The sequence below is a fragment of the Lampris incognitus genome, chromosome 1 (genome assembly GCF_029633865.1).
Source record: "Lampris incognitus isolate fLamInc1 chromosome 1, fLamInc1.hap2, whole genome shotgun sequence".
Lineage (NCBI taxonomy): Eukaryota > Metazoa > Chordata > Actinopteri > Lampriformes > Lampridae > Lampris > Lampris incognitus.
In genome coordinates, this window is record NC_079211.1 from 117,503,790 (window position 1) to 117,647,968 (window position 144,179).

General features: G+C 43.9%; 1 protein-coding gene across 4 annotated transcripts; it reads left to right on the forward strand.

The window, feature by feature from the left end:
- The first annotated feature begins 3,410 nt into the window (after positions 1–3,410).
- dhfr (dihydrofolate reductase) lies at positions 3,411–115,583 on the forward strand. Of its 4 annotated transcripts, XM_056288137.1 has the most exons (7): positions 3,411–3,600; positions 3,842–3,891; positions 42,191–42,296; positions 58,358–58,484; positions 93,289–93,404; positions 96,064–96,230; positions 104,724–104,828. In XM_056288137.1, exons 1-7 carry the CDS (start codon positions 3,509–3,511, stop codon positions 104,813–104,815), a joined length of 750 nt encoding a protein of 249 aa, XP_056144112.1. In that variant the 5' UTR covers positions 3,411–3,508; the 3' UTR covers positions 104,816–104,828. The 4 variants fall into 4 exon arrangements, with proteins under 4 accessions (XP_056144112.1, XP_056144129.1, XP_056144121.1 ...); XM_056288154.1 differs by lacking the exons at positions 96,064–96,230; positions 104,724–104,828 and adding an exon at positions 115,544–115,583; XM_056288146.1 differs by lacking the exon at positions 96,064–96,230 and having other exon boundaries at positions 104,724–104,832.
- The last annotated feature ends 28,596 nt before the right edge of the window (positions 115,584–144,179 follow it).

Genomic DNA, 144,179 nt, shown 5'->3' on the forward strand with positions numbered 1-144,179 from the left:
AGTTACCTTAAAATCTCCGCAGATGCGTACATCCCCCTTTTTCTTCATGATCAGCACAATGGGGGTGGCCCACTCACTGAACTGCACTGGGGAAATAACACCTAATTGTTGCAGGTGCGCCAGTTCTGCTTCCACTTTGGGCCTGAGTGTATATAGGACCACACAAGCCTGACAGAATTTCGGTTGATGTTCTGGCTTCAGTGTCAGTGCTACTTCACAGCCTTTCAGAGTTCCCCGTTTTCATCTTTGAATACATCTGCATGTCGGTGTAGCACGACTTCCAACGTGTCTCCCCGCATGTGCTGTATGGATCTGACAGTTTCTATTGCTCTCCAGTTCAGTCTCAATCTTCTCAGCCACTCCCACCCGAAAAGGGGTGGTGCATCACCTTTCACCACATATAGGGGGAGTCGTGCTCTTTGTTTGTTTATCTGCACCCTAACTTTCATGAACCCAACATTGGGGATCACTTGACCTGAGTAGGCTTTCAGCAGGATGTGGGTGTGGCACAGGGGAACGTGGCTGAATTTTGCTTTGTATAACTCTTCTGAAATAACAGAGACCGCTGCACCAGTGTCTAGTTCCATCTCTGTCTAGTTCCATCCCCTCTACTTTTGACCTGACCCACATTACTGAATAGGCCGGATTGTCCTGCTGTATGACATTTTCACTCACAGCTATATCTACCTTGTGCAGGGCTAATTCAGCGTCTGAGTCAGTATCAGTGTCACTCGACTTGGCACTGGTGTCCAATTTATTTAACTGTCTCTTGGAACGATCTTTCCCTTTCTGCCCTTTTATTTTCCACACTGTGTTACCGGCCTTATTTCCCTGCTTGCTCTCTCTGCATGTGCGTGAAATGTGGCCTTTCTTACCGCAGCGGTGGCAGAGCTGATCTTTGTAGAAACAGTTACTTTCGGTATGATTTCTCCTGCCACATCGAGTGCATCTCCTCACCGGAGTGACGGGAAGAGACATGGCATTCACTTTCAAGGAGCCGCTGAGCTGCTGGGACTCCCTTGCCACGATTCCCACTGCTCTCTAGTAGGTGAGGGCAGGCCCCGTTAACATCTTCTTCTGAATGGACTCGCTGTTGAGGCCACAAACAAAACTGTCCCTCAGAGCATCATGTAAATAAGCCCCAAACTCACAGTGCTCTGACAGTTTTTTTTTAGATCAGCAATATACTGTGCTATTGTTTCCACCTCCGCTTGGTTCCTTTTGTGAAAGCGATATCTTTCGGCGATCACAATGGGCTTCGGAGAGAAATGGGCCTGCAATACAGCCACAGTCTGATCATATGTTTTCCCTCCTGGCTTGTCTGGGGCAATTGAAGCTGCACAATAGTCCATAAACTGTCGGCCCAATCACACTTAAAAAAACTGACAGCTTCCTCTTCCCCTCAATCCCATTTGCCAGCACAAAATGCTCAAACCTCTCCACATATGTTGACCACTGCTCCGCCGCCTCGTCAAAGGCATCACTATGCCCGATGAGCCCCGCCATCTCTTCTTTGAAGTGATACTGGCAATGCTAACTAGCAACTAGCACTGTTGACCTAGCCACACGTTGCTAACTTGCTAACGCGGATTTTTCGTTACCACAGCGTTGTAGGGAACACCAGGTGTACCGTACTCGTCACCAATTTCTTAGATTCACAGACGGAAGTCACTGACTTCTCTGTACTTAACTTGAAGTACGTAATAAAATAACAGGAGCGAAGCGGATTTTCATTGTGCTGTGATCCGACTTTATTCCAGAGGGAGAGTGCGGAATAAGACGACCCGGAAACACTGATGCCCCATCTATATAAACACTGGCGCCCTCTAACGGCATCCTAGGGAAGTTTGTTTTACAAAACTTTATTAAATCCAATTCAAAACATTACAAAGAGAACATCGTACATATTAATTTTAACCTGGTTACATATACATATACACATACATACACACACACACACACACATATATATACACATAAACATCATACACATATATAAACAAATTATAAACAATACAGAACAATACAGCAGGGGACATGAAAAAAATTAAAAATATGTTCAAAACATCGTATATTTTCAAAGTTTGAAGGTCATAACGAACTTTTTTTGTAGCATTCTTACATAATTCAAATTTCTTCAAGTGAAAATGGAAAAAGGCAGATAATTAAATATGCAAAGTAAACAATTAACAAGTATAAAGTATCTAAACATGATAACAATAACCTAAATAAAGTCAATTAAACTTTACTTTATTTACCTAAATAAAGTCACTGAAAATCAGACGCTACAGAAAATAGTTCCTTATATGACAGTGGGCATCCTAGGGAAGTGTCCAGAGCAGACAAACACAAAATACATCACACCTTCTTCTATGGTGTTACATGTCATTCAACCAGTACGTTACAGCGCCACCACAGGCTAAGCCTATTTACTACACATCACCGCAACCATACATTATCACATACTATTCCCAATACGATCAAATATAAACTCGATTATCCAACTGTTTTCTAAATCAGACAATTAGAAATGGAGGACTAACTTGAACACTTATCCTGTAAGCCACAAGCCACAAGAATTCCATTTCAACTTTATGAATAATATTTATCCATCCAATGAGCTGTTAAGAATGAGATTTGGTATTGATCATAATAACTGCAGCTTCCTAGATACAGAAATTGAAAGTACCTATCATCCGTTTTTCCATTGCATGTACTCTGGGACATTTTGGGAGGATTTGCAGGACTGGCTGTCAACTAAAATCCAACTTTAACTTGCTCCTCTCACAAGAGAAAATGTCGTGTTTGGTATTAACATGAAGGACATTAAGAGGGACTTGATTTTGAACAACGGTGATACTGCTGGCGAAATTTTTCATTCACACATCCAAATGGAGGAAAATGAAGCCTCTTTTTTCTGTTTTCAAAAGGGACCTTGTGGACAATCATCTCAGTGCTTTGAGACTAATGGAAAAAAAACCCAAAACATACAGTCACTCCTCAGAGCTTATGAAGAGCTGAGAACATTTGAGTACCCCTAGAGCAATTATGAAAACGTGCAGACGTATTATTATTGATGTGTTTTTATTTACTTATTTTAAATTTTTTTACTCTATTATTTATGCTTTATATTTTATTTTATACAATTTAAGTTATCTTTCTTACCGAATGCGCCTTGTATGTTGAGAGGTGTTTACTGTCATGGTTTGTATGCCTAGATATTTTGTACATGAATCATTTTCAGTTAAAAAAAAAACTGGACTGAGCCGGGATCAGACACTACACAGTTGATATCCGGCACATGAGCCGCAATACTGCAAGTTGGGACAATTTGAACGGACATAAAGGCTATAATTATCGTGAATTGACGTGTATGCTTTTACTTTGAAAACTCTCACCGGAAGTTTCCGTTTTATTCAGATTCCTCGGTGGCGGCAAGTAGTGGTGGCTCAACACACGTAGCATACATTTTCCCCCCCGAACATTCGTAACCCTACACAGTAACAAAATGTCCCGTGTTCTAAATTGCATTGTTGCTGTCTGCCCCGATTTGGGAATTGGCAATAACGGACACCTACCGTGGCATCCGATACGACTCAAGTAAGTGCTCTTTCAGATGCGAGGTTGATAGTAGCAAACTAGCCCTGACGGTCAAAGATTTACAAAACATTTGATTAAATGTACAATCAGTGAGAAGAAAATGTACTGATGAGTCCAAGTTCCAAATTGTACAAAGCATAGTATAGCACACTTTAGGAAAGCTGGTTGACTATCAACCACAGACAGATGTGTATGCTGTTGCGTTATTTATTAAGTTGAGTTATGTTTGTTTCTTTTAAAGCAATGAATTCAAACATTTCCAGAAGATGACAATGACGGTATCTGTGGAAGGTAAGTTAAGGTCATCACATTATAATGTAGTGTACAATTGTAAGGAACTAAGCGGCTAATGAGCGCTAGAAGGCAGAGAGGGGGGCTACAGAGATTTCCATACAGACACGGGTTTTTCCTCATTCAGTGGTTTAACTGAATTAGTCCATGGGCCAGACGATATTTCGGTACACTCAAGGTGGCAAAACTTACTTATAATTTTTGAAAGGATCCATGTCTGTAGATGATATTTTGGTATGATAACCATTCCTGAGTGGCAGCTGTATCACAGTTATCAGCTCATGAAGTTAACCACCCGCTAAACTAAATTGCATTTTAGACGCTGGTGCATATCCTGGTTTAGCCTCATGGTCAGGACATTTTTCAATGTTCTATAATATTGTCTTTGGTATCATTTTAAAGGGGACCTTCTTAGCTTTCATTCAAGCCCTGTTGTGGATATTTCTCACAAATATAGAGGTCACTTGAGCTCTTCAACTCGTCAATAACACACATCTTTCTGCAATTTTCGCCTAAACTATATACTTTCTTTTAGCCCTGTGGCATCTAGGAATATCAGGGACACAAAACACAAAAACTGGAATTCTCACAGGACTGTAAAGATTCAGGAAATGTATAATATACCCATACTATTTCATTGTGTGAGGTGATTGTGAGCCTTAAATGAGAACTAGACCAAAGCCAGTTAGGTCACAAACTGGTCTCTATACATTTGTTTAAATACACAATCAAAATACATCATACAAAGGAATACCATAGTGAGGTAATGAACTATTTTAATATTTTAAACAACATTGACATTTACATATACTTAGTCAATGATACATGTAATCCCATATCATTAGTGGGTATATGTAATGGTAATGGGTAGGGTAATGGGTATATGTGAATATGGTTACATTATTGTTATCAAGCTCTGGGTAACCAAGTCCAGAATCAACATCCTGTGCATCAATAGACTACTACCACAGTAATACCATCAGAATCATCACACTGTCATTCATCAAACTGCTCGTTTTCTCATCATCTGACTCCCCAAGTTCAAAGTCCAGTTCTGGACCATCCTGCTGTTTTTGGTTACTGCAGGTCTGTAACCTGCACATGTCTGTGCATGGAAGTCCATTTGACAGGCACATGCAGCTTGGCATTTTGCATGAATGCACACACTTGCATGTTAGCATTTCCAAGACCACATCTGGTGCAGGTGGGGAGCGCATCCAGTAAATGGCCAGCTTGCCTTCATCGTCTGTCCATCCATACTCAGTAGGGCTTGGCACCACAGGGTTAGCCTGCAGACAGCACTTCCATATTGCTGCCTGATAGTTGGCTCGTTGAACATGCATAAAGAGACAGTCTCTACATGGTGGCAGCTGGCTGGACTCAACCTCTCCCCTTTTGGTGCAGAAGAGCTGGTAACGCAGTTTGTTCACCTCAGCAGTGCTGCTATTAGCAACATACATCCGACAGGTGAACTGCTCAATTTTCTGGAACAGCTCATCACTCACATTCCATGTCTGTCCCAGTTGACTAAAAGTCTCTTGGCAGGAAGTGTGCTTTCTCACTATCTTCAGGGCATTCAGCTTCCCTCGACCAGCGAATGCACTGACAGTGTCGCAGCCTGTGAAGGCATGTAAGCCAATTAGGCTGTCACAGATGCTGTCTCCAAGTGAACTTGCCAGTTTGGTGATGTCGACAAACCGTGTGCGGTTCTGAGTCCCACACTTCTGGTAGATGGGACAGGTGATGTCCTTCTGGAAGCCAAGACAAAGCACCATGACATCAGTGTCCTCAGCTGTGACGATAACTGACTTTGAGCCCGCATTTGCTGCATGCAATGCATGCAGGAGCAGACGGGTGTCAGCTTCTTCATGTGTGGAGCGCAGTTCTGCTGCTTCCTCACACCCATCTTCTGTCAACTTGTAGCAGGTTTCCTCACAGGTCATGTACAACACCTTGCCATGCAGCATAGCTCTGTATCGTGGGAGTTTCCACTCTTCCACCAGAAACTTGATGAGACTGGTCTTGTTGGAGGAACTGCACAGAAATTTTCTCCACTGCTGGACGTGGTGTCCCCCTGCAAGATTCTTGTACTGGAGAGTGATGTCTCCACCCCGGTTCAGTCGTTCAGCATCTTTGATCGAAGTCTGGTGATAGACATCAAAAACAACATCAATCCTCCCACTCTGTGCTCCCTCATGGAGGACCTGGGTCAAGGCTGACTCTGCCACCTGTGCAAAGGTTTTGTTGTTGCCATTCATTTTTTGGACCAGGCTCATCCCATCAATGATGGAAGTAGATGGGATTGGGATGTCTTCTGCAGGAGATACATTCTTTTCAAGCTCTCTGGCAAGTGCAGCCTTGATTGTTTTTCGTAAGGACCCATCAGCATTTGCCAGTGCCCATGGTAGTGGGCCCAATGGGTAGGCAAGGACATCCTTCAGATTCACCTTCCTGCTTTCAGCCACCAGGATCATGTGACTGAAAAGGTTTCTATCTGCCTTCAGAACCACATCCTGTGCTTTCTTTCCATGAGCTTGTTTTGTGCTGACATTGGAGAATGTTTTCAGACTTTGCTTGGTCATCTTGTCGTGGAATTTCACAGGTGGTGGGTCTGCATCTAACCTTGTTTGCTGGAATGCTTGGTAGGCCTCTTCTCCTTTCTCAAGAGCTCTCAAGAGATCTATGGTCACATCAGGTGGAGCCATGTTGCCAGTGGAGAGGCTAACCAAATCAATCTCATCAGGGGACATAGGATTGAGCCAGTTATTCTCCATAAGGTCCATGACAGACTGGACATCTGCTTCATCTCTCTTGATCCTTGGACTCTGTAGATCTGGATGAGACCATTTGCACCTGCCTTGACCTGTCAGGTCTCTCAGCTGTCTGAGGTACATGCTTCTATACTCAGCTGTGAGATAATATTTGGTCACAGCTCCTGGCTTCAAGCTGAATCCCTTTGTCCCTCCAGCTGTTTGGGTGTCTTTGTTCACCGTTTCTTCTATAGCTTGGTCAACAGGGATTCGGCCAAAGGGATTGGTGGAGCCCAGTTGGACTGAGAAGCCTCCTTCCATGAATTCTGTGTACACATCTGGGTGTGTGATGGGCAGCTCAGACATCTGGGCATAGTAGTAGGGGAGGTAGCGTGCATAATTCATCCTGTCATAAGCAAAGCACCATGGGATCATTGCTCGAATGCTAGCCAAGTGTAGCATCCAGTCTCCCTCTCTGGATGCTCGGATGAGCCCCAACAAGATTTCAACCATGTCCAAATAGGACATCCAGAAGTTCGAGAGGCTGCCGTTTCCACCTCTAAGGAACTCACGGTAGACTTCAAATAGATCCATGATACGTGTACAAGAGCTGTTCTCGAGGACCTCCTTCAAAGCATGTTGTGAGACTTCTTTCCCAAGGCTGTCAATGGTCTTCAGTGTCTCATTCAGGTGAACCATGTCATTCCTGTGAGTTTCTTCCAACCAGGACAGGAAACCATTCAAGGTCAGTCGCATGAGAGCCTCATACAGGAGCTTGTGTAGTCGCACTGCCCTGTTGTACTTGCGGCCATCCATAACACCAGCAATTGAGCCTTCTGCAATCATGCCAGACTCAATGCAGAGGTCTTTGAATCCAGCATCTTGGAAACACTTTCCTATTATTGCCAGCAGTGTGCAGATGGTGTGGAATACCCCAAGCCTAACGATGATATCATGGAACTTGTCATGGTGTTTCCATGTGATCTCGACAGCCTTCGCATACAGGGCTTGGTCAAAGACACAGACAATCTTCCTCAGGCCTAAGCACTGCATGATGCTCAGTGACTGGTTAAGCACCTCGTTAACAGTAGACATTTGTGTCGCTGGAGCATTGATGGTAGGCAGATAGCCTATATTGTCGGGGATGACCGTCATCTCTCCTCGAGTCAGGATGTTGAAGCCTGTCCAGCTGCTGACTGACTGTTCTTCTTGTTGTGACATGCGTGCTAGGACCCAAAGAAGGTTTTTCTCTCTGGCAAGCTTAGTATTGGCTGCAGTGTCGGCATCTGACTTTTTGCTTTGTGGTGGCCCTACCCGTTGTCCAGCATTGTAAGTTGGTAACATTGGTGGGGGTCCATCAATGCTTCTCTTCTTTGTTTTGGGAACAGTGGGCATGGGTTGGACAGGAAGTGGGTTGACTGGCTTTGCTTGCACAGCAATCCCATGACTCTGTGAGATGTTCCCTCACCACTGACAGTTTCTTCAAGACGGTCGATATTGTCCCAGGCTAAAGTTGTGAATATGCCAGGATGGATGTTAGCTGGAAGGGCAATGCCACTCCCTGATGATGAGAGTTTCTGGAGACACAGGGCAGTGTCGATCTCTTCCATCTGTGAATAGGACACACTGTGACCAAGTCGGTTGAGGATGTTTATCAACTCTACATTTCGTGTCAACGATTTGACACTGAATGGCAGAACAATGTGCTTGGAAGGCTTGGTATTTCCACATGTCACTGCATATACTATGTCATGGCCAAATGACTGCAGAAGGCACTGCACTCTCTGGGATGCATGATCAGGATCATTTGAGCCTGTGAGTAGAGAGTACAGGAAGATAATGAGCGACTCTGGAATGGTAGGACATTCTGCTTCTGGTTTGACTTCAGGCGGCCAGGTTTGAGAAACATTTTGACTTTTAATGTCTGCTCTCAATTTGATGGCTGCTTTGGCTATAACATCTTGTGCACTGACACTTTTCAGGGTCTGCAGCTCCCTTTTGAGAGACTGATTTTCTTTGGCAAGTTCCCTCATGGACAAGTTATCGGGATAGAGGAGGAATTTTCCTTTCTCATCAGGGAATATCTGCAAGGCTCCAGCAAACTCACTCTCCAGGTTTCGCCTTATGTGCTTCTTGGTTGATTCCTTGACTTGGGCAATGCCTTGGGAGTTCATTGAAGCTACCAGTCTAGAAGAGAGATCAGTCATTGTCATCACTTGAGGATTGCCAAAAAGCTCCATCCTGATGAAGAGGAACAGCTCATTGTATGCCTTATTCACAGCAGCTTCATACTGGGCTGCAGCATCATCATCTTCATTGCTGGCAACCTCTCCTTTGGAAACCTCTTCTTTGGTGTAAAGTCTATAGCATGACCTGTGGTAGTGCCCTTCAGCTGCTACAAGGTCTCTACTCACAATGGCAAGGATTCTGCTGTCCCTTTTCTTTGTGGCTGCACTCCTGATCTTTGCATCAGCTCGCAGTTCTCGACACTGCACCAGTACTTCTCTCGTATTCTGTCTCTTGGAATATTTGCTGTTTTTCTGACAAAATATGCACTCTGCATCATAAGTCCTAGATGTACTTGGAGCATGTCGAGCTACTCTCTTAGATTGTTTCTCTTCAGCAGAGACACAACTTTTCTTTTCTTTTGCAAGGAGGCCATCAAGAATTTGCTTCATAGTGAAGATACTGCGACACTTTCTGTGGTAGTAGATTGCTGGAATCTGTCCCTCAGGAATGTCTTTTGCCAGTTTCAAAACTGGTGCATGATTTCGTATCTGAGCTGCCCTGAGCAGAGTTCTCCATGAGTCGACACTTTGTAGTGAAACCAGCTTATCTGTATCATCAGAACAGTGGATAATGCACTCCACCCGTGGGCGCTTTGGTATTGGGTAAAAACTTGCTTGTTCACCAGTGGCCATATTCAGTCAGTTTTCACCTGCCACATACAAACAAATACATGTAACTTAGGTGTATGAACACTACTAAAACAAAGTTTACTTTGCTTCACCAGCGTCATATTACCATTATTTATCTTACATAGCCACAAATAGATACATTACCTAGTTGCTATGCAACAGCTGTATTTTGTCCGCATGAGGCCGCTAAAATCAACACAAGATGAAAGTTCCTCGTAGCCACTTTAACTAATCATATTAACATATACATTAAAAGAACATGCTAACATTATGGGAAATTAGCTTACAATCTTCTCCAGAGTGAGACAAGAAGATAGATACCAGTTTCCTCTATATGTGTTTAGTAGAAAGCTATCTGGCTGCACGTTAGCCTAGCTTAGCACAATGAATGGAAGTACACAGTACTGGTTATCCTTGGTTGTTGGCCAACTAAGAACTGTCCCAGAGTTTAAGCTAGGCTAATCAGTACCAGGGGTGTTGAAATGCTATATTTGTAAAAATCTGGGCAAATACACAATCGTGAGAGGCACAGAAACAGGTTTCCTGAAAGAAAAATGAAATAGCTGCTCATTTGGAAAGGTTATCATGTATTATTTTACTTCTGTTAGTGTACCAAATAAAATGGCACCAGTGAAGTTGTGTCACCTTGGGTGATATCGATATCTGGTCTGACCCATGGACTAACTGGCTTTGGTCTAGTTAGTTTCTTAGTAATAATGCCCTTCTAATTTAAGGTTCACAATCACCTCACACAATGAAATAGTATGGGTATATTATACATTTCCTGAATCTTTACAGTCCTGTGAGTAGTCCAGTTTTTGTGTTTTGTGTCCCTGATATTCCTAGATGCCACAGGGCTAAAAGAAAGTATATAGTTTAGGCGAACATTGCAGAAAGATGTGTGTTATTGACGGGTTGAAGAGCTCAAGTGACCTCTATATTTGTGAGAAATATCCACAACAGGGCTTGAATGAAAGCTAAAAAGGTCCCCTTTAAAATGATACCAAAGACAATATTATAGAACATTGAAAAATGTCCTGACCATGAGGCTAAACCAGGATATGCACCAGCGTCTAAAATGCAATTTACTTTAGGGGGTGGTTAACTTCATGAGCTGATAACTGTGATACAGCTGCCACTCAGGAATGGTTATCATACCAAAATATCATCTACAGACATGGATCCTTTCAAAAATTATAAGTAAGTTTTGCCACCTTGAGTGTACCGAAATAGGAAATTTTGGGCTCTGGCCCATGGACTAAATGAGAAAGAGAGTCGAAGAGTGCTGCGGGCGTCGTGTGTGGCTGCCGCTTCTCCCTCTCGTAGCCCACCTTCCCATCCACCCCTGTATGTCTGTCGTATGTTTATCTGTTGTCTTGTTTCACCCCGTTTATTGTAAAGCGACTTTGAGTATTAGAAAAGCGCTATATAAATTTAGATTATTATTATTAACAGAGACGAGGGTTTTTAAACCTTTTTCGTTGAATGCTCCCGTACCTCATATCCAGACCCCCATGAGACAACAGTTAAAGGTATCGATGTAAGGCTGTTGTTGTCGGTGTAAGCCATACCTGCCAACCGTGAGACCTCAGAAATTGGAAGAATTTTCAACCAGAGATGCGGGGGCTAGGGGTTTTCCCACTGAAAATCTAGTTTTACAGACTTTGTTTCTGCATTCGGGCTTCTTTTTAAATATGGAATAACAACAAAGCAAAGGGCTGCTTTTAAGTGTTTATGCACAATTCTCAAATCAAGTCTCAAGTCTTAAGTGGCAAGTCTCAAGTATCCGTGATTGATAAGATGAATATGATCATCTATGATGCATGGGGATTACACCCAGGGCTCCCTTTCCGTAGAAACCCCAGCCAGTCATACATTTTAGAAAGAATAGTATTTGGTAGAATGATAGTGTGATACAAGTGGACCCCAAAGGCAAAGAAAGGCCTACACTAAAGGATTGTACTAATAAGTCTCAGCCCACCAACAACTAATAGGCTTAGAGGGTATTATTCTAGCCATCTTGTTCTTATCAAATAACAACAGATCAAAAATCGTATTCTTAAAAATAACAAACTGAAAATTATAGAAAGGCGAATCAGTTCATCTGGACACAACGTTTATTGAGAAAAACGTTTCATCACTCATCCAAGTGACCTCTTCAGTTTCAACTGACAGTGTATCCCACAACCTTATAAACAGCACAGTCACATAATGACCATTGGTTTCATATGCAAATTGGCGTGACCATTGTCATAGCAATTTTGCTCTCAACGTTGGTGAGAATAAGAATGTGGTAACAGGGCGCAAGTCCATGAATACTGGGATTGCATCCAGCGCTTTACCTGTGCCCCTGTCCATAGGGTTAGTGGTTGTGTCAGGAAGGGCATCCGACGTAAAATTTTGCCAAATCAATATGCAGATTGACAAAACCATACCAGATCGGTCGAGGCTCCATACCGGATTAGTCAAGGCCCGGGTTAACAACGGCCACCATTGGTGCTGTGCCCTCACAGGGTACCAATGGAAACTGTGAAATCCCCTGTGGCGACCCCTGAGAAACAGGGAAGAAGCTGAAAGAAGAATAGTAAGTTGGTGATATCTGGTTTTTCATAAAGCTTTATTCAACCACTCATATGCATATGGGCCCCTAAAAGGAATGAGCCCAAATCTTTGTCTTCAGTTCACTTTTATACTTGGCATGAGTACACAAATATGCTTTGAGTCGATAAATTCAGGGTGAGGTAAGGTTCTGTCCCCAAACAAGCTCTCTGATTTATGTCCAACAGCTTGTTAGGCACCAGGCAGTTGTTGTCTCAGACTATCTGTTCTCAGAGAAGGATGGTTTCTACTTTGCCTTAAAGTTAAAGAAGCACAGTGGAAATTTACTGCTATGTGAGATTAACACAAATGGAAAATTCCCACTCTTTATTAAGAAGCATCAATTTTGTCCTTACACCATTAATCAGAGTTACAATGGCCATGTGTACTATTCACAAAGGATTGGGGAATAGTTGCAATCACAGCATTGTGAGATGGCAAAAGATGTACTCTTAGCTTCCCCCCCCCCCCTTGGTTCAAGGATGGTCGTTCCCTCTTCACATAGATGGTCTGTTTGACTCCCCGTTCAAAGTTCAGCCAGCGTTCCTCCCTATCAAGGGTGTGCGCATCCTCATCTTTGAAAGAGTGGCCACTGGCCTGTAGATGGTGTAGACCAGTGTTTCTCAAACTTTTTTCAGCCAAGGCACCCTTTTTAAGTGCCTAAAATCTCAAGGCACCCCAGTGTAAAAATATAGCTAAAAACGACACTGCATCCCTCTATTAGTGCAAATATCCTTTTTTATTTTTAGGGGACGGCGTGTATCAATGAACAGATAGGCAGACAGATAATAAGGTGGGTAAAGAGATAACATCCCTCCAGAATAAAAAATAAAGTGTCAAAATAAGTCCTTCAAACTGCCATCCCCCTTCCCAGCATAATGAAGTGACAGGAACTTCACACAAAGAAATGGCAGGAACACTCCCATCTGTACTCTTCCATCCAGCCTCTGTACACACACACACACACACACACACACACACACACACAGAGACACACCCACACACAACCCGCATTTAAAAAGTGAGATAGGCCTACACGTGCACATGAACACACACTCATGCACAAATATGCCACAACTGAGAGCCAGGAGTGCATAGGGGAGAGAGAGAGGCCGAGAGGGGGCGTGACTCACCATCAATGAGAGACATGGGCCTGGGAAGACGCACAAAGCTGCCCTATCCTGGCAGGGATGGATGAGAGGCAGACACGTAGATCCTGGTCCACAGTCCTTAGTCGCTCCCTGTACCTTTTCTTGATGTACGTCAGGCTTGAAAAACTCAGTTCACATAGATAGGTTGTGGAGAAGGGTAGTAGAATAGCAACAGCGCATCTTGAAGCCAATGGGTACTCGTTTCCCACTGATATCCAAAAGCTGTCCAGTTCCACATCACAAAATCTCATTTTCAAAGTGCGATCTTCCCTGAGCTCCATCAGTTGTTCCTGTATTGGAAGTGAGCAGTCCTTTGCACTTTCCATTGCATGCGCACTCCAAGGATCACGGACCCAGTCAAACTCAGCATATGAGTCAGAGGGAAAATAGTGATTGAATCGCTCGTCAAGAGTGGTCAGATGCTGGGCTATTACGTCTGACAATGTGGTGTTGTTTGTATGCATATTGCACAGGGGAAACATATCCAGCCTGCCCTGGTCTACAAAGGAACGCCAGAGTGTGAGCTTGGACCTGAAGCCGCGTAGTTTGTCAGATGAAGAGAGGAGGGTTTCTTGTCTACCTTGCATTTTGATATTCAGCTCGTTTATGTGCTTAAATATGTCAGCCATATACGCGAGTTTTGCGCACCACTGCTCGTCTGCGAGTAGCTCTGCAAATGCAGGTTTCTCGTCTATCATGAAAGCCCTCAATTCTTCTCTTAACTCGTACACTCGGGTCAAAACTTTACCCCGTGAAAGCCAGCGGACAGCCGTGTGTAACAACAAGCTTTGATGCTCTGCTCCCATTTCCTCGCAAAGAATGGAAAAAAGGCGGCTCTTTAACGGGCGCGCCTTGATGTAATTAACCATGTCCACTGCTTACTCAGTACGTCGGAAAGTTCTTTTGGTAGCGTCTTAGCAACAAGTGCCTCTCGGTGAAGGAAGCAGTGGGTTGTTCGTAGATCAGGGTTTTGCGCTTTGGCCCTGGTAATGAAACCTTTGGCACTGCCCGTCATTGCAGCCGCGCCGTCGGTGCAAATACTGATACAGTTCTTCCAGCTCAAACCACCCTTGTCAAGATACTCAGTTGTCACACGGAAGATTTCTTCTCCTGTAGTGTTGTTGGGGAGCAGTTTGCAAAATAAAAAGTTCTCTCTAATACGGCCCCCATCAACAAAGCGAACATTTGCTAAAAGCTGAGCGTGCCCGCTCACATCAGTTGACTCGTCGAGTTGTAAGGAGAAATGTCCACTGGTCTTGATTTTATCCAAAACGACATCTTCAATATCGGCAGACATGCTATTGATTCGCCTCGCTATTGTGCAGTCTGACAGCGGGACGTGGCTACTTCTTTGGCAGCTTGTGGGCCAAGCATTTTGGTAACGATTGCCGTGCAAGCAGGTATTATGACGGACTCTGCGATTGTGTGGGGCTTCTTGGCTTTCGCTACTATTTCTGCTACGAGGTAGCTGGCCTCCATAGCCTTCTCGGATACTTTGGCAGCTTTACACATGACTTTCTCTTGCCGCGATTGCTGGGTTTTAAGGCGAACAAAGTACTCCTTCCCCTTGTTTTTAAGGTGTGGGTGTTTTTGCTTCAGATGTCGTTTGAGTTTGTTGGGAACCATAGTTTGGTTTGCCAGTGTCTTTCCACATACGAGGCAGAGCGGGAGAGGGCATGCATCATCGGTACTAATGAAGCCAAGTGCAATGTAGCTGTCGTGGTATCGCAAAATCTTTGTCTTTCTCTTTTTAGCCTTGCCCTTGCTAGTAGCCTTGCCCTTACTAACATTAGCATCTCCCGGTGGTACGACGGGTGCAGACGACTCCGAACTGGAGGATAAAAGCCGGTTGTTGCTAGAAGAAGGCTCCGGTTCACTGTCGGTGTCTGTCGAAGTATCCCCATCTGTTGGAGCTTCTGGTGGGACTTTTCTTTTTAGGAAACGATCCATGGCTTGGTTTTGGGTTTTAGCGGCATCAAAATGTCAGGACGTGTAAAATGATAACAACGATGCCCTGACGTTACGTGACCGCGCACTGCACTGACCCGTATGTAACGTGGGAGGGGAAATGGGCACGCGAGACAGTTTCTCATGAGTATGTAGGCTATTTATTTATCTGAAATGAATTTATTTATCCATTTATTTATTCATCTATTCATTTTTTCAGTAACATTTTGTAAAATAAATTAGTATTTTAATTTTTGATAATTGATATGAAAAATGTTAGATTTGCAAATTTTTTCACAGCACCCCTGACGCTGTCAGACGGCATACCAGGGTGCCGCGGCATACAGTTTGAGAAACGCTGGTGTAGACTGTGGAGTCCTGGCCTGACATGTTAGCTCTCCTGTGTTGTGCCATCCTCTTCGCCAGCATCTGTTTGGTTTCTCCGATGTACAAGTCGCAGCAATCCTCCTGGCACTTAACAGCATACACTATATTGCTGTGTTTGTGGCGGGGAACCCAATCCTTGGGATGGACCAAGTTCTGACACAGCATGTTTTGGGGTTTGAGCATGCATAAAGACAAACTGAAAATTTTCTAGAACTTAAGGGCGTGTTAATTCACCTCTTCATGATTAGTTGGCTGCTATTATTTTTGTCTTGTTTTATTATTGGTCCACTGTATCTCAGTAAATTCAACAATGTTGCTTTATATCGGTAGATTAAATATCAAACAAAAAGAACTATCGCTACTTAATATATATCACAGATAAGACTATAGTAAAAGAAAATAAAAGAAAATATATCGGAATCAGAATCATGTTTATTGGCCATGTAGATTTGCACATACATGGAAGTTGACTCCGGTTTTGTGGCTCTCTCAGTGTACTTAACATAGAATAACGACACTACAGCTAGGGGTGGGAATCTCTAGGCAGCTCACGATTCAATTTGATTCCGATTCAGAGGGCTACGATGCAATTATCAAACAATTATTGATTCATCTTGATGCATCAACATTTTTGATTTCTATACATGAATTTTTTTTCTGACTGGGTGACTACTTACTACTTTTAAAACATAGCATATTTGTAATGATCCATAATTAAGATAAACAGATTAATTTACTTCCATTATCTTTTATTAATACAGTAACAAACAGAAGAGACATGTCAAATGATGCATTTCCCAGCATTGCAAAGAACCAAGAAGAAAAGAAACAAATGTGTGCCTGTAGCAGCATCCTTGTTGTAAATTAACACGGGCTTCAGCGAGACTTCAGCAATCACTTGATAACATAAAAAGCTGCCCTCATTCACAAATAAATAGACTTCAACCGAAATCCTCCTGTTATGGGCAATGAGCACAGAATCCCTCAGACAAAACAAAACAAAACATTTTGCTGTATATTAAAGTCAAAAACAGTTTTCATACTAAACTAACGCTTTCTGTGGAATATGAATAAATAATGGAGAAAATACAAATAATAGGCCACAATGAAATCATGGAAATGCATGGAAGTGCAACATAGCAAATGGTGCTTAGCTGGTCAATGGTGGAAAGTGTAAGTTTTTGTGTCAGAACAGGTGTTGGTCTACATGCTCCGCTGTGCAGTAACTAGATCCCCTGCACGTGAGACATGAGCTGCCAGTCGTGTGCAGTTATGGTGACATAAAATTCTGTAGCAGTGGATGTCCACGCATCGTGTGTTATTGCTATCCTACCCGCTTTCCTCAGTGATTCCATGACTTTGATTTTGGTTTTGTTGTAGAGTGTGGCTATCGCTGTGTCAGTGAAAAAAATGTCAAGATGGGATGTTGTATCTCGGCTCAAACGTGTGCAGCATAGTGCGAAAGCCCTGGTCCTCAATGACTGATTATGGACACAAATCGTTGGCAATAAAAGTTGCAACTGACATTGTGATTCGCTTCACCCTTTCCGAGTTCAGTGGAAGCTTTGATACCACTTGTTCAATTGTTCTGTGGTTGGCAGCAACTACAACTGGCTTTTTTACCTCCAACGCCAGGTGGAAACATAAAATATGGTTTCTTATGTTTGTTGTGTTCATCTCATCTCATCTCATCTCATCTCATCTCATCTCATCTCATCTCATCTCATCTCATCTCATCTCATCTCTCATCTCATCTTCAGCCACTTTTCCGGGGTCGGGTCACGGTGGCAGCAAGCTAAGTAGGGCACTCCAGACATCCCTCTCCCCAGCAACGCCCTCCAGCTCCTCCTGGGGGATCCCAAGACATTTCCAGGCCAGATTGGACATGTAGTCCCTCCAGCAACTTCTGGGTCTACCCTGGGGTCTCCTCCCAGTTGGCTGTGCCCAGTAAACCTCAAAAGGAGGGCTGCCAGGATGCATCCTAATCAGATCCCTGAACCATCTCAACTGGCTCCTTTCGATGCCATGGAGCAGCGGCTCTACTCCAAGCTCCCTCCGGATGTCCGAGCTCGTTATGTTCCCAGAATATTTTATTTTAGTTAAACACAACTTACTTACAGTGTGGCTCTTGTCTAGGTCCCTTTTCCCTTCAGCTTCATAGAAGCCAAAATGCTTCCATACCTTTTAAGCCAGCGTATGGAAGATGGGGGCAGATGGGGGCTGGTACAGTGAGCTGGGTGAGTTAGGAGAAGAGGATATCTGGGATGATGGTGTTGAATAATGAGCTGACGTCCACAAACAGGACCCCTGCCTATGTCCCTGGGGAGTCGAGGTGTAGGGAAAATGTTGTGCAATCCCATGTTGACTGCATCATCCACTGACCTGTTTGTTCGGTAGGCCAACTGCAAGGGGTCGAGCAGGGGGCCTGTGATTTCCTTCAGGTGGGCCACCTAGTCTCTCCAAGGATTTCATGACCACAGACGTTAGGGCAATGGGCCTATAGTCATTTAATCCTGTGATATGGTGTTTCTTGGAGACCAGGATGATAGTGGAGCTTTTGAAGCAGGAGGGGACTACACACAGCTCAAGTGATCTGTTGAACATCAGTGTGAAAATGGAGGCCAGCTGGTCAGCACAGACTTTAGGACAGGAGGGTGACACGCCATCCGGGCCCAGTGCCTTCCTGGTCTTTTGTCTCAGGAAGAGCTGGCGGATGTTCTCAACACAGATCCTGAGTGCGGGTTGTTGTGTGTTGTGGCTGAAGAGGGTGAGGGGTGTGAAAGTTTGCTTTTCAAATCGGCAGTAAAACCCATTTGGGCTCTCAGCCAGTTGATGGTTCCCTGCAGTGTGGGGGGATGGTCTCCTGTATTTGGTAATGTCTTTCAAACTGCTGTAGACTGATGATGGGTTGTTGGCAGAAAACCTGTTTTTCAACTTTTCAGTGTAGCACCTTTTTGCTACTCTGATCTCCTTTGTGAGCGTATTACTGGCTTTGTTTACTGGATCCCGTCTCCACTCTTGTAGGCTTTCTCTTTGGCCTGATGAAGCTGCCTGAGTTTAGCTGAGAACCAAGGCTTATTGTTGTTAAAGGTACAGAAGGTTTTGGTGGGTACACACATGTCCTCACAAAAGCAGATGTAAGATGTCACATACCCCTTTCACACTGGCCAAAAAACCCACTAACATCCACCTTTGGTGGTCAATGTAACATTGACCAAAGGTGGATGTTAGCGGGGTGTTTGGCCAGTGTGACAGTAAGTTCATCCAGGTCTGTAGATGCAGCCTCAAAAACACTCCAGTCAGTGCAGTCAAGGCAGGCCTGGAGCTCCAGTTTTGACTCATTGGTTCATTTCCACAGTTTTAACCACAGGCTTTGCAAATGTTAGTTTTTGTTGGTAGTTTGGGGTAAGATGAATCAGACGATGATCAGAGAGTCTCAGGGCTGCACGTGGGACAGAGCGATATGCATCCTTTAATATTGTGTAGCAATGATCCAGTGTTTTTGTCTCTGGTGGGATATTTAACATCCTGTCTGTATTTTGGCAGTTCATGGCTGAGGTTTGCGCTGTTAAAATCCCCAAGGATAATGAGTAGGGAGTCTGGATATTTGCGTTCCATGTTTGTAATTTGATGAGCCAGGTGTTTTAACACCTCTTTAACACAGGCCTGGGGTGGGATATAGACACCGACCAGGATAAATGATGAAAATTCCTGGAGTGAATAGAATGGGTTACAGTCAATAAAAAAGGACTGTAAGTGATGGTTGCATGATTTCTTCAGAACTGTGACATCCATACACCAACCTTCGTTTATGTAGAAGCATATGCTGCCACCCCATATTTTTCCCGATAGCTCCATTTCGTGGTCCACCTGGAGGAGTTGGAACTGCGGCAGATGAAGTGTGCTGTCTGTGATATGCTCACTAAACCAGGTTTCAGTGAGACACAGGGCAGCAGGTCTGGAAAAGCCCAATTTTTTTCCCACTTAGGAGTAACAGTTCGTCCATCTTGTTGGCCAGAGAGTGGACATTCGCCAGGTGGATTCAAGAATCAAGAGTCAAGAACAATTTGTCATTTCTATCATGTACTTGCGTACACAAAAGAAACGCAATTTTCGTTTCACCCAGCCCTCAGCAGTGCAACACAAAAGGTAAAAACACATATCCAAAATTTCCAAAAACGACACCACCAAAAAAAATACAAAAAACAGAGAGAGAGAGAGAGAGAGAAGAAAAAAGTTAACAACACAGTTATTTCAGCGCAACACAGTCCAAAAATTCCACTGTCCAGAGAACAAAAGCCAGCCAGGATGACTGTCGAAGCTACCGGTCTGCATTAGGGATGGGTATCGTTAGGATTTTATCGATACTACTACTCTTATTGGTACTGCTTATCGGTTCGGTACTTTATCGATACTCTTATCGGTTCTTTTTGATTATTATGCAAGAAAAAAAGACACTTAATTAAGAACAGAATCGACATTGCTTTATTATTCTATTATATAACTTTATATAAATATAAACAAATATTATTTATTCAGCAGCAACAGCAGCAGCAATGTTTTAAATGCATCTGAATTATAGACTTTATAATCAACATTCAACAACAACAAATAAGATAAAAAATAAAAGTAGATAAAGATAAAGAAAAAAAAAATATTAAAAATACATTTTTACAGCAAAAGGCTAACGGAAGTTCAAACAAACAAGAACCTAGAACATTATCCTAACAGTTCTTCTGCAGAAAAATCAACATATCTGCCTTCTCCGGCAGGAGTCGTGATCTCTCCTGACTTATAGTGTCCCCAGCTATTAGCCTAGCTAACTCCGTATCTATGGCTTATATATTTGTAGCTAAACAATTAGCTAAGCAATTATATTTTATTTATTGGCCTATTCGTAATAATTCGTTATTAGCCTAGCTAACTCCGTATATATGGCTTATATATTTGTAGCTAAACAATTAGCTAAGCAATTATATTTTATTTATTGGCCTATTTGTAATAATTCGTTATTAGCCTAGCTAACTCCGTATCTATGGCTCATACGGCTTACCTGAAGTGGACGTGGATGGAACACTACGAGCAAAGCAGTGGAAAACGCCACATTTCTGCAGATAAATACCATGTTTCGACAAAAGATGTTTCGACAGATTGCTTGTATTGCCACCCTTACTGGCAAATGATTTGTTGCACTTGTGGCAACGAGCGTTGTTGTTATCGACTTTTGAAAAATATACCCAAACTTTTGAACGTTTAGTTCTCTCCGCCATGATGAGCACTTGAGCAGAGCTGTCTGCGCGTGTGTGAGCGAGTGTGTGGAGCACAGCACAGCCCCGCCCCTCGCGCAGTAAGAGAGAGACACACAATTGCCACAATATAAATCTCACTCCATGATTTCTCGAGTACCTACCGACTACCGATAGCAGAACCGAAAACGTCGGATCTTAAAAATGCTCCGGTTTTTACTAATTTAGAACCGGTTCCCGTTTAGAACCAGGTTTCGGGGGGCATCCCTAGTCTGCATAGGCTAGCAGTTAGCTTAGCCTGTCTCGCTTCCACGTCCTGTCAGACCGTCCTTGGTGCTTCCTCTTTGGGCGCAGCTTCAGGCAGGGCTGTGGTCCTTGGGCCCACTGGACGCTGCAGACCAGACTTCCTCAGCCAACATTCAGTGCAACACCGGAATTCAGCTGAGTAGGTTGGTAGCCACTGCTTTATGGTCTTGTATTGTGTGACTGGTCTCGGTGGCGGTAGGTGTCTTTGTATAGACTTAGACAGCACTGAAACTCTAGCTCAGGGGTCGGCAACCTTTACCATGTAAAGAGCCATTTTTTGGCTGGAAGTGGGACGGGGATTCTGTCTGGAGCCGCAAAAGATATTTGAGTCCCACAGCACCAGCAGTAGGCTACTAATGTTTAGATGAGCATTAGGTTAATGCTGTAGCCTACCACAAGGTGGCTGGAAAGGCTGTTTATTAGGGCTATTATTTGGTTACTTTAAGTTTAACATTGTTATTAATTCAATTTTTTGTGCATTCATTAAATGATATACCCAGCTACATACCTGCAACTATTGTAATAAGGAAACAGTTGGCACTTTTATTTTTGTGAGGATGCCTTTTCCAACAAAACACAAGAGAGAACAATGATACAATAGTGGAGAAAACAATCCACTTGTATATGTGGGCTTACTAGCTAGCTTTGTGAAAGGCCAAATGAGATGAAAAGCCCAAATGTAATTAAATTTAAGGTATAAACAAAACATAGCTAGCTTTAAATCGTAAAGGTAGAAAAAATAGACCAGTTTAAAACAATGAGCTGCATTTTGAAGAAAGATGTTATATTTCAGTGTAAGGCTATCTGTTGTGGAGTTATTTTATCCATGGCCATGTACAGCAATCGATCCAGGACCTGATGAGCAACACAACTATGTCACATATAATTCATGGAGAAAACTTGCTAAAAGATATGGTACCAATGAAGCATATCGTTCTCACCAGTTAATGGGACTTCTGTTTCTGGATGTCACTGCAGATCTTCTCGATATCAGGGCTGTAAACACGTAACTTTCATCTTCACGCAAGACTGCAGGCTCTCGTCTGAAAGTCGGGAGCGATGTTTGGACTTTATGTTGTTCAAGCTTGAGAAAATTTGTTCACACAAATATGTTGATCTGAAGATGGACAGGACTCCAAACACATACTTCTTCATGTTGGCATAATTGTCAGGAACTGCATTCCATATTTCAAACACAAGTTTGTCGGGTCTGGGGAGTTTTTCAATTTCACTCCAATTGTGGATTAGAACAAGAGCAGCTTTCTGACGGGTGATGTCTTCGGTCGCAGCTTTCAGGCTTTTGAACTTAGATACCCATATATCTTTGTCGGCTATGTCGGCCAGTTCAATTTCAAGATCAGATGGGCTTACTCCTGAGAATGCGGACGTGTTTAACAGGGATGGATCAATGTCCAGGGGTGTGACAGGCAAGGCTGGTGTGTTTTTTTTTCATTTCGGAACTCTCCGAATTGTTCCCCAAATGCCGATTGCATTCCTGTGATAGCACGTTGTAAATAATCACCGCTGATCGTATGATTATTTTCTCTGAACTCCTTCAATGAAGGGAAGTGGCACAGCGTGCCTTTCTGTATATCTTTCACAAACACTGTCAACTTGCGCTCAAATGCTAAAATCTCCTCTAGCAGTTGCTGTGCCGTGCTCTCCTTGCCCTGAAGACTTTTGTTCAGATTGTTCAGGTGACGTGTCATGTCCACCATGAAGTGTAACTTCTCCAGCCAATCTGGATCTTCCAGTTGCGCATAGACCTGGCCTTTGCTTTGCAGAAAGGTTTTCACGTGCTCTACACAAGCAGCAAACCGTTTCAGGGCCTCCCCTCTGGACAGCCACCGGACTTTGTTGTGGAGCAAAAGATCCGAATATGCGCTGTCAAACTCATCAAGCACTGCACAAAATTGATGGTGGTTTAAGCCTTTTGCAATAATTTTGTTCACGATCTGGACGACTAGGTTCATCACTTCTATACACTCAGGGGGAATGTTTGAGTGCACAGAGCTTCTTGGTTCAAGATGCAGTGAAACACTAGAAGCTTTTGATCTAACGACTTTTGTAGTAAAGTCACAAACCCCTTCTGCTTCCCTCTCATACTAGGTGCCCCATATGTAGCCACTGACACCATATGACTTGTGTTTATTTTTTTAATCTTTTAAAGAGTTCAAGACAGCCTCACAAATGTCTTCCCCCCGTGTTTGGCCTTTCATTTGTATCAGATCAATGATTTCTTCCTGTGGTCCATCAGAGTTCACATAGCAACACAGTCTGCTCAGTGTCATTCATGTCACATGTATCATCGCAGGCAATAGAATAAGGGAGCTGAGTTAATGTCATTAATTTGCTGAGAGGTGATGTCTGCTGCCATTCTTATGGCTCTTTCTTTGACTGTCTTAGCAGAAAGGGGCGTATCTCTAATTTTCTGAACGATCTCTGATTTGTTTTTGAAGTCTGAAAAGAGCTGCTCTGATATTTCAATAAAGGGTGTTTTCATGTATTCACCGTCTGTGAATGGCTTTCCATGTTTTACGATCTCCTGAGCTGTGACGCAACTAGCCACGGTAGTGGACTTCGGAGATGTTATCCAATTCTTGAAAATACCTTTGCTTTGCTTTGCTTTCCGCTGTAGTTTTGAAACCGCTTTCTTTCTGTGTTCCCCAGCCGGATATTTTTCAGCAAATGCAGTGTGCTTCTGTAATTGTCTTTCAACATTACATTTTTTGTTGTTTGCTAACTTTTCGCCACAGATCAAGCATTCCGGCAAACCAGCAGTAGAGGCGGTGAAGGCAAACGTATCTATCCACGCACTATTAAATCCTCGGTTTTCTTCCGATATCTTTCTTTTTTTGGAGTCTGAATCCATAACTAGATGAATACATAGGCTACTCAAGCCACCTCTCTTCACTTCGGCTAAAAGGCGCCAGGATCTATACACATTTCAGCTAAAACAAGCCAGGATGTAGTTGTAACAAATAGTCCATTTAAATATTTTCTTTATTCGATCTGCATATTATTTATTTATTTATTTACAAATGGCTAGTGTTAGGATAACTTTAATTACCTTAAGGTCAACAACATTGATAGAAAGAAAAAAAATAGGCCTATATTTTCTGACAACGTAAGGGAGGCATGTAAGAGCCACATGCGGCTCACGAGCCGCAAATTGCCGACCCCCGCTCTAGCTCAAGGTGGAGATGGGTGTTCCTGGATGGACTTTGAGCATGACGATAATTTGGAGGGGCATCAACCTTTTGTCTGAATGTGTGCTGAGCAAGTAAATCCTGATATTCATGGTCACTGATTTCACTTGACTGCACATTACTTTTCCTCATGTAGCATTTAGCTGCCTCACCATCGTCCATTGCTAGCTGGTGGATTGGTGTGGATGTGGGTTTAGTAGCTTTGAGTGTTGGTGAGATTCAGGTACTGAATTCAATATGGACTTATGCTCAGCGTATTCACTCTTTAGGCTTGCACGATCTAGATCCCCAAATTCGCCCTTAGCAGCTACTTCCAGAACTTCAGCTTCAGCGATGGCAGCTGCAGCTGCGCTCTCTAGCCGCAGTGTGTGCAGAATGGCTTGAAGCTCTTTTTTTCCCCCCCAGCAGTCTCCGCTGCAGCCTTTTGATGTTCCTCTTCAATGTATGCTTGCACTTTAATCATGTGCTTCCCTTTGCGCAAATTATGCTTGCACACATGCCGTTTCTGCTTTTGCACATGCTTTGGCTGCAATGGCACTGGCTGAGGACAACTGACTGTTACGTGAGTTGTTGGAGCATCGTGATTGTGTTTTAAGTTTATCCATCCTGTTGACTGCAGCTGTAATGGCAGAAGAATGCTGTGTGTGTCCATGAAGATCCAATTATCTGTAGGTAACTCGTTAGGCATCTGTCATTTCACTATTCTGCCCTTACTAGAACATAGACATGATTGCTAGCTTGGCAGATAGCTAAACAGGTTCCTTAATAAACATCCAGGAGACAGTAGCTAAGTTTTGACACAGTCACTGGCCAGAGGATCAGCAGCCAACAGGTGACATTTCCCTATCGGCCTGCAATCAGCCAGTATGAGTGGCAGCTGTGTACTGGTTGGCCTGTGATTGGGGGCACCTGTCATAGTCTGTGATCTGGGCTCTCCATCTCATGATTGGTGCTTTGGTTCACCTGCACCTAGTCTCCTTGATGGGCTGGTGATGGTGTGCACCTGTGCTGAGGACTATTTGACTGGGTGTTTTGCAGACATTCCCGGTTGAGTCTTGGAGAAGCTTTACGTCGGTCTGCGGAAGCCCTTGTTTCCTGAACCTTCATCTGCCTCTGTGTGAGAGAGTGTCTCATCTGCCTCCTCTGTGTGAGAGTGTTTCATCTGCCTCTTCTGTGTGAGAGTCTTGCGCTTAATTTAGTGTTTTTGTTTGCTTTATTGCCTGCCCTGTTTGGCAGTAGCCTTTTGTTGTGTGTTTTGCTGGAGTCCAGTAAAGCGATTTTGTACTTAACCAACTGCTTCTGGGTCCAAATACTCAGCGTTACAGCAAGACTCGACCAGACATGGACCCAGCAGAGTTAGAGGAGTTGCGCATTGCCATTACTGCCCAAGGTGCAGTTCTGGGCGATTGGCACACCGAGCTGCAGTCGCTGGAGGCAAGCGTTCGCTCTGTCTCCAGGTCTGTTGGAGCGATCAACCCCATGCCTCAGCAGCTGACAGCGGATCGCTCCCAGCTGTGGCAGGTCCAGGCTCAACAGCACAGATGATAGCACCATCACCAGCCTCACCACCACTCTCCAGCAGCTACAGCCTGCCCAGACAGCACCACCCCGCCCACACCGACCAGTATGGACCCAGCAGAGGGGTCGGCGTACCATGGCCGCCATCACCAGCCTCACCACCACTCTCCATCAGCTACAGCCTTCCCAGACAGCGCCACCCTGCCCACCCCGACCAGTATGGAACCAACAGAGGGGTCGGCGTACCGGAGACAATGTAGGCCGAGGTCGGTATCTGGGGTGAATGGCCTCCAGCAAGGGGTTGTTCGGTTGGATAACCAGCAGCCTGCCTCCTGGTCTGCTGGCACTGAACCCGCTAGCCGCCATCATGCCTACCGCCTGGTAAACCGCTGATCGAGGGGTGGTGCCGAGCGGCTCCAGCCCAGGACCCGTCTGGCCAGGGGAGGTCCCCGGAGTCTCCACCAGTCCCATGTTCCTCAGCAGCTGACCGACGTCCTGTCCAACTACCAGTTGCCGGCCATACCGGCCGATTCGTCTACAGGTTCCTGTTCGGCCGGCCACTTCTGCCAACCAGTTAGGCTTGGCAGCCCAGCGTCCCCGAGTCTCCACTGCCAATTGTCCCTGAGCCTCTGCTGCCCATCGTCCCCGAGCCTCAGCTGCCCAGCATCCCCGGGGTGCCTCCGAGTTCATTTTGCCCCGCGGCTGCCACCCCGCCTCCGAGTTCAGCTTGCCCCGTGACTGCCACGCTGCCTCCGAATTCAGCTTGCCCCGCGGCTGCCATGCCGCCTCCGAGGTCCGTCTGCCCCGCCACCTCCGAGGTCCGTCTGCCCCGCGGCTGCCTCCGAAGTCCGGTTGCCCAGCAGCTGTCCCGCTGCCTTCGAAGTCCGGTCGCCCAGCGGTCCTCTAGCCATGGTGGTACTATCGGCGTCATCCATCTGGCCACCTGATGGAGATGCTCTGCCTCCTGCATCCTGTTCACCCTCCCGATTGGTCCTAGCCCTCGGGCCGCTCGCCTGAGATCCCTGGCCCCTTCATCCTTCCCCTGAGCCCCTCTCTCCGTCCTGCTGGGTCCTTTGGTTTTGGGATGTCTGGAATCCGTCCCTGGGAGAGGGGTGCTGACACGGTCACTGGCCAGAGGATCAGCAGCCAACAGGTGACATTTCCCTATCGGCCTGCCATCAGCCAGTATGAGTGGCACCTGCGTACTGGTTGGCCTATGATTAGGGGCACCTGTCATGGTCTATGATCTGGGCTCCATCTTCTGATTGGTGCTTTGGTTCACCTGCACCCAGTCTCCTTGATGGGCCGGTGTTGGTGTGCACCTGTGCTGGGGACTATTTGACTGGGTGTTTTGCAAACATTCCCGGTTGAGTCTTGGAGAAGCTTCACGTTGGTCTGCGGAAGCCCTTGTTTCCTGAACCCTCATCTGCCTCCTCTGTGTGAGAGAATGTTGCGCTTAGTTTAGTGTTTTTTGTTTGCTTTATTGCCTGCCCTGTTTGGCAGTAGCCTTTTGTTGTGTGTTTTGCTGGAGTCCAGTAAAGCGATTTTGTACTTGACCAACTGCCTCTGCCTTTTCTCTGCAATTGGGTCCAAATACTCAGCATTACAAGTTTAAGATGTTTACTGTTAGAAACACTGTGAAACTGAAATACAGAAATAAAAATACGAATTCGCAATTATAATGTGTTTCCCTCTTGCTCACACCAACAAACACTAAGTCACCATTAATTAGCTATTACAGTTAACTAGTGATTAGCATGAATTCTAACTTAACATTGAAAATCACATAGACAAGCTACCATGATTAGCATAGCCATGGTTTAACTTTTTTTACACGAACTATAAACTGCTAAAAATAATTATCACAGGTGATTGTCACAAAAAAGGTAGGCACTCAAATCAAATAACACATTACTTACAGACATATGCTAGCTAAGGTTCAGGCAGAGAAAAATGAATAGAGGAGAAAGAACAAAGACAAAAAAGGGAGACTGGAGGGTGTGCTCCAATTATCACATCATCACACTGCTCAGCCTTCCAGGGAAAGTTTACTCTAGGGTGCTGGAAAGGAGGCTCCGACTGATTGTCGAACCTCGGATCCAGGAGGAACAATACAGATTCCGTCCTGGCCATGGAACAATGGACCAACTCTTTATCCTTGTAGTAGGGCTGAGGGAGGCATGGGAGTTTGACCAGCCAGTCTATATGTGTTTTGTGCACTTGGAGAAGGCTTGCGACCGCGTACCCTGGGTAACTCTGTGGGGGGTATTGCGGGAGTATGGGGTACCCGGGCAGTTGCTACAAGCCATCTGGTCCTTGTATAACCAAACTGAGAGCTGTGTCCTCATTCTCAGCACAAAGTCAAACATGTTTTCGGTGGGTGTCGGACTACTCCAAGGTTGTCCCTTGTCTCTGACTCTGTTTGTGATATTCATGGACAGGATCTCAAGGTGCAGCCAAGGTGAGGAGTGTGTCCATTTTGGGAACCTCAGAATTGCATCTCTGCTCTTCGCAGATGATGTGGTTTTGTTGGCTTCATCAGAACATGACCTCCAGGGCGAACTGGGGTGGTTTGCAGCTGAGTGTGAAATGGCCGGGATGAGAGTCAGGACCTCTAGGTCTGAGGCCATGGTTCTCTACCTGAAAATGGCGGATTGCTCCCTCTGGGTTGGGGATGAGTTGTTACCTCAAGTGGAGGAGTTTAAGTATCTCGGGGTCTTGTTCACGAGTGAGGGTAGGATGGAATGGGAGATTGACAGGTGGATTGGTGCCGCATCAGCAGTGATGCAGACATTGTACCGAACCGTTGTGGTGAAGAGGGAGCTGAGCCGGAAGGCAAAGCTCTCAATTTACCAGTTCAATCTTCGTTCCAACCCTCACCTATGGTCATGAGCTTTGGGTAGTGCCCGAAAGGGTGAGATCACGGATACAAGCGGCTGAAATGAGTTTCCTCCGTAGGATGTCTGGGCTTAGCCTTAGAGATAGGGTGAGGAGCTCGGACACCCGGGGGGAGCTCAGAGTAGAGTCGCTGCTCCTTCGCGTCAAAAGGAGCCAGTTGAGGTGGTTCAGGCATCTGATTCAACTGCCTCCTTGGTGCCTTCCTTTGGAGGTTTTCCGGGCACGTCCAACTGGGAGGAGACCCCGCGGTAGACCCAGAACTCGCTGGAGGGACTACATGTCCAAACTGGCCTGGGAACACCTTGGGATCCCCCAGGAAGAGCTGGAGGGTGTTATAGGGGAGAGGGACATCTGGAGTGTCCTACTTAGATTGCGGCCACCATGCCCCAACTCCACAGAAGCAGCTGATGATGAGATGAGATGACATGAGAAAAAACAACAGCTGTGCTTGCAAAGCTCTTCAAGTACAAATGAAACTACGACAAGTCTACATAAGACAAACAGTGTCACACAGTCAACACTCTACCAAGCATCTTAAAGGGGCAGCACAGGTAGTATAGTAGTCGCGGGTTTCTATTTCAAACTCCTCAAAAATTGGAAAAACACAGGCGTAGTCAGAAAATATAATGATGGTGTGATTTATTGTGCCGGCCTCCCAAGGTGCAGACAGTGAGAATATTTACAAAAAAAGTGCAAAAAGATGAAAAACAAAATACTCATACACAGGATTGCAAAATATTACAAAAAGGAGTCCCTCAATAACTCCACGGTCTTTAAAAATAAATAAATAAATAAAACACCAATCTGTAAATTCAACAGTAAACAGTAACTCTGTAAATTATCTGTAACCAAGCCAATACCAACCCTACCAGGGTCAAAGGCAGCCCTTTTTAAACTAGTAGCCCCTTCCACTAGGCTTAACAATTACATGAAAATATAATTAACAAATTTTCTTACCAAATAAGACATTTACAGTTTCTTAAACCCAAACATATTTTAAACAATGATCTAAATTTTCATTAATTTTTTTTAAAACCAAGTTATTTGCAGCAAGAAGGAATATTACAATCAAGAAAAAGAATTATGCAGTTCACGTGACCATGAAATTGCATGAGAACATACTATATAACAGAGGAAAATGTTATGTTTTGCAAACCAAACTCATTGATGGGGGATGGCAGGGTGATTATGCAACACACCATAACAAGTGGTTAGCAAATAAAACGTTTGTGTGAATTTGTGCATAAATGAAAATGGAACTACCAAATGTGCACCCTTGGTTATGCTACTGAAATGGAGAAGGAAAGAGGGATAATAGTGAAGTTATTAACTACTTAGAGAAAATGGAAGGGAGCGGGGAATGTGTGGCATGTGTATGTGTGTGTGCGCTGCCCGCTGTCAGTGATGGAGCCGCTCCGTCAAAATAATCCTGGGTATAACAATTTTTTGAGAAAATATTTTGTACTAGTTCATTCAAGCTGTGGGTATCGCCTAAACTTTTATTTTTTTCCCATTTAAAAAACATTATTGACAGTGTGGAGTAAATAGCACCTGAGTTTACCATAGGACCCATTGCCACCAGTAACACTGCCTACCACATCAAGCCTATGTTGTATCATTTCTCACTTTTTTTCCCACGTGGTGCAGCAATTTGTTTGGGGTTAAGGTGAAAGGTTGATCAAAATAATACTCACATTTTTATTTAGTTTTTTGTGCTTTTGCAGCAGGAGCAAGTTAATCCACCTCGTGGCGAGAGGGAGCAACTCCGTCTCTGCTACCAGCCAGTGCTGGACTGAAGCTTGCTCCTGCTGCACCTCACATGCATACACACTTTGAGTCTCAAACTCACTCAATAAAATATATTCTAAGATAAAGTATATCATTGGTACAGGCGATGTGATGTAAAAACCATTCGGCTCGTAAGCACGACGTCACGACGCACGACGCGACGTCACGTGTGGGCGGAGTTATACTTCCGGTGCCTTGGGGAATCTCACTGCATTATGTTCCACTCAAAACAATATGTCTGAACCCGTAAATATATTTACATTAACGTCTTTTTTTAAAGACGAACCTCTCAGGGTGAAAAAGGGTCTCAATGCTTTCAATTCAGATAGAGTTGTGAACGTAAATGTTTCAGGGGGCATTATAAAAGGCAAGGTACAGGCTTCCATGAAACAGAAAGTTTATCAGGTTGAGGTGAGTGAGCTAACAGGGTTAGCTAGCGTTAGCTTGGTAATGTTGGGTATTCTGGCTTCTGATGTTATATCCCACGTTTACTGGCGCTTCATAAGCCTTGGATAAAGACTGCCAGTGCTTTATTTTGTCGGTAGATAATTGTTTTCCGACGTTTGACTTGTTAAAATAACTCTGACGTTCTTGGATCCAAGGCTAGCTTTTCATGTGTCTAGCTCCAGAATGGCTATGATCGTACATACTGTAACGCTGTAAAGGTTTAATGAATTCAAAATACATATTAGGAATTAATGAAATATAGACTTACATGTAAGATCACAGCCATTTTAGGGCTACCATGTGTGCTACGATCTGTTTCTTATTAACGTTATAGGCCACGTTGGATACAGGTCAGCTGGGCACCAGGAAATCAATGGGCACCTTGATGTAAAATGTTCTATTTTGTCCAAAATGTTTGGAAACATGTAATATTAGAAGAATGGTCTTAACCACATGAACCCCAGCATTCATTTAGTCATCCTCAGACGAGTTTGCCAAGGGTTTTAATTAAATTTAATTAATCAGATTAATCAAATTTAAACCTTTGTGCGTATTTAAGGACTGTGGGGCACAACTCCTCACAGCTCTTGAACCATTCTTAGTCTGTTCCCTCCTAGACCAGTTTGCCATGTGTGACCCTACAGTAGCGCAAGGCTACAGACAACATAGCTCTCGGGATTCATGGGGTCACTCAAACCTCTCCACCACGTTAAGGTGATGGTTCGAGGAGAGCATAACATAATAACATAAAACACAAGACACTTAGTTAGAGCCCTGAAGGACTCTGTCCAACCATATGGGTTGGATAAGTGGTTAAGTAATGTAAAGTATACATGATGTGAACATGCACGGTACATCATTATCAGGCTTAATTTTACCCACGTGACCCAGTACTGGTCAGCTCCCAGTACAACAGCAGTAAACTGAAGTTGTACTGGTCAGGTCCCAGTACAACAATATTGCACTTTGGTTGTGAGTTGGTCAGCTCCAGTATCAGAATTATTTTAATACTGTTTTGCATGAAATACCCAATTTTACATTGAGGATTCGGATTTCCCTAGTGCCCATCTGAACTGCAACTCGATGTTCAGGTTTATAACATTATAAGCCATGTTACCTGGCTTTGCGAATAAAAAGCCACCCCCCTTGGCTAGTTGCTTATGTCTGGTAGGCACTGTGATGTCTAGGGTTGTTGTGAGGGTTAAGTTGTGTTTAATACAGGTACATGTAGAAAGTCAGAAAGTGAGCTACAGCACGTGCGACTGCCCTATCGGCAAGGACAAGTGCCATCACATGGCAGCATTGCTGATTTGGGTGGAGAAAAATGTGTCCCGGACAGACTTGGAATGTATGTGGAAGAGGGCGAAGACACCAAAATCGGATGATATCGTTGCCAAGAGAGTGTCTGTGATGGCACCATCCACATCACAAGGTAAGTAATTGAAGTTAAATTGTTTAATTTGTAGTGTACATACTGTTCCTTTTAAATTATAATTAGGAAGTCTTATTGCAACGATGACGAACAATTATTAATTAGACTTTGCATTTTATTTCAGCTGGAATCAAAACACCTGTAACACAGGAGGTCAAGGATTGGACTGTGTCATCCTTGTCTCAGCTCGGTCGTTTTACTGGCATGTGGTGGATCTTGAGTCCAGAAACACCTCAGGTAGGACTTCTATCTTCTTTACTTTGATTTGGCCCCCGGGGACAATTCAGCCAGGTTGAAATCATCCCAACACTCAACAAGTGCAATGTAATTTGAACCAGGGTTGTCTAAATTGGTGTAATGTGTAATAAAAAAAACAATGACCAATTAAAGGGGAATTTCGGTTTTTAAGACCCTGGACCCTATTTTTTCATCTGCTTTTATCTAAATAAATGGTGGTATTTTCAATTTTTGCAATCGCTCCTGTCGAGCGTGAGAGATCACCAAAGTAACTGAATTTATGCCCCTAGTGGCCTGTTTTAAATGCATTTCAATGGGGCATATTTTAAAAATCAAAATACCTCACAAAAAGTGATTTTCTACAAATTCCAAACTTATAATAATGTTGAAAATAATTTTTTGTTGACGTATTTTGATTTCTAAAATATGCCCCAATTGAAATGCATTGAAAACAGGCCACTAGGGGCAGACATTCGGTAACTTTGGTGATCCATCACTCTTGACAGGAGCGATTGCAAAAATTGAAAATACCACTATTCATTTCAATAAATGCAGTTGTAAAAATAGGGTCCAGGGTCTTAAAAACCAAAATTCCCCTTTAAGTCTGACATGATGTAAACAACACAGATGTACAGTTACAGTATGTAATCTGTTGCCATTCACAATATTATATGCTATGCCAAATAACAAATATGTGCATGCACTGTGTGCTTCACTTTAAATATAGTCACTCCCTATCAAGACATGGGATGGATTGGTGACCAGTCCAGGTTTTACTGAAGCCGAGGACAAGGCTCTTTATGTGTTGGCATCGCTTGCCGTCACTGATACTGAGAAGCAGAAGATTGAGAGAGACACCGTTTTCCAAGCAAAGAACCAATTATGGTAAGTATTTCACCATGAGAGGAAACAAATCAAGAGTGTTAAGTTACTTTACAAGACAGATGGTTGCTGCACTAGAACATGATAAACTAGTTGAAGAGTATCACAATAGTCACATCTGGAGTTCTAAACTTTATATAGCATTTTATCACAAGAAGAAGGAAACTGGATTCCTAGATCAAATCAATGTCAAGATTACAGTCATTGACAGAAGTCTTGTCGCCCCTGCACTTCTGTCAGGTAATGCACTTCTCCCAGAAAATTGTTACAATTACAAATTCTTTGGTATTCACATATTCCTTTATTTTGTTTGCATTGGACCAACCTGGAGAAAACCCCCCAAATCTGACATATTTCCACATCCAAACTCCACACTCCAAACATGGGCTAGACAAAAGTCGTGTCGCCCCATTCACTCACATGTGGAAAAAAATGTGAAAAAAATGCATGGAGAACTCCCCCTTCCCCCAAACAACCCCTCCAATCACCTCCAAATCCCGATGGTTGAAGTCTGAATTGCTGGCAAGGAAAACGGGGACGGACAGACCGACAAAGCCTGTCCGTCCCCGTTTTCCTTCCCAGCAATTCAGACTTCAACCATCGGGGGTTGGAGGGGATTGGAGGGGTTGTTTGGGGGAAGGGGGAGGTCTCCATGCATTTTTTCACAATTTTTTTCACATGTGAGTGAATGGGGCGACACAACTTTTGTCTAGCCCATTTTCGGAGTGTGGAGTTTGGATGTGGAAATATGTCAGATTTGGGGGGTTTTCTCCAGGTTTTTTTGTGTTGGTCCAATGCAAACAAAGTAAAGGAATACGTGAATACCAAAGAATTTGTAATTGTAACAATTTTCTGGGAGAAGTGGTGCATTACCTGACCGAAGTGCCGGGGCGACAAGACTTCTGTTAATGACTGTAGAGATAGGGTCTAAAATCAAAGTCCTCATATGTCACCCCTTGGTGTCATAGTACCTAGAAAGTCAATCCCCCATAGTTCTCTCCTTAGGAGTAGATTATCTATGTCTCCCCCTTGTAATAAATACCACTGGTCCATTAATAAAGTATTGTAGTTCATGTTAAAGCATTGAACATTTATGAATGACTATTTCAATCCAGTGGTATGAGCACCTAATGTTTATAATACAGCATAGACATAGGATGCTGGTCTATGTGAGCTGTATCTTTTGGATGTCTTTATAACAGGATGGCTTATCGCAAGAAGCGAATCACCGCCAGCAACTTTGGTTTGGTCTTGGCTGCAGTCAAGCGCAACCGGTACCCACCGTCCTTGTTCAAAACCCTGCTTGGCCAGTACAACTTCAAAGAAGGTTCTAAAGTAAGTTATGCTGTAATAATGATTTCAACTTAAGACGTCATTGTATCAGGGGGCACGGTGGCAAAATGGTAACACTGTCGCCTCACAGCGAGAAGGTCGTGGGATCGATACCCGCAGAGGACCTTGTGGGCACTGTGTGACGTGTTCACTCCTCCATGTCATCGGTGCCCACACCTTGGGTGGGGTCGGTGAAAGGGCCTTTCTGTGTGGAGTTTGCATGGTCTCCCCGTGCCCCCAGGGGTTTCCTGCATAGGCCCCCATTTCACAAAGGCATGCAAAATCATGTGTACTATACTGCCTCCCTCTGGTCTGAACGGGCGCCTAATGGGAGAGATTGCCTTGGCATCAACGCACCCACTTTTGGGAAACCCTGCTCTAACGATTATGAATTGAGTGGTATGTTTTTCCCACTCACTTTCTCAAGGCCTGTGACTGGGGAATCACTCATGAAGCCACGGCAAAGCAGGACTACACCAAGATAACCGGTCTGGTCGTCCAGGAGAGGGGGGTCTTCCTGTCGAACAGTGGCCTGTTGGGTGCATCTCCAGATGGGACAGTGTCTGACGAGTGCATTATTGAGGTACAGTTATATTTAGTCAATATACATTATACTAGGCCAGTGGTTCTCAACCTGTGGTACATGTACCACTGGTGGTACTCAGGAGTCTCTACCCTGTATTTTACCATTATGGTGTTACTTAGAGAGACACTTGGTGTAAAAAGGTTGAGAACCACTGTACTAGGCAATTAATCAAAAAATAAAACTGAAACAGAGATAATGAACCACCCTAATTTCAAATCTCACCGGGGGCCGATAACTATAAAGATAAGTATGATATTGTTCACCATTGTGTAATTGTTATATAGTCTATGTGAACACTGTCATCCACTTGACTTGATCATTGTAACTAACTGCTCAGTGAGAACTTTATACTTCATTCTCCGATGGTGATGTACAAGTGATGTAAAAGTTGGGACGTTGTATAAAATGTAAATAAAAGCTGAATACATCTATTTGCTAATCTTTTTCAACCTGTATTCAATTGGGTACAGTGCAAAGACAAGTTTTTTTTTTAACTTTGTTCTTTTCGGGCATTTGCCTTTATTTGTAGAGAGATAGGATAGAGTTGAAAGGGGGGGATATAGAGTAGAGACCAGCGGTAAAGCTGGCCAAACGGGAAAATGGTAGGGGGTCGTCATGCTTGGGCATCCTGGATGAGTTATGAAAGTCACATGAGCACAAAAAATGAAAACCTTATTGTTAAAACCATCCTGCAGCTGTCCACCAAGTTTGGTTCAGATCGGTCAAGTAGTTAAAACCAGTTGGAAGGTCACAAAAAAAGGAAAAGCCTTGCACCCAGAATTGCAGCAGGCAATTGTATTGGGCAGCGAGACTCTAAATGGCTTTTTTTTTAACTTTGTTCTTTTTAGGCATTTTGCCTTTATTGTAGAGAGAAAGGACAGAGTTGAAAGGGGGGATATAGAGAAGAGACCAGCGGTAAAGCTGGCCGAACGGCCCCAACTGGGGTCGCCGCCAACCGCTACTTGGGGTTTATGCTTCGACCGGGTATCGAACCCGGGTCTGTGGCGTCCCAAGCAAAATGTCTTACTGACGCGCCACGCCGGCAGACTGTAAATGGCTTTTACTTTTTGTGTTACCTTCAACTGCTTAACTACTTGATCGCTCTGGACCAAACTTGGTGGACAGCTGCAGGATGGTCGTAACGATAAGGTTTTCAATTTTTGTGCACATGTCACTTTCATAACTCATCCAGGATGCCCAAACATGACGACATTCATTCTTTCTTGTTAGGAAGCATTCATTCCTTCTTGTTACCACAATTCTGCAAAAAATATGGGGCCGATTAGCACAGACCTTGGTTGGAAGACAGATTATAGTGTCTTTGATTCAAAGTGCGGTTTGTCGGGAGAAAGTGATGTAACACATCAGTAGACTAGACATGCGCCTGTCCCCCACTCCTGTCCCAAGTTTTTCGGAACGTGTTGCAGCCATCAAAGTGAATATTTGCATAAAAACAACAGTTTGTCAGTTTGCTCTTAAAACCAACATTGCCATGCCATGGTAGTCCCAATCGAGAAACGGCTCGGCAAAATCAAAGAAAATTCGCTTGCATGATGTGCTCTTGTAATCGTTTTCAGAATATCTGCGTTGGTTTGGCTACAGTCTTAGCTTTTAGACTACTGGATACCTTTCTCGGCGGGGAGGATGTTGGCTGCATAGCTCCATACTTCTCATGTCCTCCTGGCTGAGAAAGGTATCCGCTGTCTAAAAGCCATGACTGTAGCCAAACCAACGCAGATATTCTGAAAACGATTACAAGAGCACATCATGCAAGCTATTTTCTTTGATTTTGCTGAGCCGTTTCTCGATCAGGACTACCATGGCATGGCAATGTTGGTTTTAAGAGCATCTCTCCTATCCCTCCCATGTTTAAAGAGAGGAAAGTGGCCGTAGTGGGCGGGGGAACGGCTGATCACGTGACACGGGGGAGGAGCTGACTTTACCTTCTTTTTTAAGTACCTTGGTCCACTGCTTGCCTTTACACAATAAATTGTGATGTTTTTCATAATACCCACCTCTAGGTCAAATGTCCCTGGTCAGTGAAAAACCTGACAGTCCGATAGGCAGCAGCAGAGAAAGGGGACTTCTTTCTGCAGCTGGATGGAGAGTCTGGTTCCCTGACACTACGGCCAACACATCCATACTGGCATCAGATCCAGGGCAACCTACAGCTGACTGGAGCCAGCACATGCCACCTGGTTGTATGGACCCTTTCTGATCTCGTCATCCTGCCAGTGCTGAAAGACCCAACATGGGCACGTAACATAGATGTTCTGGAAACATTTTACAAGGATATTTTCCTACCAAAAATTCTGTAGAGACCCTAGGGACATGAATGAGGAACTGGCCCTAAGGGTCTTTCAGCACTGGCAGGATGACTACACTATTATACCCCACTACAACACTATTCGGAACACACACAACACATTTCATTGCACACGGTAAATCTCATTGCAAATTTGCATATTTAAATGTTGTATTCATCATATGGTGATCCTCTTCTTTATGTTGACAGTAGTTTTTGCACTATGCATTTTGTTACCAATGTTGATGTTTTGCACTTTATACATTTTACATTGACAGTAGTTTTTGCACTATGCATTTTGTTACCAATGTTGATGTTTTGCACTTTATACTTTTTACAGTGACATTAGTTTTTGCACTATGCATTTTGTTACAAATGTGTTTTGATTAAAAAAATCAAGCAGTGTTCTTAATTCAGTATTACTTTATTAAAAGTATAAATACATGAATCTGATTCTGCTTACATTTATTCAAGTCATTTCATGCTATTTCCCGAAGAATTGGTGTTTGTAGGTTGGTAAGACACACGCACACTTTCAGTATTTTGTTTATGTTTTTAGTGAACTGATATGGGATATTGTCCAAAATGTTGAACAATTTCAACCTCTGAATGGAGCGCTCCACATGGATCCTAGCACTGGATATGAGTTTGTTTTTCTTAACTTCTTCTTGTGTGAACTGTCCATTAACAAGGAAAGACGGGATGTTGAGTGAAACCCCTTCTGGCAAGATGTCCCGGATTGTGAAGCCTTTATCTGCCATCACCATGTCTCCTGGGCGTAGATGATTGAGAACTCCAGAATCTAATGTAATAGCCTTGTCTGAGGCACTTCCACCATAATAGTCACTGACAAATGTTATCACTCCATTAGGAGCCACACCTATTAAGGCTTTGTGTGTGGTCCGTTTTTTGTACTGGCTCCATAAATGATTCTGTTTGTCAAGCCTCTCTGTCCTGGAGACTGCTAACTCTGTGCAATCGAGCACAATCCTACAGTTAGGAAACGGACGGAAACACTCTGGCAACGATGCCTGGTTCTTCTCTATAGAGGATGTTGTTCTCAAGCATACCAACATATAAAATGTCATACAGGGCACTGACAATGGTGATAAGAATGTTGGTAACTGTGGCTGTACTGCAATTAAACCTGGTTGCAAGGTCTTCATGACCAGAATTAAGTTTGAGCTTCATCAAAGTCAGTAGCAACTGATCGACTAGTGGCATAGACTGGACTGTCCAATTCGAATGATATTGTAGCTCAAACTTAGATAAGAGTGCTTCCAAAACCAGGACGGTAGCAACATCTGGTAAGCCAGTGAAATATTTTACTTTGACACGATTGGAAGATATTTGGCTGAAGGAAAAGGTCTGTTTTTGTTTCTCCAATTCTCTTTTCAATTTTTCATTCTCTCTTCTCAGCATGTCAACCTCTATCTCTAGCAGCGCAACACTGTTAAAAGGGTTGTCTGAAGTACGAGGGGTGTCTGCGGTTGGGTTGTCTGAAGTACTAGGGGTGTCTGCGGTTGGGTTGTCTGAAGTACCAGGGGTGTCTGCGGTTGGGTTGTCTGAAGTACTAGGGGTGTCTGCGGTTGGGTTGTCTGAAGTACTAGGGGTCTCTGCGGTTGGGTTGTCTGAAGTACTAGGGGGCTCTGCGGTTGCAATGTCAGAATTTTGTAATTCAAGTTCATTTGTCCCTTCTTCACCACTGGGAGGGAGTGGTACTGTTTTTCTCTTCTTGTGTGGAAGGCTGAGGTGGCCTGGGAAAGTCTTCCCCTCGTTCCAAGCAAAACGTGATGGGCCAGCAGCTTTGCCATTTGGAAAATGCCAACTGCACACCCTTGAGCAGGGGCTTGGTGTAAAGCCATCACGCCTGTAAAAAAAAAAAGAATGAGAGATTTAGAAATGATTGGCAATGAAAACTTGAAGCTGCATTGTAACTTATCGTCTGCCCTGGATTTGAACAATTAAAGTGGCATTCTTTAACTTTTTTCGATAAAAAATAAAGTTGATTTTGGTCAAGATTTACCACTACCTTTCACTGAAGGAGGTAACACTGTACTAATTCAGCCTATTTCCCATTCATGAAATCTTCAGCATCTGCTACAATGCCCATTTTTGTGTCTGTGTCTGGTTAGACACAGTCACAAACATGGGCATTGTAACAGATGGTGAAGGATTTGTGAATGGGAAATAGGCTAAATCAGTCCTCTGTTACCTCCTTCAGTGAAAGATAGTGGTAAATTGTGACCAAAATCAACTTTATTTTTTTATCAAAAAAAGTTAAAGAATGCCACTTTAACCATCAATTATTTAAAACACAATTTCTATTGTGTTAACATACTCTACTGTAAAGATTGTATAATGATATTATACAAACAGTCTACCATACAGATTGGGCAAGTTATATTGTATTCACATACTATACAATACAGATTTTTTTTGGGGGGGAGGGGCAAATATTATAGCCTTTTCATAGCCTTTTCATAAAGGAAAGGTTACATAGTAAGGCTTTAGAATTAGATGTCAGTCTCCCTACAGAAACATTATTTTTTGTAGATATGAAGTTTCATTGTTTGATTTATATGGGAAAAGTCAGAAGTGAAACTACTGTAACAAAACAGGCAGAAACAGCACATTCACCTGGACTATCTAACGTTACGTACCCCTGCTTATTCATGCATTTACTCCAAGTCTCTTTAATGATAATCCCCTTGAGATGCATCATCTCGTTTTAGATAATCATGGGCTAACAATGCATAGAATAATGCAGTTTTCCGAGTGTGTAGCTGACATAATGCTTGCTTACAGTAACTGTATGTCTTCACAGACAGGGTTGTAGTAGTAACAACATAAGTGGCTAACCGATGCTTGTTTACTCTCCACTACACTCTGATTAAAGCCTTATTGAGCAGAAAAACATATGGAAAAGCACATATATTGATCCTCGCTTGTTGAATTAGCTAAAAATCTAAATACCTGTCTAGTATGTAACGTGGATTTCGGTAACAAGAGGGTAGCTACCGGTAGTAGCTAGTCTGCAGTGCAGGGTAGCTAGTCTGCACTTAGCACAAAAGTCGGCGCCAAACTTCGATTTTCAATGCATTTCTTCAATAGCAACTTACCGTATTAACTGCAGCCACCTCTTCTTATCTTTGTCTTTCGGAGGAAAGCGATAGAAAGACAGTTTGGTCTCAGTTTTACTCTCTGATCGATTTAAACAAAGGGGGACACAGCAGTGAGGCATATTGTCAACAAGTCGATGGAGCCGGAAGCAAATTCGCGCGCGCGCGCCTACGCAACAGGGACGTGCCTACGTCATAGCTTAAGACGCGAATTCCCCTAAAACATGTTACTATGGCACCACGAAACTGCCACCATGGGCTATGCAGCTGCGTCACAAATTGTTGTCATTCACTCATGGATGACCTAAGAGGGAGGCTTAGTGGGGACATTTATAGATAGTCTTTGATATATTAACTATTACATTAACCTTGTTGTTCTGGACTGCATCAGCTATTAGTCTGCTGTTGTCCTCACTGTCCTTAGATTTTCTTGACAACTGTTCCTCCGCACACAATAGCCACCAAGACTGCTGGATCCCACGGTCCTCTTAAGAAGCTGATGCTTAAGATGTAGTATCCCTATTATTTGCACAGAAGCTGTTATTGCTTATGTATATCTTCAGGTGAATCGTATGACAAAAAAAAAATCAATGCGTTTTTAAAGGGGACAATGACTAATGTTGGATTTCTGTAACATTCAATGCCTGCAGTGTTTTTTCATGCTGATCCCGATATGAAGAAAGATTATCATTATCTAACTAAACGTATCCAAAGGAATTGAATCAAGTGCAACTGGACTTGGTTATATAAACGTACAGCTGTTTAGTACTGTACTGTCTCTAACGTTGCTCTCTCAAAGAAGTCTTGAAGTATACTGAGGGCCAGCTCAGAGCACATGGCACAGCAATTAATTAGACAGTACACCTATCTTTTGCATCAGGGGCACCATGGGTTTGGGGCGGTTTGTGCATGTTTTCTCCACAACCATCTGGTGACCCCCGGAAATTATCTCGTGGCCCCCTTTGGGGTCCCGAGCCTTAGGTTGAGAACCAATTCTCTAGATAGTAAAGTTTGATTGTCATTTCATTTTATTCTTAGATTAATTATAATATTTTGTTTTGTATATTTTGGGACATTTGTTTGGATTGGAAAGGACAAGTGACCCCACCACCACCAAAAATGAATACTCAACCTGGTTACTTTTTTTTTTTTTTTTTTAGCAAAATATCACATTGGTATCATCCCATCTAAACTGTATTTGCTGAGACCCTCATGTCTCTATTTTCTTCCATTTGTCCAGGTAAACAGAATGTTGTGATCATGGGCAGGAAGACGTGGTTCTCCATCCCAGAGAAGAATAGACCACTGAAAAACAGAATAAACATCGTCCTCAGCAGGGAGCTCAAGTATGAAATATCTGACTCCTGTGGTGCTGCAAATTCATTCATAAAATATGAAATAAGTCCACACACAAGTATGCACAGTATGGAGTCATGACCAGTCAGAGTGCTTAACTTAAATTATATTTATACACCAATTAGATACCCACTTGACTTTGTTCACAATCCCATGTTTAATTTGTGTAATGTGTATTTAAGGGCTATCAAAATATTAAGCATAAATATACCTATTTTTTGATTTGCCCACAGCTCCCCTTGAGCTACTTCTTACACTCCATCAGATTAAAGCCAAAAGCAGCACTTCTCTTTCAGGGCACAGTTTATCTTAAACACTCACCTAAAGTGACATGGTTAGCTTGCATTTTTCTTGCCCCCAAGCAGTATTCAAGAATCTCTTTGTTTAGAGGTATAAACAGAGAAATTTACATCTCTCGGAGTAGTCCAATCTTGGGGGGTTGTCTCGGATCCTCATCTGTGTGGAGTTAGCATGTTCTCCCCGTGTCTGCGTGGGTTTCCTTCGGGTGTTCCGGTTTCCTACCACAAGTCCAAAGACATGTAGGTCAGGTGAATCGGTCGTACTAAATTCTCCCTATGTGTGTGTGTGTGTGTGTGTGTGTGTGTGTGTTAGCCCTGTGATGGCCTGGCGGCCTGTCCAGGGTGTCGCCCCGCCTGCCGCCCTATGACTGCTGGGATAGGCTCCAGCATCCCCGCAACCTTGAAAGCAGGATAAGCGGTTTGGATAATGGATGGAAATTTACATCTTAAAAATTTGACTCAGTTGATTTACTAAAATGGGTACGCATGTTGGAAGTAAAGTATGCAGTGCATAGACTTACCTATCATCCTGCATTCAATGTTGATTGTTCGTTGGATTCAAATGTTTGGTCCAAAGAACCACAGACTGAAATGTTGGGTCACAGTAAATTGCAGTTCTCAAGTTATCTTAATAATTTAGAGGGGTGAAATAAGGCAGTTGTCCAAGAAGTCAATAAGTCCGACAAACATAAATTATTTCTCAGATGTGTTAGTTAGAATATTTTTTTCTTCAAAAGTTGTCATAAAGAAGCAAACCTTTCGAAGTTCCTTTTTATATCATACAACTAACAGTTTTGACTTAACATGACTTATGATCAGGACAGGCACTGATGACCTTATGACCACAGCTCCTACCAGATGCGGCAGGAAGGAGCTGTGGTCATAAGGTCACAGGTGCCTGTCTAGGTGGCAACCGAAGAACCCGCTGGTGGACACCGGCGGTGAGGGAAGCTGTTAGGCTGAAGAAGGAGACCTTTCGGGCTTGGTTGCCCCAGGGGTCTCCTGAAGCAGCAGACAGGTACCGGGAGGCCAGAAGGGCTGTGACTTCGGCGGTAATGGAAACAAAAACTTGGGTGGGAGGAGTTTGGCAACTTTCGGTTGGCCTCAAGGAAGTTCTGGCAAACCATCCAGCGACTCAGGAAGGGGAAGCAGGGCTTGACTCAGGCTGTGTTCAGCCAGGGAGGGGAACTGCTGACCCAGACTGGGGACGTTGTCAGGTGGTGAAAAGAACACGTTGAGGAGCTCCTGAACCTGGCTAACACATCCTCAGTGGAGGAGGTAGAGTCTGAAGGCTCAGGGGAAGCCCCACCCATTTCCCTGACAGAGGTATCTGAGGTAGTTAAGAAGCTCCTCGGTCGCAAGGTGCTGGGTGTGGATGAGATTCGCCCTGAGATGCTGAAGGCTCTGGAAATTGCTGGGCTGTCTTGGCTGAAACACTTCTTCAAGGTGGCGTTGAGGTTGGGGACAGTACCTGTGGAGTGGCAGACTGGGGTGGTGGTTCCCATATTTAACAATAGAATGACCAAGGCCGTCATTTTGATGGTTTTGGATTTTCAAAGTTTAATAACTTTGTGAAAAAAAGATACAGACCTGCAGCTCCCTGAATGCTCCTAAAATAGCATATATTTGCATTAAAATTAGTTTTAGATCAATCGCCCAAAAATTACAATAAGATCTACCTAAAATGACCATGAGCCATCAAAAAGACGACTCGTAATTTGTGCATGATAGTGCGCGTCATGTTACTATGTATGACGTGTGTTGATTGCATAATTTCCTTCGTGAAGTTCATTGCTCTGTCCTAGAAATAGTGGAGCAGATAACAGAAAAATTGTGCAAATTATGATACAAGCATGAAATTTGGCTTGGTTGTTCTCTAGAGCCTATTGATCAAATCTGTCGGATTGGCCATTTGAAAATCCAAGATAGCAGCCATTTTTCAAGATGGCTGCCATCTTTAAGCTGAAATGTGTGTAGTTGACTAATTTGAATGACATTAGTGTCAATTTTTTCAAAGATACATTTTATTGTATTTGTATATAGATACACAGATGACATTATTAATGGAAAAGGGGAAAAAGATTGTTAATATATAACTTTATTGGAAAAGTAATGAAAAAGAACACCAATATAACTGTATATGTTTGGAGTCAGTGGCGTGCTCAGTCCTCTCTGTAGTTAAGTAATATATTTGTTGGGTGCTCTTTGGTCCAAGGTTAGTAGTTTCAGATGAGAAAAAGAGAACAAATCTCTTTGACCAAGGCACTCCGTGTAATTAAAAATGTCTTTATTGAAACTTGGACATATCCAAAAAGGACCTAAAAATGCCCACGCGTAGCGGCTTGGGCCTTCTTCAGGGCATAGTCCAATATATAGTTCCAGTTCCATTGTGGAGGCAGGAGGGGCCTCATCTGGAACAGCAGAGTCTTTCTTGTCTGCCTCAAGTGTCACCAGGACAAGACAAGCCCATCAGATCACAGCATGCAGCCTGTACAAACTAATGAAGGAAGCATACCTTGACTACTGCTCTGCTGAGTCTGGCCGATCAGATCTTACCTTTGAAGACTGGTGTCAACAACGGAAGCTAGAGAGTCCACAGTTCCAGTTCTGGAGTCTGGTGCTGGACATGGAGCTCACCATTTTCACCCTGATCCGCTCATTCAGAGAAGGAGACTTCAACTTGTATCGTGAAGCACTCTCATATACCAATATAACTGTATTGATCTGATCTGATTGTCTGTTTTTCAGTTGTAACTTCACACAAAACTACTATCAGTGAGTTTAAACTGCTGAGTGTTCAAAGCTGTGCATATGTGAAAGTTCCTCTAGCTGCTACTGGTCACATATGCAGCTGCAGAGTGCTGCGCACGGGAGCCCTGAGTTGAAGCACTTGCATCTCCGGTTGCAACCTTTCTTACAGGAACACTTTGTCAGTTCCTGACAGCTGGCTGCAATTGAGGGTAATGTTGACCAACATATCTGCCATGTCTCTCCTTTCTGTGACCACCCCCAGTAAGCAGGACTGCTGGTGTCTGGCCTGGAGATGGTAGCCTGGCCCCAGATGATCCCAGCCTGATAAGCAGCACGCTTGGCATGCTCTCTGAGTACTGCCTGTGTTGGTGGAAATGAGTTGTACGGCCTCTGCTTGCGGGCAAAGAGATCCAGTCTTGCTTCATCCAGACCAGTGGCTGCACTTGATCTATCATACATCAGGACAACAAATCTCTCCAGATGTTGCAGATCAAGATCACTAACTGACGTTGGATGCTGGCTGAGATTGATGAAGGTTTCAGAAACCTCATCACAGATGTTCCAAGTCTGCCATGCAGTCTTCTTCCCTTTACCGCGGAAGGCAGACACAACATCACATCCAGTGAAAGCATGAAAGTATGGTATTCCACTAGCTTTTTCAGGCCCTATTGCAGAAACTACCTCATGAACTGGAATCCATTGAACATTGGTTCCTTGGCCAAAGGAAATCCACATGTTCTCAAGACCAAGTTCCTGTAAGGATGGCAGTACAGATACTGCAATGATGAGGATGTCTGTGTCATTAGCCTTGATGATGAGGGACTTGCTACCATCTGTTGTTGCATCCCTGCCATGTACAAATATTCGCGTGTCAGCTTCTTCATGACAACATGGAGACAGAGCATCGAGGGGCTTCCTTGTGTTGCTAATGTCATCTTCCCCTTTTGTTACAATGAGTGTGCTTGTTGTCTGTGCTTCACGGATCTTGTCTGCAAGGAAGTGAAACAGCTCAGTCTTGTTGCTGTCATCTCGAAGAAAGCTTCTCCAGTTATTTGGGGTCTTACTTGTTCCTGTCACTCTTCTTCTCATTCCTTGCCCCCCTTTTTGACCTGGTTTCAGATTTCAGACTTGATGTCTTGTACACATCAAACACTATGTCCACCCTTTTGTACTTGGCACCATAGGATTCCACTTTCTGGATGATGTCTTCTTTAGCGTAGTCATCAAATGTCTTTGAGGTGCGTGGAGGTAGGGCATTGATTAGTGCTGAGCCATCTATGATGACTGTGTCTCCCCTTGGTTCACTTTCTGGGATGTTCACTTGTGCTTGAAGAATTTCAGCTAGCTGTGACTTCTGACATGTATGAAGCTTGCCACTGTCACTGAGAGATGCAGGAGATGACTGGTTCTCATGCTTGAAGAATTCCTGCAAGTCACACTGCCTGTTCTGGCGTAAGACGAAGAGTCGTGAGAACAACTGACAGTCATGTTTCAGCACCTTCTCCTTAGAACTGCCCCCAGGTTGCTTTAAGACTTGTTTAAAGAAAGAAACCGTATTCTTCTTGATTGGTTGATAGAATGAACATTCATCTTTATTCTCTAGCCCCTTCATGAATGACTGGAACTGATTTTTGCCCCGCTGGTGATGTGTACCAACCATTTCGGCAAGAGCTGGGTCTGCAACATTCTTTGTGTCTAGCACTAGTAGGTCAGCTGACTCTTCTTGGAATGGGTTGCCCATCTCCTGCAACACTTCAGAGAGTGCTTTCACCTTCTCAAAGAAAGATCTCTGGGCACCCAGTGTCTGCTCATGATGTCTGCTGTCATTGTTTGCATCTTTCACACTTGACACAGCCTCGTATCCAGCTACTAGACGACTCACTTCAGGTCAAGCTACCATCCACCTACGAAGTGCTACCGGGTGTTCTGTCAATCCAATGGCTCCTCCATCCCCTTTGATGACTGAATTATTTTGCTCATGGGCTTGGTCAATTGCCAGGCCTGAGAATTCTCTTCTCGACTTGTGAACTACAAAGTTGCCCTGGTGAAACTCCCTGGTCAATTCTGGATGTTGTTGCTCAAGGGACATCATGTCTCGGAGGTGAACTGGGATCCATCGTGCATAATTGACATTGTTGTTCGCAAAGAAGTAAGGGGCCAGTTCTGAGAGTGCTTCACGATACAAGTTGAAGTCTCCTTCTCTGAATGAGCGGATCAGGGTGAAAATGGTGAGCTCCATGTCCAGCACCAGACTCCAGAACTGGAACTGTGGACTCTCTAGCTTCCGTTGTTGACACCAGTCTTCAAAGGTAAGATCTGATCGGCCAGACTCAGCAGAGCAGTAGTCATGGTATGCTTCCTTCAATAGTTTGTACAGGCTGCATGCTGTGATCTGATGGGCTTGTCTTGTCCTGGTGACACTTGAGGCAGACAAGAAAGACTCTGCTGTTCCAGATGAGGCCACTCCTGCCTCCACAATGGAACTGGTCCAACCACTGTCCTGCAGTAGTGTTCCTAGTGATCTGGTGCAGCCATTTCTATATGAAGTCCACCAAACGTGATCAAACACTTTTCCTCTCCAAATTCAGGCCACGTCCACTGGATTTGCTTTGCTAGAGCATATAAAGGTTGGTCAGCAGTAACAACAGGGGTCTGCCCTGGGTTCAGGTAAGCCACTGTATCACATATCTTCTCCAGGACATGCTTGATGGTTGCAACAGAGTGAGCCTGGTCTCGCATGAAGGGCAGTAGTGCTGAAATGCTCACTTCAAATGGCTTGCTCCTCTTCTGTGTTGCATGGTGGGCTGACCATGTGATGCAGACTGCATCTGCCACATCCTCAGTTAGGAACACCTCTTCCAACCAGGAATATTCTTCCTTCAAGTGTGACTGAATTGACTGAGGTGATGGGAAGGAATGGCATACTACTGGAGGAGGGTTGGGATTCTTTGTAATGTAAGCTGGGCGGACATTGGTGTATGCCTCTGGAAGCTCTGGAACTGTCTTTATCTTCATGTCTGAATTCAGTTTGAGTACTTCACATTCTTCACCAGCATATTCAGGGCTTGGATGTTGAAAAATGGACACACTTGTACCATGGAAGGATGTTTGAGCTGTGGTTGCGGACGGATTATGGTCGATGTTGTCCACAGCTGCAGTAGTGAACAACTGCTTTCTCAAGACTGGTGGACAGACGACTCCATCTTCCACGTACTGGGCTACAACCGCTTCTCCCAGCTCTGAGCTGAGATTTCTAGGACTCTGTCATATGATATGCTGAGCCCATTCCCATGGAGCATATCAATGAGTTTTCTCTTTCTGGTTTTGTCAAACACAGACATGCCAACATAGACAGCAAAAGGTGTCTCACGGTCCTTGGAATGCCTGTGGACTTCTGTTTCTTCTTTGTACTTGGCAGAGCAGTTGAACTGCAAGAGCTGTGATATAGCAAGGTCTGACTTCGATGCTCCATGTTGGAGTTGGGACTTGATGTCTGCACCATGTTCGATCATGCATACAAATTGCAAAAGTGATGTTGGTACAGCCTGTTCTAGGTCTGCATTGTTAACATGCTGCTGGAATGTGACTTATGATTAAGCATGTCTCGTCTAATCATCCCAGCAGCTTTTGCCAGATGGATTGCTTCACCATACTTGGATGCTTGTGCAAGCATTGAGCCCATATCTTTCTCAAAAGCCAGCATGACATTTCGTCCTTGGTGATGAGCTTGCAGCTCGGGGATGTGACAAAGCAGCTGGTCCTTCAGTCGAGTAGCATGAACCTGAGGTGATTCAACACCCAGCTGCTCCAGCCTCTGCTTGTAAAGCATGGTCAGATCAGCAAGCCTGAAAATGGGTGGATCTGTACCATCACTGGCAGCTTTTATTTCACTGATGTGAGTGACCAGTTCAGAGAAGGCAATTGGATATGCTTCCTTCCAGTGCTCCTGTGCTTTCTCTTGCTCTTGGACCCTTAGGTAGTCTCGTTCTTTGTTATACAGAGCCACCAAGCAGGCAGGATGATACTTCAGTTCTTGTGCTATGACATCTCCGCCACTCAGTTTGGCAAGGAGTTTTCCATCGTTGAGTGTTCTTGCACATTCATTCATTCTTATATTCACTTTCATTGTCATTGCTTCTCTTAGCTCACCTCCTTTAATCTCACACAGAAAACACTCTATAGTGTTTTTTTCTCTTGGGCCTTTCGTGTAATCTTGCTTCTACCGCCCTCATTGCTAGTAGCTGCTGGGGTTGATCTTTTTTCAGCTCTTTGTAAATGTTTGTCGTTAAACAGGAGCCTGCAACTCTCATGATAGTGTGCCTTGTTTTGTCTCAAGGTTTCCTCTATCCCTCCACCTTCGTCAAGTCTTGCAGGGTCTTTACTGATTGGTAGTTGATGAAGTGATTGAAACCGAGGAATATTCCTTGCCAAGGTCACATACCCATCATCTCCTTATTTGACAGGATTGGTCTGGGGAGACTTTAGATCTTCCTTCTTATCTAGTTGACATATGCAACACTTGGTCCAGTCAGTGGTCCTTCATTTACTAGTAGAGCTCACATCCATGGCTGGTCTGACATTTAATTTCAAAGGTTGATCCTTTTACCACCCTGCAACTGAGAAAATATAGTCTATAAAAATAGAGTCTGTTCAATTTTCCTGGCCGATGAGGATACGAATGTTAAAAAAATCAGTTTTTTACACCAATATATCTGCCAATATTCTTTATATAAGCTACTACTAGCTACCTTGCTAACACGGCAAACAGATGTGGTAAGCATGAATGACATGAAGATTATCAGGGACAAGGTTATATATTATAAAATGAGTTAAGGGAAGATTATGGGGTCATTGTTTATTAACTTACCAGCTATGCATTACTACTAGTTAGCTACTAGTAGTACCCATGAAGACACAGCTTGACTCCACAGCACTGTCTGCTCAGCTGTGATGCGTAGTCTACTCAGTTACATATGCTGCAGACAGCTATCTTGCTAACATAGCTAATATAGCAAACAGATGGGATAATCATGAGTGACATGATGGTTGTCAGGGACGGGGGTATATTAGAGTTAAGGGAAATTATAGGGTCATTGTTTACAATTTCAGAAATGCATTTCTATTAGTTAGTTACTTACCATGAAGACAGCTTGACTCCACACCACTGTCTGCCCAGCTATGACTTGTAGCCTACTCAGCCAAATGTGCTGCAGAGTGCCCTCTGCTGGGCAAACTATGTGATGACACCATTTCTAAATTATCTTAAGCATTTTTTTCTGGATTATTTTCTGTAATGAAAAGTTTTCATATCGGTGTAAATCTTATACCCAGATACCGATGTGACTGATTAATTTGTTATATAAAATGTGTTGCTATATAAAAATCACAAAATTCAACCCAACAGGCTTGAAAACATAGGAATCGACACCAAGATCAATCAAACCGAAAAACTACACACATTAATATAAAAAAAGCAATTTTGGAGGCTAATTTGACAGCAATCTTGGATTTTCAAGTGGCCAATCGGACAGATTTGATCAGAAGCCTCTGGAGAAGAAATACACCAAATTTCATGCTTGTATCATAATTTGCACAATTCCACTCAAATTTTGCTTTTATCCGCTCCACTAAAACACACTAGCATTCTCCAGTGCAGAGAAATAGTCTAAACTTGATTTTGGATTATTTCCAACATGTCTGGTTACAGACGCCATTTTAGATCCACCATGACTACCACCAAGGCGTTGCAGTATTTACAAGCGTTGGACAGCGGTGATTTTAAATTGTTTGAAAAATAGTATTAAATTTGTTAAAATGTTTATTTTGGTGTCAGTGATTTCTTAACATATTTCTTAACATATTACATATTAACATATGTAATGCATTAATATCTCAATTGAGTATTTATCTTGACAACCGTCTTCTTGACAAACCATGGGCGATTATTTTGACAGCCCATGGTCATTCAAGTAGTTTTAAAGTTCCAGTCATTGTTTGGGACTATTTCAATACTTATTTTCAGCTCTGTTTTTACATTTCTCGTTTTATAGGCCTTGTTACGTTTGTTAGATTAGCAATATGTGTTTTCCGTTTTGTTTTTCAGGTAATAATTTTCACTTTTTCAATTTTGCTATTCAAATTCGACCATGTCTCTCTGAAGTTTAAAGTGTTTAAAAATAGTATTATAGTTGTTAAAATGTTAATTTTTGTGTCAGTCATTTCTTAACAGACATACTAACGTATGCAATGCATTCATATCTCAATTGGATAGCCTATTTATCTTGACAGAATATAGAGTTTCAAAACCGGTTGTCATTTTTACAACCTATGGTCGTTTTAGGTAGGAGTGAAATCCCGGTCATTCTAGTGTTAAAAAGGGGGACCAGAGGGTGCGTTCCAATTATCGGGGAATCTCACTGCTAAGCCTCCCTGGGAAAGTCTACTCTAGGGTGCTGGAAAGGAGGTTCTGACCGATTGTCGAACCTTGGATCCAGGAGGAACAATGTAGATTCTGTCCTGGCCGTGGAACAACGGACCGACTCTTTACCCATGCGCAAGTGCTGAGGGGGGCATGGGAGTTTGACCAGCCAGTCTACATGTATTTTGTGGACTTGGAGAAGGCTTATGACCGTGTACCCCGGGGCACTCTGTGGGGGGTACTGCGGGAGTATGGGGTACCGGGGCAATTGCTACAAGCCATCCGCTCCATGTATAACCAAAGTGAGAGCTGTGTCCTCATTCTTGGGCCAAAGTCAACCACGTTTTCAGTGTTTGTCGGACTCTGTCAAGGTTGTCCCTTGCTTCCGATTTTGTTTGTGATTTTCATTGACAGGATCTCAAAGTGCAGCTAATGTGAGAAGTGTGTCCATTTTGGGAACCTCAGAATTGCATTGCTGCTCTTTGCAGATGTGATGTGGTTTTGTTGGTTTCATCAGAATGCGACCTCCAGTGCGCACTAGAGTGGTTTGCAGTCTCATCTCATCTCATCTTCAGCCGCTTTTCCAGGGTTGGGTTGTAGTGGCAGCAAGCTAAGTAGCGCACTCCAGGTGTCCCTCTCCCCACCAATGTCCGCCAGCTCCTGTGGGATCCCAAGGCGTTCCCAGGCCAGATTGGACATGTAATCCCTTCAGCGAGTTCTGGATCTACCCCAGTGTCTCCTCCCAGTTGGCCGTGCCCGTTAAACCTCCAAAGGAAGGTGCCCAGGAGGCATCCTAGTCAGATGCCCGAACCATCTCAACTGGTTCCTTTTGATGCGAAGGAGCAGCGGCTCTACTCCAAGCTTCCCCCGGATGTCCGAGCTCCTCACTCTATCTCTAAGGCTGAGCCCAGACACCCTACGGAGGAAACTCATTTCAGTCGCTTGTATCCGCGATCTCATCCTTTCGGTCACTACCCAAAGCTCATGACCATAGGTGAGGTTTGGAACGAAGATTGACTGGTAAATTGAGAGCTTTGGCTTCTGGCTCAGCTGCTTCTTCACCACAGCAGTCCGGTGCAACGTCCACATTACTGCTGATGCTGCACCAATCCGCCTGTCAATCTCCCACTCCATCCTACCCTCACTCGTGAACAAGACTCCAAGATACTTGAACTCATTCACTTGAGGCAACAACTCATCCCCAACCTGGAGGAAGCAATCCACCATTTTCTGGTAGAGAACCATGGCCTCAGACTTGGAGGTGCTGACTCTCATCCCAGCCATTTCACACTCCGCTGCAAACTGCTCCAGTGCGCGCCTGAGTTCGCGTTCTGATGAAGCCAACAAAACCACATCATCTGCGAAGAGCAGAGATGCAATTCTGCAGTTCCCAAAACAGACACACTCGTCACCTTGGCTGCGCCGTGAGATCCTGTCCATGAATATCACAGAATCGGAGACAAGGGACAACCTTGGAGGAGTCCGACACCCACCAAAAACATGTTTGACTCTGTGCTAAGAATGCCGACACAGCTCTCAGTTTGGTTATACAAGGACCGGATGGCTTGTAGCAACTGCCCCGGAACCCCATACTCCCACAGAACTCCCCACAGAGTGCCCCGGGGTACATGGTCGTAAGCCTTCTCCAAGTCCACAAAACACATGTAGACTGGCTGGTCAAACTCCCATGCCCCCCTCAGCACTTCGGCAAGGGTAAAGAGTTGGTCCGTTGTTCCACAGCCAGCACGGAATGCGCATTGTTCCTCCGGGATCTGAGGTTCGACAATCGGTCGGAGCCTCCTTTCGAGCACACTCGATTAGGTCAACTCTAGGTCTAGAGTAGAAGTTCTACTCTAGGGAGGGTGTGCTCCAATTATTGTCCTGCCCCGATAATTGGAACACACCCTCCGGTCCCCCTTTTTAAATATGGGAACCACTACCCCAGTCTGCCACTCCACAGGTACTGTCCCTGACCTCCACGCGCCGCCGAAGAGGCGTGTCAACCAAGACAGCCCAACAATGTACAGAGCCTTCAGCATCTCAGGGCGAATCTTATCCACACCCGGCGCCTCTGTCAGGGATATGGGTGGGGCTTCCCCTGAGTCTTCAGACTCTACCTCCTCCACTGAGGACGTGTTAGTCGGGTTCAGGAGCTCCTCAAAGTGTTCTTTCCACTGCTTGACAACATCCCTAGTCCAGGTCAACAGTTCCCCTCCCTGGCTGAACACAGCCTGAGTCAAGCCCTGCTTTCCTTTCCTGAGTCGCCAGATGGTTTGCCAGAACTTCCTTGAGGCCAACTGAAAGTCGTCCTCCATAGCCTCGCCGAACTCCTTCCACATCCGAGTTTTTGCTTTCGCGACCGCTGAAGTGGAAGCCCTTCTGGCCTCCCGGTACCTGACTGCTGCTTCAGGAGACCCCTGGGCCAACCAAGTCCAAAAGGCCTCCTTCTTCAGCCTGACGGCTTCCCTCACCACCGGTGTCCACCAGCGGGTTCTTGGGTTGCCACCTCGACAGGCACCGATGACCTTTTGACCACAGCTCCTTCCTGCCGCATCTTCAATAGAGGCTTTGAACATGGCCCACTCAGACTTCATGTCCTCTGCCTCCCTTGGGATGCACAAGAACTTCTTCCAGAGGTGGGAGTTGAAGACCTCACAGACAGGGTCTTCTGCCAGACGTTCCCAGTTCACCTTCACTACATATTTGGGTTTGCCAGGTCTGTCCGGCAGCCTTCTCCACCATCTGATCCAACTCACCACCAGGCGGTGATCAGTTGACAGCTCTGCTCCTCTCTTCACCCGAGTGTCAAAAACATATGGCCGCAGATCTGATGATACAACCACAAAGTCTATCACCGATCTTCGGCCTAAGGTGTTCTGGTACCAAGTACACTTATGAACTACCTTATGTTCGAACATGGTGTTTGTTACTGCCAATCCATGACTTGCACAGAAGTCCAATAACAAGGCACCGCTCGGGTTCAGATCTGGGAGGCCATTCCTCCCAATCACGCCCCTCCAGGTTTCTCCATCATTGCCCACGTGAGCGTTGAAGTCCCCCAGCAGAACTATAGTCCCGAAGCGGAGCCCTATCTAGGACATCACCCAGAGACTCCCAAGAAGGCCGGATACTCCGAACTGTTATTCGGTGCATAAGTACACACAACAGTCAGAGCCTTTCCCCCAGCAACTCGCAGTCGTATAGAGGCAACCCTGTCATTCCCCAGGGAGAACTCCAACTTGTGAGTATCCACACACCCACCCAGCGCCTGTCACCTTGGCCAATTCCAGAAAAGTAATGAGTCCAGCCCCTCTCCAGGTGTTTGGTACCAGAGCCCATGCTATGTGTGGAGGTGAGCCCAACTACAAACCCCAATTCCAATGAAGTTGGGACGCTGTATAAAACGTAAATAAATACAGAATACAATGATTTGCAAATCCTTTTCGACCTATATTCAATTGAATACATTACAATGACAAGTTATTTAATGTTCAAACTGATAAACTTTTTTATTTTTTGCAAATATTCACTCATTTTGAATTTGATGCCTGCAACACGTTCGAAAAAAGCTGGGACAAGGGCATATTTACCACTATGTTATATCACCTTTCCTTTTAACAACACTCAATAAGCGTTTGGGAACTGAGGACACTAATTGCTGAAGCTTTGTAGGTGGAATTCTTCCCCATTCTTGCTTGATATACGACTTCAGTTGCTCAACAGTCCGGGGTCTCCGTTGTCGTATTTTGCGCTCCATAATGCGCCACACATTTTCAATGGGAGACAGGTCTGGACTGCAGGCAGGCCAGTCTAGAACCACACTCTTTTACTACGAAGCCACACTGTTGTAACACGTGCAGAATATGGCTTGGCATTGTCTTGCTGAAATAAGCAGGGACGTCCCTGAAAAAGACATCGCTTGGATGGCAGCATATGTTGCTCCAAAACCTGTGTGTACTTTTCAGCATTAATGGTGCCTTCACAGATGTGCAAGTTACCCATACCATGGGCACTAACACACCCCCATACCATACAGATGCTGGCTTTTGAACTTTGCGCTGATAACAATCTGGATGGTCCTTTTCTTCTTTAGGCCGGAGGACACGATGTCCATGATTTCCAAAAACAATTTGAAATGTGGACTCGTCAGACCACAGCACACGTTTCCACTTTGCGTCAGTCCATCTCAGATGAGCTCGGGCCCCGAGAAGCCGGCGGCATTTCTGGGTGTTGTTGATATATGGCTTTCGCTTTGCATGGTAGAGTTTTAACCTGCACTTGTAGATGTAGCAACAAACTGTGTTAAGTGACAATGGTTTTCCCAAGTGTTCCTGAGCCCATGTGGTAATATCCTTTATAGAATGATGTCAATTTTTAATGCAGTGCTGCCTGAGGGATCGAAGGTCACGGGCATTCAATGTTGGTTTTCGGCCTTGCCGCTTACGTGCACAGATTTCTCCGGATTCTCTGAATCTTTTGATATTATGGACTGTAGATGATGAAATCCCTAAATTCCTTGTGATTGTACGTTGAGAAACGTTGTTCTTAAACTGTTGGACTATTTGCTCACGCAGTTGTTCACAAAGTGGTGAACCTCGCCCCATCCTTGCTTGTGAACGACTGAGCCTTTCGGGGATGCTCCTTTTATACCCAATCATGACACTCACCTGTTTCCAATTAACCTGTTCACCCATGGAATGTTCCAAACAGGTGTTTTTTGAGCATTCCTCAACTTTCCCAGTCTTTTGTTGCCCCTGTCCCAGCTTTTTTGGAACGTGTTGCAGGCATCAAATTCAAAATGAGTGAATATTTGCAAAAAACAATAACGTTTATCAGTGTGAACATTAAATATCTTATCTTTGTAGTGTATTCAATTGAATATAGGTCGAAAAGGATTTGCAAATCATTGTATTCTGTTTTTATTCACTTTTTACACACCGTCCCAACTTCATTGGAATTGGGATTTGTATATCTAGTTGGTACCGCTTCACCTCCCGCACCAGCTCAGGCTCCTTCCCTGCAAGAGAGGTGACATTCCACGTCTCAGGACCAATCTGTGCTGCCGGAAGTCGGCACGCCCCGGTGCCCGCCTTTGCCTGCTGCCCGGCCTACACTGCACCCTACCCCAGTGCTCATCCCCCGTGTGTGTTGGGTCCACGGGGTGGTGGCTCCATGTTGTTTTTTCAGGCTGGGCCCGACCGGGCCCCATGGGCCAAGGCCCGGCCACCAGACGCTCGCCGGCGAGCTCCCCTCCCAGGTCTGGCTCCAGGAGGGGGCCCCGGTTTCCCTTTTCCGGGCAAGGTGCTGGAACTCTGCTGGTGTAAATTCATTGGATTTTTTTTTTTTGGGAATTGCTCTTAGTCTGGCCCCTTCCCTGGGACCAATTTGCCTTGGGAGACCCTACCAGGGGCTACTGCTCCCGACAACACAGTTCCCAGGATCACTGGGACACACAAACACCTCCACCACATTAAGGTGATGATTCTCGGAGGAGGCGGTTTGCAGCTGAGTGTGAAATGGCCAGGATGAGAGTCAGCACCTCCAAGTCTGAGGCTATGGTTCTCTACCAGATAATGGTGGCTCGCTTCCTCCTGGTTGGGGATGAGTTGTTGCTTCAAGTGAAGGAGTTCAAGTATCTCGGGGCCTTGTTCACGTGTGAGAGTAGGATGGAGCCAGAGATTGACAGGCAGATTGGTGCAGCATCCGCAGTAATGCGGATGTTGTACCGGACCGTTGTGGTGAAGAGGGAGCTGAGCCGGAATGCAAAGCTCTCAATTTACCGTTCAATCTTCGTTCCAACCCTCACCTATGGTTATGAGCTTTGGCTAGTGACCGAAAGGATGAGATCACAGATACAAGCGGCTGAAATGAGTTTCCTCCGTAGGGTGTTCGGGCATCTGATTAGGATGCCTCCTGGGCGCCTTCCTTTGGACGTTTTCTGGGCATGTCCAACTGAGAGGAGACGCTGGGGTAGACCCAGAACTTGCTATAGGGACTAAATGTCCATTTTGGTCTTGGAATGCCTTGGGATCTTCCAGGAGGAGCTGGAGGGCGTTGTTGTGGAGAGGGATGTCTGGAGTGCCCTACTTAGCTTGCTGCCAGCACGACCTGACCCCGGAGAAGCGGATGAGATGAGATGCGATGAGATGACTTATGGTCCCAATTTGCTTTACATTGTGTTTTTTGCAATCTGACTTCTGTATGTGAGCATATTTTGATGTCAATTCTAAAAATATTTTTAGCCCTAAGCTGAATGATATGAAGTTGCACATCAAGACCAGGACTAATTTATACCAACTTTATGCCTAACCTGCTGATAAAGGCAAAATAAACTTGGCTGATGCATCCCCCCACACACACACACACACGTATACATGCATTTTCCCCCCTTAGTGCACTTATTTGGTAGGCTAGCTTCTCTTTTTCATATGACTGCATTTTGATTGGACTGCATTTGTTTGAGCTCTTAGATTAATGTATGGGTCTTGGATGACTGCACAAACAAAATGTCAATCCCTATGGTCAGTAAAGAATCTGAATCTGTCTTTGAAAAAGTCTGGTACCTCCATTAATTTTCCTGCAGAGTGCCTCCAGTAGGAGCCCACTACCTTGCATCAGACTTTGGCTCTGCCCTCAGCCTTCTGGACACTGCTGAAATGGCAGAAATGGTTGACCAGGTCTGGGTAATAGGAGGAAGCACTCTTTACAAGGTAAGTCTCTATTTACCCCAAAACGCAACACACCAAACACATAGTCTCAATCAGGTGTACAGTGCATCCGGAAAGTATACACACCCCTTCACTTTCCCCACATTTTGTTATGTTACAGCCTTATTCCAAAATGGATTAAATTCCTTTTTTTTCTCCTCATCAATCTACATACAATACCCCATAATGACAAAGCAAAAAAGGTTTTGTAGAAACTTTTGCAAATTTATTAAAAATAAAAAACTGAAATATTGCATGTACATAAATATTCACACCCTTTACTCAGTACTTGGTTGAGGCACCCTTGGCAGCGATTACAGCCTCAAGTCTTCTTGGGTATGAAGCTACAAGCTTGGCACACCTATATTTGGTGTATTTCTCCCATTCTTCTCTGCTGATCCTCTCGAGCTCTGTAAGGTTAGGTGGGGAGCTTCGCTGCACAGCTATTTTCAGGTCTTTCCAGAGATGTTCAATTGGGTTCAAGTCTGGGCTCTGGCTGGGCCACTCAAGGACATTCACAGACTTGTCCCGAAGCCACTCATTCGTTGTCTTGGCTGTGTGCTTAGGGTCGTTGTCGTGTTGAAAGGTAAACCTTCTTCCCAGGTTGAGGTCATGAGCGCTCTGGAGCAGGTTTTCATCAAGGATCTCTCTGTACTTTGCTCCATTCATCTTTCCCTCGATCCTGACTAGTCTCCCAGTTCCTGCCACTGAAAAACATCCCCACAGCATGATGCTGCCACCACCATGCTTCACTGTAGGGATGGTATTAGCAAGGTGATGAGAGGTGCCTGGTTTCCTCCAGACGTGACGTTTGGCATTCAGGCCAAAGAGTTCAATCTTGGTTTCATCAGACCAGAGAATCTCATTTCTCATGGTCTGAGAGTCCTTTAGGTGCTTTCTGGCAAACTCCAAGCGGGCTGTCATGTGCCTTTACTGAGCAGAGGCTTCCATCTGGCCACTCTACCATAAAGGCCTGATTGGTGGAGTGCTGCAGAGATGGTTGTCCTTCTGGAAGGTTCTCCCATCTCCACAGAGGAACGCTGGAGCTCTGTCAGAGTGACCATCGGGTTCCTGGTCACCTCCCTGACCAAGGCCCTTCTCCCCTGATTGCTCGGTTTGGCTGGGTGGCCAGCTCTAGGAAGAGTCCTGGTGGATCTAAACTTCTTCCATTTACGAATGACCACTGTGCTCTTCGGGACCTTCAAAGCTGTAGAAATTTTTTTGTACCCTTCCCCAGATCTGTGCCTCGATACAATCCTGTCTCGGAGGTCCACAGACAATTCCTTTGACTTCATGGCTTGGTTTCTGCTCTGACATGCACTGTCAACAGTGGGACCTTATATAGACAGGTGTGTGCCTTTCCAAATCATGTCCAATCAGTTGAATTTACTACGGGTGGACTCCAATCAAGATGTAGAAACATCTCAAGGATGATCAGTGGAAACAGGATGAACCTGAGCTCAATTTTGATTGTCATAGCAAAGGGTGTGAATACTTATGTACATGCAATATTTCAGTTTTTTATTTTTAATAAATTTGCAAAAAATTCTACAAAACCTTTTTTGCTTTGTCATTATGGGGTATTGTGTGTAGATTGATGAGAAAAAAAAAGGAATTTAATCCATTTTGGAATAAGGCTGTAACATAACAAAATGTGGGGAAAGTGAAGGGGTGTGAATACTTTCCGGATGCACTGTATCTCAACTCTCAACTATTGATTTTTTTTTTACTTATATTTAGTGGATTTTGCATTTTACAAACCACAGAATCAATCATGAAATAAATCCAGTATAATTCCCATCCCTCCCCTGCTCCCTAACATGCCCCCCCAACATCCTCCGAAATGACATCAAGTACAAATAAATATGTGACAGATATACAGTGACCTAATTCACATAAACACAGACAAGGGAGAAAAGACAAAATAAAATAAATAAAAAATAATTAATAATAAAAAAGATACACTCATTCTTTTATCATTTTAAACTAATTCTTAATTAGACTGTTAAAGTTCTGCTCCAACCAATAAATGATTAGGTTATGAACTATCCCAGTCTGTTATTTGGGTTAGGTTATCATAGAAGGTAAGAAAAGGCCTCCAGACTCTTTCAAATTTATTGGCATTCCCCTTCAATGTAAATTTGATTTTTTTCAAGCTTCAGGTAAAACACTATCTCTTTAAGCTGTCTTGTATGGGATGGTGGCACTGCTCTCTTCCAATTGAGGAGGATGAGACGACGAGCCAACAGAGTAGTAAAGGCAACCACATTGCACATTTCAGTCGACCACACTCAAGGCTCAGCGTTTTCGGTTTTTAAACTGATTTTCACCCGGACTTTATGTTTCCACGGATCCAAAAGTTGTTCCTGTTCGTGTGAGGTTATGTAACAGTGTCCTCTTGTGGCGAAATTCGGCATACTGGATGGCTTTGAAAAATAAAAATCGAAAACGCTGAGCCTTGACCACACTGCATCCTCTGGCCTCAATCCAAACAGGGCAATAATTGGCTGAGGTACAATTGTCATATTATACATGTCACTAAGGGATTCAAAGACCTTTTCCCAAAAAGTCTGAAGGCTTGAGCATGACCAAAACATGTGCAACCAGTTTGCAGTGGTAGTCTTACATCGATCACAGGTGGGATCAATGTTTGGGTATATCCTTGCCAGTTTCTCCTTGGTGAGATGAAGATGGTGAACTATCTTGAATTGTATTAGACTGTATCTAGCACAAGGAGATGAGGAGTGTACTAGGTTGAGAATTGAAGTCCACTGGTCCTCTGCAAAAGACAAGCCTTGGTCTTGTTCCCAAATTGTCCTTAGGTTGTTTAGAGATTGTGGGTTAATAGTGTTAATTACATCATGTGTCCAGGAGATGGCCCCTTTGATACAAGTATTAGATCCTAAAAGAGCATCTAAGGGGGTGCTTGGAGGTAGCTCTTGGAAAGGGTGATATCCTTTTTGTACAAAGTGTCTAACCTGAAGGTATCGAAAAAAATGGGAGTGTGGCAGGGCATACTTTGCTGACAATTGTTAAAATGATGCAAATACTCCGTTTATATATAAATCTTTAGCAACTCTAGTTGTTACGGCTCGCCCAGTCCGCGCCTGCAGCCAATCAGCTCGTCAGGGCTGGGCTTAAGTTTGCAGGTCTGCCGGAGCCCGTTGCGAGTTCGTGCCGTAACATCCTCGTTGAATTGGTTACGCTTCCCTCCCTGTGTATTCTCTCCGAGTTTATCTCAACCCGTGGATTTGCTATTTTCTCTGCGGAGTTTTTTTCCCTGCGGAATCATCCTGCCGCGTCCGCAATTTGGATTACCCCTGAGTTTTCCCATACTTTCTCTGTTCATTGGTGACTACCCGCAAAGCGAATCGCCGGACTCTTCGTTGCCGTGCATGTTGTCCCGTTGGACCTTTGTATGAACTGTTAATAAAGTACGCCAGTTTCGGCAAACTCTATCTCTGCTTGGTGTCGTGCACTTGGGGTCTTCCACAAACCCCAACACTAATGCCATTCCCAGGGGTTGAAAAGATGATTTGAAAAAATAGGAGCCCAAAGTGAAGCGTTCTGCAACCCAAAATGTTTGCAAAACTGTACCCAGATCTTTAATGTATGGGTAATTACAGGATTTTCAAAGGAGCCAGCGCTAAGTGGTAAAGGGGCCGAGATTAAGGATGGGAGTTTCAATTTCAAATATTCCAATTTTACCCAGACTGGAGCTTCTGCATCATCCCTGACCCACATTATAATGTTTTTGATATTGCTAGCCCAATAATAGTGAAGAAAGTGAGGCATGGCCATACCTCCTAACCTTTTCGGGCTTTGTAGAAATGACTTATGAATACGTGGGGTTTTGCCATCCCATATAAACCCAGAGAGGATTTGGTCCAGCGATTAAAAAATGTTTTTTAGGAATAAAAATCGGAATACTTTGGAACAAATACAGAAATCTAGGAAAAATATTAATCTTAATTAGGTTAATCTGGCCAGCTAGTGATAGAGGTAATGAGTGCCAGCGCTGTATGTCCTGCTTGCACTGAGGTGTAAAATTTAATTTAAATAGCATGTGAAAGGAGTGAGGTACCACCACCCCGAGATGTTTAAAGTGGGATGTCACTCTCTTGAATGGAAATGCTGTAGCTGGGATTTTGAGGGCCACTGAGTTTACAGGATAAAGTTCACTTTTTTCTAAGTTCAACTTGTAGCCTGAGAACCTTCCAAATTGTTCCAAAATAGACAAGGCATGTGGTAGTGAAGATGATGGATTGGCAATATATAAAAGGAGGCCATCGGCATAAAGAGAATTTATGCGTGGTATCTCCTCGGTTTATCCCTTCTAAGGCCTGGCACTGACGTAAAGACACAGCAAGTGGTTCAATGGCGAGCGCAAAGAGCAGGGGACTCATAAGGCAACCCTGTCTCGTGGATCGATGTAATGGGAAATATCTTGAATGTAAGTTATTCGTATGGACAGAGGCTAAGGGGGATATGTATAATAGTTTAACCCATGATATATAGTCATTACCAAATCCAACATTTCTCATAGTCCTAAATAAATGTTCCCACTCCACCCGATCAAAAGCCTTCTTGGTGTCTAAGGATATTCAAGAATATTCGACTGAGTGTGAGTGTAGATAATATCAAAGAGCCTACGAATATTAAAGTAGGAATGCCTGTTTCTAATAAAGCCGGTTTGGTCAGGCAGTACCAGATCAGGAAGAACATTCTCGAGCTGCCTAGCAAGGGATTTAGCAAGGACTTTATAATCTACATTTAGAAGAGAAATTGGTCTATATGATTCACACGGCAGAGGGTCCTTGCCCTTTTTATGCAGCAGACAAACAGAGGCCTGATTCAGGGTTTCGAGGAGGTTCCCATTTAAAAAGGATTCAGTAAACATAGACACTAATAATGGAGATAACTCCTTTGCGAATTTCTTGAAAAATTCCATTGGGAATCCATTTGGTCCTGGGGATTTACCAGATTGCATACTTTTGATGGCTTCTGATATCTCCTCCAATGTCAGCATCACCTTTCTGAGAGTCATTAAGGGTTGGTAAGATTAAATTCTCAAAAGAAAGACTGATTTAGAAACATCATTGTCATATTCAGATGAGTATAAATTAGCATAGAACGCCGCAAAGGCACCATTAATCCCCTTGTGGTCTGTGGTCATAGTGCCTGTGGCAGTCTTAATTTGGGATATTTGGCACGAAGCTGCCATTTGGCGGGCTTGGTGAGCAAGAAACCTGCCTGCTTTTTCACCGAATTCATAAAATGTATGCTTAGATTTTAATAGCAATTGTTCTGCTGTTGAGGTACAGGCCAAATCAAATTCTGTCTGCAGACGAATTTGCTTTTGGTATAGTTCTGGGGAAGGAGTCGAGGCATATTGGCTGTCTAGTTGCGAAATTTCAGCTGTGAGCCCTTTTAATTTGGCCACTTTTTTGTTGTTTGTATTTGACGCATAGCCAATGATCTGTCCACATAAGTATGCTTTTAGCGCCTCCCATCTGGTGCTATGGGATATTTCCGGAGATACATTGGTCTCTATAAAAAGTGATATTTGTGTTTGGATGTATTTCACAAAAGTACCATCAGAAAGAAGGAGAGGGTTCAGGCGCCATATTTTGTATGGGGCGGGTACAACAGGGAAGTCTAATTCAAAGAACAAAGGTCCGTGATCAGAAATCACTATGCTATGATAGGTGGGAGGACTAGAAGAAGGTAGACGTTTTGCATCTAAAATAAAGTAGTCAATTCTAGAAAAAGTATGGGGAACAGGCGAAAAGAAAGAAAAATTCTGACGTGTAGGGAAATGTAATCACCACGGCTCTACCATTCCATATTGTGTAATGAAATTATTAATAGCTGTAGCCATTTTAGTTAGGGGCGCAGGTTTGGATAAAGATCTATCGCGTTTGGGGCAGAGGACACAGTTGAAGTCACCCCTGATAACTAGGTGATGATTATTAATATGAAGAATAGAAGAAAAAAAGGAATTAATAAAAGCACAGTCATCATAGTTGGGAGCATATACACTGGCAAGGACAACCCGCTTATTGAAAAGCTGTCCTGTGACAATAACAAATCGGACATTTGGGTCTGCAATTATTTCGTCACTTTCAAAAGAAATACTTTTGTGTACAAGAATAGCTGTGCATCTGGCCTTAGAATCAAACTTGGAATGAAATACTTTCCATACCCAGTTCCTCTGGATTCTTAAAACATCTGCCCTACGTAAGTGTGTCTCTTGAAGGAAGGCTACTCCTGCCCCCAGTTGATCCATATGTGCCAGCACTTCAATTCCTCTTTACAGACTGGTTTAGAGATTTCACATTCCAAGAAACAAAATTGACCTTTCTACCATTATTCCTAACCATGCTCATAATTTCCTAGGTTGCATTGTAAAATACAGAGCATTATACCAGGGTACACAATACTATTAAGTACAACGAAAGTGTTACAGTAAAAATAATGAGTGTAATTAACAGCGATAAAATTACAAAAGGGAAACTTGGAAGAAATGAGATACAAACAATACAGAGAGAGACAAAAAAAACCCAAAACGAGAGATCGAGAGGATGCCCCCACCACCCCCGCACTTACCACAACCAAGTGCGTCAGAACCCCAGAAAGCATGTGTGCAAAAGGTGCATCGCCAATTTACAACATGTGCACCTTAGCTCTCCTCGCTTAACAAAGGATTCATAAAACGTCTTTTTTTTCTTTTAAGTAAGTGTGGTTAGTTTGTGCCATGCTTGTTTCCTATGCAATTTTTTACTCTTAGCTTAAATTTTGGCAATTTTACGACGCCATATCCTGACATACGGCATCAGGCAAACAATAACCAACATAAGTCAAATAAAAGAACAACAAAAAAGATATTCTGATCTTATGCCTGTAAGTACTAATTATAAAGGAAATATTAGGCAGATCCTACTTAGCAATAATATCACCAACGGTTTAATACGACTAACCATCGTCTTCAATCCTTTCCCGGTATGTTTTTTTCCCCACCTCGGGTAGAACAAAAGCAGCCGCCTCCGTCGGTGTTTCAAATATGTCCTTTGTCCGATTGAAAACGACCCGCAGTTCTGCTGGATGTAGAAGGGAATATTTCACTCCTGCCTCCCGAAGTTGTTTCTTCACCGGGAGGAATGCAGCTCTCGTGTAATAAATCAGCACTGATATCGGGGTAGAAACTGATCTTTTTTCCTCGATAAATTAGCTGTCCTCTCTCCCATGACATCCGCCGGATCCATCTGCTCCTTAGCCTGGTGATAATGCATACCAACCACCATAGCCCGCGGAGGACGTGTTGACAGCGGCGGTCTCAGGGTCTGGTGAACGCGGTCCACCACAGGCGGTCGAGTAACCGAAAAATCAGGTCAGGAACTTTTCCATGAAGGCAGAGGGGTGGTTTCCTTCGATTTTCTCCTCTAGTCCAATCACCCTAATGTTGTTTCTCCTCGAGAAGTTTTCTAGATGTAGGGTTTGCGACTATTCTGAGTATAGTCGTATATGATTGGGTTAGTGTCAGAAAAGCCCCCTCCATTGTAGCCAATCAAAGTGAGGCTCTCTAACACACCGAGGGGGGGGGGGGGAAGAAAGGCGCGGTGTGCGAGAGCTTTGCGGCTATGTGCGGGTCGCTGAACAAATAGAAAAAAATACGAAATCTAGAGAGAGAGAGAATGACAGACACGTACTGAACGAGGAGTGAATGTGTTACCGTCTACAAGAATCCTTTGGGACGAATTCGTGTTTCCTGGGGTGCGTCGGAGAAGGTGTCCTGCTTGGAGGCTGCGAGTGACCACCAGCTAGCATGAATTCCCTCGATTAGCAATGGAGTGTTTGAAATGGTCATGGACTGTGGACGTGGAAGTCAGTGCTTCGTCGGTGCCGTGAGTTGCAGAGGAACATTTGCCATTGTTGTAGTGTGCATGAGGCACGAGGCATTCAAGACAAACGTTAGTAGACTTTAGTGTTTAGTGATTGGACTCTCTCCAGCGCTAGCTTAGTACCGCACTGGATAAGCCTATAGTATTAACGTTAGTCTATTTGTCAGTGAAACTAGCTAGCTGACTGGTGACTCGTTAGTTCTCAATACTGGGAATGCGCGCGTTCAGATGAACTGTTGGATGTTGAGAAGAGGACTCGGAGTACAGTCATGTTTTTTTTTAGTTTTGTGACGGAAGATTGCTTGCCTGAGTGAAAGTTACTTCAAGAGCAGTGTGAACATTGAAGGCATTGCATTGCTGTTGGCGCCATCTAACTTCTACAGTGAGTCACGTAGACTACACGCACGTCACGTGGTTTGCCCTGCCATACAATCGTCTCTGCAACGGCTCATCTCGTGTGCCCAGGATTCATCAGACTGGTATTTGTGTCAATTTCGTTATTACCCATTACTAGACTGTGTTAAAATAAAACGAACTGAACTGTTTATGTTTGAACATTCATTGGTTTTGATACTTAACATTTAGAGTGAGTTTCTCATTTGAGGTTGTGTTGATATTGTGTTTACCAAAAGATACTGTGTATATAAAGAAAGTCAAACTCTCTTTTTTTGCATTTTAATTTTTTTTCTGTTGTCATCCTATAGTATTACATCAAATTAATACTAAACTGTTGTTGCCTATTGATTCATCTTTACTGTGTTTGGAGTTTAGGGCTTATAAGTATTTTGGAGTTGTGTACTTACCTTGGAGTAGGGGCGTCTCAACTGTCCTGTTGGTTCTGGGGAGGGAGGGTTATGCTGAGTTGGACCCATAGCATAGCATACACTCTACACGTCAGGGGCTGCCGTGTCACATACCTTAGCGTGAAGCCCACCCCACGATATCTTATAGGGTGTAACGTACTAACCACTCTGTTCAGCAGGACAGGCATCCACATACTTACCCATGTAGGTACTGAGACTAATTGCATTGGGAATGGGGACCCAGATCCCTTCATTAACCTAATCTTTCAAGGTAAATAAGTGCTATTACTACTCCTACAAGGCGTGCTTATTATGCCCGCTACATAGAGTATCCACCTTGATTTGTGCTTTGGCGTTCTCTGCCTTCAGAGCTGTAGGCGACTTTTCAAGCTCTGTAACTCTCCCGTCCACGTTTGTCAGAGAGGTTTCAATGTCCGCCATTTTTTCGACATTTGCAGAGACAGTAGTTTGGAGGACTGATACAGAAGAACGTAACTCTGCTAATATTTCCTCCTTCACTACCCCCACGTCAGCTTTGATACCCTCTCTAAATTCCTTCACTATACCGTGTCAGTTGTTAGCCCGCTCGCACACAGTTTAGGTGGCGAGGTCTTGTTGGTGTTTTTAACCCTGCCGCTTTTGGTAGACATTGTTACAGGTCAAACAATGATCGTAACGATAATAACACTGATAGTTATAAAATGGCGCAGGTTTAAGTAAAAAAAAAAAAGCGTGTTTTAAAGGAATTAATTATACAGAAGATGAGGAGAGCTTTGGAAAGACGTCCGTACTCCGCCATGACCCGGAAGTCCCCTTCAACTATTACATTTATCAACTTTTTTCCTTTCCTTTTCACTTTTCCTTGACTTTGCTTGAAATTCAGGTGTTCATGAGGCAAACTAACAGTCAGAATTTAAAAGGTTAAAACCTGCACCCACCCACACACATATCTATCTATCTATCTATCTATCTATCTATCTATCTATCTATCTATCTATATCTGTCTACCTATATATATATATATATATATATATATATATATATATATATATATATATGTATGTATATATATATATATACACTACCGTTCAAAAGTTTGGGATCACCCAAACAATTTTGTGTTTTCCATGAAAAGTCACACTTATTCACCACCATATGTTGTGAAATGAATAGAAAATAGAGTCAAGACATTGACAAGGTTAGAAATAATGATTTGTATTTGAAATAAGATTTTTTTTACATCAAACTTTGCTTTCGTCAAAGAATCCTCCATTTGCAGCAATTACAGCATTGCAGACCTTTGGCATTCTAGCTGTTAATTTGTTGAGGTAATCTGGAGAAATTGCACCCCACGTTTCCAGAAGCAGCTCCCACAAGTTGGATTGGTTGGATGGGCACTTCTTGCGTACCATACGGTCAAGCTGCTCCCACAACAGCTCAATGGGGTTCAGATCTGGTGACTGCGCTGGCCACTCCATTACCGATAGAATACCAGCTGCCTGCTTCTGCTCTAAATAGTTCTTGCACAATTTGGAGGTGTGTTTAGGGTCATTGTCCTGTTGTAGGATGAAATTGGCTCCAATCAAGCGCTGTCCACTGGGTATGGCATGGCGTTGCAAAATGGAGTGATAGCCTTCCTTACTCAGAATCCCTTTTACCCTGTACAAATCTCCCACCTTACCAGCACCAAAGCAACCCCAGACCATCACATTACCTCCACCATGCTTAACAGATGGCGTCAGGCATTCTTCCAGCATCTTTTCATTTGTTCTGCGTCTCACAAACGTTCTTCTTTGTGATCCAAACACCTCAAACTTGGATTCATCCGTCTACAACACTTTTTTCCAGTCTTCCTCTGTCCAATGTCTGTGTTCTTTTGCCCATCTTAATCTTTTTCTTTTATTGGTCAGTCTCAGATATGGCTTTTTCTTTGCCACTCTGCCCTGAAGCCCAGAATCCCGCAGCCGCCTCTTCACTGTAGATGTTGACACTGGTGTTTTGCGGGTACTATTTAATGAAGATGCCAGTTGGGGACCTGTGAGGCGTCTGTTTCTCAAACTAGAGACTCTAATGTACTTATCTTCTTGCTCAGTTGTGCAACGCGGCCTCCCAGTTCTTTTTCTACTCTGGTTAGAGCCTGTTTGTGCTGTCCTCTGAAGGGAGTAGTACACACCGGTGTAGGAAATCTTCAATTTCTTAGCAATTTCTCGCATGGAATAGCCTTCATTTCTAAGAACAAGAATAGACTGTCGAGTTTCAGATGAAAGTTCTCTTTTTCTGGCCATTTTGAGCGTTTAATTGACCCCACAAATGTGATGCTCCAGAAACTCAATCTGCTCAAAGGAAGGTCAGTTTTGTAGCTTCTGTAACGAGCTAAACTGTTTTCAGATGTGTGAACATGATTGCACAAGGGTTTTCTAATCATCAATTAGCCTTCTGAGCCAATGAGCAAACACATTGTACCATTAGAACACCGGAGTGATAGTTGCTTGAAATGGGCCTCTATACACCTATGTAGATATTGCACCAAAAACCAGACATTTGCAGCTAGAATAGTCATTTACCACATTAGCAATGTATAGAGTGTATTTCTTTAAAGTTAAGACTAGTTTAAAGTTATCTTCATTGAAAAGTACAGTGCTTTTCCTTCAAAAATATGGACATTTCAATGTGATCCCAAACTTTTGAACGGTAGTGTATATATATATTTATTTTTTGCAAAGATGCACAAGCAGATCACAACTACAGCCACAAAGTTGGTTGTAGTTGGTTTGATAATAATAATGCATTTCATTTATGAGCACCTTTCAGAGCACTGAAGGACACCTTACAAAACACAGTTAAAAACAAGCAGCACGGGGTGCCCCGGTAGCTCACCTGGTAGAGCACGTACCACATAAGGCTGAGTCCTTACCGTAGCGGCCTGGGTTTGAATCCGGCGCAGGCCCTTTGCTGCATGTCATCCCCTCTCTCTCTACTATAAATGAAAGCGAAAAATGCAAAAAATACATAAATAAAAAACAAAAACAAAAAAACAAACAAGCAGTGCTGTATCAGATGCCATAAAATCAATGCAGGGGTATACAATAATAAGTTAATACAACAGATAGATATAAAATCATCATCAATGTGGGTTTAACTATTAAAATCTGGATCAGACTGAATATGCCAGTTTGAAAAAGTGCATTTTGAGATGGCATTTGAAGGTGGAAACAGAGTCTATTCTGCCACCCCTATACGCCCTGCACAAGCTGTCAGATAGACAACTCCTCCTCCAATCACCATGCTGAAGAGGGTGCTGAGTTCCACTCTGTTTAATGGTTGACTGGAAGTAGGGTAAAACTACAAGAGACAAAACGCAACAAACATACAAATTTCGATGCATCAATAAAAATGACTATGAAATGATACATGAGTTTCAAGTGTGTTACTGCTATGCAATTTCTAGCATACGCCTTATTATTGACCAACTAAGGTGAGTATTTTGGCTAAACCGATGACAACAGATTATCACATCCAATTAATTTGCTAACGTTAGCATTCGCTAAAAACGGCACATGTAATAAGAACTCATACAATAAAATACGAAATATTTACATCAAGCCAAACTAATATGACTAACAAATGTGACTTAGACTTATGTTAAGAATATTAACATGCCGACAGTGCATCCAAAAGCATGAAATGTATGTAGAGAATAGCGATATCGTGAACAAAACGTCTCAAGGCTTTATGAAGTTTTCTGTTGACTACTGCACTTCCTGTATTGTCGCTGTGGTGCTGGTGACATCATCAGTGAACAGAAGACTATTAAAGAGACGGTACACATTAACTAATACTGACAGCACACTCCCCACCTGGTATCCTAACATGCCACTACCTTTGTCTATAACAACACAAACAAAGAAAAAGTGACCTATCATTACTCTGCGGGAAGGAGTGTCACCACTTGAGTTATAGGTCTTAGGAAAAACTTCATCCCTTCTTTATCCACAACCTTGATGTCCACCTTACGGATTTTTCCATCATCACTCGGGAATACTTTACTGATGCGCCCTAATGGACAGTCATTCCTTTTGGACTGAGAGTCTTTCATAAGCACTACAGTCCCTTCTGCGATGTTCTCCTTGTCAGCCTGCCACTTTCTTCTGGGTTGAAGCGTAGACAGGTATTTTTTCTGCCACCTGTCCCAAAAGGTGCTTGCCAAGCTCTGCACCTGTTTCCATTGGCGTCTGTAGAGGTCAGTACCATCAAACTCGCCTAGAGGAACATGACATGGGCCAGACTTCTGTGTAAGTATAGTTGTGGGCGTCAGAATGAAAGTGTCCTTCGGATCTGTGGAGACGGGTATCAGAGGCCTGGAATTCACAATGGCAGTCACCTTGGCCATTAATGTGGTAAGCACTTCGTGAGTAATTCTTGAGGGTCCCATTTTAAGTATCATAGAGTCCAGAATTTTCCAAGTAATACCAATCATCCGCTCCCATGCACCCCCCATATGCGAGGCATGGGGCGGGTTGAAAATCCATGAACATCCTTGTTCTGCGAGAAACTTAGACAGTCTGTTCTCATCTAAGTTGGAGGGGATGTTCAACTCTCTGCATGCTCCTACAAAATTGGTTCCTCGATCAGAGCGTATCTGCTTCACTGGACCACGAATGGTGATAAAGCGTCTCATGGCGTTTATGAGGGAAGACGTGTCAATACTCTCTATGATCTCAATGTGGATTGCTCTGATGCGTAGGCAGGTGAATAGCACTGCCCATCTCTTATCATTGGCGTGACCTCCCCTGGTGCGGCGGGTAGAGATGGTCCAGGGTCCAAACACGTCAAGTCCCACATATGTAAATTGAGGTTCAATGCTGACTCTGTCCATGGCTAAATCTGCCATTTTCTGCACTTCACATCTGCCACGGAGCCTTCGGCATGTAACACATCTGAAGATGAGGGAGCATACAGATCTTTTAGCTCCCACGATCCAGTAACCTGCCATGCGTACAGCACCTTCAGTTAAATGCTGCCCCTGATGTTGAGACTGCCCATAATAATGTCTCACAATGAGCACTGCAAGGTGATGTTGTCCAGGGATTATGATGGGATTCTTCTCATTATGTCCAATGTTTGCTCGAGAAATGCGTCCTCCAACTGTCAGCAGGCCGTCCTCTCCTATGACAGGACTCAGGGCAAGGAGAGGGCAATCTTTTGGGAGGCTCTTACCATTTCTATTGCACTGGATTTCATTTGCATAAGCCTCTGCATGTACAGCTTTAATGACGACATTCTTTGCTCGTGCGAGCTCATTCACAGCACAGGCTGTAGCACAATGATACCAACCTTTACAATCTCTCAACTCTTTGGGTGGATCTCTTTTGAAAGAGCAAGCAATATGTATCAGACGTGCAACACTCTGAAGTAGTGACTTCCAGGAGGAAAAGCGCTCAAAGCATCCTGCGCTAAGGTGGAGTTCTTTGGTAGTACTGCTGAGTGCCGTTACTTCGGGACGCACATCTACATCTTCATCGGGGCTCACCAGGTCAAACATATCTGCACTGCAGGGTGCCTGGTCTGGCTGAGTCAAGAACGCTGGGCCTGTAAACCATGTAGTGTCCTTAAGGCGGGCTGTGGGGACAGATCTTGAAGCTAAGTCGGCTGGATTCTTGTTGCTTGTTCACAAACACGTAGAATCTACGTTTTTCATTGTTGATGTAACCAAGGACAATTTTGCTGTCAGTACAAAAGGTTACCTTGTTAAATTCAATGTCCATCTCTGATCTTATGAGCTCAGCCACATCCACAGCTAACACGGCAGCACAGAGTTCGAGGCGGGGAATGGTTAAGTCTGGACGTGGGGCAAGCTTGGCTTTCCCAAGAATGAAACCTGTCTGATGGTTCCCATGTGAGTCCGAGATCTTCAGGTATGCCACTGCACCTATCGCTAAGACAGAAGCATCTGAGAAGATGCAGAGGTCTCTGTTTGGAGCAGTGGAAGGGGATGCTTGGGTGTAAGGCCTGGGGATGTGAAGATCTTGGAGCTGGGAGTATCTTCACTGTTCCCACATTTCCAGCTTTCCAAGGGGTAAAGGCACATCCCAGTCTTTAGAGTCTGCTGTAAGGTCTCTGAGCAAAGCCTTGCCTTGTATGACGACTGGTGCAGCGAACCCAAGAGGCTCGTATAAGCCATTCATGGTAGACAGGATTCCACGGCGGGTGAATGGCTTCCGATCGCTTGACACCTGGAATGTAAATGTGTCACTCTTAAGGTCCCAGGCGACTCCAAGTGTGTGTTGAACTGACAACGTGTCACTGCCCAGGTCTAGTTCTCTCAGGCCAATGGCATGATCTTCTGTAGGGAAAGCACTCATGACTTCTTTACAGTTTGATGTGATCTTGTGGAGCCTTAAATTAGAACAAGCCAACATCTTTTGTGTTCTTTTGAGGAGGTCGATGGCAGCCGCAGTGGTAGCTAATGATTTTAAGCCATCGTCAACATAGAAATCTCTCTCCACAAATTCTCAGGCATCTGCTCCATACTCTGCCTCACCCTCTCTTGCTGCTTGTCTGAGACCATAAATCGCAACAGCAGGAGAGGGGCTGTTGCCAAAAACATGAACTTTCATCCTAATCTCCACGACATTCTTGCTTTCGTCATTATCCTGATACCAGAAGAATCAGAGGAAGTTTCTGTTGTGTGGTCGCACAACAAAGCAGTGGAACGTCTGCTGAATGTCTGTAGTAATAGCCACTGCTTCTTTCCTGGAGCGCATGAGCACTCCAAGAAGGCTGTTGTTGAGGTCGGGACCAGTCAGGAGTGCATCATTGAGAGACACGCCATCATACTGACAGCTTGAATTGAAGACCACCCTGATCTGGCCTGGCTTTCTTGGGTGGTAGACCCCAAACAGTGGTAAATACCAGCATTCCTCATGCTTCTTGAGTGGAGGAGCCACTTCAGCATAACCTTGCTCCAGTATCTTCTCCATAAAGCCAAAGAAGTGTTGCTTCATGTCAGGTTTCCTTGAGAAAAACCGCTCTAATGACCTGAAACGATTCAGGGCCTGTTCTCTGTTATTGGGTAGATGGCGTCTCTGAGGCTTGAAGGGGAGGGGGGCTACCTAACTGTTTCCTTTATCTTTGTAGAAGCTTTGTTTCATGATATGAAGGAAGGTCAGGTCTTTGATGGAAGGGGCTAGCTTTTCATCATCTTCCGTTCTCTTGAAGACGTCATCTCCCGTATGAAATCTGCCTTTGTCTCGTGTTGGTTTCTTAGCTGAGACATTAGTGTGCATTCCTCAGGCCTTCATTTTACAGAAACTCTCCTTCACATGAAAAGTGTTAGGGCATGGTTTAAAGAGTGACTGTCTACCATTTTCGAGGGTGTTGGTAAAGAAGACATTGATGCTAAGTGGCTTATGGACTCTGCCCAAACAAACGTTACCGACTAGGACCCACCCAAGGTCTGGTTTTTGGGCATATGGTGCGTCATGTGATCCATTTTTCTGTCCCTTTGCCTTATGTATTCTGATAATATCTCTGCCAAGTAGCATCATGATTGGAGCATCATGCTCGAGCTCTGGGATCTGGCCTGCTATAGGCTGTAAGTGTGGGTGATGAAGAGCAGCTTATGATGTAGGGATCTCCAACCCGTTATTTGGAATGTTGTTACACTCTATTAAGGTTGGAAGAGAAAGAGTGACATGCCCATCTATGGAACTTACTTGAAAGCCATGCGCTCATCTCCCACTTGTCTCTGCCACACCTGCGCAGGTTTTTAGACGGTAAGGAGAACTGTGGCTGTCCAACTTAAAAACATCAAAGAATTCTGGTCTCACCAAGGAACGATTACTCTGGTCATCAATGACATCATACACTTTGATTGCCTTATCCTGCTGACCATTCGGAAACACTTTGACGAGGCAGATCTTTGAGCAGGTTTTACCACTCAGATTACCTCCACAGACTTCAGTGCAATTGGCTGACACATCTTCTTTGGAAATATTACTCCTCTCCCCGCCATGATCTTCAGTAGGGGTGAGGGCATTTACGAACTCGGGTTCAGGCCCTGGGTGTAGAGCAGAGTGATGCCCCTCACTGCCGCACTCATTACACTTTAAAGACCTTTTGCAATTCCTTGCTAGGTGTGTGGTTGACGCTATGCATTTAAAGCAGATGCCATTCTGCTTTAGAAAGGCTTTCCTGTCTTCCAGAGACTTTTCCCTGAACCCTCTGCATTTGTGTAAAGGGTGTGGCTTCTTATGAATTGGACACAGCTTTGCTGGATCAATGTTAGCCTTTTGCATGTCTTCGTCTGATGTTTTATTCAGAGAGATGTCTGTCTTGTGGACTGAGACAGATGTTCTGTTCGAGTTTCTAAGGTGTTCTGGTTTTGTGTGGTCTGCATGGAGAGGGAGAAAGAAACTAGGGTCATTGCGCATCTTTGCTTGATCTGATATGAAATCAACAAGGACAAAATGGAGGAAAGGAGACCTCATGCTGTTTTTTGAACATGTAGCCTCGCATCATCCATCTCTCTTGTAGATTAAAGGGCAGTTTTTGAACTATGCTGGTTACGCCCCGTGCTGTATCTAAACAGGCAAGACCAGAAAACACCCCCTCTGATTTTGCTGCTTGAAGCTCCATCAACAGGTCTCCCAGTTATCTCAGTTTCTTCCAGTCTTTGTTTGAAATCTTTGGGAAGCTGTCAACTCTTTTGAGTAATGCACTCTCAATGACCTCAGGTGCCCCAACGCATTCATCAAGTCGCTGCCAAATCATCTGAAGTCCCTTTTCTGGCTTATAGACATGTATGGCTCTTATCCTTTTTGCTTGTTCTCTTGACTCTGCACCTAACCACTTGACTAGGAGATCCATCTCTTCTTTAACTGAGAGGTGAAGGCCTATTGTGGTGTTCAAGAATGATGCTTTCCAGGCCCTATAATTTTCTGGGCGATCATCAAACTGTAGTAGGCCTGTGGCAATAACTTCTCAACGTGCCATGAACCTAACAAGATCAGACATATTCTGATTGTTTCCATAGTGATCCTGTGGGTTGCTAACAGGAAACTGGGCATGTGTTTTTGGTGAAGGTGGGTGTGGCTTGACCTGTGGGTAAGTCTGAAATTGTGGCGCTGGAGTTAGGGCTGGTGGCTGTGCCACACCATGGTGGAGAGTATCTGCGGGTAAGTAACTATGATTCTCAGATGGCCTGACATGGCCGAAATAAGCTTTGTGTTTCTGCTCTCTAAAGCCTGAATGCTCTGTGGTTTGTGATGGCCTGGTAGCATTTGCATCAGAGTAGGTAACTTGTCTCTCCACGCTGATTGCATGTCCACTAGGGAAATATGCTCCAACATCATAGGTGGCCCTTGTAGATGGCCTGCTATGAGGAAAGCTACTGTCTGTGTCTAGGCCGTACATTTGGGATGGCACTGGTGGTGGCCTTGGCTCTTCTGACGTTATGACTGGGTCTGCCTGAGTGTCAGTCCGTAGTCTGGTCTGCTCTTGAACATAGTCAATGGTTTGCTGAGCAGAATCATGAGCACTGAATCCTACATCACTTTTCAACTCAAAGTCCAATTCTTTGTTGCACACGAGAGCTGCCGCCAATGCTTCAGCCTTTGCAACTGCTGCTGCTGCTGTTTTTTCAGCATTTAGGACATCAAGTTGTGCATCTAAGCATACTTTCTCTGCATCCAAGTGTGCTTTTTGCATTTTAATCTGAATTTCCTTTTCTGCATATTTTACTTTAGCTTTGGCCTCTTCAGCCTCTGCAAAGGCTATGGCAGCCGCTGAGCTAGCAGAGGAGCCGCGAGAGCGTTTAGATGTTGCTGACCCGCTAGACCAGGTAATACAGCTGTTTGGGGATCGTGACTTCTGTTCTTCCTTAATGTCGTGGAAGCCTGATTATTAAGCTGGTGTTCTGTTGTAAGCCTTTTTCACTGTTCTGTTGTGATGACTCTGACCTGTTCTGCTGTATCTCAGCTCATTAGGAAGCTGTCGTTTTACTATTCTGCCACCCCTATACGCCCTGCATAAGCTGGCAGATAGACAACTCCTCCTCCAATCACCATTCTGAAGAGGGTGCTGAGTTCCACTCCGTTTAATGGTTGACTGGAAGTAGGATAAAACTACAAGGGACAAAACGCAACAAACATACAAAGTTCAATGCATCAGTAAAAATTACTATGAAATGATACATGAGTTTCAAGTGTGTTACTGCTATGCAATTTCTAGCATACGCCTTACCCCAGAAGCGGTATCACACCTTTGTTGCGAACAGGGTTTCGGCCATTCAGGCAGGTTCCAGGCCTGATCAGTGGCGCCATGTGGCTTCTAACGATAACCCAGCAGAAATCGTTTCTCGTGGTTTAACAGCGCAGTCCCTCGTTGACAGCGGTATGTGGAAGAAGGGACCATGGTTTCTGGCTAAGCCTGTAGAGTACTGGCCTATGTTAGATCTTAAGGCTACGGTAAATCCAAATGATCCTGAGGTCAAACAGTCACCACAAATCAGTCTGAGTGTTGCTAGTGACATTGTTCAGAACTTCATTTTGTATCACTCATCATGGTTTCCACTCAAGAGGAGAGTTGCTTTGCTTTTAAGAGTCAAGGCTTGGCTAAGATTCAAGGTCTCAGGTGACGATGTGCCTGATATCTCCCTGCCAGTTAATTCTCAGGAGATGGAAAAGGCAGAGCTTGCCATAATTCGCTTTGTTCAGAAGAAAGAATTTCCATTGTACTTTGGGAAAGAGTTGCCACAGAGAGGCATGCTAGCTTCTCTCAGTCCTTGTGTCTCTGATGATGACAACCTACTGGTGGTCAGTGGAAGGATATCATGGGGGGAGTTTGAGGAGACAACGAAGCATCCTCTTATCCTGCCGAAACGACATCACATTGTGGATATAATAGTGTGTGAAGTTCACCAGACTCATGGTCATGTTGGCCAGGAACATGTATTACCAATGGTCAGACAGAATTTTGGGTGATTAGTGGTAGGCAAGCAGTTAAAAGGGTCCTCAGACAATGTGTTACATGTAGAAGGTGGAGTTCCAAGGTAGTTACACAGCGCATGGCAGATCTACCCAAATGCAGATTGGAGGCCACCTATCCGCCATTTAGTGGCGTGGGGATAGATTTCTTTGGTCCACTGACGGTGAAATGTGGCAGAAGTGTTTTGAAAAGATACGGGTGTTTGTTTACCTGCATGACGGTCAGGGCCGTCCACCTCGAAATTAGTCACTCACTTGACACGGATTCCTTTATTCACTGTTTGCACTGATTCATGGCTCGTAGAGGTTGTCCAAAGGACATTTACTGTGATAATGGGACCAATTTTGTAGGGGCTGAAAGACAGCTGAAGAGATTGCTTGAGGGTTTGGATCAGAATAGGATTCAGGGAATGTTGCTCACCAAGGGGGTGGACTGGCATTTTAACCCACCTAATGGCCCTCATATGGGAGGTGCCTGGGAGCGTTTAGTTCGGTCGGTAAAAAAGGTGTTGCGCCCCATGCTTTCAGAACAAGTAATGGATGATGAGGCCCTTACTACCCTAATGTGCATTGTTGAGTCTGTGATAAACAGTAGAACGCTCACAACTCTTTCAGATGATGTGTCTGATTCGGAGCCGCTTACCCTGAATCATTTACTTTGCCCAGGTACTTGTTCATTTGCTTACCCAGAGAAGGAGTTTGATCACAATGATCTCTATGTCAGACGCAGATGGCGTCAAGTTCAGTATCACACAGACATTTTCTGGCGAAGATGGACCAGAGAGTATCTCCCAATGTTGCAAGCTAGGGCAAAGAGGCACAAATTGCAAAGGAATACCGCAGTTGGAGATGTTGTTTTACTAGTTGAAGAGACTCCAAGGGGAGACTGGCCTTTAGCGAGAGTAACAGAGATTTACCCAGGGGCATGTGCGCAAAGTCAAGGTTAGGACAAATTCACAGAACTTACCCGGCCTATTACAAGGTTGTGCTTGTTGGAGGAGGCAAATTAGGATCTTCCTGTATTGATCTTTTGCATCAGAAAACTGTACTTAGCTACCATTGATATTTTCAAGTAGTTTGAATTTTGTTTAAAAAAAAAGGGTCTTTATTACAAAAAAAAACTGATGTCAATTCTTATTTGGCTGTTAAAAGAAGGTTTTTTGTTTTGTTTTTGTAAATATGTGACGCTTTGATATGTCTTGGAAATCATTAGGTAATGATGCATTGATTGCTTTATATTAATGTGCTGTATGTTACTTAATTTTTGTGTAAAGGTCCCTTTACGGCCCTTTAGGGGGGAGTGTAAGTTATGTACAGTAGTTTGGATAATTGTATGCCCGCCTGGCCAGCAGGTGAAGCCATGGAGGCACCAATCTCAGTAATATGAGGCGCATAGATGACGTCATCATGCAGCGCAGGCGATTCAGAACGGTGCAAAGAAACGAAGCACATGGTTGCATGGAGTTGAGCTCCCGAAAAATACAAGAGTTAATTAAATGCGATAAAGTGGAAACATTGTAAGTACACTGTTTTGTAATTATATGTGAATTCCGAGTATTATATACAAATGTTAGATCGAGTTTGAATGTTTGTACAAAGCTAAATGAGCTCGGTAGATTCTTGTATAATCACCAGACTGAGCTAATAGCAGTAGCTATTGTGTTGTTATGATAACACATGTAAAATGCCGATAATATTGTTTGTTTTCTTATTATCGATGTGAATTTCATTTGACGCATTGTAAATTGTATTCGGTAACGTTAGTTTATTTCTGCAAATGCTGAGTAAATATCTACTAATTTGATGTTAATAAAAATGTATAAGTGCGTGGCACACGTGGTAATTGAACTAAATGGAAATGTATGTATGTTCATGCAGGTTGAACCAGCACATTACAGCTTCATCACAGCTCATCACAGCTTCATCACAGCTCATTACAGCTTCATCACAGCTCATTACAGCTCATCATAGCTCAGTACTGCACGTGTACAGCATGTGTACAGCCAGTGTATGGTCGCACAGCCGTGGTCAGCATTTCGTCATTCGGCACGCTGTAGGATTAATTAGCCCACCAGTGGCATCCCTGTAGATGGCCAGCAAGACGAAGCTCTCTCCACTCCAGTTTTGGTTTAACTGCGACTAGCTGGCTCTCAGATAGCAGGCATCTGCAGCTCACGCCACTCTCTGTCTCTCCGTTGTGAGCTCCTTTTATCGTCTTCTTTGTGAATGATTTTTTTTCCTCGTTGCCTATGCACGACAACTGCCAAACTCGACTTCCTTCCATGTCAAAATAAAAGCTGCCGTTCATTTAGGATCTGACAGCACACCGGTCTTGCCATTTCTGTTCCTGCCCCTGCTTTGCTCACCTGTTCCCCATTCCCTGATTGACTCCCCAGCAGTTATATTCCCCCGGTTGCCCTGTCCTTTTGTCGGATTTTTATGTTAGCCTGTTGCTTCATGCTGTGTGCTCGAGCCTTCCTTGCTGTTTGTACCTTGCCTGTTGTTTTGGACTTTTGACCCTCTGCCTGTCTCTCCATTTGTTGTAAGCTTGATTCCTTAATTTCTAACATTAAATCATTGCTCTATCCCAGCCTGTCTCTGCTGTCTGCGTTTGGGTCCTCAGTTCCTCCTCCCAGCGTGACAGTACAATCCAACCTAATATGGACCCAGCGGACTGTTCATTTTTTTCTGGGACTAGGTAAGCCTGTTTCAAAGCCTTTGTCTGGTGTGACTGGCGTCCGGCTAGCTTTGGGCCTGCTAGCCATCATCCTGTTTCCCAGTCTGCTTGTGTTGGGCCTGCTAGCCGTCAGCCTGTCTACCAGTCGGTAAACCACCAGTCTATTTATGGTGCTGAGCCAGCTCCTGCCCTACCCATTCTGGGGAACCTGTCTGGCCCGTGGAGGTCCCTGTAGTTTGCGCCAGGCTTCGTGGCAGGAAACCCAGTGTTTCATTGGGCTGTGTTGCAACCAGACCAGTCTGTTCTAGAGCCCGTCCAGTCAGTTCAAGCCAGCCTTGTGTCCCCCAGCTGCCAGCTGCCTTGGCCATGCCAGCCGATGCCTTCCACATTTTCCTATGCTGCCGGCCGACCTGTCAGTATGCACTGCCCTTCGCTGCCCAGCATCCCAGTCTTCGCTGCCCAGCGTCATTACAAGGGTTCAGTCTGTTTCTGTTCCCAAGCCGCCGGCCACCCCAGCCAACATCCTTCCAGTGGCCCAGCTTCCTGTGTCTCAAGCAGTCCCACCTCCGACGCCTGCACCCCGAGTGGTCCCGCCTCCGGTGCTTGTCCCCCTGAGCGGTCCCGCCCCGACACCTGCCCCCCGAGCGGTCCTGCCGCGGCCCTGCTGCCAATGCTCACATCCCGAATGGCTCTGCTGCCTACGCCCGCACCCCGAGCAGCCTTGCAGCCAACGCCCACACCCCGAGTGGCCCTGCCGCCTACGCCTGCACCCCGAGCAGTCAGTCCGGCTGCTGATGCCCACACCCCGAACAGTCCAGCCGCTGACGCCTGCACCCCGAGCCGTCCACTCCCCTCAACGCCCTCCGATCCAGCATGTTGAGCGGTTCCGCCGCCTGCACCCCGAGCGGCCCTGCTGCCTATGCCCGCACCCCGAGCAGTCTGGCTGCCGACATCCGCACCCCGAGAGAGCCCCCCACCCCCCGACACCTTCACCTCAAGCGGCCCCATCACCTACACCTGCACCGAGTGGTCCCACCCCCCGGTACCGCACTCTGTCCAGCCTCTCAAGTGGTCCTGCCCTCCGATCCCGCAACCTAGCCGCCCTCCAGATCGGTGGTGCCCTTCAGTCCCACCCTCAGGCTGTCTGCCTGAGATCCCTGGCCCCATTCATCTGCTCCCAGACCACTTGGTCCTGAATCCCTCCCCCAGACCCCCTCCGCCCACCCTGCTTGGTGCTCCTGGTCCTTTCATTTGGGACATCTGGAATCTGTCCCTTGGGGGGGGGGCGGGGGGGTTCTGCCATGGTCAAGTTATCTGTGTTTCCTGTTTTATTTTGAAGGCTCACTGGTCTTGCCATTTCTGTTCCTGCCCCTGCTTTGCTCACCTGTTCCCCATTCCCCGATTTGGCTCCTCAGCAGTTATATTCCACCTGGTTGCCCTGTCCCTTTGTCAGATTGTTATGTTAGCCTGGTGCTTCATGCCGTGTCCTCAAGCCTTCTGTGCTGTTTGTACCTTGCCTGTTGTTTTGGACTTTTGACCCCCTGCCTGCTTCTCCATTTGTTATAAGCTTGATTCCTTCATTTCTACCATTAAATCATTGTTCTATCCCAGCCTGTCTCTGCTGTCTGCATTTGGGTCCTCAGTCCCTGCTCCCGGCATAACAAATTGAAATTTTTGAAGACACTTGAGGGGAAGACCCAAGAGGATAGAATTGCAGTAGACAGTACGGGATGTAACCAGAATGGATGCAGCACTGCCATTCTCATTTAACTGCCTGTCCTTCCAACTGTGCCCCAAGCAGACAGTTGGAAGGACAGGCAGTTTAAATAAATAAATAAATAAACCTCTAATAAATGTCACATGTATATCATCTAATGGGGGGGGGGGTGAATAATAAAGACGTTTTACTTATAGTTACAAAGGAGATATATTTTTTCGGTGTCTACAGCTGGTGACCAATTCATTTCTATTATTCAAGGAGGACATATCAGGTCTGCAAATAATAAAATACTTTCCTACCAAACACAGGTTACATCTTTTATCTCTTGTTGAATATGCATTGCTCTTTGCAAGTGTAACCTGCACGACAGGGGAATGGGCCTATGCTTGCGCAGGGACAGTTTACAGTCTAATGTCTAAGTTCAGTGGAGATTGGTGTAGGTTTTTTTCTAGACCAGATTCTAGTACTCACCCCAAAGACAACACACACACTCGTGGGTATAGTTTACAATAAAAAAAACCAATTTATTTCAACAGTTCAAAGTAAAGTTATTTCAATATCAATACTAAATTAGATGTGTTATATATATATATATTTTACTCTATTATACTTTTTAAAAGTTCTTCCTAATATTCTATTTATTGTCTATATCTATCTATATTCTATTTTATACCCTTCTAATATATTACTTATGCAGCCATATTCTACACTAACAAATTAAAGAAAATAATCCAAAATAAAGTATGAGTGCACTCAAAGAAAATAATAAAGAAAAGAAAAGGGGGAATGATTCAGTCTTCCAATCTGTGCAAGGTGCAATGTCCAGATCCTACCACAATCACAGGCGCAAGTTAATGTAGAGGCGATGATGATGAATCCAAATCCAGGGCGATGATGGGGGCAATCCAAAGGGGGTATCCAAGGGTTCCAAACGGTGTAGCAAGGGGGGTTGTTCGGGGTACTAAAAAAACCAGTCTGCACAAAATTGTACAGATTCCTTATTAATTGCAATCTCTATCAAACAATTACAAACAAAATAAAAATACCCAAATCTAGAGTCAATTCTCAGAATTAAATCATTTCCTACATATAACTAATATGCGGCTGAATGACAACTGCCTATTGCTGTAAGAACAGTTAAAAACAATGTCATCGCAGCCAGGCTGTGGCACTATCAACGTGAATTCACGTCTAGCTGGCTGCTATGGGTTCCATGCATGCCATGTAGCCCGAGTTGGCTCGGTGGCTAGTGGCGACTGGAGCTTACAGTTTTTTTAACAACAAGCATATTATTATATTAAAATGTCTAACATTCCTACATCAAATAAACCCTATGGACCGGGTGTCCTGACTGGTTTTAAAGCTCTGAATCATATGGGAACTGCTAAGGATCATAGATATACGTTTTAGCTGGGTTAGCTTAGCTTAGCAACCAATGGAAAATTGTCAGTCTTTAGATTTCAAGATTTTAAACTCTTATCTCACCAGGATTCCAGCAGCGTACAAAACACAAGAGAAAAGAGTCTTCCTTCTTCCTTCAACGGGAGATCATCTGTCTTTGGATAAAATCAAGATATCCTACGTAAATGGCTATGATTACATGGAACACAGAAAGCTGTTTACTTTTTAGCTTTGGCTAGCGGCTCACCAAGGAAGCTTCGTGGGAGGGATCTTTTTTGTCGTAGTTCAAATGTCCTGTAGCTCAAATATCCGTAGTTCAAATATCAATAATTCAGGTATCCATAGTCAAAGTTGTCCGTATTTCTAAATATCCGTATTTCTCTTCTCTATTGTCGACGGTTGTTTGCATGGTTTAAACTCTGTAGCTCGTGTGCCTCCTAGAGGCTACTCGTGGAACTTACATACGTCACAGGGTACATGTAATCATGTGGGTTACATTCTCCCCCTCTAAACCGCATCAGTCTCTGCATGCGTCTAAACACTGTATGGTCTTGCAGAGGGCACTCTAGAAGAATCAGGGACATTTCTGCCCAAACTTTCGAAAAATGAGGCCATGGCTAGGACTAAAGGTCTTCCTAGTTCACCATAACAGAGTCTCTCAGGGGGATGTCTTTCTCTGATAGATCTTCTGATCGGTTCGCTCTCAGACGGGTTTCCGTCAGACAGGTCAGCCTGGCCTGTCACACCAGTGGGCGGTGCACTCTCGGGTTCAAGTGGGTTGTTTTCAGGTGAACGTCCTTCAATAGGTCCAAATTGAGGTACAACAGTAGTGGATGATGCGGGGTCTCCCTCAGGTAAGTGTCTTCGAACAGGTTGAGAGAATTCATCTGTGACTACTTCTGTCTCACGCCCAATTGGTTTCTTTTCAAGTAACTGATTGTGAACAGACTCAGGGGTATGGGGTACTTCACTAAGGAGTGGACTATCAGATTGGGAGAACTCCGACGGACTTGGATTCAACCCGACTGGGTTCAACAGTTCCGTGGCACGTGCTAGAGGGGTGGCCTGTGTGGTTGTCCTAATGCTTTGGGGAAACCTTGTGGAGATCTGTGGATAGCAATCCTCATCCTCGTCACTGCTGGGCATATCTGGGTCAACAATATTGTCGTGCCTGGTCTGCTGCGAGACTGTTTCCCTGCGTCTCAGCCTCCTTGTTGGTAAGTTTGTGTCAGGTTCTGAGACTTTATCTGTAACAGGTAGAAAGCCGCAGGGCAGAAGAAGGTCTCTGTGAAGGGTACGGTGTGGACCTTCACCCTGTTCTTGCTTGACGACATACACTGGGCCATCTCCCATCCTCTTCACCACAGTATGGACTTCCTTTTCCCATCTGTCCGCAAGTTTATGTTTTCCTCTTAAATTGACATTCTTCACCAGGACTCTATCTCCGGTAACAAGTTCTGCGGCTCTGATCTTTTTATCAAACCTGGCTTTATTCTTCTCTCCCATCTTCTTAGAGCTTTCAGAAGCAAGTGCATAGCTGTCTTGGAGGCGCTGTCGAAGATGTTTAACATACTCTGAATGCGACTTGAATCCAATTTGGTCTGGTGTAAGGCCTAGAACCAGATCAACGGGTAGTCTTGGCTGTCTACCAAACAACAATTCATATGGAGACTAGCCTGTGGTGTCATTTTTCGTGCAATTGTATGCATGGACTAGCGGTTTGACAAAGTCCCTCCAATGATATTTATCCTTGTCTTCTAGTGTCCCGAGCATGCTGAGAAGGGTCCTGTTAAATCTCTCGACAGGGTTTCCACGTGGATGGTATGGCGTGGTTCTGATCTTTTCGGTTCCAATCAGACAGCACAACTCCTTGATGGTGTGGGATTCAAAATCTCTCCCCTGGTCACTGAGAAGGCGACTTGGAAAACCATACTGTACAATGAAGTTTTCCCACAGTGTTTTGGCAACCGTATTCGCCTTTTGGTCTTTCGTGGGGATGGCAACGGCAAACTTGGTGAAGTGATCCGTGATGACGAGGATGTTTCTAGTGTCCTTACTATCAGGCTCAATACAGAGGTAATCCATACACACCAGTTCAAGGGGATAACTGGTCTGTATATTCTCCATATGAGCAGCATGCTGGGAATTGGCTTTCCGCCTCACGCATCTTTCACAAGTCCTGCACTTCTGTTCAACAGACTGAAACATCTTTGGCCAGAAAAATCTGGAACGAACAAGATGAAGGACACGCTGAGCGCCAAGATGACCGACTTCATCATGAAGGCCTTGCAATGCTCTTTCTCTGTGGCTACTAGGCAGCACCAGCTGATAGATCTGATTCCCACGATCAAGACATTTCCTGAACAGTACTCCATCTATAAGCTCTAGTCTATTCCATTCTCTAAGGAGCAGCTTGACTTCTGACAGTTCAGAGGACATCTCTTGAAAAGTGGGTTTTCGGTTTCCTTGAATGAAACTGATCACACGTCTGATAGATGGATCCTGTCTTTGAGACTGATACCAGTCATTGTGAGTCATTCCAGGGAGGGTGCCTTGTCCAGAGAACACAAAGTCATCAGGGATGGCAGAAGCATCTAAAGCTAAGGATTCAGCAAGAATGGGGAGTTCTGGCTGCAAATAGTCAGCCAAAGTGGTCACAGAGTGGCGTTGACATAAAGCAGACAGCATGTCACCAGAAACAGTTTTGCTTTCTCCATCCAAAACCCTTTGCTTCAGCTCTTCTATCCTCGCTTTCTCCTGCTTGAACTCCTCATCTTCTTCTGACGGACTCTGGGGTCTTCTGGACAACCCATCGGCATCTTGATTGCTGATCCCAGCCCTATACTTTATGGTGAATCTGTAGGTTGACAGAGCGGCTAACCAGCGATGTCCTGCTGCATCAAGCTTTGCTGTGGTCAACACATAAATTAGGGGGTTATTGTCTGTTAAAACCTGAAATTCTGTTCCATAGAGGTAATCATGGAATTTCTCACAGATGGCCCATTTCAAGGCGAGGTACTCTTGCTTGTGGGCAGGATAGTTTTGTTCACTTCTGGATAGTCCTCTGCTGGCATAAGCTACAACCCTCAGCTTCCCATCGTGTTCCTGATAGAGCGCAGCACCGAGACCATCGCGGCTGGCATCAGTATGCAGGACGTAAGGAAGATTGGGATTGGCGAAGGCAAGAACAGGGGCCGAAGTCAGTTTATCTATGAGAGTTCTAAAAGCAACGTCACACTCTTCAGTCCACTCATTTCCAAAAGGTAAGGTGGGATTGATGGAAGTCTTGACCCTGTCCTTCTTGTAAATCTTCCCTCTTTTCCTTGGAGCAACATAGCCAGCAGTTAGAGCATTCAATGGCTTTGCTATTTTAGAGTACCCTTCCACAAAACGTCGGTAATATCCAGCAAATCCTAGGAAGCATTTGAGCTCTTTTCTGTTGGTGGGTTGAGGCCATTCTCTCAAAGCAGAGACTTTGCTTGGATCTGTGTGGACTCCATTGGCATCTACAACATGGCCAAGGTATTTAACAGAAGTCTGGAAAAAATGGCATTTTTCAGGGGACAACTTTAGGCCATAGTCTTTGAGCCGGTTCAACACTTTCATCAATCTGGCCTCGTGCTCTTCTAGTGTGTCAGAGAAGACAATCAGGTCATCCAGAAATACTAGTACTTCATTGAGATGCAGGTCTCCAACACATTTCTCCATCAGTCTCTGAAAGGTGCTTGGTGCATTTGTCACACCTTGGGGCATACGATTAAACTCATAGAAGCCTAGAGGGCAGACAAAAGCGGTCTTGTGCTTATCTTCCTCTGCAACTTCTACTTGATAGTAGCCTGACTTCAGATCCATGACAGAAAACCATTTGGCTCCACTAAGAGCAGAGAAGGTGTCTTCGATGTTGGGGAGAGCATAGGCATCTTTGATCGTTCTCATGTTCAGCTTCCTGAAATCTATGCAGAGTCTTATTGCACCATTCTTCTTCTTGACAACTACAATGGGGGAAGCAAATGGAGACTCTGACTCGCGAATAATTCCAGCGTCTAGCAGCTCTCTTAGGTGTTGTTTGACAGCTTCTCTGTCAGAGGGATGAATGGGTCTGGGTCGCTCTCTAAAAGGGGCCTCATCCTGGAGTCGGATGCGATGTTTTACTGCAGTCGTATGACCATGAGACAAGTCATCAACAGCAAACACCTCTGGCATGCTGTTCAGCTGGTGTGTGATCCGTTTTTTCCACTCTTCTGGAATGGGGGAATCTTCCAAATCAAAGTTGGTGGTGTTACTCTGAGACTGAGGGATGTCAGGCACAGTCATATTTTGGGATTCAGACGGCATCACATACTGTGCTACCATCATTTCAGCTATCACCTGCCTTGGATGCAGTGTGACACTACGATCAGTCACATTTCTGAGAATGACAGGAATCTTGTTTAAAGATCGAAGTGGAGTTTCTATCAAGGAATTTTCAACGAACACTCCACCAGGTAAGGAAACGGTTTCAGGGGATTCGACCACGAAAAGGGAACGTGGGAAATGTTTCTTCACTCTGACATCTCCAAAGACAGACACTTTTCTTCCTGGTGGAATGGTGACAGGATGGCGTCCATGCAACTTAACATGATTGGCTGAAATCTCTTCCTGATGACTTAGGGCAACATGCTGGAACAGCAAGATACAGTCACTATTGATATTGGGCCTTTGTAAGAATTCTCTTCCATGCTTTTCTATGCCACCTTCATATAATCTGTCAAGGACATTGGTTCCAATCAATAGGGGAATCTGAGTGTTAAAATGGCAATTTGGCACAATGAGAACTAATGAAGAGACCTGTTCAGCTACGCCAGTGATGCTGCTGGGGAAGGAGATGAGGGCTTGGATATAATCCTGGTAAGGAACATGTTGGCCACCTGCACCTTCTATCTGGAAAAGAGTCTGAATGGGCTGGATGGGGAGGAACGATAAGTGGTTCAAGTAGAATGTCTCTGAAATGGTTGTTACTTGGGAACCGGTGTCAAGGATTGATTCACATTCTATTCCTTCAATGGAGAGAGATGCAGTGCAGCGTGGCCCTACAAGTTCACAGGGAAGGGATAGGCTATTTTGGTATCTTTGTCTGTATCTATTTTTTCTTGTCTGGGTTCTATTCATAATATCATTAATGGGTTTGGGACTGTTATGCTGGTACTTAGCTCCTGAACGTCCCGAAACAGGAGCTGCTACTAGTTTAAAGGCATGGAGGTGAGGGTATGCGTATTCCTGTGAGCTTCACGTTTTTGTCTCAGCTTGGTGTTCTTTTGATGGACAAGAGCGGGGTTGGGGGCACTCACACAGTGGGCAGCAATGTGACCATCTCCACCACATTTAAAGCAGAACCATGGCTTGGGAAAACGACGCGTGTAAATTCGAGGTGTGGAGGCATTCATGACCATGCAGCTGGTTTCAATCTGAGTTCTGTTTGGCTGTGGTTCTTCCTTGATGGACAGGGTTGCAATTTGTTTCTTTAACTCAGCTACCTCATCGCGGAGTTTCTGTGTGTCTTCATTTTTGTTTTCGGCTGGGGCTTCGATTCCATAAACAGTGTGGGCATGCACTGAAGCTTTTGAGCTCCCTAGATGTTTCTTCATCCTATCTAGTTTAGCTGAACGACGGCCTTCTTCTGTCCTAAGCTGATGAAGCAATTCAGGAAATGAGGGTGGGCTATTTTTTTTCTGTTCAAGCTGAAGACCTAAAATCAACGAGTGGTCCCAGCATCCTCTGCAGAACTGTCTTATTAAGTGTTTTTCTGAATCTACAAGTGAAGCTCCCCCTCTAGAGATGACTTTAGTGAGGAGGGTCTGAAGTCTGAATAAATAATCAGATGGCTTCTCTCCAGAATTCTGGTTTGCACTCAAGAATGCAGCAAAAAGCTCTTCTCCATCTTCTACGACTCCAAAGGCTGATTCGATGTGGTTTACGTACGCAACAGGGTTTGCATTGACACCAAGCGGTTTCACCATGTCAGAAGCTGGACCAACCAAACTCTCTAGAACCTTTCTGATTTTTTGTGAATCGGTGACATAGGTGTCACTTAGAAGCAGCTCAACTTGAGTTCTCCAAGCTTCATAATCTACTTCCCCATTTGGCTTTGGAAGCCTACCTGAGAAGGTTCGAATTTTACTTGGGCTACTGTATGGTTGTGTTGACTCATTCTTAATAACATGTTCTACTACTACGTTCTGGATGCTCGGGGGATTAATGATGTCTTCTTCAAGGCTCATTGAATTACGCATGGATGAGTGTGTGGTTGGAGCACGGTGAATGTCAGATATAGATGGCCGTCTGTTACATTCTTGGGTCATGCTAGGTGTGTGCTCAACATCAATGCTAGGCTTAGTGTCTTGCATAGGGCTGTGTTCCGGTAAAGACGTGTTGTCAGTTTTCTGTGATGCTGTAGACCGAATGCGCCTCAGTTCATTTTTTAAGATGGAGGCATAGCCTGACATGGCACTACCACCAATAGCGCTGAGTTCTTCGAGATATTGCTGGGCTAAGTCTTTGCCTATTTCCTCTTGACATATTTGTCTAATTGTTCTGACATTCCATAGAGTAGTTGGATCAACAGGGCTAGGTATAAGGCCAAGGGTATCTGGGGTTATCCTGGTGATTGACTTTTCACACTCAAATTCTATTATTACCCTACCATTAGGTTGGTTGGGCTCATCCACAACTCTGATGCAGGATGAGATCTTCCCATGTTGTTCGAAGAAGCTTATTATCGTTTCGGCAGAGCTCATTTCATTGACACCTTCAACTAATAAGCAGTTTTGTCCATGGACTTTATACTGATTGCAAAGATCCATATTGACTGTGTTATTTTCAAAATAAAAATATATATAATCAAGTATTTTATAGAGAGGTGTGGTCAGTGGGGTAGTATATGGCCTGAAACGCTAATTAACCAATCTCCTGGCTGGCTCGCCAACTTTCTGTAACCTGCACGACAGGGGAATGGGCCTATGCTTGCGCAGGGACAGTTTACAGTCTAATGTCTAAGTTCAGTGGAGATTGGTGTAGGTTTTTTTCTAGACCAGATTCTAGTACTCACCCCAAAGACAACACACACACTCGTGGGTATAGTTTACAATAAAAAAAACCAATTTATTTCAACAGTTCAAAGTAAAGTTATTTCAATATCAATACTAAATTAGATGTGTTATATATATATATATTTTACTCTATTATACTTTTTAAAAGTTCTTCCTAATATTCTATTTATTGTCTATATCTATCTATATTCTATTTTATACCCTTCTAATATATTACTTATGCAGCCATATTCTACACTAACAAATTAAAGAAAATAATCCAAAATAAAGTATGAGTGCACTCAAAGAAAATAATAAAGAAAAGAAAAGGGGGAATGATTCAGTCTTCCAATCTGTGCAAGGTGCAATGTCCAGATCCTACCACAATCACAGGGGCAAGTTAATGTAGAGGCGATGATGATGAATCCAAATCCAGGGCGATGATGGGGGCAATCCAAAGGGGGTATCCAAGGGTTCCAAACGGTGTAGCAAGGGGGGTTGTTCGGGGTACTAAAAAAACCAGTCTGCACAAAATTGTACAGATTCCTTATTAATTGCAATCTCTATCAAACAATTACAAACAAAATAAAAATACCCAAATCTAGAGTCAATTCTCAGAATTAAATCATTTCCTACATCTAACTAATATGCGGCTGAATGACAACTGCCTATTGCTGTAAGAACAGTTAAAAACAATGTCATCGCAGCCAGGCTGTGGCACTATCAACGTGAATTCACGTCTAGCTGGCTGCTATGGGTTCCATGCATGCCATGTAGCCCGAGTTGGCTCGGTGGCTAGTGGCGACTGGAGCTTACAGTTTTTTTTAACAACAAGCATATTATTATATTAAAATGTCTAACATTCCTACATCAAATAAACCCTATGGACCGGGTGTCCTGACTGGTTTTAAAGCTCTGAATCATATGGGAACTGCTAAGGATCATAGATATACGTTTTAGCTGGGTTAGCTTAGCTTAGCAACCAATGGAAAATTGTCAGTCTTTAGATTTCAAGATTTTAAACTCTTATCTCACCAGGATTCCAGCAGCGTACAAAACACAAGAGAAAAGAGTCTTCCTTCTTCCTTCAACGGGAGATCATCTGTCTTTGGATAAAATCAAGATATCCTACGTAAATGGCTATGATTACATGGAACACAGAAAGCTGTTTACTTTTTAGCTTTGGCTAGCGGCTCACCAAGGAAGCTTCGTGGGAGGGATCTTTTTTGTCGTAGTTCAAATGTCCTGTAGCTCAAATATCCGTTGTTCAAATATCAATAATTCAGGTATCCATAGTCAAAGTTGTCCGTATTTCTAAATATCCGTATTTCTCTTCTCTATTGTCGACGGTTGTTTGCATGGTTTAAACTCTGTAGCTCGTGTGCCTCCTAGAGGCTACTCGTGGAACTTACATACGTCACAGGGTACATGTAATCATGTGGGTTACACAAGGATTTTTCATGAGACAGAATAACTGTTATTCTTGTCTACCAATGACCAAACGTGCCTGCTTAAGGCCGTGACATTTATTAGTTGTTTTTTATTTTTATTTTTATTATTTTATTTTACCTGCCTGTCCTTCCAACTGTGCCCCAACACCACCCCACTATATGATATACATAAATTACCTTGTTATATTTTAAATGTACGCCCCAGTCCCTTACTCCATTGGTTGTAATGTTTTCTACCCTACTATTGTTTGCTGTGCATCATAACTACCTACCCCATTGGTTGTTATAGTTTAAATGTTTCGTCATCTGTCCAACCAAAATTAGGTGCGTGACGCTGGGCAACGTAAACGGTATGTCTTTCTTTGTTTAACCACATTAGCAGCTGATGAGTGCGCAACGCACAAAACAGGCCTGTACTGCAGTGTATTAAGACTTTTTTTTTTCCTGCATCTATATTGATATATATATCCCCGGGTGCTGCACGGCGGCTCTGCCTACTGCTCCTGGCTACACAGCTAGGAGGGGTTAAATGCAGAGTAAATTTCATTTGTATGTACTATGTACAAAATACAAATGTACAAACTAATAAAGAGTATTCTATACTATTATTCTATTCAGTTGTTTACTTTGTACAAAATGTTTGTGTTTGGGTTTGAACACACATATTGCCCTCATGTCACATATTACTATTAATATTAACACATATGAATCCTCTTTACTTGGTCAACCACATGTCAACATGTAACAGCTGACAGACATTTTCTTTTTAATTGTAATTGATTTGACTTTTTTTTTTATTCCACAGGAGATGATGGAGAGCCCAGGGACAAGAAGACTCTTTGTCACCCGCATACTACAGCAGTTTAAAAGTGATACGTTCCTGCCTGAAATTAAGCCTGACCAATACCAACTTCTCCCAGAGTGAGTTTAACATCAAGGTTTGTTTGTTTGTCCAAACCCAACGTAGTTAAGTAGGCCTGCAATTAATGGATGTAATTGGTAAAATCAATTATACGAATTCATTTGAAATGCTTTTCTTTATTGATAACTTATATGGACGTGTAGTATCATCTTGTACAAGATTTGGCTGTTGAGCTGCCTCCACTATGTCAGCCTGGAGTGTACCTATTGGAAGAGGCCACAAAGATTGAAGATAGTGAAGACTGTGGCTACATTGATTCAGAGCAATATCAGAATCATGTTGATTGGCCATGTAGGTTTGCACATTCTTCCATGTATGTCCCTAGGTGTGTGTGTGTGATTGTCTGGTGTCCAGGGTGTCTCCCCGCATGCCGCCCAATGATTGCTGGGATAGGCTTCAGCATCCCCATGACTCTGAGAGCAGGATAAGCGGTTCAGATAATGGATGGGTGGATGGATGTTGTGCCAGTTATTTCAGCCTCCAAGCACAGAGGTTTTACACCTGTTGCAACACGTGAATGAAATTAAGTACCTCGCAGAATACAAAACTAGAATACTGGTGGTACCCGAGGACCAATTTGAGGACCATTGGTATTTGGTAGAGGTGGCAGAAAATGCAAATGTGGAGGTCAGCAACAAATGTCTGTAAATGTTTAATATCTGGGAGCATTTTGATCTACGAATTAAAAAAATATATATAATTATCAGTATATACTGCAAAACGATACTATCCTAACATAAGAGCATATCATCCATCCTTCAACATTTGAAATGGAAGCTTGTAGAACCCAATAAAGTAATAATTTCCTGATAACGTAATAACGCCTGATAATGTAATAAAATGTTCACTTAACCTGATCGAAAATGCAATAAAACCCAATAGTGTAATAACTTGACCAATAATGTAATAACATTTTACCGATAATGTAATAAGTTATTACATTATTGGGAATATATTACATTTTCAGGTGGGTCATTTTTTTCAAAACTGTTCATGTAATATTTTGACGAATAATGTAAAAAAAAAAATGCTTTTTTTCTTGGAAATGTAAAGTCTACAAGTCTACTGCTGGCTACGTTTTAACCCCCTGGTGATTTACTTCCTGCTAGCCTCACTTTGCGTTGAGAACGGTACTGTCAAATGTCTGAGCGCACAGCTTAATTGTTTTGGCAAGTGCGGGAAAATAATACAACTGCTGAGCGCCTGTCAAGGCAATAAGGCTGATTTAAAAAATTAATAATTGTGGAATAGGCTATTGCAATTCGTTCATTTATGCCACCCACTGGTGCAGAATTGCAATAGCCTATACCACAATTATTATTTTCTTAAATATGATATAGTAGAGACAGGAATAGATTTAATTCTATAAATATGCTATGTTGAGTAAGACGCGAGACTTAACCGTACTTGTTTTATATATGTTTATTTTGTTACAATAGCCCACAGAACAGAATGTTGAACTCAACATGACATGACAGGGCAAGTCAATCTAATCAAAACAGCCATTTAGGCTGTCTCCTCAACTAATCTCCTCAACAATGATCGTAAATGTAACCTGTACAGTGTAACATGACTTTAAACAGTCGTTTTATACCTTTTACAGTGAATGACTTTAAACAGTCATTTTTAGACCTTTAACAGCGAATGACAAAGTAATTTTCATACCTTTAACAGTGAATGACTTTAAACAGTCATTCTATACCTTTAACAGTGAATGACTTTAAACAGTATCCATATTCATCGCTCTCGTTGTCCCTTCTCTACTTGAGCCTTCCATAGTCTATAATAGAATAGAAAACTCAACCATCTGATCTATTTCCAGTATATATCTTTCACTTGATATTTAGCAAATTTGAGATTTTTAAGCACAAGCCACGCTTTCATCCATTCTGAGTGTTTAGAGAAGAACTGGTTGAGTCAAAGTGCCAAGCCGCTATTTTGACCAGATGCTTTGTATAGTTTCATCATACTGATGGTAGGTTCATTTTCCTGGTCCAATTTCAGACTGGTAGCCAATGCATCTCACACAAAGATCCAAGGTAGGAAAGATCTGGATAGATGTCTGAAAAGATGAGAAACTCTATTGAATGTTCCTAACATGCTCATGTCCATCTCAAGGGTGAGCCTGATGATTAGTTCCAGAATTTCCTCAGGTAGAGTGACTGGGGATGCTATGTCAGAACTGGACACATTCACAGGAGATTCAGGGGCACCAACCAAAGGAATGTCAAGAATAGAACCACCATTAACTTCTAATTCACATGCTGGCCTTGGTGCAGTGCGTCTACTTGCTGGAATCCTTTGCAATTCCACCTCCTGAATATTCTATGTAGGAACTGACAGGACCACTAAGGCTGACATAGTGATCCCCATGCCCTTCTGCAATATGGCCAAGAACTAATATGGGTAAGTCCTCACAGTATCCTTCATTGGGTGAAACAATTGAGGTAGCGTCCACGCCAAGAGTTGAAACAATCAGAAACTGAATGTTAACATTTGAGCAGCTCGATGGAGAGTGACGTGATCTCCAAAGGTCCCAACCTCACCCATATGGCTTATGTAGCCATTCCAATTACCACCATCTACAAAACAAGATAATGATGTACCATCAATAGCAAAAGGATTTGCAACCAAATCTGATACAATTTCTTCTCTTAGAGTTGCAGGTGACCGAAAGATTACCAGGTCTGCTAACTGGTCAGCCATGGCTGTGTTCTGGCAGTTCCCATCAGGGAGAGGATCAAGCTTCACGGTCATTCCAGAAGATTTGAATGATTGGACATGCTGTGTGTGGGTATTGGCAAAGAGAAAGGTTTTTCTTATAGGTATGTTCAACTGATGAAAAGTTTTCCTTCTGCTTTTTTCCTCACCACGTGTTATACTGGTGATGTCAGCCACTGAAAACCATCTTTGCTTGGAGCCATTTTGTGTTTGATATTGTACATTGTACTTGGACAACCTCAAATTTCTTTTGATAATGGTGCCAGGCATAACTGCGTATGTCTTGGTGACACAATGCTTAGTGTCCTTTACTTTTACCAAAATCTCTTCACCGACACGGTATATTGACACTGGTGTAACTCCTGAGGCTTTGAGGATTAGTCTATTCACGCATTTCTCGTTTGCTCGACGTTTGCTTGCCTAATCATTGATCTTCTCCTGTCAAATGATTGTCATTGTGTCTTGGTAGGTAAAGTGCTACTGAAATCACCTGGATGGGTCCCTCTTTCCACCTCTGGAAGATCACAGTCCAGAGGTTGCATGACAATTGTCACTCTTTCTGCCATAGTAGACCTCAAAAGGTGAAGCCCAGTGCAGTGTCTTCTTTGGGTCCTCATTCAGTACTTTGGCATAAACTGACAAATTACTTACCCAGTTTACTCCTTCTCGCTGTAGGTTTAGCAGGTCATACAATATCTTTTTACGCAATGATCGATGCATGCGCTCTACTTTTCCCTGACTCTGTGGATGATAAGGGGCAAATTGAATGATCTTCACTTTGAGGGACTGCACAAGTTCCCTCACAGCACCATGGAACTCTTTACCTTGGTCATGTTTTATTATTTTAGGAGGGCCATGTTCACTGTAGATCGAAGACAAGTGTTTGACTATTTCACTGCTACATTTCCGTTTCAGTGGCTTAAGCCAGATATATCTACTGAAGACATCTTGCACGATAGTGTGTTATCCAAACTTTTTACAGGCTGGCTTTGTATGCAGACATAAACAGTCGTATTTGTTTAATGTAAATGAAAACTTAATTAACTTATAATTAGCATGTGACACATGGTCAATAAAAAAAATCTAGTCTCCCACTTTATCCTCATGTCCTATCAAACTCTTTTCTGATATACTATAGAAATCTTAAGCTATTAAAGAAGTAGCCTAGCCTTGGCTAATGTGATAAGAATTTAGCATCAACAAGCATTAGCATCAACTTTTAACTAGCATGTAGCCTAACATAGCATGTAGTCAATAAAAAAAATCTCGCCTGAATGCTACCACTTTATCCTCATTTTTTGAGACAAACATAGTACGGGCTATATAAATCCACGCAAGAAGCGTTTGTTTGCACCTCCAATGCATTTGCTTAAAGCGCGTGATGTATGTTTGTCTCAAAGAATATCCTATCAAACCTTTCTGATATCCTACAGAAATATGCAGGAATTGATGATGTAACATTTCATACTATACCTTGCCAAGTGAAAAGAAACTTCAATGAAAGGAAAACCAATGCTTTGATGTAGCTAACTTCAATGCAACTTCAAACTTCAGTGTAGCTACTAGCCAGCTAGTGCTGGGGGTATTTTCAGTTTAGCTCATGGATGTATTAGAGGTTTAGCTCCATTGATGACTGGCTGTTCATTATAATATTCTTAATCTCAGGGGGACTTTCCTGGTTATATAAAAATATATGTATATATATACGTTTATGTGTGTGTGTGTGTGTGTGTATATATATATATATATATATATAGCGCCTCCACTGCAAACTAGGGGTAGCAGTAAAAGCGCTAACGTCTAACTAGGTTCGGTGAGGGGTTTGCCTTGACTAACTCACGAGAGGAGTTGATGTGTAGTTGAACAGTTGACAATTTTATTGCCTCACAACAGCAACATATACACAACGCTGACTTTTACATAAAAGAACTGAAATAAAACAAAATAGAGCTCTTTAAAGTAAATAAAATGATGGTGAGCATTTACCATCCGCTGCTTGCGTTACAGTGGGTTGCTGTGTCCTTGGAATTTCATACACATGAACGTATCTTTCCTCAGGAAGGACAGACAGCTGGGTGGGAAAGAAAGGTGAGTCATCTTCAGACTCAGGGTGGACCATGCTGGTTCTTGGCCTGAGGGCCTTTGGCTCGTCTTGTTCAACTTCCTCTGCTTCAGATAAGTCACCACAAGGGAGTAAGAGGTCCCTATGTAAGGTTTGGATAGGACCAACTCCATGTATGGGCTGTACTTTGTACACAGGTAGGTCTCCCATCTTTTCCAGGACTTTGTACACTGTGGATTCCCACTTATCTGCAAGCTTGTGTTTGTTTTGCAACCGCAGATTTCTTACCTTCCTCTAGTGTTGAATCTCTTACTGCCCTGTCAAAGCGGCATTTGTTTCGTTCAGCAACCTTTTGCGAATTCTTGCGCGCAATCTGGTAACTCTCCTCGAGCCGTGCTTTCAGGTTTCTCAAATAGTGGAAGTGGGATTTAGGTGTACCATCTTTAACAGGCAAGCAGAACGTAATGTCCACTGGTAACCTAGGGCTGACGCCCAAACATTAACTCATATGGACTGAACCCGGTGACCTCATTCTTGGTGCAGTTGTAAGCATGGGTTAATGGCTTTACATAGTCACGCCAGTGACTTTTCTTCTTGTCGCTCAAGGTTCCTAACATGCCAAGAAGTGTTCGATTGAACCGTTCAACCGGATTTCCCCGTGGGTGGGACTAGTGCGCACTTTGGTGATACCCGCTAGAGCGCAAAGCTCCTTAATGAATTGAGACTCAACGTCCTTGCCTTACTCACTAAGTAAATGTTCTGGAAAGCCGTAATGCACTAAATACTGCTCCCAAAGGCACTTCGCAACTGTTGTAGCCTTCTGATCTTTGGTGGGTGTGGCAACTGCATACTTGGTAAAGTGATCGGTTATAACCAAGATATATTTTGTGTTATGACTGTCAGGCTCCAGTGATATAGTCCATGCATACCAGTTCCATGGGACGAGTTGTTTGGATATTTACAAGAGGTGCGGATTTTTCAGGTGGGGTTTTCCTCCTGACACAGCGTCCACATGACTTGATCTTTTTCTCTACATCTGCTGCCACCTTAGGCCAATAAAATCTCGACCTAACTAAGTCAAGGGTTCTCTCCAAACCCATATGCCCAATATCCTCATGGAGGCATGTGAGAATGGTGGACATTAGAGACTTGGGGACCACGAACTGGTAAGTGATGTTGTCCTCGGATTGACGAGTTCTATAGAGAAGACCATCTCTCAATTCCAACCGTTTCCATTCTTTGAGCATCAACTTGAGCTCTGAAGACTCAGGACTGAGATTGAGGTTTGCTTCATCTCCTGTCTCCAATAGATTGACAACATGTCCAATGACTGGGTCAGACCTTTGATGATGTTGGAGTTCTGCCTCACTGTAGGTACGTATGGTGGAACAACCTGGTCACTCGTCTCAATACGCGTCTGGCACTGCATCAGCACGAAAGGCAAGGGATTCTACCAAGGTGATAGGGGGCAGGTTGTTGTCGACTTCACCCAAGAGATGATGGTGATACAAGGCCTTAATCGTGTCCGCTAGTAGGTCTTGTTGATCGGAAGAGACAGCTGGTGAAGACAGGTGGTGAGAAGCGAATTGTTTCATTTGCTCTCTTTCCTCGAGAGAATCATGGTCGTCATCCAGAGTGTCATGAGGCCGCATTGATAGGCCATCAGCGTCTTGGTTGTGTGTTCCAGCACGATACTTGATGTTAACGTCAAAGGTGGAGAGGGCTGCTAACCAGCGATAACTGGCAGCATCAAGTTTAGCTGACTTCAGAATGTATGTCACTGGATTGCTATCCGTAATAACCGTGAATGTGTTTCCATAGAGATAGTCTTGAAATTTCTCCACAATGGCCCATTTCAAGGCTAGAAATTCCAGCTTGTGGGCTGGGTACCGCTTTTCACTGGGGGAAAGACCTCTGCTTGCATAGGCAATAACTCGCATCTCGCCATCTTGTTCTTGGTACAGGGCAGCCCCTACACCAGTAGTGCTTGCGTCTGTGTGGAGAACATACAGTAGTTCGGGATTCGCGAATCCAAGCACTGGTGAGGAAGTGAGTTTTTCTATGATTGTCTCAAAAGCCTCTTGGCAAGCAGGTGTCCACTGGTTCGCAAAGGGTTCTTTCAGGTTGAAATACCCCCCAGGGCAAGGTGTTGCTTTTCTACCCTTCTTATAAGGTGGATAGCCTCTGGTAAGATCATTCAAGGGTTTGACTATTTTAGAAAAGTCCCTGACAAACCGGCGATAATATCCTGTAAAGCCTAGGAAGGACTTAAGCTCACTGAGAGTTTGAGACCTTGGCCAGGTGCTAAGAGCACTGATTTTCTCAGGGTCGGTCTCTACCCCTCTGCTAGAAACAATATGCCCCAAATAGCGCACTGAGCTCTGGAAGAGGCGACATTTTGCTGGGGAAAGTTTCAAGCTGTTCTCTCTCAATTGCTGGAGGACATGTAAAAGCCTGGTTTCGTGCTCCTCTAATGTACTTGAAAAGACTATGACATCATCCAAGAAAACCACTACTTCCTTCAGATTAAGACTACCCATACATTTTTCCATTAACCGTTGGAAGGTACTGGGGCATTGGTGATGCCCCGAGGCTTGCAATTGAACTTGTAAAACCCCAGAGGACACACAAAAGCAGTCTTAGGCTTAAAACACTCCTCCATCTCAAGTTAGTAATAACCAGACTTGAGATCCATTACGGAGAACCAATTGGATCCAGCAAGAGCAGAAAAGGCCTGCTCCAGGTTGGGAAGTGCATATGCGTCTCGTATCGTCAGTGCATTTTGCAAAGGCAGAGTTCCATTCTGTTTTCGAACCGCCACGATTGGTGAAGAGTAAGGGGACTCTGATTCACGAATCACTCCTGCATCCAGGAGGGTTCGCAGTTGCTTCCTCTATGGCTGTGTCTTTAAACTGGGCTTCAGAACTGGTTACTTTAATTATCCTTTCAATAGAACCAAACTCTCCTAAGAACTCCATAACGTCATTGTCTACCTCATCACCAGCCAAGCCTCCAACTAGGACAGAATTAGGCACTTTAACATTTTCAGATTGAATTACATCCATATTTTAGGCTTTCTTATTACCACAAAATAAACCTAGGTAGCAGGTATCAGTGTTCACAGATAGAATGCAACAAAAGTGTCAAACTGCTCAACTTTCACATAACAAGGAAATCAAAACCACTCCTGGCTGGCTCGCCAAGTTTTGTGTAGCACCTCCACTGCAAACTAGGGGTAGCAGTAAAAGCGCTAACGTCTAACTAGGTTCGGTGAGGGGTTTGCCTTGACTAACTCACGAGAGGAGTTGATGTGTAGTTGAACAGTTGACAATTTTATTGCCTTACAACAGCAAAATATACACAACGCTGACTTTTACATAAAAGAACTGAAATAAAACAAAATAGAGCTCTTTAAAGTAAATAAAATAATAAACCAAAGAAAACCTCGTTCAAATCACAACCCTCAGTGAGTGTTAGAAGTTTGAGATGAAAGAAAAATTCAGTTCCTTGTCCTTGAGTGTATGTGTTGGTCCAAGAGTTCAGTTCCTGATCCGTGAGTGTATTGAATATACTTCAACGATGACTATTTCTACCCTGGTAGAGGAAATAGGTTAGTTTGTATGAGTTCTTATCAGGTGTCTGGATGAATGATTCAGGCTTGTCAGACGTTTCCTGAGACAGATCCTACGGTAGGCCACCGCTTCTATGATCGTCCACAGTCTCACTGGGCTGGGCTCGCCATCACAATATGCCAAATTCTATCTGGTAGTTAAAAAAAACAATCTACACAAATAGTGCAGAATAGTAAGTATTTCATTCTATATCTGTTTCTAACATGAGATCTCATTAATTTCTTTTCATTCAGAACATCTTACAATATGCTTTCCATTAATATGTATATGAATTACAATATAATTACTTAATCACTACATATATATATAATTCTGTTACACAAAATCAGCGCAATCACAGTGTAGCCTCAATACAAACCATTTAAGTGTGCTAACCACTTAAACCGAATGGCTTTAACGTCAACAGGATAAGTGCCATGCATCTTTAATGCTACACAATTCCCCAATGCTTCACTGACTAAGCTAGCGCTTAACACTAGCTAACTATTGGCGTGAGTTATCTTCTAAAACATTCAACATGACACAATGATACAATACGTACCAAAGTACGGGCTATTCAAACATTAGACATTCTTATAACCCCGACTGGTTTTATGAAGAGTATCTTAACAGCTATATGATCCAGCGTTATCTTTTCCCTTCAGTGGTTAGCAATAAGCTAGCACAAAAACGTGCTTTGCTCACCGGAGTTCCAAATACTTAAAACTCGACAGACCGTCGTCTCGTAAGCGCACAGATGAGATTCTGATAATACATAACACTTTTCACAATCAAAAATGTCAATACTCTAACTTTCTGAGGCTATGTATAATAAAATTCAGTCGTCGGTTCAAGAGCACAATTTCCAGGATGTTCACGAAAAGAAAAGAGAAAAAAAATGACAACTGCGTGTAGCAGTCTCTACCCTAGCGAGTTGCATAGTGCGCCCCTTAAGGAGCGGCATGTCACTACACCTCTAAATCAATGACTATAGTAGCCCTATATGTCATATGGGTTACACACACACACATATATATATATACGTATATATGTATATATGTAGTGCATTGCCCGTCGAAACGTGCATCTCGTCATCTCATGCATGGATGTGGCTTGCCCGATCCTGAGGAAGGCATTCATCTCGTGCGGGCATGGTCACACATGCGCGAAATTAACTCAGACAGGCAGAGATTCCTGCCTTTATACGTAGTTAGATGAGGAACAGACAGAACAATTGTCATAAGTACTATGTCATTTTGATGCTGAAAGTGTCCTAACATATCAGTATGACAGGATATGTCAGCTGACCACTATGTCACTTGAAATGAATGAAGTGTTACTGAAAGTTGTTTTCTTGGATTGTGGCTATTTTCATGAGGCAGTGTTTTGTTGGAAATCCATGGTATAGATAGTAAAGACGAAGTTTTAGAGAACAGTCTCCAGTGCTGCTCAGAATCTTATCTGACCTGGGATTCTGGATCCTTACCAAGCAGGTAGTCACCCACTCAATAAGACCAGGATGTAGTTGCATGTCTCTAAATTTCTGCCCATGTGCATATGGCTGTATGGTGCTCAAAGTCTGCACTTTAACCTAATCATTTCAAAACCAATGTATATAACATTCTTACACAAACACAAAATGTAGAACTCTGGACTGAAAATGAACATAGTATTACATTATCCGTCAAAAGTATTACATTATCAGTAAAAAAAAAAGAAGAGAGACCCACCTGATAATGTAATAAATTCCCAATAAAGTATTACATTATCGGTAAAAATTGTATCACAATATCAATCAGGACATTTTATTATATTATTGGTCAAGTTGTTATATTATTGGATTTTATTACATTATCAGACATTGTTACATTATCAGGACGTTATTACATTATTGGATGCTACAAAGATTATGAGATTAACTCATGAGTTACACTCAGCAAAACAATATTAGAAACCACATACCTAGCTATAGGCAACATGTTGCAAAAATGTGCAACGTATTCCAAGTATTAGACAAAATACTTGACTACTAAAGTTCAGTCAATAGTTAAGTCCTAGAAAATACTGGAGTTTGCCATGAGCATCAGTTTTTACTTGGGTATGATAAGAAGTATTATTTCTGTGGGCTGTGTAACTTCCAAAATTATAATGGAAGTTTCACACTGGCATAGTTACTCCACTGTTGGCGATTACAGTGTTGCGCAGTCCATAGCAAAACAATCACAAAAAGCCAGGACCTGCAAGCTCGAGTTAAATAACTTTCATCTCTCAAGCCATTGTCATTTATTTTTATTCATTTGCTTGACTGAGTGACTATGACTTGGATCCAGTTACTCTGAAAAGGTGAACATTGCCATGCTGCAAAAACACCTGGAAAAATAAACATACTACTTGTTGCAGTACTTCCCTCCACTTATGTCTTTTTATTATTATTGTCATTATTATTATTTTAGTAGTAGTTATCGATTCACAGGCATGGGCGCAAGTCCATGAATTATTCATGGGATGGCATCCAGCCCCCGTCCATAGGGTTAGTGGTTGTGTCAGGAAGGGCATCCAACATGAAATTTTGCTAAATCATTATGTGGCTTGACAAGACCATACCGGATGGGTCGAGGCTCCATATGGGATCGGATGAGGCCTGGGTTAACAACAGCCACCATTGGTGCTGTTCCCTCACACGGTACCGATGGAAACTGTAAAATCCGCTGTGGCACCTCCTGAGAAACAGGGAACAAACTGAAAGAAGTAGTAGCAGTTATGTCTTTTTATTACAGTTCAAAGTGTTGATGATGGTTCCCATCATAAGAAATCAGGAAATATCCTTTTTGCTTCTGCATTTAGACATTTCTGTGGCTTATAAACCCTTCATTAAATCGTCTCTAACCATCGAGGATTTACAGGTGGCTCATTGCTACTTACAGGTTCCCAGGAGTGGCAGAGGGCATGCAGGAGGAGAATGGAATCCAGTACAGATTTGAAGTGTATGAGAGCACTGACCAATGATCTAAAATAAAGTTAAACTGGACAACCTTTTGAGTTGGTATCATTGTTAACTGACTGTAGACTTAAATGTAAATAACTGAATGCTTATTAAATGATTATCAGGGTGTCCTTTCTTCATCTGCGATAGGTTTTAATTTCAGACACTTAATTGTGACATTTCAAGGGCCATTTATGGTATTATCATAGTTATGATTATCTCATTTAGCCAGAGCAAAAGGTCAGAATAAGTCTTAGGTGAACATGATTTAAGAATTACAAAGATGATTCATCAGTGCTAATTTCAATTACAATACCATATTCAATTCAATCGCGCCGCCATCTTCCCACACCTAAAGCGGTGTGGTAATTCACGAGTTCACCTTTGCAGCGGCCTTACCCAGTACCGGCATGGGAAGATGGCGGCGCGAACTTAAGTTTGCGGCGGCCTCACCTAGTACCGTCCATGCAGTGTCTTTGTCCATGTCTGCGTCTAAGTTTGTCTTCATCCGATGGCTGGGAGAGCTGGCGCTGGATCGGCTGGAGAGCTTGGTCTGCTGTGTCCTGTGGGCCCAGAGACCACAACCCTGATCGGAGCGGTTATGGGCGGTCTGACAGGATGCAGAAGCAGGGCAGGCTAAGCTTACTGCTAGCCCATGCAGACAGGCAGTTCCGATAACACGGAGGGCGGTCTAGCGGCAGCCTCACCTAGCATTAACTACATTTTAGTGTCGTCGTGTGGAGGTGTGTGGCTGGGAGAGCTGCGTTGGATTGGCTGAGAGAGCCTGGTCTGCCGCATCTGGTGGGCCCGGGGACCAGGTCCCTGGAAAGACAGAGGAAACACCCTGGAAACAGAAGAAATACTGAGGACGGTCTGACAGGACGCGGAAGTGGGGCAGGCTAAGCTAACTGCTAGGCCATGCAGACCGGCAGTTCTGACAGTCATCCTGGTTGGCGTTCGATCTCTGGACAGTGGAATTTTTGGACTGTGTTGCACTGAGTGGACTGTGTTAACTGTTTGTGGGGGTTTTTTTTGCTTCACTCTCTCTCTTTACAGTGCCTTGCAGAAGTATTCAACTCCCTTGACAGTCATCACTAATTTCTGGATTATAAAAGATACTCACACATCTGTCCCTGACAATATTATTTTTGTGAACCCATAAGCTCTAACAGCATGTTTGGCTGCCTTTTTATTAATAAATGAAAAACTAAAATATAGTGCTTGCATAAGTATTCAACCCCTTGTGCTCTGAAAGCTCCCAAGTTTACACAAATGACAAATTATTCCTAAAGCAGACTCAGGTAAACACAATTGGACATGATTAGTGTGCACCTGTAAGATATTAAAATAACGGTCTGGTTTATGGGTATAAAAAGCACTCTGTGTAATGTTCATTAGTCGCACGTGAACTCCATCAGAAAATGAAGACAAACCAGCATAATACTGAAGTAAGAGACAACGTGATAAAATGCAGAAGGCAGGAAAGGGATACAAAACAAGTGTTTGGATGTCCCACGGAACACTGTTGGATCCATTGTCAGAAAGTGGAAGCTGTATCACACCACCCAGACACTTTGTACGGCAGGCCGTCCCTCAAAGCTAAGTGACGTGGGCTGGTGAGGAAAACCACAGATGATCCTGCAATCACTTTGAAGGCGCTCCAGAGGTCAGTGGCTGAAACTGGAGTAAATGTGCATGAGTCAACCATATCATGGGCTCTCCATAAATCTGGCTTGTATGGGAGGGTGGTAAGAAAGAATCCGTTGCTCAAAACTATGCATATAAAAGCGTGCTTGGAGTTAGCTATCAAGTATGAGAGTGAGAGAGACCCAGTTAGGATGTGGTTAAAGGCAGTGTTGTAGTCAAGACCGCCTCAATCGAGACCAAGACAAGACCAAGACTCCTCCTAGCCGAGACCGAGTCAAGATCAAGACCAACGGTGGTCGAGACCAAGTTCAAGACCAAGACCGGAACAAGTCGAGTCTTTTCCGAGACCGAGAATAGAATAGTTTGTATACCCTTTACAATAGCTATATTATTGTATTATAATGGCATTTATACATTTTCTACTCAGAATGAAGCCTTTGTACAAAACACACAGAAGAGAAAATTATTTCATTGATCCTCATGCATAGTCTTTTAAAAAATACCAGTCAGTATAACATAGGATGGCTGATAACGTAACTTTCTGAATAAACCAACTTTAAAAAAGGAAAGATTCCCTCTGGTTAAAGGCAAGCAAAGATTTCACAATTTGGTCAGTGCAGCAACGCAATACAGTACAAATAAACATCAGGTTATTTGTAAAAACGTAATGGAATTAGATACAGTTCATGCTTTCACTTAATGAAAATACAGTAATCAGAAGAGAAGTGAATACGTTTGCAAAACAATAATATTTAATGTTTACAACATGTTTTATGTCTACAGACAGTCTGTTGGTCTACTCAGTATAAAACCATTTTATATACCAGCCAACATGGGCATGGGCACCTTAGACTACTTAGACAGTAGTGCATGGTTACCCTTAAGAAACATTAGATATGACATTTTTGTCCCCTATCGTGAACGGGGAGGCCTCATGATAAGGCCCCCTCTGCTGAATACACGCTCAATAGGAGCTGAAGATGCAGGCACAGACAAGACTTTAAGTGCCAGGGAATGTAGGTTGGGGAACTTCTCTTCGTTCCTAGCCCAAAAAGTGAGTGTGTCTTCATCATGGAAGTCTTTAATGGTCTCAAAGTACTTCCGTACTTGTGATGCTATGCTTGAGTCTCGGTCACCACTGTGACTTTTTCTATGCCATTGGTACCTTGCCAATAGTCTTGGACACTTGAGTGGAGGTAACTCCTCTTGAGATTGTTGTGCACTATGGGGATCCTTCGGAGGGGATCCTGTTCCTATGGCCCTTGCTTCTGTAATCAAGGTGTCTGAAAAAAATAAAGAAAAAGATCATCAAGTCTTTTATGACTTAAATTATACCATTTTGTCATTTATTATATTTACTGCTGTTCCTAAACTACCATTGTATGTACACAGAGCCATCAGGCAGTGAAAGCAGTGTGTGTGTGTGTGTGTATACTGACCTTTGAGTGACCTCTTGAGTTCATCTCTGACCTGAGGGGACATGACATTTTCAGTAGACTGAACATCCATATCCACCCAGCTGAGTCCAAAACGTGGGTCAAGCATGGCAGCTATGAAGTACACATCCTCACCAAACGGTTCATGGTGCTGCTTGCTTTCATCCATTTTTGTTCTAACAAATATGCCAGAAAACCTCCTGTGTAAGGATTCTTTAAGTGCTCTGACTAAAGGCTGGCAGAGACACCTCTACTCTTCCATCCTCATGAGGAGGGTGTTAATGTCCAAAACCGTGGGGACAACTAGGCTGCTTGTCACCAGTTGCTCACCTTGTGTGAGGTCAGTAGCCTCTGCAAAAGGCTCAAGAATGGTGCAGAGTTCTTTGAGCTGAGCCCACTCGCGTGGAGAGAAAACAACATTAGGAAAGTCAGAGCACATGTCTGTGAGAATGCTGTGATCCAATGCTGTGATAGCTTTCAATTGCTTAAAAGTGGAGTTCCAGCGGGTGTCATTTGCTGCTGGGATAGAGCGTCCATAGCCAAAAGTGACTTCAAACTTATCTTTAAATGAAGTGCTGCAATGTAACAAAGACGACAGCTTTGAAGCTTTGGCAATCGCACCAATCGCAGACCCTTAGTTTCCGTTAAGCCATCTCCTACTAGCAGTTGCAGAGAATGAGCAAAGCATGACAAACGCTGTCTGGAGATACTCCTTGTTATATCTGCACTGCCATCCTCATCCTCCAGATCCTCCCATAAATCTTCATCAAGGTCTCCCACCTCGTCTCCACTATCATGCGCATCATCTGATTGTTGTGGCATTTTAACTTTAAAAGCACATTTCATGTTGGAAGCGTTGTCTGTTATTATGTAGTCAATCTTTTCACTGATTGCAAATTCTTCCGTGATCTCATAAAATGCAGAGGCAATGTTCTCGCCACAATGTCGTCCAGTAAAACGCCTACAGTCCAAGAGATAAGACTTAAGCTCAAATACATCTTTGGTGCTGCTATACACATGTGCAGTTAACCCTAAAAAAGAACGCAAGGTTCGATCAGACCAAATGTCTGCTGTCACTGAGATGTAAGCCTGACACTTCATTTCATGTTTAATATTTGCTTTAACCTTATCCACTAGATGAGGGATATGTTTGTCTGTCATGGTTCTCCTTGACATTGGGGTATATCGATCATCCATAATTTTCAAAAAGTGTCTGAAGTTGTCGTTTTCCAAAAGTGACAGAGGCAAACAGCATCCAACAATCAAGTCACATATTACTGCATTGTTGATGGCCTGTTGTCTAGTAGAGGTTTGACTGTACACCTGCTGCACCCGGGGCTGTAAAAAGGATGACACACTTGGCTGAGAGGTCTGCTCAAATGAAGTAAATTTTCCAGCTTTATATTCACTGAACCTGTTAGGTGGAGATGGAAAAAAGAAAGAAAAGAAAGATTAAATGAAATTTAAAAAAATAGCAAATAGCTATTAGCTAGCTACATACAGAAGTATTAGAATATTTACACATCGGTGTCAGTGACTATTTTAATATTTAAAATAGGTGACTATTTTAAACGTTATTATGCAATAAATGCAGGTTATGTACCGTATAACATCGAAGTCTGTGTCTGGTAACGATTTGGCTGGCTAGCTGCAAGCTAATTTTAAAGGAAGAACAGGCCAGCTACCTTAGCTCCATAGGAAACCATAAATCGATAACGTTAGCTGTATCATACTGTAGCTATTAATACTAGTGTAGAGCCGAAGGAACGGAGAAGACCGTAGGTTCACACTTTAGCCGTGTAGGCAACTTTCTTTAATCCACGGTAAATCAGAGAGACAACCAAACCACAGCTCGACTGAGCGGAGGTGGCAAGAATAACCAGAAAACTGGCTGGACAACCATAACTTAACCCTGCGTTAACCTGCCAGGGCAACCATGACTTAACCCTTAGTTCCTGGGTTGAATTCTGTCCCCAATACGTGTCCACCACATGAGCCCCCCCAGAATTCGCCCTAGTAATCGAAGTCAGGCAGGCGCGGGGGGACGACAGGCCGTCCGCGGCGGCTCCGGATAACAGGGGCCGGAGTGTCTCTGGGAGGCATTGACGCGGGCCTGTGGAGGTCGGCCTGAGGAGCAGAAGAGGCAGCTCGGGCCTCCACGGGGGGAGGAGGCGGAGCCGGGGGACGACCGCGACGAGGAGGTTGGGCTAACTCCAACGGCTGCGTCAAGTCCAGGTGTGCGGGTTTAACTCGGTCCACTGAAACATGCTCGGCCGTGCCCCCAAAATCCACCACCAGGTGCTTAGTTCCCCGTTCCAGGACGCGGAAGGGGCCGTCATAAGGGGGTTGCAGAGGGGGGCGGTGTGCGTCGTGACGGATGAACACGTAGTCCGCTGACTGCAGACCTGGGGGCACCTGGGACACCGGAGCGCCGTGTTGGGCGGTAGGGACGGGTGTGAAAGCTCTGACCCCGTCCAGCAAGGAGGCTCGTTGGTCCACAGCTGACCAGGGACGCGTTGCATTGGGCATGAAATCGCCTGGGACTCGCAGCGGCGTGCCGTACACCAGCTCCGCAGAGGAGGCTTGTAGGTCTTCCTTCGGGGCGGTCCGCAGGCCCAGCATGACCCATGGGAGCTTGTCGACCCAGTTGCAGTCCTTGAGAGTAGCCCGAAGCGCAGCCTTCATGGACCGGTGGAAGCGCTCACATAGGCCGTTCGCCTGAGGGTGGTAGGCGGTAGTGCGATGAAGCTTGACGCCCAGAGCCTCACCCACAGCATTCCATAGCTCTGAGGTAAACTGTGGCCCGCGGTCAGATGAAAGGTCGGAAGGCGTACCGAAACGTGAGACCCACGACCCAATAAAAGCCCGGGCCACATCAGCAGACGTCGTGGATGCCAGGGGAACAGCTTCAGGCCAGCGCGTAGTCCTGTCCACCACAGTGAAGAGGTAGGTGAACCCATGGGAGGGGGGTAGGGGACCAACCAGGTCGACGTGGACATGGTCAAATCGTCTCTCCGGCACTGCGAAGCGTTCCAGGGGCGCCTTAATGTGGCGGTGTATCTTAGCCTGCTGACAGGCAACACACGAGTCGGCCCACGCTTTCACGTCTCTCTTAAGTCCCTCCCACACAAACTTAGCAGAGGTCAGGCGCAGGGATGGCTTACCGCCTGGATGAGAGAGGCCGTGCACAGCTTCAAATACGGGGCATCTCCAGCTGTGCGGGACGATGGGCCTGGGCTGTCCTGTGGAGACGTCACACAGGAGGGTGACACCTGTGTCGCTGAAAGGAACGTCCTGCAGGCGGAGCCCCGTGTCGGAGGCCCGGAGACGGAGGATGCTCGGGTCCGTGGCCTGGTCAGCAGCCATCTGTGCATAGTCAAGGCCTAGGTGGACCGCTCCAATCACTGCCCTAGAGAGGCAGTCAGCTACCTGGTTAGACTTACCAGCGACGTGCTGGATGTCGGTAGTGAATTCCGAAATGTAGGAGAGTTGTCGCTGCTGGCGAGCGGACCATGGCTCGGCCGTCTTGGACATGGCAAACATGAGGGGCTTGTGGTCCACGTACGCAGTAAACTCGCGGCCCTCTAGCAGGAAACGGAAATGCCGGACGGCGAGCCAGAGACCGAGGAGTTCCCTGTCAAAAGTACTATACTTGCGCTCTCGGGGTGTAAGCTGGCGACTGAAAAAGGCCAAAGGCTGCCAAGCCCCCCCCACCCACTGTTCGTGAACCGCACCAACAGCATAGTCCGATGCATCCGTGGTTATGGAAATAGGCGCTGTAGGTGAAGGATGCGCTAGCAGGGTAGCCTGGGAGAGCGCAGCTTTAGTCTCGGTGAACGCACGGTCCCGCTCTGCTGTCCAGTCGACCGCCTGGTTGGGGGACATGCCTTTCAGCGCCTCGTACAGTGGCCGGATGATAAAGGCGGCTCAAGGAATGAAGCGGTGGTAGAATGTCACCATCCCGATGAACTCCCTGAGCGCACGAGCTGTTTGGGGGCGCGGAAAGGCCGCCACCGCTTCCACCTTTGAGGGCAGGGGGACTGCCCCGTCCCCAGTGATGCGGTGCCCGAGGAAATCAATGGCTGTCAGCCCGAACCGGCACTTCGCCGGGTTGACGATCAGCCCATGCTGGCTGAGGCGTGTGAAGAGGGCATGAAGATGGGACAGGTGTTCTTCCTCGGAGGCGCTGGCGATGAGTATGTCGTCCAAATAGACGAAGATGAAAGGAAGGCCACGGAGCACTGAATCCATCAGCCGCTGAAAGGACTGGGCCGCGTTTTTGAGTCCAAATGGCATTCGTAGGAATTCAAATAGGCCGAATGGGGTAGTCACCGCTGTCTTGGGGATGTCTGAGGGGTGCACGGGAACTTGATGATAACCACGGACCAGGTCGACTTTTGAGAAGACGCATTTGCCAGACAGGTTTGCAGAAAAGTCCTGGATATGCGGGACAGGATAGCGGTCGGGCGTGGTGGCGTCATTTAGTCGGCGGTAGTCCCCGCATGGGCGCCAACCTCCATCAGGCTTAGCGACGATGTGGAGTGGGGACGCCCACGGGCTGTCAGAGCGGCAGATGATCCCCATGCGTTCCAGGTGCTCGAACTCAGACTTGGCAATGGCGAGTTTGGCGGGGTCGAGATGCCTGGCTCTGGCGTAGACCGGGGGCCCCTTCGTAGCAATGTGATGCTCCACCCCATGCTTAGCGGTGGGTGCAGAGAAGGTAGGCTGGGTGAGGTCAGGGAACTCAGCAAGGAGGCGGTTGAACTTGTCTGCCTCTGAGAGAGAGTTGGCTAGACCTGCATAGGCCGCTTCCCTCCGCGTACATGCGAAGGAGGAGAAGGTTAAGGCATCGACCAGACGGCTGTTCTGAATGTCCACTAACAAACCGTAAGCGCACAAAAAATCAGCTCCGAGGAGGGGAAGCGTTACATTGGCCATGACGAACTCCCACGTGAAACGTTGTCCACCAAAACACAGTTCTACAGACCGCACGCCGTAGGTGTGGATAGGGCTGCCGTCAGCCGTCGCCAACTGGGGGCCCCGCTCCCCGCCCATGATGTCGACGTCAGTAGCAGGGAGCACGCTTCTCTGTGCGCCCGTGTCACAAAGAAATCGCCGACCGGAGATGGTGTCGAGGATGAAGAGTAGCCTGCTCGTATCGCCAACACTCATGGCCACTACTGAGTGTTGGCCCTCTCGTTTCCCGTCGGCCTGTAGTTGCAGGGGGAACGGCACCGTTTAGCTTTCGCACCAAATCGAGCGTGGTACATACAGAGTCCAGAGGGCTTGTAGCGGTCTGATGCTGTGGTGCCACCGTCGGGCCACGCCCGCGATGTCGGCGGGGGGCCAGTGAGGGTAGGAGCCAGCACCCCGGCATGGGAGGAACGTTGTGTAGCGACGAAGAATCGGTCAGCCTCCTTTGCCAGCTCACGGGGATCAGTGATGGTGGAGTTAGCGAGCGCAGTCTGGACGTGGGGCGGCATGTTGCGCAGAAACAGCTCCATAAACAGGAAACATGGCTTTTCTTGACCCAGTAGGTTTAACATCCTGCTCATTAGCTCCGATGGTTTGCCATCTCCCAAGCCCTGAATTGCGAAGAGGCGACGTGCTCTCTCCGTTGTTGACAGTTCAAAAGTTTCAAGGAGGAGATGTTTAAGTGCGGCGTATTTACCATCGGCCGGTGGGTTGGTTATGAAACCGCTTATCCTGGAAGCCGTAGCGCCCCCCAGCGCTGCCACTACGTAGTAGTACATGGTCTCGTCTGCTGTTATGTCTCTGAGCGCGAACTGTGCCTCAGCCTGCGCGAACCATGTAGCCGCGGAAGACTCCCAAAACTCCGGCAGTTTAATTGCAACGGCGTTCGTAGCCATAATGTGTGTGGTTTCAGAAAACTTATCCGAAAACCGACGTCGGGGTCACCAGTGTAGAGCCGAAGGAACGGAGAAGACCGTAGGTTCACACTTTAGCCGTGTAGGCAACTTTCTTTAATCCACGGTAAATCAGAGAGACAACCAAACCACAGCTCGACTGAGCGGAGGTGACAAGAATAACCAGAAAACTGGCTGGACAACCATAACTTAACCCTGCGTTAACCTGCCAGGGCAACCATGACTTAACCCTTAGTTCCTGGGTTGAATTCTGTCCCCAATACGTGTCCACCACACTAGCTCTTATAAGAATTAATGCTGGAAATTGCTTTAATTCACAGCTAGCTACCTAATGTTAGCTAATTTAGAAAACTGTACAAAATAAATAGCCGGGGCGCATTCCAGTTTTACACTGAATTTAAACATTCCAAGTGCGTGAGCTAGCTAAATAACTAGCTATGCTAGCTCTAGTCTAGCATAAACACCGTAGTTGACTCGCCCAAAAGAGCGAACGTTACATGAGAAAAGACCCAATATTGAACAGTTGGCTTGCTTAGCTAACAATATAAAAGCTATTGCACGAATGACTAACCCTGTCATTATGGCTTTATGGCTCCATATGCCTATAGAAGCTTGATGTTGTCTCAGCGGTCTCCGTGATCGATTTGTGGCAAAACTTGCTGACGGCTTGATGCTTCTTTTTCATATTGGACATAAACTCTTTGTGATTAGTGTACCCGAAGCGAATTATTGACGACAACGCAGCCATCATTAATTAACTTAATTATTATTAGCTAGTGTGCGCGTATTCAGCAGCGAGAATCACAACGAACTGAGCCGTGGCTCGCAATAGAAAGGAACAGTAACGTTAACGTACACAGTTGCCAATCGTAATGAGAAAGGAAGGAATGGCATCTTTACAACAGTTAGCTAGTTCCGACCAAGTACTTTGATTTGACGAGAGACAGTCAATGAGTGCTGATATTCAGTACAACATCACTGGGACTTCACTTTAGTATCACTCCGCTTTCTGCTTTGTGTTGATTACGATCGTAATCTATTTTAACGAATGAGGAAATGGGACTGGGTTACATTTCACGCTAATGGTTAATACAAATATGTTTACATTGTGCTAAAATACACGTAGCCTGTTAGCGTAAATACACGGATTAGTCGTAGTTTAGTAAAAAGCTATACTGTTCTGAAAAGTAGGCTACGATGCTTCACATGATCTGTTACAGTCAACTTTAAACACACTGTAGCCTATCTAAGAAAAAGGCCAAAGTAGCGACTACTTTTGGAGGTAGGTGATTAATTAGCTTCCCATTCCGATATTGAATAGCCATTTAGAAAACAGTAACGTTCGTTGAATGTAAAATGTGTTCTCGAGTTTGGTCAATTACGCATCTAGCTACAATCTGTGTTCAGTGCGTGGATGACTGTGTGTGTCTGCAGTGCAGCCTACCGGCTGATTCTCGCCAACCTATTATTTTTTAAATTGCCTCCACTTAATTTTCACTCGATACAAATTTGAGAAATTCAAGACCAATATCCGAGACCAAGACAAGACCGAGAAAAATTATGTCCGAGACCAAGAAGAGACCAAGACCATGGGATCCTGGTCTCGAGACCGGTCTCGAGAACTACAACACTGGTTAAAGGTTTTGTGATCAGAAAGTTGAGCTTTTTGTCCAAAACTCAAAGCGTTATAGGTGGTGCAAACAACACTGCTCATGCGCTAAAAAACAACCTCCCTACAGTGAAGCATGGTGACAGTGACGGCAGCATAATGCTATGCTTTTCATCTGCAGATACTGGGAACCTTGTTCAAATTGAGGGAAGAATGGGTGGAACTAAATACAGGTAAATATTGGAAGAAAACCTGTTGTAGTTTTGTTATGATTACTATTCCAATCTATACAGATCAAAGTTCAATAAAAGTAACTTGACCTTGTTAAGACAACATCTTGATGAATTTGATCCTATAAGTAAAGAGGACTGTTTATCATGTGAAATTGAGGAGGGCATCCATTCACTCAAAAACAATCGCCCGGTAATGATGGTATCACTGCTGAATTTTACAAATTATTCTCTGATTTACTCCCACCATTTCTTTATAAGGTATATTCAAAAAGTATCCAAAATTCCTCTCTTCCTACTACAATGACACAAGGAGTAATATGTTTAATCCCCAAACCAAAGAAAGATCTGCTTCTGCTGGACAATTGGAGACCAAAAACTTCACCCAATACTGATTATAAAGTGTTTGCTATTATTTTAGCTAAAAGTTTCAAGCAGGTCTCGAACTCAATAATTAATGAAAATCAATCTGGATTTATGAGTAGTAGACATTAACAATAATATTGGATTGGTCATAGACGATTGTGATCTAATTCTAGACAAAAGTGTCATATTTTGCCTGCACTTTTGCAAAGCATTTGACTGCGTAAAACATCCTTTGATTTGTTTATTGTCTACAAAGCTTTGGTTTTGGGACCTATTTTTGTAACGCTATGAAAATGCCCTGTGTTAATGGTAATAACTCAAGTTAAACTAAAACATGTGACAACGCAAAGATTTTCTCTAAAGTGAGGGGTGAAACAAGGTTTTCCTGTCTCTGTTTTTTTTTTTTCCTTTTCCTCCTGGTTGCTCAGGTTTTTTGCCATTATATTAAATCCAGTGGGTTAGAAGGTTCTGTTGCTGATCATAATCTTATAAGTCAGTTGGCAGATAATACAACATTATTTCTTAAAAATGCCTCTCAGGTAGAATCACCTACAAAGATTATTGCTTTTTTTGACTAAATCAAGATTATTGATTATTGATTTACTCGAGCTTCAGGTTTAGTAATGATAGAGGGACCCCTCAGGTTGTGTGGTTTGGAGCCAAAGCAAGAGAGGCAAGGTTGAGATGGCTTGGACATAGGTGGAGTAGAGATGCTGGGGTTGCTTCACTGAAGCCATAAAAAACAATAAGGCTGTCCATACTCTTTTTCATAGGGAGTTTACCACTTCTCCATAGGTGGCAGCTTACTGGTCCCAGTTTGATCAGAATATTCCATGGAAAAAAGTTGGACGTCTCACAAACAAATATGATTTACAGGTGCTGGGAAAAAAACAACAACAAGAAAAACTGACGCCAAGCAGGAATCGAGTCCTTTCAATAGTCGCCGCAGCTCGTTTTAGCTCGGTTGGTTGAATCAATCGTATTTGTGTCACAGACGCTAACAGTCTGTGTTTAGCGCCAGTAAAGATTCTGCAGCAAATAATTTACGAGTTACTGCTGGGTCACATTGTGATATGGTCATCCTAAATTTCTGACACTGTCAGACTTTTGTCCAAGGTGGTTGGTCACAAGACCGTAATATCGGCCGTTTTAGAACCTGTCTCACAGTGAGACCGGACAAATCGCACAGGCTTTAGGAAGAAAGTAAAAATTCAGGTAAGGTTGTTTTTGTAAAGATATAAATATCTTCAGAGTTTGACTGAACTTGCAAAAAAGAAACAAAACAATAAATAAATAAAACGTAGTACGTCTCTGTTTTTACCTTTCAGCTTGAACTGAGCGATATGGCCCAGTTTAAACTTGAACGTGTTTAAAAATGAAAAGAAACGTTTAAATCCAATTTGGAAAAAAAACGGGGAATTATCGCCCTCTGCTGGCCATCTGCGCGCGTGACGTGCATGCGCGCGTGACGTGCATGCGCACACGCACTCACGTGTATGCGCGTCTTTGCGCATGCGCCGTATTAAAAAAAAGTATGCGCTTGCACGTGCGCATACACGTCACGCGTACATATGGCCAACAGAGGGCGCTGTTTCCCCGTTTTTTTCCCAAATTGGATTTAAACCGTTCTTTTCATTTTTAAATAAGTACGTTCAAGTTTAAACTGGGCCATATCGCTCAGTTCAAGCTGAAAGGTAAAAACAGACGTAATACGTTTTATTTGGACTTGTTTCGTGAGTGAGGCCAAATTATACATGGACAATTTGTACAAGTTACACATTCAGTTATTTTAAACATGCCCCTGTTGTTAACATTTAAACTGACTCTTCGATAAAGAAACTATTTTATGGCCCACAGCAGGATAAGAAAACAGTCATTTGCTTCCCTGTCGACAGCCCAGTCCTTGTTAACACATAATTACGTGTAGTCACTGCTCCTGTCTTCGCTGAATGCCAGTGTCTCATTTTTTAACTAATAGACACATCCTCTTCTTCACATATGAGTAATAAAAAGTGTGGAGAGCACTTTTGTCTCCTAATTCTTTAACAGATGACCACCCCAGAACACTCTGCCCTTCTACAACAGCAGTATGATGGGGACATAAGTACTTTTTTTCCCCAGCCATATTTTAAATAGCTTGAAGTCTTTGTATTTCCACAGCACTAGCATTACCCAAAATGCCTCCACAATATGGTTGGTAATCAGTGCACAAATCACTTGTGTCCATATCCACATGGGTAATTTAGCTATTCTACTCATCATACCAGCCGGCCAACTTCTTGCATAGGGAAGATACTTGTGATGTCCATGACAGGCAACTGTCAAGTTGGATCTTTGCCGACAACACATCTGCCGATGAGATTATATTGACTATTGCAAACTGTTCTCTTCTCTCACATGTCTTTTCCCTCTCTCTGAATAATATCTTCTCCTTTCTCTTCTTCTGTGTGTGAATGGTGTGATGTGAGTCTCCCTTGTGTGCACATGCAGTCTGTCGTCCTCCTAGGTCTCCGTGGTGATGGTAGTCGCCACCTGGACACTACTTGGCATCCCCCTCATCACATTTCTTTTTACATATCTTATAAATCCATATAATTTTGTTATCCTGTTTCAGTGTTATAGCCTTCTCTCACTCAGACGTGTGACTACTGTTTTTTCTTGTTTTTTGTTTTTGTCTACATGGTGATGGTGGTTGCACGGCTCGGGTTCTGGGCTGTTCCAGTGGCATCTGGACACTGTTTGGCATCCCCCTCATCATATTCTTCATATATTTTATAATTCCCTTATAATTATGTTGTCCTCTTTGTGTTGTATTCTGTAAATTGTGTAAACACAACATCCATTGCACGTTGTCCGTCTTGTTCAGTTCAGTTCACTTAGTTCAGTTCATTTAGGGTGCTAGTGACTACCCTTCCCTAGCAATAATGCAGTGATCAACAGTCCTGTCTGGAAGTGTATGCTAAGGAGGCTGCAAGAGCATTTCAACTGCCACCGCCCAAGGACTCACTGTGTAACTGAAAGGTCATCTGGTGTGGTGGAAACAAGATGGAAGTATTTTCATTGGGGCTCTGAAGGTGAGCCACCTCTTTGCATCAGACTTGACCGCCATCTGTGCCATCTTTCACAATATGTTCTTCCAAAGCCGGATGATGCCAACAGGATGATAGTTCCTCCACTGTGTGTGGTCAGTCAGAAATCAAGTCACTGGTAAGGTTCAGTTTGCCAGACTGGCAACACACCTGGTGGCTTCACCACAACACCCTGCATGTCATCCATGGAGACATTAAAATGTGAGCAAATTAATAATTTGACCCATTTTTCTATCATATGTATTCCTGATTCCCAATTCTTGGGGGGAAATTGCCATTAAATTACAAGAAACTGATGTCTTACATTAATTTAAGACATGACAGCTATTGTCCATTGCTTGTGTCAAGCACCACAGATATTAATTATTGGGGGGGCAGGAAGGCTAACGTGTTAGCCCTGGATGTCAGCCGTTGCACATATAACACTGGTCTCTTTTAATGCAGGCCCTATGAAATGAACCATTTTGTGTGTAACTGCCTTATAGATACATTCACCTGACACTGAAATTTCAAAAGCAACATATACAATAATAATTGTTCCTTTGACAGGCTTGACAGCCTTTCTTAAGATAACTACCAATGTATCATACTTTAGAATGAAAAAAAAGTATTTCACATTTAAGTTTATATATGTAGAGATGTTGATTTCCACTTGAGCATTTTCTACCCACTGATACGCAGTAAAATGGCTGAAGACAATAAAACATACATGAGTGTTCTCCAACATGCACTGGGATATTGATTGTTAATTGGGTTGTTGTTGGGTTAAAATTTGTAATTTGTGATATTGGGCTATACAAATAAAATGTACTTGATTTGACTTATTGCGGAATGAACAGAATCTTGCTAGTTTTTCTGAACACTGGTTTAGAAAGAACATGAATCTGTACGTTTCTAACATCAAGTTTGTGGACATGATGAAGCTGAAATATCAGGATTAATCTTAAACCAAGTAGTATGTGCAGCTAATGACTGACACATTTTTATATTTTTGGTAAATAAATATTATTAATGTGTCAAAGTATAAGTAGACAAGATAATATCATAAAACAATTACACTACTAGACAAATACCAAATAGAGAAAAGAGGGGTCTGAATGGGATAAAATAGGATTTTTGCCAAATTCTTCCAGATTTCAGTGAATCTAACAGCATCAATTTTTGCCCTCTTAAACTGGGCTGCACAAAGCTGGAGGTTGGTAGTAAGGTGTCTGGGGGTAGAGTCCATGTTGGGTACTACATGGATGTGGAAGTGTAGCCTTGGCTCCATGTTATAGTCTTTTTGGTTCATCTAGGCTTTTTCCTTCAGGGTGACAACCTCCTCATAATTGCCTTTCTACTAACAAGAACCAACTTATATGTGGCAGATGGCACTAGATCATTGTTTTTCTCAAAATAATTTTGACTTGAAATGACATGCTTAATGCAGAGTTTGCAGACAAGTTGCCCCAGCTGATTCAGGCCGTCCAGCAACTGCACAATATTTTGATCTTCAAGGTGATACTCTGAGGGGATCATCTCTAAGATGTTGCTTTGCTTTCTTTGTGGTAGCTGTGAAACTCTCAGTCGACCCTGGTCTTTTGCAAACCATTGCCAAGACATTTGATCAAACAGTCTGAGAAGGGCTGGCCTGTGTATAAGGTCAAATGGGTAACTTAGCTTTGGTAAAATTCCTACGCTATGATATTCAAACTCTGTAATCCAAACATCTTCAGGCGTGTGCAGCGTATTAGAGAGTATCGGCACCATTTTAAGAAATGTATTGAGGACATCTGGGTAGCGTAGCAGTTAGCAGTCTATTCTGTTGCAACATGGGGATCTTCGGTTCGAATCCCTGTGTTACCTTAGGCTTGGGTGGGCATTCCTACAGACACAATTGGCTGTGTCTGTGGGTGGGAAGCCGGATGTGGGTATGTGTCCTGGTTGCTGCACTAGCGCCTCCTCTGGTTGGTCGATGCGCCTGTTCGGGGGGGGGGGGTAGCATGATCCTCCAATGTACTGCGTCCCCTTGGTGAAACTCTTCACTGTCAGGTGAAAAGAAATGGCTGGCAACTCCACATGTATCAGAGGAGACATATGGTAGTCTGCAGCCCTCCCCGGCTCAGCAGAGTGGGTGGAGCAGTGACCGGGATGACTCGGAAGAGCGGGGTTAATTGGCCGGGTACAACTGGGGAGAAAAAAAAAGGGGGGGGGAAATCCCCCCAAAAAGAAATGTATTGAAGAATATGCATTAACACTGAACATTATTTTATAAAGAACATTTAGTTTTAATTTTTATGTGCTCAATAGAAAAATGACGGGGGATCCAATGAGCCAGTATATCTTTCTTCACTGATGTGCTTTATGTAGGAACTGCAGGTGTGTTTTCCCTCTTACTTGTTTAAAGGCCATCTGCAGAGGAGGCCTCACTGGATTGGCGGCTATGGGTTCAGCCTGAGAGCAGATTAGACATTATATTATACAACCTCTGAATGTGTTAGCATGTGTTTGAATGTCTGAATGTGTATAGCAATATATCTTTAACTGAACACAATAGATCAAACTGGCAAAGCAGGTTAAGTGCAATTTACATGATACATTTAACTGTTCTCTAGTCTGAATAAGAACAAAGGCAAGAAGCAGCCACACCTCTTTCCTTTTTTTCTCTCTGTCAAAAGTCAGCCTGTGATATCAAAGCAACCACGTCCTGCAAACCTGACGTCTTGATTCAAACTGGGTGCAGTGCCCTTCTGAGGCAGGGGGCATGGAATTTGATGCTGCATTATCCAGACTGGTTTGATGATTGCGCCCAGGCAGTACAGTGTCTGGTGCGTTGGTCCCCTGGATCAGACAGCTAAGTAGAGGCTTGATCTCCTCAGTCATGCAGGGTAGATCCTGGATCTCCTCAACTTCAATGACCCGATAGGAATTTTGATGTCAAGAGCATCCATCATCAGGTCAGTGGATGTCACAAATTCCTTTTCTTTGTAGGATTCAACAGGGAAGATGAAGAAAAAGTTCACCGTGTGCATTTGATCTAAAATCCCAGCAAAAATCAGAGAGGTGGGATCTTTGGCTTCTTCGTGAGAACATGAAACTTATTTCAGGGTGGATTTTTCTGTTCGGAGAGCGGACGATGACAGCTTTATTTCTCTGTCTGTGCTATTTCATGTTGCCACAAGATGATAGTATTGGACCATAAATTAAATTTCGCTAATTTAATAAGATCAATCTGCAAAAGAAAGGTGTTTGCAGCTTCATGAACGCCGATTCTGACGCAGCTTTGTGATTAAAATGCAGTGTTTATTTACCTAAAGCTAAAGTACAAATTTTAATTTCCCAATTCTATAGTTTGATACACAAGACAGTAGCGTACTTATGATCTGATACCCGAGTAAAACAAAATGATAACTTTTGCCAAATATAAACTTAAGATACGCTAAAAAACAACAACAACAACAACAACTGTTTGGCTGTAAGCCTATTCAACTGATATTAATACCAACCCCCCCTCTTTGTTTTAACCTTTAAAGACTTAAAACCAAACAAACACACAAGACACTGGACTCAAGGTTATTCTTTGAGAAGATGCTTAATTATTATTTCAAAAAGACAATTAACTGAGACTGAATTATTTCTGAAGTTTAAATTAAAGGAAGTAAACTATTTACTGCAAACCGTAGCATATGGTAAACAGTTCTACACAGCCAATGGCAGATGTTAATAATAAGCTATAGTGAAAGAAAAATAATGAACAGAAGTGTTCAAACACAGACGGCTCCTACACGTTGCTCTTATTTTACAAGGTAATTTCATGCTAATTTTCTCTTTAATTAAATTCTGTTTCCTCCGAAGGTGAAATGTCGTTCCTCCACCCGTTGTCCAGGCAACGGCGCACGCGGAAATCACCGCGCAACGCAACCACACCGTAATAAGCCGTTTCAGAAAGAACCCATTTTTAAAATCACGGGATGCGGAAATATGAAAAGATAAAGTTGGTCAAATGACGTAAAAACTTATAAACCCGTCGTCTCAGTCATCTGGCAAAAAAAAAAAAATGTTTGGACGTACTCCGAGAGTCACCTTTATGACAGCAGGCAGCACTCCATCCGAAGTTGGCCCGAGATCGTACGATGTGATTGGAAAACAAGCCTAAAGCAGGTAGGATTCGCTGTCAACCATCAAATCACCCTTTTTACCCTCCCCAGCTTCAGGAGTCAAACATCACCGCTCAGATTTCATCACTAATCCACTGAGAAAGTGGGTTAATTTCAAAACACATTGATCCCATTTTCTGTTGAGTTCAGGGCTCTATGCGGGCCAGTCAAGTTCTTCCACACCAAACTCCCCCAACCATGTCTTAATGGGCCTTGCTTTCTGTACTGGGGCACAGTCATGCTGGAATAGAAAAGGGCCCTCCCCAAACTGTTCCCACAAAGTTGGAAGCATAGAATTGTCTAAAATGTCTTGGTATGCTGAAGCATTAAGATTGTCCTTCACTAAGGGGCCTAGCCCAACCCCTGAAAAACAACCCCATACCATTCATTATCCCTCCTCCACCAAACTTTACAGTTGACACAATACAGTAAAGCAGGTAAAGTTCTCCTGGCATCCGCCAAACCCAGACTCGTCCATCAGACTGCCAGACAGAGAAGCATGATTCGTCACTCCACAGAACACGTTTCCACTGCTCCAGAGAGCAGTGGAACTTGGGGCTCCCGCTCCGCAAGCGACTACGTTAAACACTCGACTAAAGGGTCCGACACGTTAACCAACGGCTACCGAGCCTATTCATCCGGACCGTGATCGTTACATTACCCCTCTCTTTCGGGAAGCGCATCCGATGGAAGGGACCCCCAGGTTTGCGTCCTAGCTGTGGCGATTCGCAGGGACGCGAATCGCGAAGGAAGGGGGCAATGTAACGATCACGGATGAATAGGCTCGGTAGCCCTTGGCCAACGGGTCGGACCCTTTAGTCGACTGGTTAACGTTGTCGCCCGCGGTGCAGGAGATACAGGTTCGCGTCCCAGTTGTGGCGGTCCCGGGCTGCCCCCCCTGCCCCCCCCCAACTCGCTGCATTGGTGTCAGAAGTGGGATGGTGAGACCGTGAGGCCATCGGAAGCGCGTGCGCCCAGAGGCATGAGGGAGCTGATATGCTGAAGCGCGGGGACGCGCTTCCCGGGGGAGGGGGGTAGTGAAACGTGCATGGATAAGTAGACACGTTAGCCTTTGGCTAACGGATCGGACCCTTTAGTCAACTGGTTAACGTTGTCGCCTGCGGTGCAGGAGATACGGGTTCGCGTCCCGGCTGTGATATATATACACATATAACATGGCCATGCCTGGACTTGCACACTATGATTGCTCACTTATCAAGGTAGCTTAGAGCCTGACAACAGGATACTAGCATCCATACTAGCAGGATGGTCCCTGCTGGTCTAATCTTAATGCTGGGCAATATGGAAAATATTATTATGATAGTCATATGAAATATATAGCACAGTATCCGCATATGCAAAAATAAATCATTTTTAAGAGTCCATCTGAACTTTGTCACGTTAAACTGTTTGGCAATGTAAAGTATCAAATCAAAAGTAGTTTTCAAATAATGCTCCCTTAAATATTTCAGACCTCATCTTATAAGGAATTTTAGTTGCTAAATTTTCATTATCGTTAATTTAGACAGCAAAATTGTGTATTACGACATGACAATATCCAAATTTCATCCCGATACAATACCACTGCAAGACAATGATGATACTATTGAGTTAATATCCAGCCCTTGCTGATTTTCTCATTTAAGTACTCAGGTGTGGTTCAGGCCCATTGTCATGAAAAATGCTGAAGCTTCTTGCCATTACAAGAGGGAGGATTTGCTATGGGCTTTTTGTGATAGAAGTAAAGGTGAGAAGAAAATGTATAATATTAGCCTTTGCTCAACCATTCACAACCCCAGTGGAATTGAAAACCCGCGGTCTGATGGTTGTTGTTCTTAGCCAGCCTCTGTTTGATCAACAGGGGGGACAGCATGAATAGAGAAGATGCAATGAGTGGTTGTGGTTGTGGCATAGGGATATCGAGGTAGCTAGCCTGAGCTGACCCTCCACCAGCTTTAGAAAAGAAACAGATATTGCTATTTCCTCATGGCGCATTGTATTGTGATGACTTATAGGGAGAAGCTTAAGTAAACAAAACAATGCTGGGACAAGGAGAGCATGACCTGTATATTGTTCCCTGTATATAGTCAATCCTTGTGTATATTTCTGAAGATGGTGTGCTGTTGTGTTGTTATTCTATTTTAAGCACACTGAGAGAGCCACAAAAATGGAGTCAAATTCCATGTGTGTGCAAACCTACATGGACAAAAACCTGATTCTGATCCTGACCTATTGAGGAAAATACGTCTTGACTGCATTCTTGTTCTCTGTTCTTGTTTTCTCTATGCCCCTTCTCACTTTCTCTTGTAGCCCAGTGCTTAATTGAGCTACTGTATGAAGCTACAATAAATAAGATAAATAAATAAGTTACAGTTCATCTGATAACTAAGCTATATTCTCTTCATGGTTATATACACTGCTATTTACAATGGTTACAAGTTGAGTGTATCAGTTATACAGTAAGCCCTAATGCCAGTTCGCTCATGGGCCTTGTTTATTTCAAGTGTTTACAGTATGGTTGCTGCCCATTGCTAATCTTTTCCTCTATCTGGATGAATATGTCATTCATCCCTTTTCTGTTTTCATTGGTCACTGTTTACTGTAACTAGCCAACCCGTATGTATGCTGAGATAAGGGGCGGGACATAGAAGTTTGACATCGGTGATTTGAGGTAAAGCGGTCAGAAAGCTAGACGACTAAGACGAATGAACTGAAGCTTCTCTTGTCTTGTAACGTTAGCTGTTTGTACACAACGTTGGATCAACGGATTGTGACTCCTGTGGACTCGTGTGTACTTATAGGATATCCCAGAGGTAAATACATGTTTCTAGAACTATTGTGTAAAACTGTGACTACTCGTTGTGGTGTTAGAAGTGTAATAAGCTAATCGCGGCTAGCGGTTAGCCTAGCCGCTAGGCTAGCTACCGATTCATTCATATTCATGTTAGCTAACGAGTGTTGCTAACGCTAACTAAGTGACAAGTTGCTGCTAGGTTAAAACGAGCTGGTATTTGGACTTGGTCATTTAGTCTATGCTGTTGATTCACGATCGACAGTCGTGGTGTGTGGACCAGTGAAGGAAAGCTCTTCGGGTGGACAACAACGGAGACCGTTTCTCTTCTTGGTGCCTGTGACTGTTCGTGTTGCTGTGTGTGTGAGGATTCTTCGCGCCATTCGTCGCCTCTACTTCTCCGACCTGCGCTCACGGTGGAGCGCCTGTCGCCAACCCCCCCCCCCCCATCTCTGCCTCTTTTCAGCTTTCTTTTCTTCTCCCAGCCTTCTCCCAGCCTGCTTTGGCTACTCATCACCCTGGCCCGGGTTCCGTGAGTACCGGTACCCATCCCAAGTCTGCACGTGCTTTTATTTATGCTTGGTCGGTCAGTAAACAAGCGAAGTGGCCCGGACAGTTTTTAGGTCAGCGTTCACTTTCAACAACAACAGGCCTGCAACGGTAACCACGGTGAAGGACTGTTACAGTGTGTGAGTGTGTGTGTGAATGGGCCGGCCATTTTCTTTTATTTGTGATACATGTACATATTGATTGTACATTGAGTTGACTTGATTTTGGGAATTACTTTGATTATTGATTAGAATTGGAATAGGCTTGTAGCCTATTTGTTTAATTGGATTTTGTATATTGTAAATTATTGTGATCTTTCTATTATTATGTTCATTCACTAATTAATACAAATACACTTTCTTTATTAACCTTTGTGTGGTTAATAAATATTCGCCATTGGTATTTGTATTTAAAGCAAAAGTGTTGCGTCCTTAATTAAATAGATAAGATCCTAAAATATAATTACATTAAAGGTACACATGGTATATTAAAGGTACATAAGGAAGTTATTCTAACCACTTCCTCTAGTTGATGGAGGCACTAAGCGTCAAATTTACATAGTTTATCACTTCAGGTAATAGCGCCCCGTATTCATTAGAAGAACTCAGGCCCCGCCCACATGGGAGGGGTTACACTCTTATTTTGCTTCCCTCCTGTATTGTTCTCTAGATCTAGCTGCCAACAACCTCTGTTATCCACGCTAACATTCCAGGTGGCCACAGTCTCCAGAACCGCTCTGAGCATTTTTAAGAACTAGTGACAGAGGGCCCAGGCCCTGGGGCCTACAATGCCCCCTCCACCTTTTGGAACATGTTGAAGACTATATCAGCCGATGCAGGACAGGTTGCAAGGCTTGGCAACACAATGGTAGGCATCTGGGTGAAGCCACAAGGCCAAGGAAGATGAGTCATTTTGCCAACAATAGTAATGTACAATAAAATGTCACTGTACTTTTATTCTTGTCAGTCCTTTAAGTGTTATACATTGATTTTATTCAGCTGTCCTTTCCATCCCTTCTGGATAGTCCAGAGTTGCTCTAAACTAATTCAAATTGTTGCAATGGATTTAACTATTTGTCAAAAGAATAATAAGCTTGAATATCTCTCAGATGGAGGATGATTGGCTAAGTTTTAGTTTCTGTGCCCCAAGTTTAGTCTCAAGGTTCCCCACCTGAGCTATACAGTCATTTGCCTTCTGACTGTTGTGACTAAATTGGAGAAGGAAAAAAAATCTTTTTTTTTTACCAATGTCTTTCACGTAGTGCTTTTTTTTTTCCTACTATGTGTTGTTGAGCTAAATGGCTTCATTCCTCATTCCATTTTGCAGATTTTTCCTCTACCTCCTACTCTAGGATACTCCATCTCTTGTTTGCTCCTCTCTTTGCTTCTTCCTCCTCCCTTCTTGTTTCCCCTTCATTTCAAGTCTTTATCTCATTTGCTCTTTGTCTCTTTCAATCTATATTAGCTCAAGGCAGTACCTGGCAACCTTTGGAAGGTTTCTGCACCAAGACATCCCTTCCATTGTAACTCTGACTCTCTCTCTCCTTTCCCTCTTTCTCCAACTCACTCACTTCCCATGATTTTCTTTGCAGTGGCTGCAAGCGGTGCCTAACCATCTCCGGCTGGCTCGTCAGTCAGACATCCCATCCATTCCATCCCCAGGCCAGGCCTATGGCTATGAGGATGCCGCCCAGGGTGTGATCTACAAGCAGCAGCCTCCACTCAGGGACAAAACCATAGGGCCAGTCTACTATAACCCACTTCTAGTATGGAAAAATAAACATGCACATACATGAATTTAAGTACATGCATATGTACACATACACAGAATGCTGTTACAGCACACAGGCAGACTAATACACATTGATGCATGCTTGTGTTTAAGTTTAAATGTACATCCATCAGTGAACAAAAAGTGTTTATGTGTGTGTCTTTGCATGAATGTGTGCATTCATTAGTTTTGTGTAAGTATGTGTCTGAGTGTACTTAGCCTGCCTGTGAGGCGAGGTCCATTAGCGTTAGGGAGATCTAATGCACCACTAAACCCCCTTACCCTCCCTTTTTTGGCCCAAAACCCATTTCCATAGCTAATGAATGCAGCTCCACTTTAAAAAGTCACAGCGCACCACTGCTCATCCATTTTACATGCCAACAAAGAGAGCCATTAGTAATTATTCTTCAAGCTATATTGCAATATTCACTTAAAATAATGCACACGCCTGCTGGTCTGGCCCTCAATTAAGCAATTTTTCATCTGTTAATGACCAGAGGAAGTCAACAGCGTCCTTGAGTGTTGGCCGAGGTTGTGTCAACACACCGGTGCAAGCACAGAGGAGCTCTGTGATTTAGGGCTATCAACAGTGCATAAATTCTCTGCTCCCTTCTTCTTAGACTTCTGTTTCTTTCCCCCTTTCAAAGTTGAAACTCTGCTTCTCTCTTTCGCTTTCACTGCATATGTCACTGACATGGTCATTTTTTAAAAATCAAGACACATCCCGCTAGCCCTTCTCTCGGGGTGAACTCAGGGGCGTACAGATGCAGAATTAAGTGGTTGTTTGACAATGTTACTTCAAAGTGGTCTGGGCAACCTCTGAATGAGGCATATTTTGTCCACAACAACCATCTGCAATTCAAGTATTGATGAAACATGACATTCAATGACAGTTTGATTTTTATACTTAAGGTAAGTGAGCTGTCCTGTCTCCACAAGTTAGTTAAAGGAGATGGACATGGACATGAAAGTGGAACATGTATGAGTAACAAAACACCAATCTGGTCTAAAATATTCCTCAACACCTTGACTAAATGGAATATTGGTTGTAGCACATTTCCCAATGCATAAGAGGGGTGACACATTGATAATAAAAATAACGATTTAATTTGTCTTCCCTTTTCAAAGATAGACAAAGTTAAGTTTTCTTGAAGAAAAATGGATTACATGGATTGCATCTAAATTGTTTTAGTTTATTAACCCAAATCTAACAATCTAAGTCTACATCTGAAGAATAATGCAGTGATTGCCACATGGTATTAATTGGCTTAAAGATTAATGATCAGATTCACTATTATTGAAGAAGGTGGTTGAATATTCCCAATGTAGTAGCAATTGAGCTTTTGGCAGGATTTGAATGAGAGCTGATCTAAAGTTAATTAGTCAGCAGAAATGAAATAATTTCAGTGTAGTTCTAAAGTTCTTACGTTTTATCCTTGGAGGTGTGAGAACTGAGCAATAGTTAGGACACATCAGTGTGGGAATGTTTATGGATAATGTTTTTTCTCCTGGATCGCCACCTTGCTGTGGTGGAGAAGCCTGTGTGTACTGTCTAGAGCTTGGCTCCTGGTAGGGTCACCCAAGGCAGAGAGATCAAGGGGGAGGTTCCAGATGAAGCACGATCCAACAAAGACCTCAATAGCGGAACTGGCAGAAGATGTCTCTAGGTCATAATAGCAGTGAAAGCAGATGAAGGCTGCAACAGAGGGTGGTCCCCAATCATCTTGGTTCTCCATGTCACTCAACTCTGGCAACCTCTTGCCAAGGACCAGGTGGTGGCTACAGGCACGTCAGCCACTCGATGTAAAAAGCTGTCACATGCAGGCGTCCTCCGATTATGTGGCTCCAGGATCGGTCTCTATGCCCACCTGAGGACCCAGAGGGACCCAGAGGGAAGACAGTCATACTCAACCTCAAGTGACCACCGATGATGGTGGCTGATGTACCTGCAAGCTGCGTCAGAAAGATGATCCCCACTGACAGTTTTGTTTATAGTTTTCCTTTTAATCTGCAGCTGAATATTAGACAGCCTTCCCTCCAATTTTTTCAAAGTGAAATGAAGATGTTTATAGCTGTAAGCTGTGTTTTTGTTTTGGCTTTAAAAGTTTCTCTTGACATAAATGCGCAATTTGTGCCTATTTATGTCAATTTAAAATATTTGAATTGTTTTTGGACCAACCATGTCTTGTAGTTTCTGTTTTCTTTTCTTTTTAGATTGTATCTTTGCAACTTATTCTCCAGCAATAACATTGTGAGAAGGTCCATCACGCAGGACCTTTAAAGTACAGGTGACTGCAAATTGCCTGCTCATTTCTAGATGTCACCTTTCTCAGTCATTAAGCCGCAGAGTAGTCTGTCCCTGTCTAAAAGGCCAGAGCCAGAGTGAAGCAGGCTGTAAAACATGGTGAGATACGTAAGAAAGGACAGTGGGCCACTCCTGGATCTATGACACAGTCTGACATTTGGCTGACCTTCACAACTCATTCAGCTTCATCAGGCCTGATCAGGAGAAACTAGATAAATGTGAATGAGTCAGCTTTATTTTCTCCTTTGTTCAGCCATACAGTATATTGTTATCTTGTTCCCTTTCTTTCTCTTCTTTGTCCTTTCTCTCCTTGGGGGGCTCTTGTCTCCTAATCTGTTTCAGCTCTTAGTTTTCCCATCTTTCTCTCTTTTCACTGTCTTTTCTTGTTTGCCTCTCCCTTTCTCTCCACTCATACATCATTCTCCATCTGTGTGTCTTTATTTCTGTCTCCATGTAGTTAGAGCAGAGTTCTGCCCAGAAGTATAAAGGGGTTTACTTTGGCAACATGACAGGGATGATGAGCTTGGTAAAGGTGGTGGAAGGACCAAGTCCAGGACAATATCACCTTGAGGAGTTAGTACCACATTTTGTACAACAGTTGTACACTTAATCAGCTCATCTGAAGGTTGTGTCTAGATGAACTGATTCAACTTTCTTTGATTCAATAAGAAAACTTAACTGAGAAAAAAGTTGCCTCATCTAATAGGTTGGTCACAGCGGGTTTGCATCTCCCAACAGGTCTGCTTCTGCAGGTGACAAAAGACCTCCTTGAGCTCCCTTGTGGGCAAACAGTGCTGGACGCTCATTTACCTCTCCTTGCCATGTCACCATCTGCAGTCATTTTCAAAATCAGTTGAAACTTTGAACTTTAACATTCTCAACTGTTAGTCAGAACGTTTTTAAAGGATGATGTGATGCGTAATGCACATAACTTTATTAATTTTGATAATGAAAAAAAAGTCAATTTTAGTGTTGACAACTACAGGAATAGAGAGTTGCCCCATGAGCAGTATTTCCAGGAATGTAAGAGTTCAACGAGGTATTTTCTTTAAACAGTTTAATGATTTAGTATAGTCTATTCTCCACAGGAGAACATAGTAAATGATTGACAATAGTGGTCATTTTGAGAACACAAGGTCACCATTACATATTTATGTTATTTTTTAAAACCCAATCTAAAAACGGAATTTCAAGCACATATACAAACAAGGTGGTGTCTGGGTAGCATAGCAGTCTATTCTGTTTCCTAAAAACACAGGGATCGCTGGTTCGAATCCACGGGTTACCTCCAGCTTGGTTGGGTGTTCCTACGGACACAACTGGCCATGTCTGCGGGTGGAAGGCTGGATGTGGGTATGTGTCCTGGTCGCTGCTGTAGTGCCTCCTCTGGTCAGTCGGGGCACCTGTTCGGGGAGGGATGACTGGGGGGAATAGTGTGATGCTTCCATGCGCTACATCCCCCTGGCAAAACTCCTCATTGTCAGATGAAAAGAAGCGGCTGGTGATTCCACATGTATCGGAGGAGGCATGTGGTAGTCTGCAGCCCTCCCCTTATTGGGGGTGGAGCAGTGACTGGGATGGCTCGGAAGAGTGGGGTAATTGGCCAGACAAAATTGTGGAGAAAAGGGGGGGGGGAATCCCCAAAAAAAGAACAAGAAACAAAAAACATAAAAACAATGCAAAGCAGACCAATGTAATGTATATTTCATTTTGTTCCAGGACCATTGTTTTTAAAAAGTACCTTGTTTGGAAATATCGAGATTTGGAGCAGACCCACAGGCCAGCTAATGTTTGAGATTGACTGCTGCTGCACTCCTGCGGAGGTGTGCGCTGAATAGCGAAAGTAACATACCAAAGTGAAATATTACTTTGATCCCTCTGGAGCTGGGACATAATGTTTGACATTACTCACTTAGCCTCTCTATTGATGGCCTTGGAGGATGGGCCTTACTGAGCTCTTCTTGTTCTCATGGGCACAGACCCAGCACTGTTATTTGTGAAGGCATCATCAGCACAGGAGTGGGGAGGGCCTCTCTAGATGCACTAATGGGCACACTGACATACACAGAGGGGCAGGCAGATATACACACACATATCTGTAAATGCACATTGCACAGAAAGAAACCTGCATAGACTCGCACACTCACGTAAAGACCAGCGTGTTTATGGAGTCAGCAGAGGAGACTGAAGAAAGGAAAAGCATCCACTTCTCTCACAGCTGCTGGCTTGGTTGCTCTCCTTTTAATTGTCCCTTTGCTCTATCCCCCTACTTCCTTCCTTTCCTCCCTCTTTCTTTTTTCTTCACTGTAATCTGTCTTTGCTCTCTTCACCTTTCTTTTTTCTCAATTTCTTCATCTCTATCACTGCCTCTTTTGCTAGTACCTCATTCTTATTTCGCTGCCCAGTCTTTACTTTCTTTACCTCTTCCGTTTCTACCTTTACCTCCTCTGTCTCCAACCTTCATTTCTACAGAAATTGTTCAAAGGTGAAAGACTAAGGGTGGTAGGAGAGGTAACCAATCTCTATAACTGACTCCTGTGTCTCTTTCCCTTATCTATCTTGCTCTTCCTGTCTATCCCTGTCATGTTCTCTTTCTCTCTCGTTGTTTCACTTTGTCTTTGTGCCTCTGTCTGTCTACTTTTTTCTCTCTTCTGCTCACCCCGAACCCCAGTAACCCAGTATCTGAATGTGAACATTTGTAAGCAACAGCGGACCAGGTCTGAGCTCATCATCCCTCGTTAACCATGAATTGGTGACTCTGAAAGAAGAAAAGAAGGTAAAGTGTGTTTGTGTGCCAGGGGATGAGGATGGGGGTGATCCCAAAAATTACAATATATGTTAGTTCTGGAGAGCATTTGGGAAATGTGACATTTTTCTGCTCACTGAAAAGGGGACATGATGTATGGATGTCGCAGCTGAAGCAGTTTTTAATGTATGTACACTCACATGTGCGCATGCATGGAATGTTTGCTTGAGTAATTTCATATTTTTCAGGTGTAATTATTGTATAAAGAACATGAATGGTGGGAGGGATCTGTGTTTTTTTCAGATTCAGAATTAGAACCTATTTTATTTGCAAAAGTTACTTTTTAAAGTAAACTACAAGAAATTTGACTTAGTGGAATGATGACATGAAACACATGAACATGATAGTATTACGATTAATAGCAATGAGGTAAGGAGTTCTGAGATTAACATTATCTGCACAGAGTATACTTTGTACAGAATGAAGAATACAAAACTAATTGCTTTGCACACAGGAAAAAATATGCAGTGTGATACAGATTGAGTATTGAGTAGTGCACCGATAACATAAATACTTTAGGGGCTTATATATGTATAGTTTGTATAAATGTACAATATTTAGCTAATGTAATGAAATTGCAGAGTCAATATCCATCTTTGTTTCCCCCGTTATCAATGCATTCAGTGCATACCACCTTGGTGATGTAATTTTTTCTTAGAAAGTTAATTGGTGAAGGGGGATGTTTAGATCCGATAGCCCGGACATAAGCTGCTTTGAAGCAAGGCAAGGTAAGTTACCACAATGATACGCCCTGCTTCCAAGGGAGTTACCACTGTGAAACCAATCACCCTGGCTTAAACCTGAAGTTAGTTCGCTAACCCACTTAACTTACTTTGTGAGCTAGGCCCCTGGGCTGGCTGTTGGTTTTTGTTGTTATTTGATGACCTCGTTCCCAAAAGAATATGCTTGCACTCACTACTCCCCTCTGCCAGCTATGCAGTGATTGCAACAAACTGAAGACATTTGAAAGTGACAAACGTTGGCCAACACACTGGATATACGCCACCTTTCTATTTCAATTCATTCATCTTGTCTACTCTGATTGGTTGTCGTTCAACATGGCCGAGTGATAGAGGTCAGTGACCTGGTAGAAATTACACATAGCCCCTTTAACCATACTGCTCATTTGTTTTGCTCGTTCTTCTGAATTCTTACACATTGCATGTTTCCTCTGATGAAATGCATATACCCAAGCATAAACAACTGAAGAATTAGACGCAAGCACCACCATGACTGAGAGGAAGAATAGAATTCCATTTTCCATTTAGCTCTGAATCACATTTAGCCCCTATTTACAGTTTCTAAAGAAGCTAAAACACAGTGTATGTTTTTTTTGGGGGGGGGGATTTCCCCCCCTTTTTCTCCCCAATTGTATCCGGTCAATTACCCCACTCTTCCGAGCCGTCCTGGTCGCTGCTTCACCCCCTCTGCCGATCTGGGGAGGGCTGCAGACTACCACATGGCCCCTCCAATACATGTGGAGTCACCAGCCGCTTCTTTTCACCTGACAGTGAGGAGTTTCACCAGGGGGACGTAGCGCATGGGAGGATCACGCTATTCCCCTCAGTTCCCCCTCCTCCCACAAACAGGTGCCCCCACTGACCAGAGGAGGCGCTAGTGCAGCGACCAGGCCACAGACCCACAACCGGCTTCCCACCTGCAGACACACCCAATTGTGTCTGTAGGGATGCCCAACCAAGCCGGAGGTAACACGGGGATTCAAATTGGTAATCCCTGTGTTGGTAGGCAATGGATTAGACCACCACACCACCCGGGTGCCTAAACACAGTGTATGTTAAAGACCATGCTGGCTGCCTAATGTGAAACAGGGACCAAATATCTACCTACATCAACATAAAGGTGGCATCTAGGGTAATACTGTATTGGGAATGTCAAAAAAAGATGGAAGTCCAGTATGCTCTGTTAGACAAACAGATGGGTAGATGTATATTATGAAAACATAAATACTTTAAGGACATTGGTTTTACATTATAATTACATGAGGCCATTACACACACTTAAATATAGCCAAGTGACATGCATTGTGAAACAACAGAAATTTGGTCTTCGGTTTCTGACACCTGGTGTGAATTTTCAAATTTTCAAAATATGTTCTGATCATGATTATTTTGTCCATACTGTGCTTAAGATACATTATAATGCCTTGGGAGCAATGGTTAAGTATTTACTGTAGCAGGGAACCAGCTTGTCCTCTTTCTGCACTGCTTTACATTGAGATGAGGTTGAATTTATATCAAAAGACAGTTTATACTATGATAAGATCGACCAAGACTCTGAATATATCGAAATGTAGCACTTTAATATTTGAGCAAGAAAATAGTTAAGCACTACTTAAGTAGTCAAATAAAGCTGATTTGAGTAAAGGTATTTTGCCCTACCTTCCCTTTGCTACTTGTCAGTCATCAATTTATTTCCCCCTTTAGAGGGCAGTAGAACCTAATCCCATATCACAGGCTAGTTTATGTACACACACACACACACACACACACACACACACACACACACACACACACACACACACACACACACACACACACACACACACACACACACACACACAGATTCTCACAAAGAAGCACTCAGACATTGATACATTGGAGCCTTTGGAGTGGAGGGGTGTTGCTCACCTGCACATGAACTTGAATGTGCTGGTAGTGCAAAGCTATGCAATGCCTTTTTCCTTGGTCAATTGAGTGGAGTGGGTGTGACAGAGTTTGAGAACTGAGGGAGCGGGTTTTAGCGGGAGGTGGAAAGAAAGGGAAAGAGAGACGGGATAGAAAGAGAGAGAGAGAGAGAGAGAGAGAGAGAGAGAGAGAGAGAGAGAGAGAGAGAGAGAGAGAGAGAGAGAGAGAGAGGTAAACCCATCCTTGCACTCAAGGACTTTTTTTCTTCTTGTCCTTTCTTATCTAGTACATTTTGCCCCTTAACCCCTTTTCCCTCTCGGGTTATGCTGAAGTTGTAATCTATTCACTTTGCTGTTGAGATGGCCAATTGGTTTTTTTTTTTAAAACAGCCGACAGGTTCATTAAGTGTGCTTTATAAATTCACACAATTCATCTTATTATTATTAGCTAGAAAGACTGTTAGATGGATGGGCAGGTAGATTAACAGACAGAAATTGAGAGAGGTTAAATGTTGTATGACAGGATGTCCATGTACTGTTAAATGTCTTTAGCTGCAAATTTTGATTGTGACAGGATACATGGCATCTTTCTGCAGTGCTTTCTTGTCAGGTTTATTCAGAGTAAAAGAAATATAAGGGAGTGGGCACTAAAATATCAACAAAACTAATGTTTTGATTTACTCTGTGACTTTGAACCAACAACTTTGGTGCTCAGGTGTGTGTGTGTGATTGTCCCCTGCTGTGGTTGGACCCCCTGCTGTGGAAGTTGCACTCACATCCGTCATCATTAGTGTGGTACCTGACACTTCAAGTACATACACACACACACACACACACACACACACACACACACACACACACACACACACTAACAAACAAGCTCACACAGAGCAGATGGGTCATTACCAGCAGTAGGGACACCCAGAACAAGCACCTTTACTTTCTTGTGATTAGCCAGAAAGTCCAGTCCAAATGATTTTGGGCTACTGGTCTCCCATAGAGCTTAAGATGCTGTGTGTGGGATTTTGCCATTGAATCAGCATACTGACACAAAACTCTTATGTAATAAAACTGTCATGTACCTCCATAGCCAGAGCATTAAAATGTTACTTACTTTGATGAAAAAGAATTTGAACAGTGGAATTCTTATCTTCTCCTGTTTAATCCCTATCTTGTCATCAGAGAACCAGATACTGCTTTAACTAAATGAATATAAAGCTCAACACAAATGAGTGCTGGGTGTGTCATCACTTCACTGTTATGGAGGATATGGTTTGATATTTACAATGATATATATACAGTGCTGCTTGAAAGTTTGTGAACCCTCCAGACATGGTCACTGTTTTTGTAAAAAACATTAAAATAAGCTTATTACACATACATCCAAACCCAATTTGTAAAGCACACCTTCCAAATAATGGACACACACACACAAAAGAGATATATTTTCATTATTTAATTCAACAAAGGTGGTTTATTTCACAAAAACTGAAAATTTAACATGTGCAAAAGTATGTGAACCCTTGTATAAGTAGCTTGTGGCTCCTCCTTTTGCAGCCATTACTTCAACCAAACGTCTTCTGTAACCACTAACCAGTCTCTCACATCTGCTTATGGGGATTTTTGCCCAATCCTCCTTGCAGAACTCAGCCAGTTGAGAGAGGTTGGAGGGACATCTGGTATGTACCAACTTCTTCAGGTCTCGCCACAACATTTCAATTGGATTAAGGTCCGGACTTTGACTGGGCCTATCCAGAGTACGAATCCTCTTTCTCTGAAGCCATTCCTTTGTAGTTTTGCTGGAATGCTTTGGGTCATTGTCTTGTTGCACAATCCATTTTCGTCCCAGCTTCAACTCCCTGACTGATGGCAGGAGATTCTGGTCAAGAATTTGTTGATATGCTGGAAAATTCATGGTTCCTTGGATAATATGGAGTCGTCCAGGTCCAGAAGCAGAAAAGCAGTAGTTTTTGGGCTACTTAAACAAGTCCCACTAAACAAGTACATGCAACTGATAAACATATAGCTGACATTTCATACATAAAAACTGGTGAGATAGAATAAGAAAATCATGGTAAAACAACAGAAAAATCTAAACTGCTCAAGGGGTTCACATACTTTCAAGCAGCAGTGTATATATCAATCCAAACCGCTTGTCTTGCTCTCAGGGTCGCGAGGATGCTGGAGCCTATCCCAGCAGCCATTGGGCAGCAGGTGGGGAGACACCCTGGAAAGGCTGTCAGGCCATCACAGGGCCAGCGCGCACGCACGCACGCATGCACACACACACACACCGAGGGACAATTTAGTACGGTCGATTCACCTGACCTACATGTCTTTGGACTGCGGGAGGAGGAAACCAGAGCACCCGGAGGAAACCCATGCAGACACAGGGAGAACATGCAAACTCCACACAGAGGACAACCTGGGAGGACCCCCCCAAGGTTGAACTACCCTGCAGCTCGAACCCAGGACCCTCTTGCTGTGAGGCGACTGGGCTAACCACTGTGCCGCCACCCATAAAAATATATATACACTACCGTTCAAAAGTTTGGGATCACCCAAACAATTTCGTGTTTTCCATGAAAAGTCACACTTATTCACCACCATATGTTGTGAAATGAATAGAAAATAGAGTCAAGACATTGACAAGGTTAGAAATAATGATTTGTATTTGAAATAATTTTTTTTACATCAAACTTTGCTTTCGTCAAAGAATCCTCCATTTGCAGCAATTACAGCATTGCAGACCTTTGGCATTCTAGCTGTTAATTTGTTGAGGTAATCTGGAGAAATTGCACCCCACGCTTCCAGAAGCAGCTCCCACAAGTTGGATTGGTTGGATGGGCACTTCTTTGAGCAGATTGAGTTTCTGGAGCATCACATTTGTGGGGTCAATTAAACGCTCAAAATGGCCAGAAAAAGAGAACTTTCATCTGAAACTCGACAGTCTATTCTTGTTCTTAGAAATGAAGGCTATTCCATGCGAGAAATTGCTAAGAAATTGAAGATTTCCTACACCGGTGTGTACTACTCCCTTCAGAGGACAGCACAAACAGGCTCTAACCAGAGTAGAAAAAGAAGTGGGAGGCCGCGTTGCACAACTGAGCAAGAAGATAAGTACATTAGAGTCTCTAGTTTGAGAAACAGACGCCTCACAGGTCCCCAACTGGCATCTTCATTAAATAGTACCTGTTAGAGCCTGTTTGTGCTGTCCTCTGAAGGGAGTAGTACACACCGGTGTAGGAAATCTTCAATTTCTTAGCAATTTCTCGCATGGAATAGCCTTCATTTCTAAGAACAAGAATAGACTGTCGAGTTTCAGATGAAAGTTCTCTTTTTCTGGCCATTTTGAGCGTTTAATTGACCCCACAAATGTGATGCTCCAGAAACTCAATCTGCTCAAAGAAGTGCCCATCCAACCAATCCAACTTGTGGGAGCTGCTTCTGGAAGCGTGGGGTGCAATTTCTCCAGATTACCTCAACAAATTAACAGCTAGAATGCCAAAGGTCTGCAATGCTGTAATTGCTGCAAATGGAGGATTCTTTGACGAAAGCAAAGTTTGATGTAAAAAAAATCTTATTTCAAATACAAATCATTATTTCTAACCTTGTCAATGTCTTGACTCTATTTTCTATTCATTTCACAACATATGGTGGTGAATAAGTGTGACTTTTCATGGAAAACACGAAATTGTTTGGGTGATCCCAAACTTTTGAACGGTAGTGTATATATATATATATATATACACAATATATGAGAATTTAAGGGGGCAGTCGGGGAACCGTCACTACAGCTGGGACACGAACCCGTATCTCCTGCCCCGCGGGCGACAATGTTAACCAGTCGACTAAAGAGTCCGACCCATTAGCCAAGGGCTAACATGTCTACTTATTCGTGTACTTATTCGTGTACATTACACTACCCCCCTCTTTAGGGAAGCGTGTCCCCGCGCTTCAGCATATCAGCTCCCTCACGCCTCTGGGCGCATGCGCTTCCGATGACCTCACAGTCTCACCATCCCACTTCTGACACCAATGCAGCGAATTCGGAGGGGGGGGGGCAGGGGGGGCAGCCCGGGACCGCCACAACTGGGACACAAACCTGTATCTCCCGCACTGCGGGCAACAATATTAACCAGTCGACTAAAGGGTCTGACCAGTTAGCCAAGGGCTAATGTGTCTACTTATCTATTCACTTTACACTACTCCCCTCTTCCGCGAAGCACGTCCCTGCGCTTCAGCATATCAGCTCCCTCACGCCTCTGGGCATACGTGCTTCAAAACGGGTCGGACCCTTTAGTCGACTGGTTAACGTTGTCGCCCGTGGTACGGGAGATACAGGTTCACAATCCGGCCGGACCGTCACAGCCGGGATGCGAACCTGTATCTCCCGCACTGCGGCGGGATTCCCAGGTTCGAGTGCTGGCTGTGGCGATTTGCGGGAACACGAATCCCAAAGGAAGGGAGCAACTTATCCATACATGTTACACTACCCCCCTCTTTCCAGAAGCTTATTTGGGAAGCTTAGTACTTATTCGTGTAACGTACATGAATAAGTACACGAATAAGGACGCGAATCCGAAGGAAGGGGTCAATGTAACGATCACGGATGAATAGGCTCAGTAGCCCTTGGCTAACGGGTCGGACCCTTTAGTCAACTGGTTAACGTTGTTGCCCGCGGTGCAGGAGATACGGGTTCGCGTCCTGGTTGTGGTGACGGTTCCACAGCTGCACCCTTGAATTCACTGCATTGGTGTCAGAAGTGGGATGGTGAGTCTGTGAAGTCATTGGAAGCACGTGCGCCCAGAGGCGTGAGGGAGCTGATATGCTGAAGCGTGGGGACGCGCTTCCCAAAAGAGGGGGGTAGTGTGTAGTGTATGGAGATACACACGAAAGCAAATGTTTTTATTCGCAGTAATATGTATTTTATGTTTGACCTCTGACCCTCGATGTCTATTGGTTGTGTATGTTGTATAAATGCCCCTTGGAAGAAGACAGAGCAAGAGGGTCACTCGTGTTTTCATGCCTGCTTAATGCAGTCGTTTTGTAAAGTTACTACGGTCTAGCAAATAAAAGAGGAAGACCAAGATACACCTTGATCGTTATCCTGTAGATACACGACAAGTTTTGGCGACGAGGATGGGATTTTCCTCTTTATTTTTCATGTGCAACGGGTTGCTCCCGTCTTGACTGGTAATTTTTGAACGATGCTAGCAGCTTAGCAGCTAACGTACATGATGGCACTGTATAGTACAGATATAGGACTGCAGTTTGGCAAAATGGTGGAAACCTTCGACAATTATGATGAAAGGCTTATGCAATTCTTGTCTGCTAACAAAACTGAGCAAGATAGGAGAAGAGCCGTAATTTTGTCCGTGGTTAGACCGAAGAATTTTGTCTTGCTAAAGGACTTGATATCACCGAAAAAGTTCAGTGAAGTTGCTTTTGCAACCTTGCTACAGACGTTGCGGGATTTTTACACGCCAAAGAAGAACGTATTGGCGGAAAGATTTGCTTTTAGAAGCCGCCGACAACAGTCTGGAGAGACTTTTGCGGATTACTTTGCTAGCTTGAAAGGATTAGCTTCTACATGCAATTTTGGCGCGAGCCTCGAGGAGCAGCTCCGAGATCAGCTCGTGTGTGGGACATCTAACAAAGAGCTGCGTCGAAAGTTACTGAATGCCGCCATTGGCGAGGGATTAACATGGCAAAAGATGGTGGAATTAACGAACAATTTCAATGTACGAATTCTGGATTAGAAAGCATGCAGAAGGGACAGTCATCTGTGCATATGCGAGCGGATCATGCCGGAGTGTGGAGACACCAAGAGCCCAGGACTGCGCGGAACCAGAGGGAGGTCAGCGACAGCCACCAGGACTGCTACATGTGCCTTTGGAAAGGACACGGACCGGGGAGCTGCCGCTTCAAAGACTTCCAGTGTTGCGGATGTGGAAAGAATGGACATGTGGAGTGAGCCTGTCGGAACAAGCGCACCAATGCCGGTAGAGACCAATGGATGCCGTCTGCTGGACATTCGTTTGCCAGCCCACCTCAGACCAAAGGCGGCCCGGAGGTGAACTTTGTGGACCAAGCAGACGCAACTTGCGAACCGGATTCAGGGACTGATTCTGAACAGCAAACTGATATGAGACTGTATTCAGTAAAGACTGAGTGTTAGTATGTGAAGCCTTACAAGGTGATGGTAAAATGCAATGGCGTTAGGATGTACATGGAGGTAGATACCAGGGCAGCAATGTCAGTTATCTCAGAGAGCCTGTACAAATCGAAATTGAAAGGGTCGAAATTGCATTCATGTGACGTTACATAGAGAACATACACAGACCAACCGTTAGCTTTGTTGGGTAGGGTAAAATCCTAGTGAATATGCAATGTGGGAAGCAGCATTTACAGCTGCCCTTGCTAGTGATTATAATGTGACGGTAAATCAGTGGCTTGATGTAGATCAGTACCCACTTCCAAAACTGCAGGATTTATTCTCCACTTAAGCAGGTGGAAAGCATTTCACTAAACTTGACTTGACGCAGGCCTACACTCAGCTCGACACGGATGAGAAAAGTAAGCCGTTTCTCACCATCAATACACACAGAGGTCTCTATGTATGCAACTGCTTGCCATATGGGGTCGCTAGCGCGCCCACTATTTTCCAGCACACTATGGATGAAGTATTACAAGGGCTTGATGACGTGGTATGGTACTTAGATGATATTTTGACAACAGGAACAGATACCACCGCACATCTGCACAATCTTAAACAAGTGTTACAGAGAGTGGAAGAACATGGGCTTAGGCTTAACAAAGAGAAATGTGCCTTCTTTCAGTACAGTGTGGCCTACCTCGGGCATGTAATTGATGCCGAGGGTGTGCGCCCAATTAAAGAGAAAACTGAGGTTATTGACAAAGCTCCTGTGCCAAAAAATGTGACAGAATTAAGGTCGTACGTAGCCATGCTCAATTACTATGGCAAATGTATACCAAACCTGTCCAGCGAGATTAAGCCTATGACTGAGCTCCTACATAAAGATAAAGAGTGGGATTGGACAAGAAAATGTCAAGAGGCATTTGAGCGTACTAAAGCACAGCTTGTAGCCGCACCAGTGCTTACACATTATGATCCTAAACTGCCTGTAATTTTGGCATGTGATGCTTTGCCTTACGGCATAGGTGCCATGATTTCACATCAGTTTCCAGACAACAGTGAGAAAGCTATAGCCTATGTGTCTAGGACACTCACTAAAACAGAAGTCGACTATTCTCAGATAGCGAAAGAAGCACTTATTATCATCTTTGGGGTGACCAAGTTTAATGACTATCTGTATGGACGAAAGTTTACTTTGCTTACAGACCACAACCCACTCCTAAAGATACTAGGGCCCAAGACTGGAATGTCTACATTGGCAGCAGCTAGGCTGCAGAGGTGGTCATTAATTTTAGCAGCATACCACTATGACATACGTTACAAGCCATCCTTATAACACGCAAACGCGGATGCATTATCACGTTTACCACTACAGACTCAGATTATAGTTCTGTGTTTAGGGTCTCATTCTTGGATAAAGTGCCAGTGTCCTCACAAGAGATTGCAAAACAGACAAAGACTGATGCAGTACTACAGAGAGTGAAGCACTTCACATTGAATGGTTGGCCAAAGCATTTGAATGAAGATGAGTTAAGGCCATACTTCCTAAGAAACACTGAACTGACTGTTGAATCTGACTATGTGATGTGGGGATTCCGGGTAATCATACCAGAGGTGTTAAGACCACAGATGTTACGTGAATTGCATGAAAATGACCAGGGAATGGTAAAGATGAAGGCATTAGCCTGTAGTCACTTTTGGTGGCCAAACCTTGATTCTGACATAGAGTCACTGGTAAACAGTTGCCAGACATGCCAGTTAAACAGACAACAACCTGCCACAGCTCCTGTTCACAATTTGAGCTGGCCTAACCATCCTTGGCAGAGGATACAAATAGATTATGCGCAGAAGGGAAAGTTCAACTTCCTAGTGGTCACTGATAGCTATTCACATTGGCCAGAAGTAGCTTTGATGAGTAGCACTACATCTGAAAAGACCATAGAAATTTTGAGGGGATACTTTACTGGGGTC

Excerpts from the sequence above, each read along its gene's own strand:
- dhfr (XM_056288137.1), top strand. The coding sequence starts at position 3,509 with ATGTCCCGTGTTCTAAATTGCATTGTTGCTGTCTGCCCCGATTTGGGA. Across the intron at positions 3,892-42,190 it reads AATGACGGTATCTGTGGAAG|GTAAACAGAATGTTGTGATC; the intron begins GTAAGTTAAGGT and ends CCATTTGTCCAG. Across the intron at positions 42,297-58,357 it reads GTCCTCAGCAGGGAGCTCAA|AGTGCCTCCAGTAGGAGCCC; the intron begins GTATGAAATATC and ends ATTTTCCTGCAG.